Source organism: Heptranchias perlo, chromosome 24 (assembly GCF_035084215.1).
Source record: "Heptranchias perlo isolate sHepPer1 chromosome 24, sHepPer1.hap1, whole genome shotgun sequence".
Lineage (NCBI taxonomy): Eukaryota > Metazoa > Chordata > Chondrichthyes > Hexanchiformes > Hexanchidae > Heptranchias > Heptranchias perlo.
Window position 1 is genome coordinate 25,905,011 of NC_090348.1, and position 115,215 is coordinate 26,020,225.

At 41.5% G+C, this 115,215-nt stretch overlaps 2 protein-coding genes across 2 annotated transcripts; one reads left to right on the forward strand and one right to left on the reverse strand.

The window, feature by feature from the left end:
- The first annotated feature begins 958 nt into the window (after nucleotides 1-958).
- LOC137341626 (RNA helicase Mov10l1-like) lies at nucleotides 959-34,615 on the forward strand. The gene is made up of 12 exons (XM_068004921.1): nucleotides 959-1,064; nucleotides 2,373-2,557; nucleotides 3,315-3,461; nucleotides 8,216-8,337; nucleotides 10,243-10,342; nucleotides 11,311-11,472; nucleotides 14,169-14,342; nucleotides 16,131-16,280; nucleotides 16,690-16,797; nucleotides 18,052-18,192; nucleotides 18,508-18,599; nucleotides 33,316-34,615. The coding sequence occupies exons 1-12, from the start codon at nucleotides 1,025-1,027 to the stop codon at nucleotides 33,347-33,349; spliced, it is 1,455 nt and encodes a 484-aa protein (XP_067861022.1). The 5' UTR covers nucleotides 959-1,024; the 3' UTR covers nucleotides 33,350-34,615.
- Nucleotides 34,616-40,785: 6,170 nt separating this feature from the next.
- LOC137341627 (transcriptional regulator QRICH1-like) lies at nucleotides 40,786-78,521 on the reverse strand. Its single transcript, XM_068004922.1, has 9 exons — nucleotides 78,273-78,521; nucleotides 59,253-60,293; nucleotides 51,804-51,975; nucleotides 50,325-50,479; nucleotides 50,033-50,147; nucleotides 46,155-46,263; nucleotides 45,681-45,832; nucleotides 44,718-44,808; nucleotides 40,786-43,530 (listed from the first exon to the last, which is right to left on the reverse strand). The coding sequence occupies exons 2-9, from the start codon at nucleotides 60,282-60,284 to the stop codon at nucleotides 43,338-43,340; spliced, it is 2,019 nt and encodes a 672-aa protein (XP_067861023.1). The 5' UTR covers nucleotides 60,285-60,293; nucleotides 78,273-78,521; the 3' UTR covers nucleotides 40,786-43,337.
- Nucleotides 78,522-115,215: the final 36,694 nt, after the last annotated feature.

The following is a 115,215-nucleotide window of genomic DNA, read 5'->3' on the forward strand; positions in this document are numbered from 1 at the left end:
AATATTTTTTGTTTTTTATCTAAGGCAACTGTCAGTTTCCTTGACTTAGCCTTTGGAACCTGAGGTCCAGCCTATTCTTTGAAATACTGAATCTGATCATTTAGTGTGATGTGTTCACAGTTTAAGTACACACATGCACAAAATAATACAGCAGAATGGAAAGGCCATTCACTTTGTCCAGCTTGCTTTGTCATTAGTGCCCTATTGTAGCAGCTGATCTGATCATTTTTCACCTTTATTCCACCCTAACCCTGTACCTCCACCCTCCCTGCTGAGTTAGGAATCAATCCATCTCTCGTAGAAATGCTGTAGCTGAGAACAATATTCGCTAAACTTTGGTAGCTACAACACGGAAACAGGCCGCTCCGCCCAACTAGAGCCTGCCCCACTCGGGATTCTTCAGTGGCTGCTGCGGAGCTGCTTGCCCAGATTATTTAGATGATGCCCCAGGCCCAATTTCAGGCTGACCTCGGGCCTCCTGGTGCGGGTTACACCTTCGTGCCAATGAAACTGGGCGCCAATGAATTTCAACCCTAATCTGCGATGTTAGTGTTTGTCAAATATTGTACCATGATCTCTTCCTTGACTCACTAAGTACATATTTGCAAATTCATCCTGCTGGCTGCAAAATCTCAACTGGGGTGAAATCAAACTGTGATTTTAGTTAATGCTTCTTAAACTGACCCCGTTATGATAGAGTCAGGTCTTTTCCTGCTTAACTTAAACAATCAATATTTTTAATGTAATGCTTCTGTCCTTTTAAAATTGGAATAACATTAGATATTTTCCAGTCTTCTGGAACCTTGTATTAAATAGTTAGTTGAGAATTTGGTAAATACTGTGTAGTGTGTAAAACTGCCATTAAAACGCCTTTTATTCACTTTTACTGTGAAATTTTATTTCTACACCATTTCAGGAAAAGGACGTGGATGCAAAATTAAGTAGTTCCTGCACAGGTAAAACGGACTTATACCGAGATACTGGATGCACAGTTACTAAGGAGAGAACAACTGAAATAACATCCATGTCTGATGGATTATCGGTTGCTGCACAGACTGGTCATGGTGAGAGCAAATCGCACGCATTGGGCTCGATTTTAAAACCAAGCCGGGAAGAGGGCAGGGTGGGGTCAAATTGAGAATGGGAAACCCACTAGTACGGATTTCCCAGACGTCCTTACGATTTTGACAGAAGGATGTCTTTTTTGTCGGTTCCCCGTCCAACTGACCGGCCTGATTGACAGGATGGTCTCAGTCACACGGGAGACCAGCCAGGGAGAGGAAATCTTCAGGTAAGTCTGCAGGTAAGTCTTTGTTTGTATGGGCAGGCATAGGTTGGCACAGGGGTCGTGAGTCATCAGTCATGGGGAGGGGGTGTCGAGATCGGGGGTCATCGTGAGGGTCCGCAATTGTTGAGGGGGAGGATCCGGGGTCGGAGGATCGAAGTGGGGGGGAGGATCGGGGATCTGTGATCGTTGCGGGGTCGGTGCAAGTAGACTTGTTGGGCCTGGGGGAAGCACTCTTGCTCCTCCGGGCCCACAAGCTAGGCCTTTCTAGGCACCTACCTGTTAGTCTCAGGTCTTCTCGCCTCCTTTCACGAGGCATAAAACAGAAGGCTTGGGAATCCCGGCCCCTCTGGGTTGAAATTGGGAAGTCCAGAAAAATGGAAGCCCAAAGTCTCCTTGAAAGGTTTTAAGGCCCGACGCGCCTCCTGGGAGCGGGTTGGTCACCCGCCCTGATGAAAACTGGAAATGGGCGGGTTGGGGGCGGATCTGAAATGGTGGCAATTTTCAATGCCCCCTCCCCCCAACCCACCCATTTATCACTTTGAAAATTGAGCCCATTAAGTCTTTTAATTATGAAATCCACTTATTTTTAGTACAGGGAGAAAACCTTGATAATTTAACTTTTCTGAGGAAACAATCTGATGTTTGAGATTTTCTTTTAAGCTGTAACCCACATGACTCTTCCACCAGAAGTCAACATTCATTTCCCTCCTACCTTTGGAAAATCATACTGTAGTTTGCTCCATGTGTGAGAGTTGTGTTTTGGTCCTTCCTATGCTCCCAGTATTGTACTACACTAAGTTTCCAGACAACAGAAAAGCATGTGCAAAGAAGCTTTCTGGCTCCTTGGCACATGCCTGGTCCAAGTCAGGTGATTTTCTGAAATCAGCTAACTAGTTCCACACCAGGGATTGTGTTTCTAACAAACTAGCTACTTGCAGAGTTAAAATAGAATCTTTAATCATCTCCATACATTTCAGATTCTGGTGGACAGTGTTAGTGGATTACGCTAAACAATTTTAACAGTTTCTAGGTTATAAGCCATTAAAACCTTGAACTACTTCCGATTTCATCAAAAATATTGTAGGAGGAAATCGTATAGATGAGCCATTCAACAGGCAGGAATATAACTTTTTCAACTCGCTGCTGAATGACTATCAAAAGTCTGCAGTCAAGAGGATCCTCCGTGGAGAATGCAGACCAACGCCATATATTCTGTTTGGACCCCCTGGCACCGGAAAAACAGTCACTATCCTTGAAGCCATCTTGCAGGTATTTTATATGTTATATGTTAATGGACTCATTAGTGCATTTTAAGATTACACTGTAGCTGTACACAGCCTCTGGTGACTTGCGCTCTATAAGCATGGATGGATTTTCCTTCTGTATTTAAAGCAAGTCGTCACTCCATTCTAGCAGAGGACACCAAGGTACATGTATTTTTTCCCATTCCACTTTCTTTGGCTGACCTGCCATTCCCTACTTGGAGGGCATATGATTATGTTGTCTCTTGGTCTCCATCAATGTCAGTACAAGGAGGTGACTTTCCCTTACTTCTCCCTGTGGTGAAGTGCCTGACCTCAATTCAGCACCTTCCCTCATTGCTACAGCTGACATTGGTAAGTCACCTTCCCAGGAACTATGTACACAAACCCATGCACTACCATTCCAGCCCTGATTTAGCACTTATTATTTAATGCTGGTTTGTTAAGGAATCCATTAGCTGACAGACTTCTAAGAAGTACTCTTTAAACCACATTTACTTTATAAATTGAGAAAACTCATAAATATACCCAGGGTTTTAAAAAAAGTTCACTTGCAGCTAAACCATATGAAACAACATTCTCTCTATACAAGCCTTACTATTGGACATAGACAAACAAATCTAAAAATGGCCTTGCATGAAGCTTTAGGAAGAGTTGCTAACTGCAGTTTCAGCAGATTAATTTTCTTTACATTTTGTTTTTTTTTTGACGGGGTGGGGAGAGTTTAAAGCTAGTATTGTAAAAGGACTTTTGCTTCTGTTTAGATTCACTTTACTTTACCAGACAGTCGGATTTTGGCTTCTGCTCCCTCCAACAGCGCTGCTGACCTTCTGTGTTTACGTTTACATGAAAGCAATGTGCTAAAGCAGGGAGACATGGTGCGAGTTAATGCCACGTGCAGATCTGAAGAGGTAGGGTAATATTTTACTTTGGATAAAAACTTTAGGAAATATTTTGTCAGGACAGGAAGATTTGACTGTACTTAAAACCGTTCTAGACTAGAGGCAAAATCATCCTTAAATTGTAAAAAGTGATTGTCTAGACCCTTCATGATGGTTGTAGACTGAGAAGATAGAGAGAAACTGTTCTCATTGGCGGAAGGGTCAAGAACTAGAGGACGTAGAAATAGTGATTGGCAAAAGAACCAAAGGTGACGTTTTCTTTTTTACGCTGCGAGTGGATAGGATCCGGAAAGCACTGTCTGAGGGGGTGGTAGAGGCAGATTCAATCATGGTTTCAAAAGGGAACTGGATTAGTACTTGAAAGGAAAGAATTTGCGGGACCACGGGGATAGGGCAGGGGAGTGGGACTAACTGCATTGCTCTTGCATAGAGCCGGCATGGACTCAATGGGCTGAATGACCTCCTTCTGTGCTACAACCTTTATGATTCTAACTATCATTAGTACTTGTTAACAAAGGTGCTCTCCCATCTGACAGCTGTTGCAACTCTTCATTCAGATCTTCCTGTACACCACACCACCAACTCACTCTGGCTTTCCACTTGATCTTTTTAATCAGTGTGTCTACTCTGACCCTTGGTCTTCTCCCCATTTTGAGCTTTGCATTCACTTTACTTTACCAGACAGTCAGATTTTGGCTTCAGCTCCATCCAAAGGACTGAAAGGTCTTTTTCATTACTTTAGCATGGTCACTATATGCTCCCAGCATCTTCCTCTCAAAATCATCCACACTTACATGCTGAGCCTCCATTGGGGTCCAGCTCTCAATATCTCTCAGAAGTGTCACTTGGACACTAACCTTAAACACTCCCTTTCCACATTCCAAGCCAAAGCATTTGTAATTTGAGATTTACCTGCTTGCAATTTGTTCTGTAACAATAAGATTTGGCTGCTTGTTCTGCGTTACTCATTTGCCAGTGTTATGGTGAAATTAAATCCTTTATTTAAAAATGTAGTTGCAACAAGCAGTCAAGTGTGGACCCCAGTCAACACAGACCTTTGATCTTCTCACAATTCAATTGTAGGAAAAATAAAAATTGAAGATTGAAGTCTTGTGCGAAGGGAAATTTAACGTCCGAGGTGGTGTATGCAGAATAATCACTGTCATAGGGCTAACATCAACTCAAGGATACATTTTGAATACTAAATAGTTTACAGGGATTAAAACTAGCCTAGTCTTTGTGAGTCATTAATATAGCTTTTGTTGAATGTGAGATTTAAAACAAAAAGTAGGCATGTAAACAGTTTGAAGGATATTTATATAAAATATATAAGAACTCAATACCTACCAGAACTATATGTAATTTTAATTATACCTCAGTAAAATCGCTGAAGATTGTGGATAACTATAAAATAGCATCTGTGCATGTATAAGACACATTCTGACTTCGGGTAACAACTGTGCATCCATAACGCACACACTTATGTCCAAACATTATGGGGGGAAAAATTGGATAGGGCCTGATATTGAGCAGGAGTAGCGTGATCCGCTATTACCCCGCACCCAATGGCCCCTGCGCAGGCTGTATAAGACTTTCGTGAGGCCTGAGGACTTACTTGCAATCTGCGTTGGAAATCAGCGTTGAATGAGGATTCCATGCAATTTGCACTTTCTACTAGCAGGGGGAACTCCAATCTCTTAAAGGCAGGCTGTCTCTTAAAATCTCTTAGAGGTAACTGATACCTGTTGTTTGCTGAAAATAACATTCTGCTGTCTGCACGGAGTTTGAATGGAGATCAGACATCACACATGCAAAACACAGATGCGGCTCCTGTCCCTACAAACTGATGAGTTATGTTAAAACATTGAATAAAGGTTGCGCACTACTAAATCCCACATCATCCAATCTGCATGCCAGATCTCGCTGATCTGAGTTTGTACCAGGCCTGCGGGAGTGCATGCACCAAGGCTCTCTGCTGATGCACTAGAGGCCTTGGTGCAAGAGATGGACAGATGGGGGGACATCCTATATCCACAGGGCGGGGGAAGGGGGGGGCGGTGGGGGGCACAAGGCCCTCCAGACATATACCCGGGAGGCAGCGGGGGACGAAGCCAATGCCAGGCGCACAGCATCATGAACATGGATGCAGTGCAGAAAGAAGTTCAGTGCTTTGACACGAGTGGTCAAGGTGAGTGAGATCAACTGTCAAGTGGCATCTCCTACCAACTACATCACCAGCTGCATCCACTGCTCCACACACTACACCCCCCATCACCCACGTACCAACAAACTCTTTCCATCAGTACTCAACTCTTCCAATCAGATGCTTCCTCTCACCCTTACACATTACCACTGTTGCAAGCCACCCACTCATACCTCACAGGCCACACACACTGGCAGCTATTCAACCATGACAGACACATCACCTAGACATATGTCCCGCTTTCTTGCAGGAAAAGGTGGCGCATATCAGGAGGCTGCAAGTGGCAGTGGCATTTAGCCCCTTGAGCCTGTTCCGCCATTCAATAAGATCATGGTGGACCTGTGACCTAACTCCATATACCTGCCTTAGCCCCATATCCCTTAATATCCTTGGTTCACAGAATTCTATCAATCTCAGATTTAGAATTCACAATTAAGCTAACACCAACTGCCGTTTGCAGAAGAGCGTTCCAAACTTCTCTCAACCTTTACGTGTAGAAGCCTTTCCTGACTTCAATCCTGCATGTCCTGGCTCTAAATGTTAGGCTATGTCTCCTAGTATTCAAGTATAGGAGGCCTTCAAAAACAGTTACAAATGTCTTGGCAGCCAGAAGCAACAATTCAGCCACTAACCTGGAATTCATGCATGGTCCCTTTAAATAGCGCTGGTGGGGGTCCTCCAGGCATTCTTAAGACACGTTCAGATGGTCGGGGTTAAGACTGTATGTTGAGTTGAGCGTTAAGTCCCAAAATGGTGTCTATCACTTTACATCAGCGTTGCACACTGATTGTATCCATTTTCTCCTTACTTTACATGCTTCCGGCATTCGTTATCTGCGCCTGCACTAACTCCTATACTAAGATGGCGTCCGGCGCAAGTCACGCTGGAAACATGCGTGCGCAGCCAAGCCGCCATCTTGGCACTTCAGGAGGCCGCCTAGCGCCAAAACAACGGGCGCTACATGGCCCAATTTAGTAACCTATATTCCTTTTGGTACAGATAAGAGTATGTGTTGACTAAAGTGCCTTAAAGACCAGTGCTCAGAAAATTGGGAGTAAATTTTCAACTTGCTGCCTGGACGTAAAACTGGCATTGCAGATTGGTCGATCCACAACGCTACTTTTACACCTAGACTGCAAATTGAAAATCTACCCCTTGATGTCAAGACCCTGCCCGAACAAACCGTGTTAAAACATTTTATTTACTCATAGTTGCTTTCTGAACTGGGCCTTATCTTTCCTTAGTGTTGCTGTGACTGATCTTTTGGAATCGGGACCAGGTAAACCTATCAGGCATTTAGTAAACATAGATATTTTTAAAAAGCTTACAAAATGAATTCTGCTTCTGGAAATGATAAAGGCAAATATTCCAGTGAGCCCATCAGTCAAAACCTTGGGCCACATTTATGAAGTATAAATTGGAACGTAGCAACAGGAGGAGGTCATTCAGCCCCTCAAGCCTATTCCACCATTCAATTAGATCATGGCTGCTTCTACCCGCCTTGGTTCCATAACCCTTTGAAAATCAACAATGATTGACGGAGTAATAAATTGTGATTTATTCTTAACATGAATACTGATGATGAAAATCACTCTAAGAAGTGTATCTTTGTAAAAGACTAATATAAAATTTAAATGGAACTGTGTGTGTGTGAAGGGGCATATTTGATGTAACTTCCCCCAGTGGAACAGTGGGTAGATGCAGTTTGTCTGGTGGTACTGAGGGCTTACATACCAGGAAAGTTCCAGATTTGATCCCTGATTCATGCTGAGCTGGTAGTTTGCTAGTCCCCCTTGCTTTTTGCACTTGTGTAGATATCAAGTGATAATGCGATTGGGTTTAACTCTGATATCCCCATATTCAAATTATTTTCACACATGAAGAATGGCCAGTTGGGCACAGAACCGTTGCTGGCTCCTCTAGAACCATACTCCAACAGGAATCTCAGCTTTCAGAAGAGATGGAGAGAAAATTACAAGAAGAAAAATTGCAATTTGAAAACACAATTTTACTATTTTAAAATGATACAAAATCTAGTCTGTGGGCTTCATTAGTAAATAAATAGCCTTTTTGACAGTTGGTGTTTTAATAATTGTGCTCGTGTTTAATTTCTTCATTTTTCTAAAATGTTAGTTTATACTGAGCTTTAATTTTGTGCGTTTCTCCTTTTTGCAGGATTTTTATACACCAGAATGTTTAAACTATTTCTCAAACTACTCTGTTTACTCATTCTAATGTTGATCATTTTATCAATGTCTATACTTAAAAAAAAACCCACACAGATCTAGATCCACATCCATCTTCAAAATAACCAACACACACAATCTTAGCTTTGCACTGTGAAAATAAAGACCTATATAGAGAATACACAAATTTTAATACTCTTCAGTGCTTAAAGGGCACAAATATGCACGGAGCTTTGAAATCCTGGATCTCTACAGTAATTAGTTATCACTTGAGTCAGGAAGAACAATGTTTTGCCATAAATAACATCATAAAAGAGATGACAACAGAGCTGGCAATTTGTTTTCTGGTTCCACCCATTTATTTTCCCCTCCAGTACATACCTGAAATTGTACAGCTGTACAGTAAAGATGGAGAGGATCTTTGGGATGCAGCACGCTGCAGGATAATAATAAGCACATGTAGCACGGCTGGATTATTCTACCAGATTGGATTAAGGTATAATGAAGCATGCAGTATTAAATATTCTGTATTGAATTTCTATTAGATCATAATTATGCAAAGTGCTTCTATGTGATGCATCTTTTTCTCCAGGGTGAGGTATAATTAATCATCATTGTAAGAACAAACATAATTTATTTTGAATTTTCAGAAATGTGTGGTGTGAAAATGAGTTCTATCTTGTGTTTTTTTAAAACATTAAAATGTACTTATTTTCTAATATAAAATTGTAAATTTGTCACAGTATAGCTATAGTAAAGCATTTGAAAACGTGTTTATGAAACCTAGCGTTGCAATAATTTAATGTTCTGTTAGGGAATAAAGTAACTTCTTTTAGACTGGTGCTTGGCAGTTGCCTTTTGGTTATGGCAAACCCAAAAAGATCCACAGAAAAGAGGAATTGATTGTCTTCACTTCAGATACTTGGCTCCTTGTAGATACTCTTTTTATACAGAAAAGGCTGAATTCTGCTTTTTGGATGCTGGAAAAATAAGATTTTCTGGCCCTTTAAAGACTTCTTGGCCTATGCTGATGTAATAGTTTATTTGTGCAACATCCTTTCTTCTCCCTACCCAATCAACCACCAGTTTCTTCCTTTTTGACAGTCTGCATCTCTTAGTGAATGATTCTCTTACAAATAAAACTTGTTGGACTATAACCTGGTGTTGTAAGATTCCTTACATATGAGAGAAAGTGCTAGACAATTACAACATTTAAACATGATAATAACTTTGGCTTAGTTCAAAGTGCCTTTGGTTGTTGATCGTATATAAAATGCCTGTCTCTGCAGCAATTGGTACAGAACACCAAATAAATAATTGTGTCACTGGCTATCAGTTCATTTGTTCCTGATAAGCAATTAGCGTAACGTTCTTTAGCAGGCAGACGCTAGGACTTCCAAACAGTGTGCCCTGGAGCATATGCTGCCTTTTCCCTTGTTGATAGTGATCTACTACTGCTGTCCTTAGAAAAAAAACAACTGCTTATGTGACACATAGACTGAGGTCCAAATCCATTGTCCTACTGCATAAATAAACACTATGTGGAAAATTTGTTTTCATTACTTTTAGATAGAAGCGACGGCCTTGTAATCCTTCCAAGGCAACAAAAGCATAGGAGTAGTTTTGACTTTGGATGATAGTGTAAAACGGGTGATGTTGATTCAGCCGCCCATTATACATCCAGAAAATCGGGAGAGATGTATAACGGGCGGCTGAATCGATAACATCCGTTTTACACGATCACCCAAAGTCAAAATTACCCCCATTCTTTCTGTGCTTGGGAACCATGTCACCTTACAGCCAGGAAAGATTCAATCCCAGAAACCAAAAGAATATCGCCTACATCATGTTATTGAGGAACCAGCTGACTGACACCACAAGGCTTAACACTGATTGTGGAACCACGTCAAGGCAGAAGTTGTACAAAATGCTGTCTGCACCAACTAGTAACGTAGATGCATTGCTGAATCCTACAATTGATGCTGAATGTACCCAAGATCAAGTATTGGGCATGTTATAGCAGGGGGAAGATTTTAAGACTGCATGCCAATAACCCTACTGGCATTGGGTGACCAAAGAGAATCTGAGGTCAAAGGCATTTTAGCAGCATCAAACCTTTGAGAAAATTCTTTCAATGAAAGAAGTTGAAGTTGACTTAATCTCTTAAGATGTTTACTCCTGGAGGGTTATTAGAAACAGAAGTATGAGACCAAGAACTAGCAGAACTTTCCAGGGCTGCTAATGCCAGCTTTACTATGCTGGATAGCTAAAACAGTCTGACTCAGCTAAGTTCTGGTTAAGATCTCAGTTTGATTCTAAAAGGCCACTGAAAAGAAATGAGACACTTTCTTTCAAAACTAGATAGTTGTAATTGTTCACTTTTTGTTTTCTCTAATCAAAGGACGGGACACTTTACTCATGTTTTTGTTGATGAAGCTGGTCAAGCTAGTGAACCTGAATGTCTCATTCCTCTGCTGCTAGTATCGGAGGAAGATGGACAGGTACGACATGATAGCAGATAAACAAGATTTGGTTTGGATTGGATTGAACAATTGTTCACCCTTGGGCTAGTAACATGAGCATTTCCTTAACCTGGTTGTATCTCCAACATGCAAATTCCACTTGCAGGTCCTACTGAATTACATTCAGCTAGACATTGCAGACAGTGGGAAGTAAGCTAGAAACAATCTGCATTATGTAGAATGTTTGTATATAGCTCTGCCAGATGGGTCATGGTGCTTTGATTGATTGCTGTATTAAAATTACTAACAAAATGACTTTGCAGTAACATTTTCCAAGTTATTCAGAGTTGTGTTTTGGTCACTTGCCACGAATGAAAAAAAGGCAGTTGATAAAACTGCTGTCAAAAGAATAGTTCATCAATCACACATCAACTTTTTAATAATTTTTTTTCTTCCATTTCCCCCTGTCCTGGCCCCTCTTAAACAGAGTCCAGCTACAGTTCACTTCATTCACCCATAAGTGAATTAGACACCTACCCAGTCGTGATGGAGTTTGACTGAGTAGAGTCTTTTCCTGCTGATTTAATACTCATAATTAATTAGCTAAGTATTTAGAATAGTGCAATTTTTTTCCTTTGACCAACACACACTAGGATGTTTTAGTTTAGTTTTAGCACTTCACATTTCATGTTCATGAAACATTTTAGGGCTAGAGTAGTCCTTTTCTGAACTAGTAAAGGTGGATATTGTGCAATAATGTACATATTATCAGTTTGTGCATTATGGATACCTTGCATGGAATCGCATTTCTAACCTTTTAATTTGGGGCTGGGGGAATAATGTGAGTCTGCAAAAGAATGTAGCACTGTAAGAATAAGAGATGTCTGGATTCTGTGATAGTTTGAAATTTCTCTCCCAAGTGCGTAGGGGTATTGGATAAATGAAAGATGGCTTCTGTAACTTGCAACATGAACAGCCTAGTCAATTGTTTATTATCAAACCTACAGATTGTGCTTGCTGGAGATCCAAGGCAACTGGGGCCAGTAATGAAGTCTAGAATTGCCGCTGCTTATGGTCTGTCTGTTTCACTTTTGGAGAGACTAATGATGCGGCCTTTGTACTCTAGAGATGAAACTTTTAGTGCATTTGGTTCCTACAATCCCCTTTTGGTGAGTCTTGTCCTTTTCTTATTTACAGTAGCCAAATACTATGGTCATGTAGATCCCCCTCCCACATGAGGACATAAAAAACCTACAGGGGGATATAGACAGGCTGGGTGAGTGGGCGGAGATTTGGCAGATGCAATACAATATTGGAAAATGTGAGGTTATGCACTTTGGCAGGAAAAATCAGAGAGCAAGTTATTATCTTAATGGCAAGAAACTGGAAAGTACTGCAGTACAAAGGGATCTGGGGGTCCTAGTGCAAGAAAATAAAAAAGTTAGTATGCAGGTGCAGCAGGTGATCAAGAAGGCCAACGGAATGTTGACTTTTATTGCTCGGGGGATAGAATATAAAAACAGGGAGGTATTGCTGCAGTTATATAAGGTATTGGTGAGACCGCACCTGGAATACTGCATACAGTTTTGGTCTCCATACTTAAGAAAAGACATACTTGCTCTCGAGGCAGTACAAAGAAGGTTCACTCGGTTAATCCCGGGGATGAGGGGGCGGACATATGAGGAGAGGTTGAGTAGATTGGGACTCTACTCATTGGAGTTCAGAAGAACGAGAGGCGATCTTATTGAAACATACAAAATTGTGAAGGGGCTTGATCGGGTGGATGCGGTGAGGATGTTCCCAAGGATGGGTGAAACTAGAACTAGGGGGCATAATCTTAGAATAAGGGGCTGCTCTTTCAAAACTGAGATGAGGAGAAACTTCTTCACTCAGAGGGTAGTAGGTCTGTGGAATTTGCTGCCCCAGGAAGCTGTGGAAGCTACATCATTAAATAAATTTAAAACAGAAATCGACAGTTTCTTAGAAGTAAAGGGAATTAGGGGTTACGGGGAGCGGGCAGGAAATTGGACATGAATTTAGATTTGAGATTAGGATCAGATCAGCCATGATCTTATTGAATGGCGGAGCAGGCTCAAGGGGCCGATTGGCCTACTCCTGCTCCTATTTCTTATGTGTACACACAGTATAAGGCAATTTGTTTGCATTTCTGTGTTATTTTGTATAGCTGTTTCATGTTCATATCCTTGTAAAGTATAACTTTACTACTAGTTACTAAAATAAGGCTTTTGGAAGTTTTCCTGCTATTAGCTCAGCGTAGGCAGGCAACATCGCCAACAATTCATACAGCGGATCAGGGACTGCGTGTTGGAAAAATACTGCATGGGAGGGCAGATTACAAGAAGTTTTCTCTCAGAAAATCTAATACCACAAGCCAGATTAATGTTGTTAATAGGAACCCTGTTGATTCACTTCTGATAGAGGAAGTATAAATTATGTTTTCAGTTAGAGTACAGAACTGATTATTTGAAGTGTTAAGAATGCATTTATACTTCAACTTTAGTGACTCATCAAATCAGTCTCTGCTTCACTGCAGTGCTGAAGTGACAGTGTAACAATGGAGTCAGATCATCAATCTGTACTGCACTTGAGACCACAAAGCAAAAAACTGCAAAGCAGTTGGGATCTCACACCGAGTGTAAATCATTGCAATGCCGTTGTCCTGGAGGTTGGATGGCCAGTGCGATGTGCTGCAGCGCTCTGTGACTTGACATAATGACATCATTGGAGGCTCCGACCCTCTGAGAGCTACAGAAATAATCTTGCTGTTCCTGGTATAAAGGTGCCTCGAGTTGAGGCAGCTAGCTCAGGTAAATGAGGGTCATCTTCCTTTCTGTAGGAGACAGTATTTTGGGGCAGCTTTAGGCAGAGTTTCATATTGTTTATTTGAGTCTGTTTGCACAGAAGCAAATTACAGATGTACCGTGACATTAAAGTGATATCACCTAGTCACCCCAGAGGGATGAAAAGGATACAAAAAGAAAAAGTGGAGTTTCACAATATGCTTATTCAATTTTATAAACCAATATAAAATTGCAGTGTGGTATTTTAGTGTAACTGGAAGCTACTTACATGTGTAAAATTTGACTTACAAATGGATCATCTTTTGTATAGATAAGTAACTGGGGAAACACAATTTCACCGATAGATCAAAATCAGAAATGTAGCTCCCCACAGTGATGCCTGTGTAGGTCGGGTTACACTCAAAGCACATGGCATATTCAGAATATATAATACACTGGTGGATCTCCCATGGCATTGCTCATGGCAAGTCAGAACATCGCTTCTTTTATTAAAACAGGATCATTGTACCATGAAATGGACAATGGATGATATAATACAGTTGATTTGCAGTGGTGTTACTCACCGATAAATTGTACGTGTCTCTTTCTTCCTGTGAGTGTGTCTCGTTACTTGTCCCCCACGTTCTAATACTTTCTGTCTCACACTCTATCGTTCAGGAGGATAGAGCCTAGCGCCACACCCAAGAGCTAGGTAAAATGCAAGAGCTATTATAAAAATTGACCCAGTACCCATCTGGTCCCAAGAACCTGTGACTGCCAATGAAGTAATTTTCCGATCTAATTTCTTTTATTTGCATGGGAATCTGCCAAATCTTTTGCCGATCCAGTTAATTCCATAGGTCAGAGTCAAGCTATTTTGAATTCTAGTTTATCATATCTCTTTTAACAAAATAACACTAATTCGTAGGTTGGTTTTTAATTTAGTTTCGGATAATTTAGAGGTGCACTAAATTCCATGGCAAGGGAAGGCGGGTGGATTGCACAGATAACTGTAAATGCATTGTTTTGATCCAGACATACCATTGGAATTTAATCTTTTTTAGGTGACAAAACTAGTGAACAATTATCGGTCACATTCATCTTTGCTCGACCTGCCCTCTAAGCTGTTCTATCATAAAGAGCTCAAGATGTGTGCAGATCAGTCTGTGGTCAACATGTTTTGCAATTGGGAAAAATTGCCCAAGAAAGGATTTCCAATAATCTTTCATGGATTGAGGGTATGTTGTTGAGTACAATACATTTCTAAAGAAATCATTATATTACTTCATAGTTAAAGCATTTTAAATTGCATGTTTTTTTTATTTCAAAGGATGTACCTAGAATGAAAAATTTGATTTTTTTTGTGTCCAATTTCAATCTCTCTCCCTTGCTCTGTAAAGTGGTTGCATTAAAACATTTACTTTATTAAAATAATTTGTCTTTGTGCACTTATAAGGTTTTAATTAGAAACCGGAGAATATGTGGTATCTGATAATTGATGGATCATGGTTGTTCTAGGCTGAAGCTCTTGGCTAAAGATTCCCTAAAATTAGTGTCTCTCTTTATGCTGGCAACAATCAAAATGGAGCAGGAATGGATCAAGCAAGTCTAAACACTGCAACAGTTTGGAGCCTACTAAACATTTTAAATTTTACTTCTTGTTTTTCTTGTAGCAGTGGCAGAATCTATATTTAACGATCTTAAGGTAATAAGCTTGCAATTCAAGAACACTATTGCGTAAGTACTACCCTGGACTGTGCTTTTGCCTAATGTTGTCTGGTGATAAATGCACATCCCAGTGTGGCACTAAGCTGTACAAACCTAGAAGAAAAAGATAAACTTGTATTTATATAGCACTTTTCACATCCAAAAGCACTCATATCCACAGGACATCTGAAAGCACTTCATGTCCAGTGAATTACTTTCGAAGTACAGTTATTGCTATTATGTAGGAAAACACAGTAGCCAGTTTATGCATAGCAATGATATAAATGACCAGCGAATCTGTTTTTGATGGTGTTGGTTGAGGGATAAATGTTGGTCAGGACACTAGGAGAGCTCCACTACTCTTCTTGGAATAGTACCATGGGATCTTTTGCATCCAATTAAATTGTCAGCCTAGATTAGGTGGGGCTCGAATCAATGACCCTCTGAGTCAGAGGTGAGAATGTTACCATGAGCCAAGCTAACAGTTAAAGGTTCCAGATTTGATCCCTGTTTGTGCTCAGCTAGCTGTTCTCAGTCAACACAACAGCAATGTCAGTACAATTGGCATCTGGTGCTTCAGGCTGGCCTACAGGGGGGGGAAATGCTTCCTGCTGGGTGTAGCTCAATCTGTTTAATCATCTCTCCTCCCTCATGTGGATAGATTTGACCCTTAATTCACAATATATAACACACAGAAGATGAAGAGATGCTTGTAAAAGGATTAAAATACCCTCTTAGCATTTGGGCTAGAATAATCCAGGCAACAATTTTGAATAGGATGTATTACACCCTAAGCAGCCAGTCAAGTGGGAGATCAAAATTCTCATGAATTGGAAAAATCAAATTGCCATAGCAATTGAGAAGTATTTTGTCTGCAACTTTAGAGAAAATAATAGCTGCATTTGAATAAAGACAGTACGGAATATTCAATTCTTAAATCAGCCAAAAACACTTTGACTACTTGGTCTTCCTCAGGGATGGTGACATGCAAGTAACTATTGATCCCTGTGAGAAAGTTAGAAATATTGATCCTTTTACAAATTGTGTATGTATGGAAATTAGTCATCCACATACCTTGTAATTGGTCCTTATACTGTGAATTATTTCCCTCGGATGGAATGACAAAACAATGAAAAATTCCTGTAGATTTAATAATGGTACATTGCATCTCCTCACCACTTTCACTTTCATCCCTAAATAATTCTGAGAACCGTTTTCAGGAAAAGCCATATAGAAGTGTGATGTTTTATTCTTGCAAGTCGTATACAATTCTAATTTTGTAATCGTGGTTGCTTGCAATGAATTTGCTTAAATTTCAGGGTAATGAAATGAGGGAAGGTAGCAATCCATCATGGTTCAACCCGAAAGAGGCAGTACAAGTAACGCGTTATTGCTGTGTCCTGGCAAAACACTGCACTTGCCCAGTTCAGCCTTCTGATATTGGGGTCATTACGCCCTACCAAAAACAGGTAAGTACATACAGGTAACTTTATAATAATCCTTCTTTGTTGTAGGGCCTCTTCAATAATTGCTGTTCTTTTACTTCCACCCAAAGTGGAAGTAGGTGACATTTCAGTTACTTAGCACTCCCCACTTGCAATCATGTTTATTGCCTGCTTACAACCTGTTTCCCTCTTAAAATACGTCAAGACAAGAATTCAAAATGCAGAACACTGAGGGAGTAATTTGGATCTTAATATAATTATTTGTTTTTATACATTGAGAAGTCTATAGAAATAATTTGGCAAGAGAAAATACAGGGACATATCCCTGTCTGTGAGCACAAAGTGTAAAATGAAAACATGATCAATTTCCCCAGACCTGGATCATCATAAGCACAAATATACAAGTTAATGTATTTTTATTTTGTACATACAGGTACAAAAAATCAGAATTCTTCTCCGAAGTGGTTACTTGTCTAACATAAAGGTTGGATCTGTTGAAGAATTTCAAGGCCGGGAGAATCTGGTCATAATCGTGTCAACAGTAAGCTCCATTAACTCTTATATTAATTTGGCATCTTTAAGTCACTTACACAGTTCAGTAGCATTTAGGCATTAGTGTTAATATGGAAACAATACCGTTCTGTTATTACAGCATAACTTTACAGCCAGAAAACTGCAATCTACACTTCTACCCTTGTATTAAATTTATTAAATGGAAATGTTTGTTTTACCCATATAACCTGTTCTGTTGTCCTTGTTGCAAACTGTATTTAAGGGGAAGACCTGAATGATTGCTAACATTGGGCCCACAGATCAAACCGGAACCACAGTAGCTTGTGCTTCAGTTTCTTCTAAAATAAAACTTTGATCATAAAATAAACTCATAAATAGTGGATGATTCCAATGTGGTTGCTGTTTAAAAGGAAATGTTAGTAACATGGGCGAGGGGTGGGGGAGGGGATTTCTGAGAGGTTCTCCCAATCTCCTGCCGTAACTTTGGCAGAAGATCAGTGAAAAACCTGGAGAAGCAGCAGAAACTGCCATTTACACCATTTCTTTGGGGGAGTCCGTCGATCTTCCACCAAAGTTATGGCAGTAGATCAGGCGATGATGTCTAATTCTTGCACAGTAATTATTGGACAAGTTATGGCATGAATGGTTTATTGGTTGGCTCCTGATGGATATTCTGGTATGCTTTTAGAAAAATATCTCCTCCCTGAGAATAAAAATGAATTGTTCTTTGGTTTCTTTGTGGTCAATTTTCAAAAAGATTTGCCGGTCTTGTTACGCTTCATGAAGTTGCTTAAGATGGCTTGAAATTATCATAAGGTCATACAGCACAGGAGGAAGCCAATCGTCTTGAAATTAAAGTACAAAATTAAGAGACCTGCTATTTTTCCAAGCATCCACTCCTAAATGTGTTAAAATACAACACATGTTGGGAAGAGGAAGTTTACAAAATAAGTCATTCCTCCATTGACCGCGTGAGGTGTGTTTCAAAAGTTCTGCTGCTTGTTGAATTGTAAAACCACCAATATAACCCAACACCTGTGTACAAGTGCTAATTAGAGGTGTACTAAATAACCCTGCTCTAAATCACTCTTTCACACTTGTTCAGTAATATTTTAAGCTCATTTTCAGGTAGAATATTAAATGTACAGCAAATCAAAACATACGTGTTTTTAGGCTGTTGCTTTGATTTTTTTTTTGTTGGTTGCATTTTTTCTTTACCTTTTTGTTACAAACAAAATAAGAAAACATAATGTTGGAACTGCTTAACAAGCTTTTTGTTCAGGTACGGTCCAGTGAAGAAAATCTGGATGAGGATGCGCGCTATGTTTTGGGGTTCCTTTCTGACCCCAAAAGGTTTAATGTAGTCATCACAAGAGCAAAAGCACTACTGATTGTGGTTGGGAATCCACATATTCTCCTCAAGGTGGGTAAAGTCATCTGTGGAATAGTGTTTTTGTTTGAGTCTTGATTTTGTTTTAATGTCTTGGTTTACTTGTACAATGTTGATTTGTAACAGTTGTAGCAGGGTATATATGTGTGTGTGTGTACGTGTACAGCTTAACTTTAAACTACAGTGAAAATTAACATATTACAAGAAAATAGTGCATGAAAATTGATTAACATGTATAATTTCTTAATAATGAAGGAATAAGTGATTTTTAGGTTAAATGGTGCCCCCTTGAAAGCACTGTAAAATTCATTGTAATAAGACCATTTAACAATGTCTAATTCATTACAGGATCCATGTTGGGGCGCACTTCTGGAATACTGTGTCGTAAACGATGCATATGTGGGTTGCAATCTCCCACATGAACTTTTAACTCAGTGGAGGTAAGTTTGTTTTTTAAGTTACTATTAATCCACTGTCCCATTTCGTCTTTGATGAAGTGGCTTAAGCTAAGCCAATAGTTCAACTATAACCAACACTAAGGTCAGGCTGGAGACAGATGTTACTTAACCGTACTGTGAAGAGAACAAAAGTCGACGTTTCAGGTCTAGATACTTCCTGAGAACTAGTAGATACTAAAGATGAACAGCATTTAAAAAGGAACGTAACAGGGAAAAAGGGGGTATGGGGGGACAAAAACACAACGACCAAACATGCAGGAAATGAAATAAAATGACCTGTGAAGTGATAACAGATACTTAAATGGCAGAAGAGATATTCGTATGAGACAAAAGGAAGTATTATGGGGGAAATCAAAGAAGTAAGACATATAAGTCACAAAGTAAATGTGAATAGCTAAAGGGGATAACTAAGTATGGGGGTTGGTAGGTAGAAAAGGATACATGAAAAAGAGGCTCCAGTAGCTCAGCCATTCAAAACTATCAGCAGTGTTCATTTGTCACCTACAGCTCTTATGGCCAGCCTCCCATCCTTCATCCACCAAATTTCAGATCATCCAAAACTTTGCTGTCTGTATCCTATTCTGCACCAAGTCTTGCTCACCTATCACCTGTCCTGCCAGACATAAATTGGTTCCCAGTAACCCAGTGTCACAAATTTAAATTCTCATCCTCATGTTTAAATTCCTTTTTGACCTCATCCCATCCTATTTCTGTAACCTCCCCCTGCCCTAAAGCCACCCCCCCAAACTCTCCATTCCTCTGACTCTGGTGTCTTATACGTCTCCTCCTCCCTTCGCCCACCGTTGGCGACTGGGCCTTCAGCCACCTAGGTATTTTAAGATACATTTTATGTACTTTAAATTGTGCAATTAAGCTATTCTGCTTCTCTTCTTTCTCCCTCTGCTCCTAATTCCCACTATAACCAAATTCCTCGCTCTATTCCCACCTCACTATTACCAGCTCACTACGTAGTGTCTTCAAATGTGACTTAGCATTCTGACTGGAAGTGATTGTCTATTTATTTGTGGGCATGCATTGCTCAACATTATTGACTAAAATAAAAACAGAAAGCATCAGTGGAGAAAGAAACAGAGTAAGCTTTCTCCACAGATGCTGCCTGACTTGCTGAGCTCCTCCAGCATTTTCTGTTTTTATTTCAGATTTCCAGAATCTGTGGTATTTTGTTTTTGATTATTGACTAAAATTCTCCCAGAAACGATGAGGAGCTGAAATTCCGATCCAATTGCTCTGCTGGCATAACTGCAGGGAAGAGGGTCCGTTCCTGAAGCCCTAGATCCTTTCCCAAGTTGGAGGGGTGGGCGGGTTCATCTGCATAATTGGGGAAAGCTGTCTGCACCTGTAAGGGCACATCAGTGGTGCCTATCGCTACCTTGGAGAGAAGTGAGGTTGCCAAAGTCACTTCACTATGATGCACCCAAGGCTGTCCTAGAAGCTAAAGATTAAAAAGGTTCAAAGCTCTTTTTCTCTAAAGGGAGCCTTAAACTAAGAAATGTACGGTCATGGATCCTTTTCCACGAGGACAGGACTCGACTGGAGAATTCTGCTTAGGCCCTATATGGAAGTTCCAAGAGTTGGCCTGAACTCCTCAGACACGCTTGATGTAGGAGGGGTGAGCAGCAGATCCATCCACAGAAAATGTGACATTTGGGATAGAATTCCAGCCCCCTTTCTGGAGATCCACCACTTGGCCCTGATCATAATTTTGGGACTATAATATTGAAGGGTACATTGATTTGATGGGATTAACCCATCCAATTATTTTTTCCTTTCTCTTGGCACTCTGCCTCAAACTAGCACTACTGTATCTCATGCCCCCCATCAAAGGGAATTTTGCATTTGTTGTTAAGAGGTGGAACTTTCAGCTTCCGTAGAAGAAGTGAAAATTCTCTAAAACATAGACTTTGGATGGAATCTGCATTTTGGGTGCGGGATAATGAGAGGCATGGGATCAATGTGAAACTGATGGGAGGTGGGCAGGGTGATAGTAATGGCTGTCGGAGGAAGTCGGTGGGGCATCAATCTAATTTTCCAGGTTGCTCCTCATTAGCATTTATTAGCAAGCTGCCACTGCTAAATGGCAGCTTGTGGGAAATCGGGTGCTGCTGTACATTCTGAAGGGCCTGCAGCAGCTTAATTGGGAGGTGAATTTTTGCTATGAACAACAGGAAATGCACATTTTTGGAGCTGCAGGACTGGAGGCAAGAAGAATTCTAGCAGCATCCTGAAGTTTTCAGATTCAGCCTTGGAGATGCTGGTGGAACAAGTTCATGAGAGTATAGCAAGAGGTGGTACAGCATGTGAATGTGAGCAGCATTTACACCAGGATCAGACTGTGCAGAAAGAAATATAATGATCTCACCAGGAGTGCCAAGGTAAGACTCTCCTTCACCTTTCTCATACTTTCATCAGAGCCCTGCAGTATTGTACCTTCACCTTTGCACAATTGATCGTTACCTTCTCTGCTTCCCATGCTTGCTCAGCAGGGAAGACTTCACTGCAACTCCTTTCCACTTTCACTCATGCCCTCAGAAGGTTCTACTGCTCTCAGTTATTTCTCCATCACACCTGCTGCTGCTTCCTGTCATCGTGCACACCATGATAACCTGGCTCATACATGGAGGGTTGAAAGCCCTCGGCCAGGGAACGTATATACCTCCTTCCACTCTTCTTGCAGGAGAAGTTTGTACACAACAGAAGGTAGACGCTCAGCAAAGGAGGAGCTCCTGTCACACTGCAGCTATTCACCCCGATGGAAGAGGCTGCCATTGGCAATGGGAAGACCCGATAGTCAACATTGGAGATTGTTAAGCTGGAGGTTCAATGTTATCTCTTACCTCCTCTCTCACCTCCTCTCTCTCTGCTTAACTCAATCAGTTACACACTCATTTACCTCCTGAACATGACAACCTGGTGTAGCATACTGCCGCCAGTGTCCAGCAAGTGCTTGCCATCAATGCTACATACTAACCCCGTCCTTCTCCACTTTCTCTATATCCATCAGAAAACTCAGATGCTAAATCCAGATGGAGCGGTGATGAAAACCTTTATGACTATACACTATCACTTGCTTTTACCATGCCTCGTTACAGAAAGTTGCAATAAGAATAAAAGCAGACGGACCATCCGGCATCGGACCTCTAGGTACCAGACACAACAAAGGCATACCAAGTCCAGCCGACCCTGCAAAGTCCTCCTTACTAACATCTGGGGACTTGTGCCAAAATTGGGAGAGCTGTCCCACAGACTAGTCAAGCAACAGCCTGACATAGTCATACTCACAGAATCATACCTTTTCAGCCAATGTCCCAGACTTTTCCATCACCATCCCTGGATATGTCCTCTCACACCGGCAGGACAGACCCACCAGAGGTGGCGGTACAGTGATATACAGTCAGGAGGGAGTGGCCCTGGGAGTCCTCAACATTGACTCTGGACCCCATGAAATCTCATGGCATCAGGTCAAACATGGGCAAGGAAATCTCCTGCTGATTACCACTTACCGCCCTCCCTCAGCTGATGAATCAGTTCTCTTCCATGTTGAGCACCACTTGGAGGTAGCACTGATGGTAGCAAGGGCATAGAATGTACTCTGGTTGGGGGACTTCAATGTCCATCACCAAGAGTTGCTTGGTAGCATCACTACTGACCGAGCTGGCCGAATTTTGAAGGACATAGCTGCCAGACTGGGCCTGCGGCAGGTGGTGAGCGAACCAACACGAGGGAAAAACCTACTTTACCTCGTCCTCACCAATCTACTTGTCACAGATGCATCTGCCCATGACAGTATTGGTAGGAGTGACCACCGCACAGTCCTTGTGCAGACTAAGTCCCATCTTCACACTGAGGACACCATCCAACGTGTTGTGTGGCACCACCACCACTGTGCTAAATGGGATAGATTCAGAACAGATCTAGCAGCTCAAAACTGGGCATCCATGAGGCTCTGTGGCCATCAGCAGCAGAATTGTATTGCAGCACAATCTGCAACCTCATGGACCAGCATATTCCTCACTCTACCATTACCAACAAGCCAGGGGATCAACCCTGGTTCAATGAGGAGTATAGATGAGCATGTCAGGAGCAGCATCAGGCGGACCTAAAAGTGAGGTGCCAACCTAGTGAAGCTTCAACACAGGACTACCTGTATGCTAAACAGCAGAAGCAACATGCTAGACAGAGCTAAGCGATTCCACAACCAATGGATCAGATCAAAGCTCTGCAGTCCTGCCACATCCAGTTGTGAATTTTTAAAAATTTGTTCATGGGATGTGGGCGTCGCTGGCAAAGCCAGCATTTATAGCCCATCCCTTATTGCCCTCGAGAAGGTGGTGGTAAGCTGCTTTCTTGAACTGCTGCAGTCCATAACATCTGTTGTGGGGAAATTGCTGGATTCTATAATTAAGGATAGGGTGACTGAACACCTCGAGAATTTTCAGTTAATCAGGGAGAGCCAGCATGGATTTGTGAAAGATAGGTCATGCCTGACAAACCTGATTGCATTTTTTGAAGAGGTGCCTAAAGTAGTGGACAGGGGAATGTCAATGGATGTTATTTATATGGACTTCCAGAAGGCATTTGATAAGGTCCCACATAAGAGACTGTTAGCTAAGTTAGAAGCCCATGGAATCGAGGGAAAAGTGCGGACTTGGTTAGGAAATTGGCTGAGCGAAAGGCGACAGAGAGTAGGAATAATGGGTAAGTATTCACATTGGCAGAATGTGACTAGTGGAGTCCTGCAGGGATCTGTCTTGGGGCCTCAATTATTCACAATATTTATTAACGACTCAGATGAAGGCATAGAAAGTCTCATATCTAAGTTTGCCGATGACACAAAGATTGGTGGCATTGTAAGCAGTGTAGATGAAAACATAAAATTACAAAGGGATATTGATTAGGTGAATGGGCAAAATTGTGGCAAATGGAATTCAATGTAGACAAATGTGAGGTCATCCACTTTGGATCAAAAAAGGATAGAACAGGGTACTTTCTAAATGGTAAAAAGTTAAAAACAGTGGATGTCCAAAGGGACTTAGGGGTTCAGGTACATAGATCATTGAAGTGTCATGAACAAGTGCAGAAAATAATCAATAAGGCTAATGGAATGCTGGCCTTTATATCTAGAGGACTGGAGTACAAGGGGGCAGAAGTTATGCTGCAGCTATACAAAACCCTGGTTAGACCGCACCTGGAGTACTGTGAGCAGTTCTGGGCACCGCACCTTCGGAAGGACATATTGGCCTTGGAGGGAGTGCAGCGTAGGTTTACTAGAATGATACCCGGACTTCAAGGGTTAAGTTACGAGGAGAGATTACACAAATTGGGGTTGTATTCTCTAGAGTTTCGAAGGTTAAGGGGTGATCTGATCGAAGTTTATAAGATATTAAGGGGAACGGATAGGGTGGATAGAGAGAAACTATTTCCGCTGGTTGGGGATTCTAGGAGTTGGGGGCACAGTCTAAAAATTAGAGCCAGACCTTTCAGGAGTGAGATTAGAAAATACTTCTACACACAAAGGGTGGTAGAAGTTTGGAACTCTCTTCCGCAAACGGCAATTGATACTAGCTCAATTGCTAAATTTAAATCTGAGATAGATAGCTTTTTGGCAACCAAAGGTATTAAGGGATATGGGCCAAAGGCAGGTATATGGAGCTAGATCACAGATCAGCCATGATCTTATCAAATGGCAGAGCAGACACGAGGGGCTGAATGGCCTACTCGTGTTCCTATGTTCCATGCGGTGAAGGTTCTCCTACAGTGCTGTTCGGTAGGGAGTTCCAGGATTTTGACCCAGCGACGACGAAGGAATGGTGATATATTTCCAAGTGGTGGACAATTAAACAACTAATGGGAGGAGGAGGCTTTGTGATGGCAGAGTCCAGCATGTGAGTGCAAAAGACAAGGCTGAAGCGTTTGCAACCATCTTCAGCCAGAAGTGCCGAGTGGATGATCCATCTCTGCCTCCTCCCAATATCCCCACCATCACAGAAGCCAGTCTTCAGCCAATTCGATTCGCTACATGTGATATCAAGAAACAGCTGAGTGCACTGGATACAGCAAAGGCTATGAGTCCCGACAATATCCCGGCTGTAGTGCTGAAGACTTGTGCTCCAGAACTAGCCGCACCCCTAGCCAAGCTGTTCCAGTACAGCTACAACGCTGGCATCTACCCGACAATATGGAAAATTGCTCAGGTATGTCCTATCCATAAAAAGCAGGACAAATCTAATCCGGCCAATTACCGCCCCATCAGTCTACTCTCAATCATCAGCAAAGTGATGGAAGGTGTCATCGACAGTGCTATCAAGCGGCACTTACTCACCAATAACCTGCTCACCGATGCTCAGTTTGGGTTCCGCTAGGACCACTCTGCTCCAGACCTCATTACAGCCTTGGTCCAAACATGGACAAAAGAGCTGAATTCCAGAGGTGAGGTGAGTGACTGCCCTTGACATCAAGGAAGTATTCGACTGATTGTGGCATCAAGGAGCAGTAGTAAAATTGAAGTCAATGGGAATCAGGGGGGAAACTCTCCAGTGGCTGGAGTCATAGCACAAAGGAAGATGATAGTGGTTGTTGGAGGCCAATCATCTCAGCCCCAGAACATTGCTGCAGGAGTTCCTCAGGGCTGTGTCCTAGGCCCAACCATCTTCAGCTGCTTCATCAATGATCCTCCCTCCATCATAAGGTCAAAATGGGGATGTTCGCTTATGATTGCACAGTGTTCAGTTCCATTCGCAACCCCTCAGATAATGAAGCAATCCGTGCCCACATGCAGCAAGACCTGGACAACATCCAGGCTTGGGCTGATGAGTGGCAAGTAACATTAGTGCCAGGCAAATGACCATCTCCAACAAGAGAGTGTCCAACCACCTTCCCTTCATGTTAAACGGCAATACCATCACCATATCCCCCACCATCAACATCCTGGGGGTCACCATTGACCAGAAACTTAACTGGACCAGCCACATAAATACTACGAGTGGCTACAAGAGCAGGTCAGAGGCTGGGTATTCTGCGGCGAGTGACTCACCTCTTGACTCCTCAAAGCCTTTCCACCATCTACAAGGCACAAGTCAGGAGTCTGATGGAATACTCTCCACTTGCCTGGATGAGTGCAGCTCCAACAACACTCAAGAAGCTCGACACCGTCCAGGACAAAGCAGCCTGTTTGATTGGCACCCCCTTCACTACCAACGCACCGTAGCTGCAGTGTACCATCTATAGGATGCATTGCAGCAACTCGTCAAGGCTTCTTCGACAGCATCGCCCAAACCCGCGACTTCTACCACCTAGAAGGACAAGGGCAGCAAGCACATGGGAACGACACCCACCTGCACATTCCCCTCCAAGTCACACACCATCCTGACTTGGAAATATATCGCCGTTCCTTCATCGTCACTGGGTCAAAATCCTGGAACTCCCTACCTAATAGCACTGTGGAAGAGCCTTCACCACGCTGACTGCAGCGGTTCAAGAAGGTGGCTCACCACCACCTTCTCGAGGGCAGTTAGGGATGGGCAATAAATGCTGGCCTTGCCAGCGACGCCCACATCTCATGAACGAATAAAAAAAGTACCAGCACTGAAATAGGCATCCCACATGACTGAGAGTTTGAAGCAAGTGCACCAGGGGATTCACTGAGCAGGTGGAGGTGTTAAGGAATGTCAAGGGAAGAACTAACCGAGGGCCAGGTCACATCTTAGCTTTGCTGAAGAGGACAGAGATGCGGACTTGAGGGACACTACATTTAAGAAAAGGATTTCGGTGCACCAACAGTTACTGAAGGCATTGGACTTTTTACCAGGAAGCTTCCAGAATATGTCTGATAGTATGGTGGAATCCACTGCTTGCTTTTGGTAGGGTTCTCGTGCATTACATTGACATTCTGCAGTCATTACGTTACAACAGTATATATTTCCAAGTCAGGATGGTGTGTGACTTGGAGGGGAATGTGCAGGTGGGTGTCGTTCCCATGTGCTTGCTGCCCTTGTCCTTCTAGGTGGTAGAAGTCGCGGGTTTGGGCGATGCTGTTGAAGAAGCCTTGGCGAGTTGCTGCAATGCATCCTATAGATGGTACACTGCAGCTACGGTGCGTTGGTAGTGAAGGGGGTGCCAAACCACTTCTAAAGTACTTTGGGACGTCCTGAGGTCGTGAGAGGCGCTATATAAATGCAAGTCTGTCTTTCTTTCGACAATGACGTGTATTCACCTCAATGGCTATTGCAGCTGACCCCCACCCCTGCAAGAGTCTGTGACACCAGTAACTGCATCTCTCGGACACTCAACAATAACAACAACTTGCATTTATATAGCGCCTTTAACGTAGTAAAACATCCCAAGTACTCATACTGCAGCTGTGCAGGCCCTGGACTCAATCCACTCTACCTTGGACAGACTGGGAGATCAAATGGATAGGGACTTCATGCCTCAATGATCTCCTAAAATCTGCTCAACTGCAGGTTAGTAGGAGTTCTGAGCTACAATCTAGTAGGGACAGTCATGCAATGGGAATGGAAAATGTAATCTCTGATTATGCCACCACCTCTGTGCCCTTGTGAATCCATGAATCATTGCCTGCCAATGGTGGTTTTAAAAAAAAAAGCAACCTGGACCAGACTGCCCCAGCAAATGCCAAGTTATTGCAGTCTGCAGCTGAGCCCTCTCAGGCCCGAGCTCCTAGGGTCGCTGACCATGAGCATCTCATGAGTCCTTGACGAAGCTACAGCTGCCTACCTCCTCCCCAAGTTGCAGCCACTTTGGAAGCATTGGAGTAGGTCAAAGACCTTTCTGTAAGCAGTTAAAACCAGAATGCTATTTGAAGTCTGTTCCTGTAGGGGCATGTGATCTTGCAATGTCAGGTGACCTAAATAGTAATTTTGGTATTTGGGCAGATGCTATTGATTGTGGAGGGAGGACTGGGACAGATGTTGACATGACTGTTAATGCGAGGAAGCAGAGTATTCGGCTGAAGTTCTCTTCATTTAGGTGCTGCCAAACCAGCTCTGACTATGGGTAACTGCTGAACCACTTGAATTTCATTGCTATCCTCCACGTCATTGGTGCCCTCTTTCACATCTGGCTCTACTCCAATGGTGGCTCTATGTGCAATCCATGTTGTAGAACAAAGTTATGCAGGACACGCTCTAAGCTGTTTTGGAGGAAGCCACCAGACTTGTCCAGGCATCTGAATCAATCTGCTCAGTAAGAGCTTCAGTTGACCCATGGATCTGACTCCACTGCTGAGCAAGACTTCCTGAGGTGTTATAAAACAGCTATAGCCTAGCAGTCAGCCTTCAATTTAGAATGCAGGGACAGCGAGGGAATGGTTGACTGATGTAATATAGAAACATCGTGGCAGCTGCTAGGAAAGCGGGCACAGACCTCACACGATCATCTCACCATTGGAACGTTTTAGAGTGGTCTTCACACAATGCTGCTACCTTCATGAATTGTAAAGAAGCATGCTGAAGACTTGGCAGAATCCTGCAATCTGCAAACCCCAGAGCCCTATCCTACTGCTTCTCGACGCCATAGGGACAGTAATGAATCTATATTTGATGCCTTGTTCACTAGAACAGTCACCTGCTTAATGCAAACATGGGCTGCAGATTTGCCGATATTGCTGATGTCTCCTGTGGCAGCCTGGAAGGGGTGGAGACAAAGAAGTTAAGGGCTGCACTAATCGTGACTGCAACAAACTCTGCTATCCAGGTGGCTACATGCCTTGCAGGATGTGAGACAACTCTGTCACTGCCTCCCTGGAAAAATGAAGCTTCCTCATACATTGTTCCACAGAGAAGTGCAAGTTTGTTCTCCTGGGCCTATAAACTTTGCTGCAAATAAAACAACATTCTGGACAATTCAGCCAAAAGCTATTGCAAGAAAGGTGTATCCAAAAGCTTCATATGGCTTTACCTGAGAGCAGCCGACGGTCCCTTTTTAAATAACATTTGAAATGGCTACCTAATAACTTCTACTGCCTGTAGTTTGGGCAGGAGCAGGAAGTGATGTTTGGTTAGGAAATCCATTTGTGTTTTAATGTCATGCAACTCTAATTTACAATGACTCACAAGGCTTCCGCCTGCTTAAGATGGGTACGTGGGGTGGATGGATGGATACCTGGCAGCCAGAGCTCCCATCTTAAGCAGGCGGAAGCCTTGAGTCATTATAAATTAGAGTTGATGCCTTGTTTACTAGAATAGTCACCTGCCCCCTAGAAAAATTCTGCAACTGGCATAATCTGGGAAGGACAATTGACTCTCCCTTGTCTGCCTGCTACCATCCTGTTTGCGTTTGAAAATGGTGCAGTAAGGAGACCAAAATCATTCCCATGGGGCAGGAAAATAATATCAACACTAATATCAATTCATTGTGAAAACTCCTAAACATACCAGAGCTCAAATTATCATTTGTTCAGTTAAATATTGTTTACTTTTAGTGTTGCCGAGTAGTGTGGCATCTCTTACTGCGTTTGACAGGATATAGGTCAGAATAGCAAAGTGCAGCATGGACACAAGGCAGAAACTGAGTGATAGATTGAGGTTTGTAAGGACTGAGTTATTTGTGTTGCAGTTGGTTGGTGATGGCTTGTAGTATTTGGTTATGTGGCTTTTCATAATTGTTTCAGCTGTACCACGGGGATGAGGCACATTTTTTTTTCCTTTCTTTGCCCTCTCCAACTCCGTTCTAAATCCTGCAATTAACCCAATGTTCTCCCCTCCACTCAACTCTTAATATATACTGATGTCTTGAATCCTCTGGCTGAGAACTTTTTGGATCCAAATTCTTAGCACCCATGAAAATCTTTTTTAAAATCTCCAAGTCTCACATCGGCCTCCTTCTCCAAGTGTAAAGTCCCTCATAACTCAGCTCTCAAGTTCGGAAATCAACCTTGCAGCCCTTCTCTGGACTCCATCAAATAATTTACATCCTTCCTGTAATATGGACACTAAAACTGAACACACTGCTCCAGGCCAGATACAACTTCCTAATCTTTATGGTTATCAGAGGCCAATCATCACAGGCCAAACACATCATTACATGAGTTCGCCAGGGAAGTGCCGTTAACCCAAACAGCTTCAGCTGATTCATCAGTGAGCTTCCCTCCATTTCTACGGTCAGGAGTGGGGCGGTCCGCTGATACCACAGTGTTCTCTTCGATTCACAACGACTCTGATAATGAAGCGGCCCATGCCAGCCTACAATAGGACTCTAATAACATCCAGGCTTACGGTGGCAGATGTAAGTAATGGCCATCTTGAACAAGAGAAAGCCCAGCCATCACCCCTGACATCCAACAGTACCACCATGACCGTCCCCTACCATCAATATCTTGGGGGTGATGATTGACCAGAAGCTTAATTATCAACACTGTCGTCAGAAAAGCAGGGCTGAGGCTTCGGTACTTTGACAAGTATTTCCATAAGGCTCAATTCAAGAGTGTGATGGAATACACACCTTACTAAATTGGTGCAACTGCAACAACACTTCAGCAGCTCAGTATCAGCGCCAGCACAGAGCAGTTTATTTGATCGGCTGCAGTGATACTGGCTTCAATATTCACCCCTTCCGCTGCCACTGGTGCACTGTAGCTATAGTATACTATCTATAGGATGTACTGCAGCAATTCACCAATGTTATTTCAACAGCATCTATCTTCTACCGCCACAGACAAAAAAAACAGTAATGTCACCTCCAAGTTCCCCTTCAGGTCACATACCATCCTGCCTTGTCCATATATTGCCATTCCTTCATTGTCAGTACCCAGAATTCCCTGCCTGACACCATTACCACAAGGACTATAGCAGTTTAAGGAGAAGACCCACTAGCACCATCTCAGGGCAACTAGGGATGGGCATTAAACATGGCATTGCTGGTAAAGCCCATATGCTGAGAACAAATAATTCTTTAAAAATCTTGTTACCTCAAGCATGTTGTCCTTTAATATGTACTCCACATTCTTACTATTTCTATTTAATTTTATTACATTATATTTCTCTATTGATCTCCATCTGCCACCTTTTTGCCCATTGACCTAGCCTGTCCAATTCCTTTTTGATTTTTGCATATTGGTTAGCATCATTGACCACTGCAACCAACTTGATGTCATTGCAAATTTAAAAAGCTTGGACAATTATAAGTGCTTTATAAAAATTATGAACAGCAGCCGCCTCACTTCTGATCCCCCGTGGGATTCTACAGGTGGTTTTCACTGTGACAGCACCCCATGCGCCACCATCTATTAGTCTCTTACCTTTTATTCACGCAACAATCCAGATAAAATACTTTTCCATCTATCCCTTGAGAATGCATCTTGTGAATCAGTCTATTACTTGGGACAGTGTCGATGTCTTCCTGAAATCCAGGTAGGTAACATCTAGTATATGGACAAATAAAGGCAATTCAATCCATCGAAGCTCATTCCTTTAGTACCTTAAATCTCCCATTATCACATCCAGCTGAAATATGAATATCCTTCATGGATTTTATATCTCCTACCCTGTTTGGCAGATTAATCCAAACATTTATCAGAGTAAAGAAGTTCTCCCTAATATCTGTTTTAAATGTACTTTTCAACAATTACCTCTCTGGCTTAATTTTAAACATATTCTGCTTATACTTAATACTATTTAATATTCCTTGATAAAGTGTGTAACCACCACTATCTAATATTTCCTCATAGCTTATCCCTTCTCCACCCCCTCCAATACATGTATGTGCTTTTTTGGTAGCATGATCAAAATTACTTTTGAGTGTAATCTGACCAGGCTTCATCATTGTACTTATTTGGTGCCCTAATCTTTGTGTGGAGGTCTGGTTGTTTAATGCAGTTTGTCTGTAAGTTTAGCTTGTGGTCCAGGTTCTGCTTCCTGTGTAGTTTTGTATTGAAATTTCACTGAGCTAGTCTTCACTGCTTAGCGTGCTTTTGTAAAATTCTTATGTGCTTTGTTTTACACAAGCCTTTAATAAGTTTGAGTTTTTTCACTATTGAAATAGGGATGTCTGTAATATTCAATCAATACAAATACCATGTGCAAATTCAGATTGCATTTCCAATGGATTGCCTTCATTAAAATGACAGACAGTGGAATTTTACACAAGTGCATTCACCAGTGCACTGAAAGTAACTCCATGGAATATTAACTCCAGTATTACAAAAAGGAATGTGTGATGTGACTATTTTCAGTTTTTGTCTGTCTTAAGCTTTTATTTGAAAAAGCACAATTTTTAGTCAGTGACATAACACTTCTCCTGAGGCCACATCAACTGTACTAACCACAGTCCCACACAGCACATGTGACTGACTTCTGTAGTAACTGGAAAAATCCAGCATCAGCGATAATTAGATGAAAGATTTTTAAAATAATTAGAAAGTGAATTTGAACTCCGGTACAGTGGCATGAACACAACATTAGGGCATGTTGAAGACAGTGTTGTGTACATTTAAGATATTTTGTACATTCTGTATGTAATTAAAACAGTTGAACCACTTATTTCATTTGGAGTCCAGCAGCGCAGTAAGACTAGCTCAGTTGAATTTCAGTGCCAATACAAAGCTACACAGGAAGCAGAATCTGGACCACAAGAAGCTAAACTTACAGACAAATTGCATTAAACAACTGGACCTCCACACAAAGATTAGGACACCAAATGATTCCAAGCAAAACCACAGATCTTTAGGGGATCTTTACTGAAACACTGCTGGAGTGTGCTAGGAGAGAATGTAATGTTGTCAATTAAAATGAATGTGTTTGGATTGCTACTTCAAAAATAATTACCATAGTGATAAAAATTGTTTATCCTCCTGTCCACAATATTTTCCAGATAATCAATAGTAATTATCTATTAGGGTGCAGCAGAGACAAGATGATCTCTGATTTGGGCTAATTTATAAGTGGAAAACTTGTAGACACTGAGGTTACTTTATTTAGAAAAGGGAACTTCAGCCAGGTGGTGAAATTGGTCTAATGTTTTTCTGTCTGAATTATTTGTTCTCTCCTTTCCACCCAAACTTTGTGTGATCAAAAGAACTGCTTATTAGTTTAGTTAGGCTTGATTTTGTACTTTAAGTCCACAACTTCATTTTTATTACCTGGACAAAAATATTGCAAAGTATATTCAATACATAGCAGAAGTGTTTAGACATTTGCTATCACTAAAAGACAGACTGTCTAGGGTACTAACACCCTGTGAAGGAGAAATGTGTTCTTTCAGAACAAGAGAAACAAACAAAAACTAAGTTCTTCCCACAAAAATACTAACTTAAACTATCCTGTTGAATAATCTTTTGTTAACAAAAATCTAGTTTGGTTTCGAGAGAGAAAATGTCCTTGTTTTCTTTTGTCTGCTGTGACACATAATAGTGATAATTTTATGCTGTTAGATGTTACTATAGAACTTCACATGCTGGAGGGTTTTGTGTCAATTCTGGATGTTTGCTACTAGAAGCACTGGCATATGAGCCAGTTGAGCCTCTTTCAATTTCAAGCATTTATGGTTATCACTTAAAGTGGAATAACTAACCAACCTAACTCTGTAATCACAATTTCATTTCATACAACATAGAAGGTGGGCATTTGGCTCTTTGTGCCTGTGCCAGCTCTTTGAAAAAGCTAGCTAATTATAAAACAGTTGCATAAATAATTGTTTTGAGTATCTTTTTTTTTTCTTTTTGCAGATCTGATGCATCTGTTTCTGGGAAGACCTGCTAAAACATTGCGTTCACTTTTGGAACTTGTTTGTGCTTTTTTAAAAAGAAGACTACCTCTTCAGTGGAAAGTAGTGCCTTCACATTTCATTTGTGTTGCTGGTTCTAAAGTTTTTAACAGTAGGTTCAGAGGGAAATGATCCTTTTTTCCTTGATTTCTAGAAGCTTACAACATTTGAGTGTGGTTAACACTCCTAAATTAGTTTTACAGTAGAGGTGCATTGAACATATAAACACTAATCAGCTATGGGTTATTTTTTGGCATCACTGTATAACTGTTCCCACCCCAATTAATCTTTTAAAAAGAAAAATAACAATGTTGCTGTTGTTGTGGTCCTCATCATTGGTACACCAGAAGACGCAATTGGATTTGCACATTTTCTTCATGCTATTTATTCAGGGCCAGGCTGTGAGATGGAGTACTAATTCAAGAGGGTATGACCCCCTACCCATTGCTTAAAGGGTGGTGGGGTGGGGGAGAAACTGATGCTTGCATGTTGGCTACAGTTATGAGGAAACCTGCAAATTGGGCCTTGTTTTCCTCACAACTAACTGCTGGAATTTACCCACAGCAAGTAGCTTCTGTAGTAAGAGTGAAGTATTGAAGGATCTAATTGTATATTGACCGAGTTAGGTTTTCTTTCCACTATCTTTGCCCAGTGCCAGAACACATCATTTTTTTATTTCCCAGCTGAAGGACAGCTCAGTAGATTCAAAGGTAACCTTTTAATCAAGCAGATATGCTCCTTGGACATCAGATGGGAATCTTCACTGCATCTGACTCATCAATATCTGTGCAGCAGATCTTAGCTGATCTGTTGAAGCTCTGCTTCTCTCCTTTCACCAACTGAATAGTCCAAAATAATTTATCTGCAGGGATATGTTCTAAAACACCTTGAATGGTCAAAATGTTGCCAAATATGTGTACATTATTGCAAGCTAATTGACATGCAGTGTGAGGATCCCTGTACGTGTGTCAGCAGAATCCACCGTGTCTTCTGCTTAATTGCAATGTTCACTGGGGTAGTCAAGGTACCCTTCATAGCAGGATTTCTGCAGTGAAACATGTGGTGAATACATTGAAATTTCTATTCTCAAATTACGTTTTCCTTTATACAATTTCAGTATCGCACCTCTATCTCACATAGTATACCTCAAACAAAAAAATTACATCTGTTCCTTTTATGTGTAGCAGTTAAGATTTGAAAATTCAAGTAATCATTGCAGCCTTAGTTGTGTAAATAATAAAAAGCAAAAGTTTTTTGTTCAAGTTTTGTAAGTCTTTTATGAAAAAAATTCAGAATTCTAATGGTTTGTTTAAAACCTAAAGCTTATCAATGTACAATGTGTCTACCTGTAAAGCTTTATTTAAAAAGCACAATGTTAAACATACAAATTTTTTTTTAAATCCTTGCTCAAGTTATCATACATTTGAGTATGAAAGTAGTAATCAACCTTTTTTTTAAAAAAAAAAGCGATTAAAGGAAAAACTTTCTACTCATGAATCAGTAACTACAGGGCATAAATTTAAGATTACCGAAAGGGAGAGGGTAGGAGAATTTTGGTTAAATGCAGAGGCTTGTTAGGACATGGTGGAAGCCTAATCCATAATAGTTTATAAAAAGGAAGTGGATATTTGAAAAAAGTTTTAAAAATTAAAAGGGCAGGGGACCATTACAGGCATAAAAGGCCCAATGACCAGCTGTGCTGTAAAAGAGCTTGAGTTGAGAAAGATAACTCATAGGCTGGCAACTCCCTACTGAGCTCTCCTTTGCAACTCCATCCATGGCCATTCTTAGCTAAATCTACAAGTTAAAACTACCATGTACAGAACAAGTTGCCCATCCCCCAACCCTGCTTGTTCTGTGTTCTTTCCAACAGCTGGGTCTCTGCTTATATTTAATTTCCTGAACTCCTGTGCCACCAGGACTGCACTGTATGCCTCAGCTACTGTGATTCTGCTCTGCCACCTAATCCAGTGTCCGTCCCTTACCTACTAGCTGTTGAGTCTGGGCAGAAATCTGCCTTCTCCTTAGCTGAATTCCATTTCTCAGCTGGTTTCTGGGCATTACGGTGATCTCTACTTTTGTCACTGCTTCCTGCTGAGACTATGTTCCCTGCTTCTGCTCCTTTGCTGAGACTTTTCACTTCCTGCTGTGCTAGTTTTGCTTCATTCATGATGGTTCCCACCCTGCTCGTTCTTTGTGGCCATTGACTCCACTTGTCCTTCAGAACTCTTTCATGGCCTAGGTTGAAATGATTTGTCATGCTCTTTACCTCGCTATAGCTATTCCTCTGACTAACCCATCTGGTTCACTAATGTCCTTTAGGGAAGGAAACCTGCTGTCCTTACCTGGTCTGGCCTATATGTGACTCTCGACCCACAGCAATGTGGTTGATTCTTAATTGCCCTCTGAAATGGCCGAGCAAGCCACTCAGTTGTAAAATCTCGCTTAAAAAAAGTTTAAGAATAAAACCGGACGGACCACCTGGCATCGGACCACTAGGCACTGGACACGACTAAGGCAAACCAAGCCCAGTCGACCCTGCAAAGTCCTCCGCCCTAGCATCTGGGGACTTGCCAAAATTGGGAGAGCTATCCCACAGACGAGCCAAGCAACAGCCTGACATAGCCATACTCACAATCATACCTTTCAGCTAACGTCCCAGACTCTTCCATCACCATCCCTGGGTACGTCCTGTCCCACCAGCAGGACAGACCAACCACAGGTGGCGGTACAATGATATACAGTCAGGAGGGAGTGGCCCTGGGAGTCCTCAACATTGACTCCGGACCCCATGAAATCTCATGGCATCAGGTCAAACATGGGCAAGGAAACCTCCTGCTGATTACCACCTACTGCCCTCCCTCAGCTGATGAATCAGTCCTCCTCCATGTTGAACACCACTTGGAGGAAGCACTGAGGGTAGCAAGGGCACAGAATGTACTCTGGGTGGGGGACTTCAGTGTCCATCACCAAGAGTGGCTCGATAGCACCACTACTGGCCGAGTCCTGAAGGACATAGCTGCAGGTTGTGAGCGAACCAGCACGAGGGAAAAACTTACTCGACCTTGTCCTCACCAATCTGTCGCAAATGCATCTGTCCATGACAGTATTGGTAGGAGTGACCACCGCACAATCCTCGTGGAGACGAAGTCCCGTCTTCGCACTGAGGATACCTTCTAACGTGTTGTGTGGCACTACCACTGTGCCAACTGGGATAGATTCAGAACATATCTAGCAGCTCAAAACTGGGCATCCGTGAGCTGCTGTGGGCCATCAGCAGCAGCAGAATTGTATTCCAGCACAATCTGTAACCTCATGGCCCGGTATATTCCTCACTCTACCATTACCAACAAGCCAGGGGATCAACCCTGGTACAATGAGGAGTATAGAAGAGTATGCCAGGAGCAGCAGCAGGCATACCTAAAGATGAGGTGCCAACCTGGTGAAGCTACAACTCAGCACTACATGCATGCTAAACAGCAGACACAACATGCTATAGCCAGAGCTGAGCAATTCCACAACCAACGGATCAGTTCAAAGCTCTGCAGTCCTACCACATCCAGTTGTGAATGGTAGTGGACAATTAAGGGGAGGAGGAGGCTCTGTGAATATCCCCATCCTCAATGACTGCAGAGTCGAGCATGTGAGTGCAAAAGGCAAGGCTGAAGCGTTTGCAACCATCTTCAGCCAGGAGGGCCGAGTGGATGATCCATCTCGGCCTCCTCCCAATATCCCCACCATCACAGAAGCCAGTCTTCAGCCAATTCGATTCACTCCACGTGATACCAAGAAACAGCTGAGTGCACTGGATACAGCAAAGGCTATGGGCCCTGACAACATCCCGGCTGTAGTGCTGAAGACTTGTGTTCCAGAATCAGCTGCGCCTCTAGCGAAGCTGTTCCAATACAGCTACAACACTGGCATCTACCTGACAACGTGGAAAATTGCCCAGTTATGTCCGGTCCACAAAAAGCAGGACAAATCCAATCCGGCCAATTACCGCCCCATCAGTCTACTCTCAGTCATCAGCAAAGTGATGGAAGGTGTCGTCGACAGTGCTATCAAGCGGCACTTACTCACCAATAACCTGCTCACCGATGCTCAATTTAGGTTCCGCCAGGACCACTCTGCTCCAGTCCTCATTACAGCCTTGGTCCAAACATGGACAAAAGAGCTGAATTCCAGAGGTGAGGTGAGAGTGACTGCCCTTGACATCAAGGCAGCATTTGACTGAGTGTGGTACCAAGGAGCCCTAGTAAAATGGAAGTCATTGGGAATCGGGGGGAAAACTCTCCAGTGGCTGGAGTCATACCAACCACAAAGGAAGATGGTAGTGGTTGTTGGAGGCCAATCATCTGAGCCCCAGGGCATTGCTGCAGGAGTTCCTCAGGGCAGTGTCCTAGGCCCAACCATCTTCAGCTGCTTGATCAATGACCTTCCCTCCATAAGGTCAAAAATGGGGATGTTCGCTGATGATTGCAGTGTTCAGTTCCATTCGCAACCCCTCAAATAATGAAGCAGTCCGAGCCCGCATGCAGCAAGACCTGGACAACACCCAGGCTTGGACTGATAAGTGGCAAGTAACATTCGCGCCAGACAAATGCCAGGCAATGACCATCTCCAACAAGAGAGAGTCTAACCACCTCCCCTTGACATTCAACAGCATTACCATCACCGAATCCCCCACCATCAACATCCTGGGGGTCACCATTGACCAGAAACTTAACTGGACCAGCCATATAAATACTGTGGCTACAAGAGCAGGTCAGAGGCTGGGTATTCTGCGGTGAGTGACTCACCTCCTGACTCCCCAAAGCCTTTCCACCATCTACAAGGCACAAGTCAGGAGTGTGATCGAATACTCTCCACTTGCCTGGAGTGCAGTTCCAACAACACTCAAGAAGCTCGACATCATCCAGGACAAAGCAGCCCGCTTTATTGGCACCCCATCCACCACCCTAAACATTCACTCCCTTCACCAGCGCACAGTGGTTGCAGCGTGTACCATCTACTGGATGCACTGCAGCAACTCGCCAAGGCTTCTTCGACAGCACCTCCCAAACCCACGACCTCTACCACCTAGAAGGACAAGAGCAGCAGGCACATGGGAACACCACCATCTGCACATTCCCCAAGTCACACACCATCCCGACTTGGAAATATATCGCTGTTCCTTCATCGTCGCTGGGTCAAAATCCTGGAACTCCCTTCCTAATAGCACTGTGGGAGAACCTTCACCACACAGACTGCAGTGGTTCAAGAAGGCGGTTCACCACCACCTTCTCAAGGGCAATTAGGGATGGGTAATAAATGCTGGCCTTGCCAGCGACGCCCACATCCCACGAACAAATTTTTAAAAACCGTCATCTACATTGATCCCAAGGATTTACCCTTCACCATCCCCTGAATTCCACTGCTCCTCCCTCCACTGCTAGTACACCTGAGGTCACTATGCACCTCCACTTGATCTGCTGGATCATTGTCAACTCTCCTCTCCTCCTCAGCCCTCTGATTCCACTGGACTGCCTCTACCAACATGCACTCTGACCCTTGAATGGTTCCTAAATCCACTCCCTCTCCACAATTATTTTCAAGCCTGAACCCTGGTTCTTCTCCATTCAGCACTTCACCTTGTTCTGTGCTTTTCTTTACAATTCTCATTGCATACTCCCCCACCCCACCCAAATCTCTCTGCAAGATTTCCTTCCTCCCTCAACCTTTACACTGACCAACTCCTGAACCTATGCTTTCAATGTCCATCTCAGCTTCTCCTATCCCTAAATATCTCCCTCCATATAAACTCTCCTACCCCTAGTCACTGCTATCCCCTCAACCTGGTCATCTCCCATGGCCTCTCCTTGCATAGCCATCCTCGACCACTTCCTTATATCCCTCACCACTCCTTAGAGACCTTGACAGAGAATTGATTTCAAAGGAATTGTTTTCTTTCTAGGTAGAAAAATAAAATCTACATACTTTTCATACCTTGATGGCATCCCAAAGCACTTTCCAGTCACTAAATTATTTTTGAAATGTAGGCAAATGCAATAGCCGAATTGTGCACTGCAAAGTCCCTCAAAAGGCAAATGAAATATGACTACTTTTTTTATAATATAAAATAACTACTTTTTGATGTTGGACTCGGGAAGAACTCCCTACTTTTCAAACAATGCCATGGATTTTTATGCCCATGCAGGCAGACAGGGCATCCATTTAACATTTTGTTAGAAGAATCGCACCTCCGACAAAGCAACACTACCTCAACGATACACTTAAGTGTCAGCCTAGATTATGCGTTCAAGTTCTGGAATGGTGCTTGAACTGGTATAGGAAGACTAGCTTTCATTAAGCAAATTAGTATAATTTGACATACCTATTATTTGATTGAGCCCTTGGAATGTAGCCAGGTGGCTGAATTGGTCTGGTCACTAAAATAGAATTTTCCTCTCTGATAAGTACTTTAGTATAAGTCAATACTTTAACCACTCAGTCAGGATGCTTTGAGAAGTTACAGGGAGCTTTTGAAGAAATTAGTTCAGAAGACTGTGAAAAAGCTGTTGATAGTTGAAAGAGTGTTTAAGAATGTAAAGTTAGATTTCAAACAGGTTGTGTTTAAATCCAAATTTGAAGTGTATCAAAAAAGTACAGTATTACCAGAAAATATTATATGCCAGGGCAGCTGAACCCAAGAGAAGGCAATTCACTGTAGGCATCCCAAGAGGTGAAGTAGAGCATCCCCAACATTACAGCAGCCAGCCTACTACTCAAGGGAAGAGGTTATAGGATTTTATGCTCATTCATGCAATAAAGACCACCGTAACACTGGAAAACTACCAGCAATAAATTGAATACAGACTGCAAATTTAATGCAATGTAATCTTAGACATCAAATGTAACTTTGTTATACTGTTATTAAGCAAAACAGCTACAACTGAGATAGTGATACTTATGATTTAATTTTAAGAATCCATCTATTTTTGTGGTAATTAATACTTGATCTTGCAGTGGTATTAATTCTGTTAACATAGATGCTGCTAAATAGTATTATTTAATGGCACTTTGTGTCTAACTCCACTGTGTCTACAGAACTGGCTTAGTTAACAGTAACTTCTGCACCAGGTACTAGCTATTTTAGAAATTATAAAATCCTATATGTGAATGATAAATCCCAATCTAATATGATGGTGCAAGAGGAAGGGAAAAGATTTGTTTAATATCCTTTAACTAGTATAGGCTACATATTGGAATTTGATGCATTATATATTGTGTAGGATCAAGCATTCATTTTTTACTATTTGTGCATTGTGTTGAGTTCTCTTTGCTTCGGTTGAAAAAAGGAGGCACATCAGAGAAAGTGCCATTTATATACAGCACAATGGACAATTAGATGAGTAATATTCCAGAATCTACAAAAAAAAAATGGACTTTGTAATTCTCTCCTTTTTATAATCAAGTTTATTCCAGTGGCGGATACCTCCATTCAAAGAATGAAGATCATTAAAGTTAGTGCAGTACCAGTGTCATTCAATGCCATTGTTAGGTGCAATCTTAAAGCTATTATAACCATGTGCCCATATACTTTTTGCACATTGGTAGTCTTCCCAATATGAGAAGCTTCTTTAAATTAAAACAGTTACTGAAAAAGACATTCTATGTCAAACTGTAATCGAGCAAACAGAATTCAATTGATGCTCAGAACTAGTCCTCACAGTCTGCCTTACAGCCTCGAAACTTACTGTTAACTAGCTATTATGGACTGAACATAATTTCCCCTCTGAAAAACCAGCATTAAATATTAACAGGTTTAATACCCCTTTATGATCAAAAAACTCAGTTACCACAGAAAATGTGAAGCAGCAAGTCAAAAACACTTTAAAAGGAAAGCTTCCTCATGCTATAAAACAAAATAACTGTACACTTACCAGCACCTCTCATTTGCCCTGATTACTGTTCTTTATGCTTTGAACAACTGGTCAAGAGGCAGCTTGTGAACAGACATTGTGTGCAGCACTCATGACGATATGACATTATGAAATTGCATTTAAACAGACTTAATTTATGAGGATGGTAGACTAGGTGGTATTTCCATTCATTGTTACACCAAAGAGCTCTACACAAAATAACTGGTCCTAAAATGCTTCTGATCAGGGATTTTAAAGCATAAGAGACCAAGACAGATCAATAAATGTACAGATGAAACAGAAGATAGTAACCTAAACTTTCGAAGTATGGCTGCGATGGGCAAGGTTCCTCTATGCCAGTGTGTACTTTGAAAATTACTTTAAATATTTTAGGAATGATGGACCAATTTCCACTTTTTAAAAAATGTCACCATTGTTAAGGCATTAAAGTGTGCTAGATTAAAGTAAGCTACTGTTGTGAATTTGGTCTTGGTCTGATGTTTGGAAGTATATGCCCAAGAAAAATTCTACATACATCTTAAAACAGGTGGCCAGTAGAAGTAATAAACAAGATGGTACAAATCATAAGAGACTACAGCATAGAAAACAAAAATTAAACTTATTAAGTTTACAGCCATAGGAATAGAGAAAGCAAAACAATCCTTATTGGGAACATATCGCATCAAAAATACCAATGGCACCATGTGGTCCTGCCAACAAAAGGAGTGAGCACCCCTAAACCACTTTCAGGAATCAGATAGTCTTGCCCGTCCCAAGTCAAGAATGCTGTTTGGCACAAGACCAGGAGGGAAAAATACTGGGAAAAAAAACTTCATAATCTGCATGATTTTGGGAGATTAATCAAAACACATTAACTCCTTCCACTTCATGCATTCTAAATGCATATGTTTGAATGGGCTATAGCCAAACTGATTTTAGTCAGTTATCTGTCCCTTTTCAAACTGTTAATGGATGGCATATATTTACACTAATTTTGGAGGTTCTCCTTTAGAGATTTCAAAAGGAAACTTCATATTCAAAACAAACCAATAGTGCATTTTACTTTCATAGGCAAAATTTATTGTTTCTACCTAGACCAACGAAATTAGTGAATGATTTGTATAAAAAAATTACAAAGGTAACATGATATCCCTGGTATGCACTACATGAGTATAACAGTATTGATTTTATTTTAATCAGTGATTCAAAACGAATTAAAGTGAAAAAAAATATATATAATTGTCCCCCATAAAAGTAAAAACCACCAAACCTAACTATTCAAAAGCTTTCTAGTACACTAGAGTCCATATGAAATTATCCTGTGCCTGTCTGATACCAAGGCACAATATCACAGGTCTGTGAGGTAAAGTTGATCCGGTTTAAAACCTGAAGCCAACATTTTTTTTAAACCTAGTTTAATTTCTGTTCATGCAAATGCAATTTTTATATTTTATAAAGTTTCTTCTCAAAATCTGTAGTGGAATATCCACATTAGGCACAGAAGTACACCAGGTACATTACATACAAAAAAAACACTGTTAAAGAACATGTCAGTCTGCTAAATAGAAGACTGTTCATGGAAGCATCTGTAATACAGGTAGAGACAGAACTGGAGTCTAGATTCAAACAAGTAGTTAAGTTATACAATGATCACAATTATCTGTGTTGCCACAAATTGGAATGCACATAATTTATATTTAATTTCAAAGCTCCGTTAAAGAATTTATAGATGAAGTAGCAAACTTTACTACCAACTGGAAGAAATAGTTTTTAACTTTCCTCTTATTTACAGTTTGTTCAGTTAGACAGTTACATTTTTCTGTATAGTTTAAGGAAACAATAGAACTGGTCAGGCTTTGAGAACTGGAACACAAATCACCCACAAATTCACTGGGTTTACAAATTCTGACATCCATATTCATAATACACAAGTCCTCATGCACACCGTGCATGAACATCTTCTGAGAGAGCAGGAAGAGGCAAAGATGCTTCTCTTTCACAAAATAATCTTCCTATTACTTGCTATGGGTAGCCAGTTCTGTTTTGCCCCCCACCGCCTCCCCATCCCCACTTAGGGAATTTTTCACTGGAAGGGAGAGATATGCGTAGTTACATAGGCTTCTTGGACCTCCCTTATCATAAGGATTCTGGTCAACATTTGTTCCATTGCCTCATTAGTGACTGGCTGTGTTGAATACCAGATTGGGCTATTTGGCGCAACCACTGGTTCAGCATTCAAGTAGAAGGCATCATTACGCCCTTTAGCACTCTGTGGACTACAAAAGAAAATGCCATTATGACACGCCAGAGTTATTCAGATGATAAAGAAAAATGAAAGCAGGAAATTCCTATGGTTTCCAAGCAACAGCTAACAGCTAACTAAGAGACATGGAAATTCAACTTAGTACCTCATTGTAGAATGAAGTGTTAAGCTTTAATTCCATCAGAACATGTAGATAAATCATCAATTTTGCATTCTCCTGTCAGTTACTCAATTAATGTTGCACCAACATATAACAAAAAATGTGAGAAGAGGTCCAGTTTTAGACTTGTGCGTGCACCTGAATCATATATACAGGTTCAAAACCAAGTAGCTTGTCTAATTCATCTCAACCATCTATTAATTATACAGGTTACATTTTTTCTTAACACCATTCACTCCTAGAGGGGCTTAAAATTCAGGTTTTATGTAAAAAAGTTTATTAAAAAGGTAGAAAAGTATGCATGTTTACAGGTGTGCATTGGCAAAGAATTACAGTAATGAATACTGGGAGTACAACACAGGATTCCACCTGGTTTTGGAATAATCTTGCTTGATTTGCTTTTGTAGTTTTGGGGGGGGTGGGGGGGAAGCAACTTCACAGAACCTTTTCTCAGGGAATGGCAGATTGGACAAAACCATGAAAGAGTAAATTATGCAACATGATAAAAGGGATGAATGGCCATATCTCATTCTATACTTAACTGATTTTAAATGGCTAACTTCTCACTGCTAAAAACATTACCTTAAGAAAGCGGTAAAAAAACGTCAAGCTTTCAAACAAGCTGGTAGAAAAGAATTTTTTAAAATGCAAGACTGACTGAAGAGTAGCCAGCTTGTTGACAAAAGAGAGGTCTAATCAACCTAAGGGAAGCTTAAAAAATGCAACTGTTACTAATTTCATTGCATTACATTGGTGGTATACACTCTACATGGAGCAAAACAGGTAATGGAACACACCAGCTCTAAATGTACATGTGGGTATTTTGTGTCATGTGCATTCCTTGGTTTTACTCCCATGGGAAGATATTTTCATAGCATGATAGTTTCCATTGTCAGTCTAGGCTTACTCATGGATGAAAATAAATCCTTTAAGATAATGCTGTAATGAGCAAGGTAACTTCAACTGCAGTGAACAGTACAACTTAAAAGAAAATCACAATTACCAGAAACTGGACACAAAAGGAATCTGGTATGCCTCACCATTTAAAGAGGTAGAAGTCATAGAGTTTTATGGGACACCTCAAGGGATTCTCTGAATTTTCAAGTTGCTCAACATACATATCTTCTGTGACTAAAAAAAAAGAAAAATCATCACATTCATAACTTGCCTTTTAATGACCAATTCAACAAAAATTGTACTTAAGCTTTTAAAATAAAAAAGTGACGACTCTCGTGAACAAAAAAAAAATTCAAAACAGCAAGTCTTGATCGACTAATACAGTCTGTTCAATTGTGGTCCTTCCATTACTAGGGCTTGAATCCAAATCCATTCCACCAGTGATGAAAAGCTTGCTCTTGCAAGGGTGCTAGCTAAAATTAATTTAGGTAGTCACATTTCAGTTTCCAGCAGGGTAGGCATGAGTCTAAGGCATACGGTTGCCAAATGCTGCACCTAAACACGGGCAGTCACATTCACGACAGACCACAAGGATGCTTTGTGCAATGAACTCCTTCAGTTGCATGGCGAGCACTCAAAATATCTGCTACTACGTGACTGAATGTCGAAGATCAACTTAGCAACACTTATATACCTATTTCTGGCAAATTATAACAGCAGAGGACTGGGACTAGCTATGGTGATGAAAAAAGGAGAAATGAATACTTATGTATACTGCTTAAAGCCAAATACTTCAAGCTTATCTGCGAATAAAGGCAGATAATGAACAATGGCCACTGAAGGTATAAGCAGTTGCTCATTGGTAACTAGCTTGGAAACCAACTTGGACCTTTACGTGAAAATACGTCAATATTCTCTTTTTTTTAAATTCGTTCATGGGATGTGGGCATCACTGGCAAGGCCAGCATTTATTGCCCATCCCAACTTGCAAATTGGGCATCAATGCCAATGCTATTTTTTTTGCTGCTATAAATGGGCTGCCTTGCCACAATCTTTTGTTATAAATACAAAAAAATTCAAAATAAGTTCTTTAAAATGTACACTACCTTTCTGTCCAGCTTGAAGTTGTCCATATAATCGTAGATATCGTATACTAGAGCACTTATCCTTTGAATTGCCTGGATTCTTCTTCATCTGCTTTAATACTTTGGAGAAAGCTAATTTGGAGTGTTGTTCAACTGTTTTCAGCATAAAATACCTGTCAAAACATTTCACTATATGTCTCACTGAACTAAAATTCTTGTTCTTTTCAAATTTATCTACCAGTTAAATGGTCTGTACAATTATTCCATATTAAAAACTTAATATGAAATTTAGAATTGTATTGCTTATTTTCTCATCTTGTATTAAAATAAAATGCAACACACAAAAATTGTCATCCAATAATGAGTAAGCTATTTTTTGTAAAAATAGTACATCTCGTCCCTCAAATGCACACATTTAAGATAGAATTATTCCTCATTAATCCTTAAATTAAAATATTATTTTCAGATAAATAATAATGCAATTGCAAGTCATACTTGGTGTTGAAATACATCAGCGTGTACAAAAGAGTAGCTGGAGAGTGTGCTCCCAGTTGCTTACAATCCCATAGCATCTCCTCGGTAATACGACTAGGAATTACATAACCTGTCAAAAAATAATGTTTTTTAATCATTTTGCACAATTTTTAAAAATATAAAGCTTGTTTGAGTGGTTCACTGCTGAAAGAAAACAATGGAAAATGTGAATTTGCAATAATGTATTAAAAAGTTGACGTGTTGTTAACGTACAAATTCTGTATGCAGGGGAGTAAACCGTACACTGCCATTGTATTCCAATTAGCTGAAACAAATTTGAAGTAGAAACCTAAAATTTTATGTTTGCTAATAAATCCGTAAGATTTAGAGACAGAACAATGATGCATTTAAGCAATGATATACATTATTAATTAAATCACATCAAGCCATTTTTAAAGAAATCTCATGGTTAAAGGAATAAGAAACCAGATATAAAGAGACCAAATGTCATTTACGTCTTATGAATATATACTACAATTTTGACATGTTCAACACATCAAGTTATGTCAGTCTCTCTTGGAATTATGTTGGCTTCCAACAAACTTTGAAGTAGAATCCTTGGAAAACTATGACATCCACTTATTGAAAAATACAGCGGAATATGTTTTTTTAAATTGCAAGTGGCTCAATACCTTTCTATGCGGAAGAAGAAAGATAGAGCCCACCACAAATTAAGTGTTCCTCCATGGAGCCATCTTAATCCATTTGCTCAGTGAAGCTGCAAATCAGAGTGCTCAAATTGTATCAACTAAGGAAGTCCCCACTGTTTACATCCGCTTACCACTGATGGGTTGTTTTCACGCTTTTTTGCCAGCAAAAAAAACCAAATTGCCACCAATCTGAATACAGCCCAAAAACACATCAATGCTAGGAAGCAGGTGAGTCCCATCAGATTCCCTTGGCTTGTCAGCAGAGTGCAGCCACTTCACTAATGAGGCTCATAAGAGAAGTCCTTAATATTGTGGCAAAACTTCAAATCTGTACAGCAGCTCGATATCTCTTAAAACTGGGTCAGTACATTAACAAAGCATGGAATAAGAAAAGGCCATTCAGCCCATCAAATACCCCCCATTTAACCATTGCCCCATCAATATGCATTATCCACAATCTCAGAAAAAGCACTTTCTAATACATCAGTGTGATTTTTCTATTTGATGGACAAGCAGAGAGATAGCCAATTTGTGGCAAATTATAAACAGCTTCTGCCAAAGACCTGTACCCATCAGGAACTCAATTGGAACTGCCCAAATTCATTTGAGTTTTAGCTTACAGCCAGTAAAATACTTTCATCCTATTCATTTGGAATAAATCAGAACCTAGATTGCAAGAGGAGAAAAGGCAGTATTGCAATCCACTAAACCATCCAGTACATAATGAAAATGTGAATTGTCTCTTCCAGTTTTGTCCCCATAGTCTGCCTCTCCCAAAGGCAGCAACTCAACAACTTGCATTTATATAGCACCTTTAATGTAGGCACTTAACAAGTGTAATCAGACAAGAACTGACACCAAAGAGAAGATATCAGGAGGGGAACCCAAAAGCTTATCCAAAGAGGTAGGTTTTAAGGGAATACCAAAGCTTAGGGCCTAGATGGCTGAAGGCATGGCCGCCAATGGTGGGGCAAAGGGAGTGGGGAACGTTTAAGAGGCCAGAGTTGAGAATGCATAATTGTTGGGAAGTTGTAGGAGGTTACAGAGATAGGGAGCGGCAAGGCCGCAGAGGAATTTAAACACGAGGATGACAATTTTAAATTTGAGGCGTTGGCGAATCAGGAACACAGTAGTAGGTCATCGAGCACAGGAGTAATGGTGAGCAGGACTTGGTGCCCAATGTTTAATTGGAAGAAAATGCAGCTCATCCAGGACTGGATGTTGGACAAACAGGCTGACAACACAGAGGCAGTGGAGGGGGTTGAGCAAGGTGGTGGTGAGGTAGAGCTGGGTGTCATCAGTATTAATGTGGAACCTGATGTCATGGCTTTGGGTAATGTTGCCGAGGGGCAGAGGTAGATGAGAAATAGGAAGGGACCAAGGATAGATGCTTGGAACTTGAGATAACAGTGCAAGGGCAGGAAGAGAAGCAATTGCGAGAGATTCTCTGGCCAAGACTGGATAGTTAAGAGTGGAACCAGGCAAAGGTAGTTCAACTCAGCTGCATAATGAAGGAGAGGCATTGGAGGAGGATGATGTGGTCGATCGTATCAAAGGCTGAAGAGAAGTTGAGAGGATGAGGAGGAATAGTGCACCATGGTCACAGAGGATGTCATTTGTGACTTTGATAAGGGCTGTTTCAGTGTTGTGGCAGAGGTGGAAACCTGATTGGAGAGATTCAAACATGCAGTTGTCAGAAAGATGGGCACGGATTTGGGAGGCAACAACACGTTCAAGGATTTTGGAGATGAAAGGGAGGTTGGAGGTGGGGCAGTAGTTTAGCAAGGACAGAGGGGTCAACGATAGTTTTTCTGAGGAGGGGCATGATGTCACAGAATTGAAAGGGACGGGGACAGTACTTGGAGAGAACTGTTTACAATGTCTGCTAGCATGAGGGCCAGGAAGGGATGTTGGGTGTACAACATTTAGTGGGAATAGGGTTGAGAGAGCAGGTGTTGGGTCTCATGGACAAGATGAACTCAGAAGGCTAGGGCAGGGGGGAAACTTGGGGGATGCTTGCCTTGGTGGGCAAGGAGAAGAGAGGGATACAGCAGAGACAGCTGAATGGATTGTCTCAAACTAAGTGATGATTAAATACATGAGCTCCTGCACTTGTTGGAATTAAGAGTGAAGCGGGTCGGGGACATGGTTGGTGATGGAGAAAAAAGCCGGGGGTTATCTTTGCCTTCCAGGATGACCCTAGAGTAGAGTAGTGAGCAGTTTTGGCAGATGAAAGCAGGGCCTGATAGTGCTTGCTATGGTCTAGCGAAATCTGACAATGAATGGCTAAATCCTTGTACCAATGTATCATGTACATTTCAAGTTGGTGCCTCTTGGACTTAAGGGAGTGAAAGTGGGAGCCTTACCAGGGGGAACGACCAGGGTGGGAGAGGGTACGATTCTACTGGGGACAAGGGCATCAAAGGTGACGGTGAGGGAGTGATTGAGCAGATTGACAACTACACAAGTATCGTGGTAAATGGGCCAAAGGCTAGACAGTTGGGAGTTTCAAAGTGCCGTTGCAAGTGACTTCGGGGGGGGGGGGGGGGGAGGAGGAAGAGATTTTTCCAGGGTTGTAAACAGAAGGAAGTGGGGTTGGAAGGGGGAAGGGGGATTTGAGAGGAAATGAACAGAGATTACCTTGTCTGTGATTGAGACGATGGGAATAGAGAGGCCACTTCAGGTGACAAGATCGAGGTGGTGGCTGTGAATATGGGTAGGAGAATTTATATGGAGGGAGAGGTTAAGGGAGGACAGGAAGGCAACGAGCGCAGAGGAGAGAAAGGTGAGTTCAGACAGAGGCCGAATTCACCGAGGAAGAGGAGTTGCTCAGTGCAGTGGCTGGGGGAGAATATCTTGATGGAATTTGGGTGGGCAGTAAAGAACGAGGATTTTAAAGGAGCTGCGAGAGGGGTGGAACAAGGTGAGATGCTCAAAGGAGGAGAAGATGCCAGAGGAGCAGGAGGAGAGACCAAAGTTGTGATGGACCGATTTCTCATTCTAGAATATCACAGATGCCAAACCCAATATTGTGCATCAAGGCATCCATATTAGACCCCAAGTTTAAAGCTGACAACCTTGAAATTATAAAAGATTTACATTATTACTTAATAGTTACAAACTCTGATGATCTGTTTACAACCCCATAAACCGCAACATAATTATGGAGAAAAATAAGTTACAACTCACCAAGCGGGCTTATTTTAGGATGCCATTCTTTTAGCACTTCATGTAATCTTTCAGTAAATTTAGAATAGTAGAGATCTGCAAAAATATTGTCTATTCTTCCATTTTCAAACATATGCTGTAAAATAAATGAATGTTGGTCAGACATTGCAGAAAAGTGACCAATTCTTGCTCATACAGCAACAAAATTCCATTCACTCAATTACAGAAAACATTTTAAAAGAAACATGAAGTATGAGCGTAAGTAAAGTATGTTCCTCCAGCCCCCCAAAAAAGGAAAGAATGCAAAGACTACCTTCTGAATACAAAGAAAGAAATAATACAGCAAGTCTGCTTCATAGGGGGAACCATCTGAATCTCTTGCTTCTTTGGTCATCAAACAAAGCCCATAATTGAGTTCTACTAATGTTGCACAAAGGGCATCTTCTCTAAATTTCATTGGCTGCCGTCCTAACATTTAAAAAGAAAAGAAGGCCTATTAAAGTAACCAAAAAATATCAGCATTTCATTCATTCATCCACACTTGCTCATAGAGGCAATATATACTTTTTTAAGTAAATCTACGTTTTGAGCCAATAATATGATTAAAATTACATTTTAAGGACAGATCAAGTGAGAAAAGGGAATAAAGAAACATTGCAAAAAACTAGACAAGGTGAATATTCAAAGTACAAGTTGTCACGAATCTCAAGATTCAAGAGATTCTCTAGTTTTTATAAATATGACCATTTTAAACGAATTACGTTGAACATTTTTCTTTAATTCTGTTTTTTTAAAAATATATATTGAACATACTGATGACACCAAGGATACTGGCTTGGAGAAGTCACAGAGCCTGTTGGTGCAAAGGAATTGAACAGTATCCATTAAGCAAAAGGATGACTCAGAAACTCAGTTACTCCTTTCCCCTTGTGCCAAAAATGCCTCAGTTGTCAGCTTTAGAACAAAAATATTCACAAGATACACTACTTTAACACATTTTGATTTCAAATTAATCAAGCAAATTCATAAATTGACAAAAAAGGCAATTATTCAGAACCCCAAAATGGCTATGCTACAACTGGCCAATCTGCTAAACTACTGTTATACAATTACAGTGTCAAAAAATGCAGTTATAGCAAAACAAATTTGAATTAGAGTTTGTCTTGTAGAAATTGCTATATATTTAACACAAACACAAAGGAATCTTGAGATGACATATTCCCAAACTTGACACCAGCCCTGTTACATGTTCAAGTCTAGTGTTGCTCAGCCAGCTTTCACAGATTTGTCCAGTTACACTGGCTGAATCCTAAACCACAGCAGCTGCAGTTGGGCAGGATCACTGATCAATGAATTCTAGACCTTATTAGGCTGACAGGTTATAAAAGGTTCTATTAAGCATTTTTATTACTGTAAAACTAAAATCCACTTAGCAGAGGATTAGGTATTTGCGAGTAGTTGCTAGGCTTGACATTTTTTTTTAAAAGGTAAGCGTTCCACTAATATTCTTACAAGATAAATCTCTGCCTCCAATATCAAATTATTTCATTTAATATTTAAATCCTCCTCTTCCCAGTTGGATTTTAGTACTAGTGAAACTGCTCTAACAGTTTAATTTATGCTAAAGCACAGGTAAACTCTGCCTCCATATTGTGAATCCCAGCCTCCCTCAATTGAAGAACAAAAGCAGGGAGCAATTCTTGAAAGTTATAAAAAGCAATATGCAAAATAGGCACATTAAGCCATTACCCTCATTTTAAAAAATGTTTTAAGATACAAAGCAAATCATTACTTCCTGGCAAAGGTGGTTTACTTTCAGCTTCCTTCGTTATTTCTGCATTCTTAACTTGAGCCCAGTTCTGCCAGACGCTGGCTCCTTCTTCTGGTTTTAGGGACTCAGCAAGCATTAAATCAGCCTGCACCTCAATTTGGTGTTCTGTCGAATGAGTCTGCATCGCTTGGGTCTACACAAAAAAAAACAATATTTGTGCAGGTACATAGTATACAATTCCACAAATGTATTTTCTAGGGCTCTTGATAGATACAACTTTGATTGTTTCAGAATAGTAACTCCTTTCCTTTATTTCGAAAGGCTTCCTTTCACATTTAAAATACAATAGGTAACATTTTTATACAATCTGAAGACACTAAATTTTAAGTCAAAGTACAGACAATGCATAAAAACCTCAACTTTTGAATAGCTGATGCTTGCATATTGTCTTCAGTAGCATCATTAGATAACGAGTGAACAGCTTATCCTCTCCAAATATTCTAAGATCTCACTAATTTATCTATGTACACTGATAAACTCAGCCATCCATACTATGGTTCTGTATCATACATAGAACATAAGAACATAAGAAATAGGAGCAGGAGTAGGCCAATCGGCCCCTCGAGCCTGCTCCGCCATTCAATAAGATCATGGCTGATCTGATCCTAACCTCAAATCTAAATTCATGTCCAATTTCCTGCCCGCTCCCCGTAACCCCTAATTCCCTTTACTTCTAGGAAACTGTCTATTTCTATTTTAAATTTATTTAATGATGTAGCTTCCACAGCTTCCTGGGGCAGCAAATTCCACAGACCTACAACCCTCTGAGAGTGAAGAAGTTTCTCCTCATCTCAGTTTTGGAAGAGCAGCCCCTTATTCTAAGATTATGCCCCCTAGTTCTAGTTTCACCCACCTTGGGAACATCCTTACCGCATCCACCCAATCAAGCCCCTTCACAATCTTATATGTTTCAATAAGATCGCCTCTATATGCATATTTTATCCTTATGCATATTTTCCAAGTTGATGTGCTACTTTACACAACATAAGGATAACTGTAGAAGTGAATAAGCCCTGCCTAAAATCCTGCCAACACATTTTCCCCACCCATGTCAGTTTTCTTCTGTCCTCAAGATGTTGACTGCTTGCTCAGATATCAGTTGCCCTCGGTACCTTGTTTAAGTGGCCATTCTTCACATGCGCCTCAACACTGGATGTCAGCAGGTGAGGGGTATCACAGACTAGCTCAATTTTATCCTCACTTAACATTGACATGTGCACTGACAGGAGCTGCTGGATAGTGATTACAATTAGAAACCTCAGCCAATTTCCCCCCTCCTTCAACTAAAATCAGTTGTAGTGCCCGTGACAAAAGTGAAGCAGTTTTTTTTTAAATCTATGTGCATCATGTTATTGGCTTTTTCTGTCAGTACATATGGAGATGAAAAAAAAAGGTTCACTCAAGAGAAAATGGTCCAGCTTGTTTTGATACACAATACCCCTGAACAGATGTTGGCCCTGAAAATCCACAGGCCTTTGATTCTGGCGCCATGGTCCACTGCCGCGGATCCTGCTAAATTATCTAGGGTCGGGGAGAGGTTCCCTCATTTTAATAAAACTGTTGGGCACCCGCACCACTATGCGTGCTTCTCAGGAGCCCAACAGAGGTGGGGGGGGGGGGGAAGAAGAGGCGGTGGTGAGCTACTTAGTGGGTCAACAGCAAAGGCAACCTGAAGTGTGATTTTGAAAGGCACTATCAGCCCTAATGTCTGATTCTCAGCCTTCCACTGCAATTCCTGAGGACTTGCATCAGGAAGGTCTACATATAGATAGCCGCAGACTACGTGGAAGATCAGTAGCAAGCTGCCACAAAAGATTAAGCCAGGGACCTTGGGCTGAGTCCAGTTCACATTATACAGTAATTATAATTTAAGCGCTTAAATATTGAGGGATGGAGATTCCACTAGGGATACAATCAGGGAAAATGCGCCCACAATGCGCTAAACGGTGCGCCTGTTTTACCGAGGCAAAGTTACACACAAGTTTCTGCACAAACTTATTAGCATCAGCCTGAATGTAAAACTGACTGCTGGTCACTGCAAGTCAGTGATTAACACTGGATTCATGTGACCACAGGTGCCTGTGAGCCTGAGAATCTGGGCGCAATGTGATGAACACCCCTAATCGGCGGAAACTTGCCATTCCGACCTGGCAGCGCAGCTAGTTTTGTGGGCGAGGACTGCTTCAGGTGAATGAACGTTTGAACCAGCATAAAAGATTGCGGATACTCTAGAGCAAAGTGGTTATGGGCGCAACTCATGCTTAAAATTCTGCTTTCTTTAATGCTATTTCATTTGATTAAGTTGATATCTGGGCAGAAATCATGTGGAAACCCCAGGACTGAGTTTGTTGTTGCTGTTCCTCAGAGTCAATCGTGACCATTATTTTCTATCTTCCAAAGAGTGATATTTAAGCCTGTAACTATTGTAAGATGTCCCAAAATGCTTTGGAACTGATAGGTTGTTTCTGAAGTGCAGTTATGTGTTATGTAGGCCAGTTCAGCAGCCAATATAGTATGTAGCATGGTCCCACAAACAGCAAATGAATGAACTTGTTGGTTGAGGGAGGAATATTGGCCAAGATACCAGTACTGTCTGCTCTTTGAATAGCATCATGGGATCTTTTACATCCACCTGTGCAGGCAGACAAGGGCCTCAGTTTAACATCACATTCAAAAAATGGCATCTCGAACAATCCTTAGTAATGCACCGAAGTATTACTCTAGACTATACGCTCATGTGGTGGGTGCTGACACTCCATGCCATCAAGAGGGAGCTGAACCAGTTCCTGACTTGGGCAGAGATCCTATCATATAGGTCAGTGTTTTTATAGATAACACTTCGTCCATGTGATGATCTGGACTGGCATCGATCACCTGATGGAGTCAGAGAGAAATTTTAAGGGTTTTTTTCCCTTATAGACCCTGTTTTTTCTCCCCAGTTTTTTGCCTCTCCCATGAAATTACATGGCTGTGGGGGTGGGTGTGAGGGTAGGTGGTCGGGGGAGGGAAGAAGTGTTTAGCCATATTGGTCTGGCCATCACGGTGTGGGGCAGGCTTGATGGACCAGCTGGTCTTTTCCTGCCTGTCAATTTCATATGTTCGTAAATAGAGGGGCTTGAACCCACAACCTTCTGACTCAGAGACAAAAACATTACCAATTGAATCAAACTGATACAAAATTTTGTATGTGGCCCCCAAGACTCCATGGTGTGCAGCTAAACAGCCCATGATGCCATTTCTGCTTTAAACTTTTGTCTGAAAACCCAAATTTTACTTGATGCGCTGAAGCAGAAAACAATATTCAAACTTTTGTAAAACATGAAATTCTCATGACAGTGAAATAAAATGTGGACAAAATTTCATGATTGTTCTTAAAACCCAGTCTCTGTTACCATAAATATTATAGTTTTGTAATGTTTCCTACAATGCAGTAACTATTTCAAGTTTAGAAAAAAAAATCATCTCTTCCATTTTAAACTCTTTTCAGTGTTCGCCAGCTAACCCTTAAATGGCAGAAATGGAATTTTAAAAATTGCCAACTATAAGATCCTTCACCTACTTAGAAATGCATATTGATAGAGGATTGATTCTGAGGAACAACAACAGCAAACTCAAAATATTTAAGCTCTTAAATTATAATTCATGCAAAGAAAAAAATTCCTGAAGACTGGGAAACAGTATTCAGGTTCCAAACCAATTTGAAGTCCACCCCAGCAACCCTGGCTATCTAATTCTCAACAGCATCAAGGCTCTTCATTTTACAGACTTATTAATCATTTGGTTATAATATAATTTATTTAATTTGTCCACAATATTATTCATGAATTTCCTAGTAAACATATGATGAAATATTTGCTTAAACAAAGCTTAACAAGATAGATTAACGATTTTCAAGGAAAAATTAACAGAATCATTGAATTTGATTCCTCTGCAATAAAAACTTAATTTGACTTATTCAATCATTATAAAATTGTGGCCCTAATTTTTTTTTAAAATAGCATTATAGTAGTCTACTTTAAGTGGATATTAATGAAAAAGAAATTTACAGACCCATTTTCTTCAAGGTTACGGACACAGCCATTTTGGAATAATTTTAAGATATGCAATCATATATTTATTATTCATACAAGTTTTTTTTATTTGATCTACTTTAAAAAATTAGCGAAATGTTCTCTGCTGCTGGACCATTTTAATTAAAGAAAAGGTTGGAAAGCTTAAACAGCCTGTATCAGTCACATAGCTCTGTCAGAAAAGTCATAACTTAGTAGTGTGGTGTTATATGATGAAGAAACATGGACGCTGAGGAAAGGAGGAGGTCAGGCTTCTAGAGAGGTTTATGAGGTTTGAAGACACATGGAGAAAATAAAGTAGATAGGCAAGAAAAGTAATTAAGTGTCGGCAATGATACAAGTAGTTTGATTGATATTAGTGAAAGGCAAATGAATTGGATTGGTCATCTGCTGTGGGGATGGGATGTTGAAAGAGGTGTTAGAAGGGTAGATGGAAGAAAAAGGATGAAGAGGGAGGAAAGAAGGATGCTTTTGAACCACCTGAAGAATGGGAGACCGTATAGAGAATTGAACAAAAAAGCACAAGACAAAGTGGTTTGGTGAAGGGAGAATTGAGCCAGAACTTACATTAGGCAAATGACGACAACTACTCAGAGGGAGCAAAATGAAACTTTCCTAATTTCAATATTGTTTTTTATATATACTCATGTCCTTCACTTTGTACTCAGTGAAAGATAAATAGCCTGCCTGCATCTACATTATCCACTCTCAGAATTTTGAAAACACTTTGCTCTAAAAAAAAAATTCAATTTTGTAAGACTCCTTTCATAACTTAAAGCACCATGTCCTGGAATTATCTCTGCAAGCTTTCTCCAATGCATCAGTGCCTAAAATTGTATGTTTTTAGCTTCACCTCTGCCTGACATATTTCAGTAGTGAAAGAAGTGAGAAACAGTATCACATACACATTTATTCTTTGTAACATAGCTGTGTAACTTTCAGGCGCATTTGGAAAAGATCCTTGGTAAAAACACAAGTCAGAAATGCTATATCACGTATTAGCAACATTTGCTAGCCAAACACTTAAAAACAGATTTTCTATGGCAATCACTGAGCTGATTTATGCCATATAGTTTACTTTGCAAGAAAACACTGATCATTTGATAGAGGGTCCTCTTCACCCTAGCCTCCAACCTTTTATCTCTGCTGCAATGTTCCTGATCTATTTAAATTAATACCACAATGGGCATTGCTCCTATGACCTTTCCGCACACACTTCAAATACACAGGCCCAACACACTTCCTCCTCAAGCCTTGTTACGTTCCTTCTCACTCCAATTCATTCTTTTCTAAGACCTCAAACTATGGAAATCCCAATCCTACAATCTACGCGCTTTCAAAACATAAGCTGAGAATCACTTAGATCATTACTTCTCAATTTACCTCCTCTTCTCTGCTACTCTGCAACTACAGGCTTTGACCCAGCACCTTGGTTTCGCAATAAAATAATAAAAGTGGGGTATAGGGGAAAAAGAAAAAAGGGTGCACATTAGAACTGAGAGAAATCTGTGGCTTGTCCGACATCCCACTACAAACCTTCCCCTCTCCCAGTTTTGAGATTCAATTATTAGGGTCAAATTTGACAGAGATTCTGCTCTTGTTACGTTTATCTGCGAGCATACGAAAAAGTGCCTCAGAAAATGATTCGGTTCATTATGTTCCAATAGCTGATGTTGGAGCTATTATGGCAGATGGAGTTCAATATGGTGTTAGGTAATCCACTTTGGATCTGAGAAAGACAGATCGGAATATGTTCTGAATGGTAAGAAATTAGGAGCTGTGGAGAAGCAGAGGCATTTAGGCGTCCATCATATCAATAAAAGTTGGCGCACAGGTACAAAAAGTAATTAAAAAGGCTAATGGAATGTCGGCCTTTATTTCAAGGGGCTGGAATTCAAGAGTGAGGAAGTAGTGAGTCAGTTGTGGAGAGCCTTGGTCAGGCTCCATCTGTGTTCAGTTTTGGGCACTGAATCTCAGGAAAGATATATTGGCCATGGAGGGGGTACAGCGCAGATTCACCAGAATTATATCAGAGCTCAAAGGGTTAATTTGAGGACAGGTTACATAAACTCAGCTTTTATTCCCGAGTTTAGACGGTTGAGGGTTGATCTAACTGAGGTGTTTAAAATGAGAAAGGGATTCGATAGGGTAGATACAGAGAAACTATTTCCTCTAGTGGGGGAATCCAGAACAAGAGGGCATAATCTTGAAATGAGAGCTAGGCCATTTAGGAGTGAATCCAGGAAGTACTTTTGCACACAAAGGATAGTGGAAATCTGGAACTTGGTCCCCAAAAGGCAATGGATGCTGGGTCAACAAATTTTCAAGACTGAGATTGATACATTTTTGTTGGGGTGAGGGTATCAAGGGATAAAAGTTGAAGTGCAGACGCTATGATCTAATAAAATGGTGGAACAGGCTTGAGGGGCTGAATAACTGCTCCTGTTCCTATTAAGTTTGCCATCACTGGTTTCCCTGAGTGGCTTGGCACCAAAGGCCAAACCAATTCACAGACAGGAACTATATTCCTTGACCCAAGTAACATCTGACTGTCACCACAAAAGAATGGTCTGATCTATAACCCCGGTTTTGTGGTTCAAACATTGTTGTGTTTTCCTCTTTTTATATTTAGAAAGATTGCTTTCCTCCAATGTGAAAAGCTTCTTGACATCAAAATGCAAGCTGGTGAGAACGTTTTGAGAACAAAGTTTTTAATCCAATGTTTTTACCCAATTGTTTCTTGTGGTTGTACCAAAGAATCTGGAGAGAGAGAGAGAGTCTAAACCACTCCTTGTGCCTACAATTCTTGCAGTGCTCCAGAGCTGTTCTCATACTTAGCAACCAAGACAAATTTGGTCCAGTGCACCAGATAAATGACAATTAGGGCTTGCAGTGTGCTCTGAAATTCTTTGTAATATTGCATCTTACAAGACATTTACTCAGGGTGCTTGATTGCATCCCTGGAGGCTTTTAAGTCCCTTGCCAATTTGAAACTAAAGATTCAGCTGAAGGTTTTTCACAGATGAGGTAGAGAGTTACTTAGTGCTCTATACAGATCTAGTTTGGTAAATTGAAGTCTTTCCCAGCCTGCATGAGTGTACATTAGGTTCTAAATTTCAGATTGTCATCCTATTGTTCATTACCAATGACTTCATCATCTATCTAACCGAATTGTCCCAATGCAGCATTTTCTTTTCAAATGAAAAATATCAAAGATAACAGAGAATGAAGACTTCTGTGATATCCCCTCATTGGTTTGGTTTACAACCAACTCAGCAACACTTAAATTTGTAATTATTTCCCAGATCATCCATGTACATAAAAGATTACTATAGAATACCTGTATTTGCTGTGGATCCCAGTATTTCAGAGATTGATAGGCTCTCCCACCAGCTTGTATTGTAACAGGAATATGAAGATTTCCATTCACATTCACAAACTGTGTTGAGTATGCAGCTGTAACAGATGGATGTATTATTTTGTCCTGTAGGTTTTTCCCACCATCTGATGGGACATGAGTCTTGTCCTTGTCCTCTTCTATTTTGATCCCAGTCATACTCATTGGGATTTCATCAATTTGGACTAGGTTACAGCCATCATGAGGAATTGCAGTATGGAGTACAGTTTGACCTTCTGAGCAAGGTGCAGGAGTCGTATATATAGTCCAAGATTCAGTGTTGGATAATGGGCCAGTAGCTGAGGTGGTAGCTGGAACCACACCATACAACTGACTGCTGTCCACTGTAAGCAGTTCCTGACGAACAGGTATGTAGCCTTGCTGTTGGACCTGAGAAGGCAGTGTAAGCACAGTGGTCACTGTATTTTGCACTGAAGGTTGACTCATGGTATAGCTTTCTTCAGTTGGTAAATCAACTTTCCTTTTCTTCACAGGCTGTGGGACACCTGAAGAGCTTGGCCTTCTTTCTTGCGCTATAGAGTTGACTGCTTGACTGCCAGATTGTGGTTCCTCAGAAGAATTCTGCGACTGCAATTGGGCTTGCATCTGCTTTGCCTGCAAGGACTGGTGATCAGTTTGAATTTCCAACTGGTGAGCTTGTTGTGCCTGTACATGGTGAGACTGCATCTGTTGCTGTCCTATTGGTGACCCCTGGGAAGTGTGTTGTTGAACTGGAGAACTAATGGGTCTGGCTAACTCCAGCAATGATCCAGCAACATCAGCACTATCCATGTATATGTAGTGTCCTCTTTGTTGGTACATTGTAACTGGAGTTTGAACAAACTGCTGGACTTCTTCAGACCCTTTGCCATTCATGGAATCTAAAAATTCCTTCATGCGATGCTGTGGTATTATCCGTGCTTTCATTCGTAAATATTCCTCATATGGAATTGAATTCTCCAATGAATGATTCATTATGGGCAACTGAAAAAGAAAAATACATTAAAGAAATATGAATAAGCAAGGACAACGTTTTCCATTAATTCTTAGTTAGTAGGTAATTTAAAGACCCAAATTAAATAAAATATTTTAATAAGACATATCCGATTTAAGGATGCCTTTATTGTTCTACAATAATAAGCTTTACTACTAATAAACAAGCACAAACAAAAATAAAGCACCAGTAATTATCAGGACAAAAGCAAATTACTTTACAAATGAAAACTTATTAAAAGGAAATGAAGAATGAACTAAAATAAATTAACTGGAAAGTTTATCTCAGTGGAGAAAAAAAGCAATGAGTATGGACCCAAGAAAAATAAATGGGAACAAAATAAGCAGTCACCAAAATGGATAAATGGGGCAACTAAACTGGGAATGAAGAAACCCAAATATACAAAGACTACAGTAAAGAAGGGGAGGATTGAAGGAGCAGAGGAATTTGCTAAAATAGCTTTTTTTTAAAAAAATGCCCTAGAGGAGCACAGACAAAAATAAGCATAATACAAAAATACTGTTCAAGTATAACAGCAAGGGCAGGCAGAGAGGAATTCGGAATTCTAGAAGATAAAAGTGTCAGTGAAACTCAAACTAAAGTTATTAAAACTGTTAAATGTACAATTTTCTATTCACTAAAGAGGTTAACACTAGCTTGCTAATTCTTGTAGTATACCCAATATCCTATAGGATTTTGAAGTCAGTGTGGCAAGGGTACTAGTTTAATAGACAGTCTTAACAAATCTTCTGAACCAAGTGCCATATATCCTAGGATGTTGAAGCAGACAAGGGAAGAAATTTGCATGGCTTTGGCTGTCGTCAAGAGGGAATCTTTGAGCACAGGTAACGTTCCACAGAATTATAAGTAAGCAAAAATAGTACTTTTTCCCCTTTTCCTTAAAAATAGTGATACTTCTGACCTAGGTAATACAGGCCTATCAGCCTATAACTAACAGGTAAAATAATGGAAACCACTCAGGCGTAGGTTGAAGGAGTAGCTGTATAGCTGAAGGAAGTAAACTCAATGTAAATGAGTCAAATTTGAAGATGATACCAAACTAAGGGCCACAGCAGAATCAGAGGAGGCATCTCCTAAATTACAAAATAAGTTGGGCTGAGCAATGGCAGATGCAATTTAATGCAGAAGTATAAAGTGTACGTGAAAGGAAAGACAGGCAACATGCACTGCACAAATGGCAGTAAACTAAGGGTGAAGTTGAATGAGATCTAGGAGTCTTAGAAGACTCAACTCTCAATATGTCCAACCAATGCAGAGCAATAAGCAGCAAAGCCAATAGAGTGTTGAACTACATAGCCAAAACATAAGTCAGAAGACATCATGATCAAACTTAAAAGTGCTCTGATCAGACTGTATCCAGTTCTGATCACAGAGGCACAAGGAAAACATTCAATGTTGGATGCAGTGCAGGGAATAGCCACAAAACTGATCTGGGAGGGATCAAGGGTGCAAAGTTTTGGAGGAGAGTGCAAAGACATGATTAAAAGATCTGACTGCAATGGAGAAGTGGAAGGAGTGGAGTTAATAATAATCCAGAGTCAAAGAAATGAGGATGCAGACTGGAGATTTCCAAAATAAGGTGGGGCAAGGCCATGAGGGGTTTGAAAATGAAGATTCTGAAGTTAATTCACAGGAGGACAAAGAGACACTGAAGCTGGCAAGGACAGAGGTACTGGATGTACAAGAATTTATATGGGAGGGGACTAGCTAAATTTGTAAACACTGGAGGCAGGAAGGCTGACCAGCATTAGAGAAATAGATCCATGATGTAAGGTAGGCATGGATGGGGTTTTCTAGAGTAGAGGGTATAAACAGGTAATGCTCTGGAGTTGGAAGAAAGCAGTCTTTGTGACAGACTGGACAAAAGACAGAGTTCAGTTCAGGGTTAAAGGGAATACTAAGACTGTGCACCACCAGTCTTAGCCTAAGTTTGTAACTATGGAGTTTCATTGGAATCAGCACCAAAGGCATCTAGGTCCCAGTGAACGCCATAAAGGCTTTGTTTTGCCAACATAACAGCCCTGGAGTAAATATCAACTAAATTAACTTAGTACAATAGTAAGTGGTGTGCCATGTCAAGCCCTCAGTGTCCCACTCATCAATTAGAGCATTTACACCTGAGCTGCTATTCTGAGACCAGTAGCTGCAGTTCAGGTTCCAGCCAGGCAAAACTTTATATACATTGCTTAGCTCTTGCCTGCTGGAACTCTGACTGACCTCCCTAAGGGAGAGTTGTGTGTATACCTAGGTACACTCATGTGCAGAGCTATCTCCCAATAATTAGAAGTTTAAATGTCTAGAGAACAGGAGGGGAGGATTCCTGATTTTTAAATATTTCAAGATTCAAGAAGTACATTTAAAAAATATCCAACTTTTTACAAAAAGTAACCAATAGCCCAACAGAGCACTTTGTAAACCAGGTTTTAGACCACATTGGATTTGCACTCCATTTGATGTCAAACTGAAATAGTGCAAAACGATCACTTCCAGCTTGGACCCTGACTCCGGTTTTACATTGCAAGTCCAGCATCTGTCCAAAGTGGAACTTACTTTGTACTGATGCTAAGCTTAGCAGTACCATGTTGCATATTAATGGCTGACTGATACATCGTCCACGTACTTTTAATGCCACGACAACTTCCAGCCAAGGATTCTGTCATAAAATCATTAACTTTAGACACAAAACCCAAATCAATCTTTTTCAAATTTAATAATGGAGTTTTGTTTGTGAAAGGCACAAAACTTAATGTTTCATTAAACTAGTTTCCTTGTTGTTCAGCCAAAGCAGTCAAATTACATTTTTCTTCTATGATACTGCATGTTAAAGACAGTAAGGAATCTGGAGACAAGTTCGACATAGGGTTAAAGCATTTTTTCCCCAGTAATTTTGCTGAACTGAAGTTTAAATAGCTGGTACTATAGCAGTAAAATAACTACTCACCCTTGGACACTGATTTTAATTAGTGGAATTGAAGCAGGCAGGAAATCAGTACCTTCTCTTACAAAGTTTAGAGACATTGCACTCTTGGTTACTTACACTTGAAGTCATAAGACAATTCGCAAACAATACCCAAAAATGACAACTGTTTGATTGGACTGCCATGATGAGACAGCTTTTAAAAATTGCACACAAATGCTACAGACACAGAAGCACAAAAAATACAGGCATTTATTATAGTGCCTTTAACTTGGAAAACCGTCCCAAGGCGTTTCTCAGAGGCATCATCAAGCAAAAATATATGCGAAGACAAAGAAGGAAATATTAGGAGGGGTGACCAAGTGTTTTTTAAGGAGGGCCTTAAAGTAGAAGAGGGATGTGAAGAGACAGATGAGTTTAGGGACGGAATTCCAGAGTGTGGGGCCTAGACTGCTGAAGGTGCGGTCGCCAATGGTGAGGTGAAGGCGGTGGGGGTTGGGGAAAAGCACAAAAGGCCACAAAGGAACGGAGGATTTGTTGTGGGGCGGGGGGCTGGGTTCTAGAGCTCGAGAAGGTTATAGAGATAGAGAGGGTCAATGTCATGAAGGAATTTAAACATTAGGATGAGAATTTTAAATTGGAGATATTGGGGGACCGGGATCCAATGTAGGCCAGCAAGAACAGAGCTGATGCGTGAGCAGGACTTGGTGCAGGATAGGTTACAGGCAGCAGAGTTTCTGATGAGCTGAAGCTCATGGAGGATGGAGAATGTGATGCCAGCCAACACAGCATTGGTATAGTCAAGTATGAGGGTGACAAAGGCATGGATGGATGAGGGTTTCAGCGGCAGATGGGCTGAGGCTGGACAGAGGCGGACAATGTTATGGAGGTGGAAGCAGATGGTCTTTATGCTGCAGAATATATGGGTTCAGAAGCTCAGCTTGGGGTCAAATAAGTCTCTGAGATTGTGAGCAGTCTGGTTCAGCCTGAGACAAAGTTCGGGAAAGGGAATGGAATCAGGGGGTTGAGAAGCTGTGGAATCCATTGCCAGAGTTAATGATTGAAGCAGAGATCATATTAACATTTGAGAATAGGTTAGCTAGGTGGTTGAACGAAAGAGGGATAAAGGCATATGGGAACATCGTGAGCACATGGGTTTAGGACTACTACTCGTGTAGACAATAAACACCAACACAGATTCATTAGGCCAAACGGCCTATTTCCATGTTGTAGTTTCTATGTAATTCATAGAAGTAATTAATTGAGTCAGGAATTTTGTTGAGAGATGCCCATATACTGGGTTTCACAAGAAATAGAAGATTAAGTTAAATATTAAAAAGGAAGTTTCCACAGAAGTTAGGTCAATACAAAGTTGAGTGGCTTATATCTAAAGAAATAGCCTCCATCTTAGACAGCAAGAAAACAGAAACCATGTTTTGTTGAATTTGCCTTATATTGAACCAAATATCAGTTTGTCAAGTGAAAATTTTTTAACACTGGTATCTGGTACACTGATACCTATAAAAGAAATGGAACAACGCAAGAATAGTTGCTTGCCAAGATAAATTTAGAGGGCTATGTCCTAGGAAGCCAATCTGAAAGCACATTTCAGAAATATGGTTCACAATTACCATGGGCACAGCTATTGAGTTAGGACAAAAAATGAAAAGTTTGGTCATAACCAAAAATCATTATAGTCATAGCACAATGGCTACTTAATACTCAATCACCAAGACCACCTCTGACCACTTCCTTGTATCCCTTAATACCCACATACCCCTACGCCTTCCAACCCCACTACCTTCTTTGCCAACCCTGGAAAGAACTCTGCCCCAAGTCACTTACAACTGCACTTTGAAACTCCCAACTTTGGCCCTCCATTGGCCACGATACTTCTGCAGCCTGCTGATTTTCTCAAACACTCTTATCTGCCCAATTGAAGCCAGGTCATCTACCAAAAAGGCTTCCCACCCCTGCAACATTACCTCTGGAATCACCCAATGCTCTACCCTTGGCCCCTTCCTCCTCTTCATCTACATGCTTCCCCTTAGCGACATCATCTGCAGAATCAGGGTCAGGTCCAGCATGTATTCAAACTCCATATCCTTGCCACCAATTCCATCCGCCTCCCTGGCCATCATCTCAGGCTGAGCTTGACTGTTCGTAAACGCTTTCATGTTCAATCTCAAACTCAGCTTCCGACCCGATGTTGTCTATATTACAAAGAACGTCTATTGCCACCTCCGTAACATCACCCAGTGCCATCACTACATTACCCCACCGGCTGCTGAAACACTCATCCATGCCTTTTCCACCTCCAGACTCGACTATTCCAATGCTCTGTTGACCAGCTTCCCAGTCTCTACGCTTTGTAAACTACAGCTTATCCAAAACGATGCTGCCCATATCCTATTCCACACCAAGTCCCAAGTCACGCTCACCCACATTGGCTCCTGATCTCACAATGCCTCAAATTTAAAATTCTCTTAATTTATATCTCTTCATGACCTCGCTCCTCCCTATCTCTAACCTCCTCCAACCGCCGCCCCAAATTCTTCTGCATTCCCCTCCCTCCATCCCACTAATAGCTGCAGTGCCTTCAGCCACCAAAGCCCCACGCTTCTGAATTCTCCTCCTTTAAACCCACTTCTTTGACCAAGCTTTTGGTCACCGCTCCTAATACCTCCTTATTTGGTTCCACATCTATTTTCTGATTCTGTTAAGCACTTTGCTTTTTCTATGTTAAAAGCACTATATAAATGAAAGTTGCTATTGAATCAGTGGTGAAAGTTGGATCTGACAGTGGGGAGCAGAGGCACTGCTAAAGTTAGTCCCTGGCTCCAGAGCCTTCAGATTAGATCTCTGAGATCCTGCAATAAAAAGGATACTGGATGAGCATCACACTCAAATAGAGGCACTGAGGACCACCTCAGAGGACTTCAGACAGATGGTAGGAATCATGGAGGAGTCCAATGCCATCCTCAGTGCCAATGACTGAGAAGGGATTGACACATTGCAGCGCTACGGAGCAAGTGACGTCAATCAAGAAAAACTTCCCTCCTGACGAGAGGCCTCCAGACCATAAGAAACAGGAGCAGGAGTAGGCCATAGGGCCCCCTCAAGCCTGCTCTGTCATACAATAAGATCATGGCTGATCTTCTACCTCAACTCCACTTTCCCACCCTATCCCCATATCCCTTGATTCCCTTAGTATCCAAAAATCTATCGATCACAGTCTTGAATATACTCAACGACTGAGCATCCACAGCCCTCTGGGGTAGAGAATTCCAAAGATTCACAACCCTCTGAGTGAAGAAATTTCTCCTCATCTCAGCCTTAAATGGCCGATCCTTTATCCTGACATCATGACCCCTAGTTCTAGACTCTCCAGCCAGGGTAAACAGCCCCTCAGCATCTACTCTGTCATGCCTTCTAAGAATTTTATACGATTCAATGAAATTGCCTCTTATTCTTCTAAACTCCAGTGAATGTAGGCACAATCTACACAATATCTCCTCACAGGACAACCTTCTCGTCCCAGGAATCAATCTAGTGAACCTTCGTTGCACCCCCTCCAAGGCAGTATATCCTTGCTTAGGTAAGGAGACCAAAACTGTACACAGTACTCCAGGTGTGGTCTCACCACAGCCAGATATAATTGCAGCAAGAATTCCTTATTCTTACACTTCAACCCCCTTGCAATAAAGGCTAACATACAATTTCACTCCCTAACTGCTTGCTGTACCTGCATGTTAACTTTCTGTGATTCGTGTACAACGACACCTAAATCCCTGACTACCAACCTTTTAAAAAATATTCTGCTTTTCTATTCTTCCCACCAAAGTGGATAATTTCACATTTCCCCACATTATACTCCATCTGCCACCTTCTCACCTACTCACTTAATCTGCCTATATCCCTTTGCAGCCTCTTTGCATCCTCCTCACAGCTTACTTTCCCTCTTAGCTTTGTATCGTCAGCAAACTTGGATACATCACACTCAGTCCCCTCATCTAAGTCATCGATGTATCGAATCTTATTGAATCCTTATGAAAATCCAAATATACTACATCCACTGGCTCCCCCTTATCTACCCTGCTAGTTACATCCTCAAAAAACTCTAATAGATTGGTCGGACACGGTTTCCCTTTCATGAAACCATGTTGACTCTGCCTAATCATATTTTCTAAGTACTACGTCCTTAATAGATTCTAGCATTTTCCCTACTTCTGATGTCAGGCTAACTGGCCTGTAGTTCCCTGTTTTCTCTATCCCTCCTTTCTTGAATAGCGGGGTTACATTTGCTACCTTCCAATCCATGGGGGCCGTTCTAGAATCTAGGGAATTTTGGAAGATCAATACCAATGCATCCACTACCTCGGCAGCCACCTCTTTTAAAACTCTAGGATATAGGCCATCAGGTCCAGGGGATTTGTCAGCTTTTAGTCCCATTAATTTCTCCAGTACTTTTTCTTTTCTAATCTTAATTACTTTAAGTTCCTCACTCTCATTAGACCCATGGTTCCCCACTATGTTTTTTGTGTCTTCTACTGTGAAGACAGATACAAAATATTTGTTTAATATCTCTGCCATTTCCTTATTCCCCATTATCATTTCTCCTGTCTTTACCTCTAAGGGACCCACGTTTACTTTCACTAATCTCTTCCTTTTTACATACTTGTAGAAGCTCTTACAATCTGTTTTTATATTTCTTCCTATTTACTCTCATATTCAATTTTCTCCCTTATCATCAATTTCTTGGTCATCCTTTGCAGATTTCTAAAACCCTCCCAATCCCTAGGCTTACTACTCTTTTTAAGCCTATTGTAAGCCTCTTCTTTTAATCTAATACCATCTTTAACTTTTCTAGTTAGCCACGGTTAGATCACTTTTCCCGTGGAGTTTTTATTCCTCAAGGGAATGTATATTCATTGAGAATTATGAATTATTTCTTTGAAAGTTCACCATTGCTTATCTACCATCATATCTTTTAATATAATTTCCCAAACTACCTTAGCCAACTCACCCTCATACCTATGGCTTTGTCTAAATTTAAGACACTATTTTTGGACTTAACTACAACACTCTCAAACTCAATATGAAATTCTATCACATTATGATCACTCTTCCCCAGAGGATCCTTCACTATAAGATTACTAATTAATAACAGCAACTTGCATTTATATAGCGCCTTTAACATAGTAAAATGTCCCAAGGCGCTTCACAGGTGCATTATCAAATAAAATTTGACACCGAGCCACATAAAGAGGTATTAGGATAGGTGACCAAAAGCTTGGTCATAGAGGTAGGTTATAAGGACTGTCTTGAAGGAGAGAGAGGTAGAGAGGCAGGGGGGGTTTTAGGGAGGGAATGCCAGAGCTTAGGGCCTAGGCAGCTGAAGGCACAGCCACCAATGGTGGAGCAATTAAAATCAGGGATGCGCAAGAGGCAAGAATTGGAGGAGCGCATAGATCTTAGAGGGTTGTAGGGCTGGAGAAGGTTACAGAGATAAGGAGGGGTGAGGCAATGGTGGGATTTGAAAACAAGGATAAGAATTTTAAAATCGAGGCATTCCCAGCCAACGTAGGTCAGCGAGCACAGGGGTAATGGGAGAACGGGACTTGGTGCAAGTTAGGATACAGGCAGCAGAGTTTTGGATAAGCTCAAGTTTATGGGTGAAAGATGGGAGGCCAGCCAGGAGAGCATTGGAATAGTCCAATCTGGAGATAGCAACGGCATGGATGAGGGTTTCAGCACCAGATGAGCTGAAGCAGGGGCAGAGACAGGTGACGTTATGGAGGCGGAAGTAGGCAGTCTTGGTGATGGAGCAGATATGTGGTCGGATGCTCATCTCTGGGTCAAATAGGACGCCAAGGTTGCGAACGGTCTGGTTCAGCCTCGGACCATGGCTAGGGAGAGGGATGGAGTTGGTCGCTAGGGAACGGAGTTTGCGGTGGGGACCAAAGACAATGGCTTTGGTCTGCTCAATATTTAGTTGGGGGAAATTTTTGCTCATCCAGTACTGGATGTCGGACAAGCAATGAGAGACAGTGGAGGGGTCGAGTGAGGTGGTTGTGAGGTAAAGCTGGGTGTCGTCAGCGTACAACCCAGTCTCATTACACAATATTAGATCTAAAATAGCCTGTTCCCTAGTTGGTTCCTCAACATATTGTTCTAGAAAACTGTCTCGTATGCATTCCCTGAACTCGTCCTCCAAACTACTTTTGCCAATTTGGTTTACCCAGTCTATATGAAGATTAAAGTCCCCTACAATTATTGCATTACATTTGTTACATGCTCCTCTAATTTCCTGATTTATACTCTGTCCAACACTATAACTACTGTTAGGGGGTCTATAAACTACTCCCACTGGTGTTTTCTGCCCCTTATTATTTCTTAGCTCCACCCATACTGATTCTACATCCTGATTTTGAGCTAAGATCCTTTCTCACTACTGCCTTTATCTCATCCTTTATTATCAGGGCAACCCCTCCCCCCCCACCTCCTTTTCCATTTTGCCTATTTTTCTAAGTCACATACCCTGGAATATTTAGTTCCCAACCTTGGTCAACCTGCAACCACGTCTCAGTAATGGCTACTAGGTCAAACCCATTTATCTCTATTTGTGCCATTAATTCATCTATCTTGTTATGAATACTTCATGCATTCAGATATAGCGCCTCTAATTTTAACTTTTTACCATTTTTCCCTGGTGTGACCTAAGTCACTATTGCCCTATTACCTTTGTTAAACTCTCTGTCCCTTCCTGACAGACTCTACTTCTTTTTACCCAAATCACTACCCTGCTCAATCATAACATCCTACATGAATGGACCACTGGCCTTCAGGTATTGGGGGAAATTTTGGCGAGAACAATAGCAACTGGCTTCTGAGAGATTCGGGATGCCAACTCTCAGGGTCTGCAGGACCTAACTGATACCATCAGGACTGCACTCTCGCTGATCATTGGGCACTCAAATCCAGGACCCAGCAGAAGTGGCACAGCTGTAGTCTACCATCATTATGTCATCCTCTCTCCCGGTGACACCGTGTGATCTTTCTAGCCAGCCCCATCAGATGCCTGCTTGTGTAAGCCTCAGATACAGGATCTGGCTGCCCACGCAAGTACAGTGGTGATGCAGTCTGCTGAAGAATCCTCCCAGAAGTCAGAAGCTCTGAGATAAGGAATACCTTGGTTCCAAGAAGCTCATGATAACAAAGCACAGCCAAACACTAGCATCACACCATCAGAATGGGTTTAAGGACAGCACAGAGGGGCACCAGGACCAATAATAGTGGTAAAAAGCATCACTGGCTGTAAATATATATGTGCATTGTAAAATCACTGTGATATGTAGTCCAGTGTTCTGAAGTATGTCTGCTCTTTGATTATTGTGTTTGAGAAGAAGTTTAGAGATCAGTTTGGAGCAGGGTATGCAGTTCCTTGCAGAACTGTTGCATTCCTAAGCAGATCTCTTCTGAGACATCACTGAAGGAGCAGCATGGTCTATAGACACTGGTGATTTCCTTTGGTGTAGCCTTATCCCGTGCCTCTCACTTCCTCTTCCCCCGATCCTATTCTGCCTCCATTATAAGGACACATACAAGAATGCCGTATGTGAAATCAATGAAAAGGGCTCCATGACAGAAGGATGGAAGCAAAATATTTCCCTACCTGAAAGGCAGTTTGCAGAATCCTTTCTTAGATGCACAGCTAACAAAAGAATTTTCAAATAACTTCAGTCAAGGCAGCTGTTTTAGATGAAGTTTGTGAACATTCAAAACCTGTGAGCTCAATCACTTTTTTGTTTGACAAGTCATGCTGGTAACTTACCCCTTTTTCAAAAGGTTTAACTGAAATCTGATACAATTCTTGTCTAAATGCAAAATTTCTGGGGTAGCAACTTTGGCCCTCATTATCCTGTTATTCGCATATATACATCACATTGTGGGCAGATACATCTTCTGTCAGCAGCCAACTCTACCGGAATTTAGCATGAATTTTAGAACAGATGAAACGCTGGAATATCTGACTTATGCTCTAAATTTCAATCCCCCCTACACGAACCACTTTTGCACCAATGATCACACACAAATGAAGCCCCAACTGCCCCCTCAGGTGTACATAAATGATCCCATGGCACTATTTCGATGAGGAGCAGGGGAGTTTTCCCTGGCGTCCTGGCCAATATTTATCCCTCAACCAACATCACAGAAACAGATTATCTGGTCATAGTCTCATTTCTGTTTCTGAGATCTTGGTGTGCGCAAATTGGCTGCCCCGTTTCCTACATTACAATAGTGACTACACTTCAAAAGGTACTCCATTGGCTGTAATGCGCTTTGGAATGTCCTGAAGTCATGAAAGGCGCTATATGAATGTACGTTCTTTCCTTTAGTCCACATTGCATCCTGGATTAATAACTGCTGGATCTCATCTTCCCTTTGATAATTGTTTATAAATGGGCAACTCTTAATCCCAAAAAAACTCTACATTTAAAACATTCTAAATTTCTTTCCTGCTCCCACAGGTGAAAAACTAAAACAAGATATATAGGTGACTGTAGCTTTAAATAAACAAATATCCAAGAATGATTACAAGAATATTGGAGGGGGTCAGCATGCACAAAACCTCGACAGCAAGTGGTTTCTAACTATTTGAGCCCCTTATAGATCACTTTCACTAAACACCATTAGGAATCCTTGCAGTAAGCAATTAAGTTTTATGTGACAGACTTGATAAACCAGTTGGTCTTTTTCATATGTTCATATGATTTTAATAGATTTTAACTACAGATGAAAACTTACATAATGGCTGAACTAATTACTGGATAGTGACAAATGAGTCGAGGTGCACAGCCCAAATGGCATAACCTGTCTTTTCTCATTACAGGTGCTGACTGACCAGCATTTTTTGTTTTTATTTCCGATTTCCAGCATTTGCAGTTTTTTCTTTTTATTTTAAATGCACAGTAATGCCACCTTGAAATCGCATTTTCACAATCGCCCTTCTTTTTCTTTAAAGTCACCTGATGAAAGATAATTTCTGTGGAGTAACTGTGAACAAAGTGTAACCGATGTTGAGCTGAATCCATTCAATCCAAGAAACATTACATACATATATACTCACATATCAGTACATCTTATAAATTGCTTAAGCACTCTAGACCCCAGTATCCTCAACTCTGCTAGAGTCAGTGTAAAATAAATGTAAAAATCTGTCAAAATTGTAAAACTAAAGATCTAGTCATATAATGCTGGATATCTTCAGGGCTGAAATCACAATAAGCTTACACAAGAGTATTTTGAAAATGAAATATCAAGTTAAAAACAGTACCAAATACATTCAAAAGTAAATTCAATGGCAGGATCCCAGCATTCTTATTTTTCTCTTGTAACTTAAGAGATCTGAACCCTTCCAATGAATTACAACCTTATAACTCTCACTCCAAGGCACAAGCTTCAAATATATTCTGATTTGAATCTACCTCGGTTCTGTTATCCTTATACTTTGCACACGAGACATAATCAAAACTAATATACACATATGAAATTATGCTAGACAATATGCTTTAATGTTTGCCAATTCATTTCTCATGTGATGCTTTTAAATCAACTCAAATTGTTCCCAACCACTGTCACCATTAACGATAGACATGCACTGCACCCCAGTTTTACACAAATCAAAAAGCTTATTAGAAACCTTTTGTAAACCCTCATCTGTCATACCCTACTCCAACAAATGATGACAAGAGTCAAGACAAATATGAATGAAAGAGGTTTTATGGGAAAGGATACACTTCCTTGTCATTGGTGTGACCAACTTCATAACTTAATTCGTTAAGTATCACCTATGTGGAACACAGACCACAGACATACAACCAGCCTGTTGAACACTGCTGGCTAAATCCTGTTACTCTAGCATCATCCTGGAGGATAAGAGCAACCCAAACTTCTATTCACCACCATGAATCTCCCTGTCCAACCTCATTTTCTCAACTCCCTTCATCCTCATCTCAAATTCCACATGAAGAATTCATGGGCTTCTTCGAGTCCAAAATTAAGGTATCTACTCATCTGTTTCTACCTTCTCTTCTATCCCTTCTCTCTGCCCATGCACCACACACTGAAGATTTTTTTGCTCCACCCTGTAGCCAGCCTTCATACTTGTTTCCTCAACCCCATTCCAACCCAGCTCCTGACCAACCAACTTCTCTTCCTTGGCCCCATGTTTGGTAAAATTGTCAACCTCTCACCACCTTCTTTCCCAAAACAGCCCACTCTCAACTTCCGAATCCTTGCAAATTACTCCCTTCCCCCCCCCCCCCCGAGGTCTTTGAACACATCATTGCCAGCCAACTATGCACTCAGAGTCCCTCCAATCCAATTTCTAATCAGTACCAAGACCGTCCCAGTTAAAGTCAAAGACCAGAGCTTGCTGTCGTTGCTCAACCTCTCTACTGCTTTCAGTGCAGTTAACCACTATTTCCCTCTGCAGTCCACATCCATGGAACTGCTCATTCATAGTGCTACCCTTACCCATCACAAAGTAATCACTACATCTCCTCAAACAGCAGCTTCTCGCATGTTCAGTCACATCCAGTATGTCCCAGAGCTCTCTCTTTAGACTTCTCCATCAACTATCTACATGCTACCCCTCAATGATATTTGCAAACATAGGGACAGCTTCTACATGTATATCAAAGGCAGCTGCATTTTAAATCCCTCAACAGCCATTCGGGAGACCTTTCAACCAAAGATTTTGAGCCTGTTCTAAATAGGCTTGGCTTTTAACCCAAAGATTTGAAAGTTGAATGTACATTTTACAATTAATTTGGTAAATAAGAAATGCTTAAATTGTAAATTTTATACATTTTCTTTAGGTTATATATGTTTCTCTTAAATTGGAATGTTCTTATTTAGTCAGTTTTAATTTTGTTTTGGGTGAGGGGCGGTTTTATGAATTTCTCCATCTTCTCCCAATCCCCTTAACCTTGAACCAACTCTAGGGAAAGGGGTATTGCTCCCAGTCTCTGCCAATATTGCTCTGTAGCAGATACAAGTAAATCTTGACAGTTGACCTACACGGTGAGGGAAACAGAACCTGCAACCACAATACTCATGGATTTTAGTTTAGATGTGAAAAAGGTCTTAAATCAATTATAATGCGTTGGACTTATTTCCATACTTGGAGATAGGACTTTGTTTCTATCTAATGTTAGTGGAAACTGTTTGGGAGACAGCTGTTGCAAGAGTCCAGAAAGCTGAAGTGTCAGCAAAATGCCTTTCTTTCAAAAGAAAACGCAAGGATTTAAACTCATTCTGCAGTTGAAAAAACAAAACCCAAGAATCCTTTCAAATTTTTGGATCTTACAAAACTAGCATCCAAAAGATCCTCTTAAGCACAGTAAAACCCCCAATATAAACAACAACTTGAGACAGAATTCATCTTCAAGTCAGTCATCAGCAAGGATGAAACACTTCTATTGGTTAACTTTACAACAGGTCTCTTAAACTGGCTCTACTGTATTGAAGTTTAGTCATCAAATTAGTGCAGTTCATAAAAAGCACACATTAGTTCCAAATAAGTGCTCACACCCATAAGAAATACAACCAAGACATCCAAAGCAGACATAATTCAAAAATAGCAATTCCTCACACAGAAAAAAAATCATCTGTACGGATTTTAAAAAATCTCAGACATCAGCAAAGATATCATACCTCACAAGTCCCCCCTTCAAGTAAAGGCCTTCATGAATATACCAAGCCAGTAGCGAATCAACAGGGGCCTGTGGGGGTGTATAAAACCATTGGCTAAATACACCTTGCAGCAAAGAACCACACCAGCTAAGTGGCTCACCTCTGGACAGTAGAGCAGTCCTTTCATCTCTGAAACTTTCCAGTACACCTATAATTGTATGGATCCTGAATAACATATTTAGGAACTTTGGGCAGCCTGGGTCCAATTTTTATGTGAGCAGAAAGACACAGCACTAAACTTCAAATTAGTCACAAATCTGGCAAACTCACTCAGAGGAGCCATGACAAATAGCAAAACGTCGTACTGCTGTTAGCGGTCTTTTTAATTTGAATGTTAAGGCACAGTAGTGGGGCCAAGTAAAGGGTCTTTAACTATGCTCAGATAGTATGTCACCTGGGAGTGCTCAAGCTCAACACTAGGTACCTAAAGGGGAAGTATTCTATCTCCATCACTGGAATGCCTCATTTTGAGGGGAAAAACCACTACTATTGGTATCAACAACAACTTATATTTATATAGCACCTTTAACGTAGTAAAACGTCCCAAGGTGCTTCACAGGAGCGTTATCAAACAAAATTTGACATTGACCACATAAGGAGATATTTAGACAGGTTGTAGGTTTTAAGGAAGGTCTTAAAGGAGAAGAGAGAGGTAAAGAGGCAGAGGTTTATGGAGGGAATTTCAGAGCTTAGGGCCTAGGCAGTTGAAGGCATAGCCGCCAATGGTGGAGCAATAAAAATCGAGAATTGCAAGAGGCCAGAACTGAAGGAGCGCAGAGATCGCAGAGGGTTGTAGGGCTGGAGGAGGTTACAAAGATAGGGAGGGGCAAAGCCATGGAGGGATTTGAAATCAATGATGAGAATTTTAAAATCAAGGCGTTGCCGGACAGGTAGCCAATGTAGCTCAGCGAGCACAGGAAGTGGTGGATGAACGGGACTTGGTGCAAGTTAGGTTACAGACAACAGAGTTTTGGATGAGCTCAAGATTATGGAGGGTGAAAGATGGGAGGCCAGGAAAGCACTGGAATAATAGATTCTAGAGGTAACAATCGCACGGATGAGGGTTTCAGCAGCAGATGACCTGAGACGGGGTGGAGACAGGCGATGTTATGGAGATGTAAGTAGGTGGTCTTGATGATGGAAAAGATATGGGATCAGAAAGTCAGCTGAGTCAAATAGCATGCCAAGGTTGCGATCAGTCTGGTTCAGCCTCAGAAGAAAATACATTTGCACGGCTTTTATTTTGCCAACAATCTTAACTATGTTTTCAGATCATATTCTTAGTGATATGTGGATTTTAAATTGGTATTCAAGTTGGAAAAACAGTACTAAATTAGCTTAGTTGCCTACACAACAACAGTGACCACACTTCAAAAAAAATTCATTGACAGTGATGGACTTTGGGATGTTCTGAGGATGTGAAAGATGCAATATAAATACAAGTTCTTTCCTTAATAAATCATGTCCTTGTACAATCCACAAGACTATCCCAAACAAAAAAGGTACAACTTGTGTGACCACACTTATTTTACATACCTACAAATTTCTATTTAAACATTATACACTATTCATTAAATGCGTGATAATTTGCACAACATGCCTAACACGATGGTGTACACAATGTATACTCCAATTGTTATTGTGTTTTATTAAATTTCACAGATTCCAAATTCAACAACTGTTATAGGTAAATTCACAAAGAATGACAATTATAAATGCTTCATTTTTGATGATTGCTGACTTGAAGATTAACTGTCAAAGTTGTATTGGCAACTTCACAGTAATTAAGATTTGGTGCATGCTTTGTTATGATCCAAATCTGTCTTCGAGACTTGGGCTCAAATTCAGCATGGATCAATAGGATGAAAATCTCTTCTATCAGCTGTAAAGGTCCTACATAAAACAAGCTTTGCAGACTCAACACAGCAAGACTATAGGTAAAGATCCACAGCACAAATTAGCACTTCTTCAGAGAGCACACAAGGATAGCAGATGCAGAAAGTGAAAATAATATATACCGGTGCAGTAAGGGAAAGTCGATGTTGGAGCAAAGGTTACTCTGCATCTGGGTTGTGTTATACCAAAAAAAAAGTTTTCAATTAACAAAACCTTGCACAGAAATGAGATACCTCACTTTAGTAATAACAGATAAAAACCATTTGTACAATAAAGAACACTATACCCCTTTTGCCATAATTTTACAGAAGAGCTCAGTTTGGGATTAAATAATACCATTTGGCTGACTATTAATTTGTCATCCACTAAGGAGGCCTGCCTTGCCCACATCTACTATACAGGAGTACTGTGTACTGCAGAATAAGCAAATAGTTTTACAACCTTAACAGGAATTCTATTGTAAAACCAGACACTTCTTATAGCAGTTGTGTTTCATGAGATCAGCAATATCAGTGTCCATACAAACTGTAAGAAACTAAATATTCTGTTGTCAAGCAGATGATTACATTAATATTGTTGAAAACTTGCAAGCAGACAAACATGATCAATTAACCCTGCCTGACAGTGACATTTAGTGACACAAAATCAAGATTATAAATTGTATTGGTTGAAGGAACATTTATATCATGATTATAAAGATCCAATTTATTGTTCTAATTACACTTTTCAGGAGGTATGTAAAAACGTTGTGCTAAACTTCTGTACATCCCCTCTCGAATTAAACTGTAAATCAGTACATCTGCACCCAAGAATACATCATACAATGACAGGTCTCACGTACCAATAATGTTTGGTTTATAAAGCCAAACTGACAGATCTATTCATTAGTTTTTTTTTTAACAACCGTAATTTTTACAAGAAAAAAAGTTTGCCCAGCTGCAATGCTCTCTAGAAAATCATTAATTTGCAGACTTTTCATTTAAAGATAATGACGCACATTTTTTTTAAAAAAAACTTACCAGATAAAACAGGACGTATAAAAAAAGTGAAAACAAAGGAATTCATGCAATGGAGGAATGAGTTATGGATCTGTCATCGACGATCAACAACTCTAGGCCCCGATCCTATCCCATACCGTATCTCCAGGAAAGACGTGAACAAAAAATTAAAATCTTTCACAAAGAAGAGTACAAGAACCATCCGTCCTCCTGCCTTTCATTTCGGTTCAAATTGCACTTTCAGTGACGTTCCGAGAACCCCTAGAAACATGCGGCTCCTGAGCAGCGGGGCCCAGCCGGAGGAGTTCTCCTGACTTTATTGAAATATGAATTACTGCTTTCCTTCTGTATGTGCGTGTGTGTGTGTGTTTTTTTACCTCTTTTGTTTCCTCGGTTTCCTGCTACGGCCGGAGGGCGACGACCAACATCTAAGGGGGACGGACACGGAAAAGCCGCCACCGACGGAAAGTGTTAACCGTCCGCGCGCACGCGCGCACCCGGGCTCCTCTTTTTATTTTAAGAGCCCGTTTCCACACAAAAAAAAAGGACGAACCGACAAAAGTGCGCACGGAGCAACAGTTCCTTCCTTCCTTCCTTCCTTCCTCACTCTCTCTCTCTCTCTTCCCCCCTCCCTAACCCCTTAACAACAACCACCCACCACCAGCACTCCTCCTCCTCCCCGCCACCGCGCGCACGCGCGGCTCCCAACAGTCCCAATCCGAAAAAAAAACCCCGAGTCTGCGCCGTCTGTCCCCGACCCCTGACACCGCTCAGTGCGCAGCCAATGAGGAGGGAGGGAGAGAGCGCGCGCGCGCGCGCGATCCCGCGAGACCCGGCGGCGCGTGCGGTTGCTGTCACCTTTGGGTACAAGTCTTTTACCGCCCGCCCGCCCGCCCTCGCTGCACCGCAGGCCCGTGGCAGGTCATTATGTGGACTTACGTGAGGCCTCGGCATCGGGTACAAACTGAAACGCGAAAGGCGGTGGGTGCAGCGCTTGTAGTTGCGCTATGTCCCTTTAAATATCACCGGGGAGTTTCCATTAAGGTGTTTTTTTCCCCCTCTGGAGATTTTCAGTGCCATTTCAGCATCCAGATCACAAGATAACTTCGGATGAGGAAGGCCATTTGACCGATCATCCATCTGGAGAGATCCCAACGTATTGTCGCATCCAGTAGTTTCAGGGTTTTTTTGCCTCCACTATTCTGTCTGGAAGTTTATTTCACACGTTGATCACACTTTGTGTGAAGTTCCCTTCTTCCCCATGCTAGCTGACACTGTAAATGCCTCAAATATTTTATTTCAGATTTTCAGCATCTGCAGTATTTTGCTTTTGATTGTAAATGCTTCCCTCTCCTCAGGTACTGTCCCCGTCCCTTTCAAAACCATCATGGTGAGGTACATTTAAAAAAAATCTCGACCCTTTAGTCTAAGCTGGTTGTTCACCACTTAACTGGTGGGAGTGTTGGTTAGGAAATTAGGACTCTGACGTTGCACTCTACAATCACCGGCTGCCTCATTTTCCAATGGGAAATTTTGCTGTCCAAATGTAGCCCTGGCTGTAGGTGTGTGAAACCAAATCATTCAAATCTCATAACAGATTTCTTGAGGTTGGGTGAGGCTCCACCCACAGTGCTCTCCTCACCTATTTAAAATTGGTGCTTTTCTGGGAAATGGGCATCTCCTGTTTTGAACTTTTTCTTAAAGCTAGGTTGTTGGATTTGCAATGATGATTGGAAACCTTTTGTGCCCTGTCTGAGGAGGAGGAAGGAAAAGGTAGCACCACAGCAAATAGTGGAAAGACAGATTCTAAATTAATTGTTAAGAGCAGAAAAAACAAAAGATCAGTGGAGAAATAAAGATTCTGAACAGCTTTTAAATATCTGTAATAAAAACAGAAAATGCTGAAGAAGTTCAGCAAGTCAGGCAGCATCTGGAGAAAGAAACAGTTAACGTTTCAGGTCGAAGACCCTTCGTCGGAACCGGAAGATGTTAAAGAGTTAACAATTTTTAAGCAAATACAGGCAGGGAAAGGGAGGGAGGGGAGGAGAGGAAAGAACAAAAGGGAAGGTCTGTGATAGGGTCAAGGGCAAGAACGATTAAATGACAAAAGGGATAATGCTGCAAGGCAAGGAGGGTGGTAATGGGACAAGTTAAGAAACAAAAGATCGGTCTAGAGCAGCTGTAAATGACAACAGCAGAACCATTGTCAGCAGCTGCAGTGCCACAGAAAAAATAATGGGAGCAGTGGTTATGGTCTGAAGTCATTGAAGGTTGTAAAGTGCCTAAACGAAAGATGAGGTGCTGTTCCTCAAGCTTACGTTGAGCTTCATTGGAACAGTATAAGAGGCCGAGGTCAGAGTGGGAGTGGGATGGGGAATAAAAATGGCAAGCGACCGACAGGTCAGGGTCACACTTGCGGACTGAGCGTAGGTGTTCAGCAAAGTGATCACCCGATCTGCGACGGTCTCCCCAATGTAGAGGTGACCGCATTGTGAGCAGCGAATAAAATATACTAAATTGAAAGAAGTACAAGTAAACTGCTATTTCACCTTGAAGGAGTGTTTGGGGCCCTGGACGGTGGGAAGGGAGGAGATGAAAGGGCAGGTGTTGCATCTCCTGCGCTTGCACGGGAAGGCACTTTGTTCAGGCACTTTACAACCTTCCGGACTCAACATTTCAATAACTTCAGACTATAACCACTGCTCCCATTATTTTTTTGTGGCACTGCAGCTGCTGACACTGGTTCTGCTGTTGCCATTTACAGCTGCTCTAGACCCATCTTTTGTTTCTTAACTTGTTCCACTACCACCCTCCTTGCCTTGCACCATCATCCCTTTTGTCATTTAATCACTCTTGCCCCCTATCCTATCACAGACCTTCCCTTTTGTTCTTTCCTCACCACGCCCCCACCCCACCCCCCGACTTTCCCTGGCTCTGTACTTGCTTAAAAACTGTTAACTCTTTAACACCTTCCGGTTCTGACGAAAGGTCTTCGACCTGAAACTTTAACCCTGTTTCTTTCTTCACAGATGCTGCCTGACGTGCTGAGCTTCTCCAGCATTTTCTGTTTTTATTTCAGATTTCCAGCATCCACAGTATTTTGCTTTTAAATATCTGTGCTTAGCTCTTTAAATTAACTTCCACTTTTTCCCCAGTGCCTGAGCAAACCTTGGTATGATTATTTATGAGTGCAAATGAGATGGAAATGACTGAAAATGGAAGACAGCCATCACCGCATCATTGCCTTCTAATTTGAATGTGCCTGCCTATTTTTGGTGGGCACTTCCTGCGTCCACTAGAAACAATGGTGTAAAGGTAAGGATCTGGTGTAACAGACCCCCACCCTATTTCCCACCCCACCTGCCTCAATGAGGCCCGAAAATCAGAGAAAAAGGAAAATCCAAGCTTAATTCTCTAATAGAGAATTCCTAAATTATTTACCATTATTTTCTATCAATATAATTGATTACTTAGTTTTGAAATGACATTCCTGGTGCTAAGTTACTAAAGAGCCATTTTTATTTTATTTTTTACTTCTTCCCTCATATTTTAGGTCACTCTGCACCACACACTATCCCTGGCTGAGACGGTGGGCAGACAAAATACTCTCAAACCAATGACACACTAACCATTAAGAGGTTTACCGGTGTAAGATGGGGTGAAATACACTTTGATTTTTCTCCTCCTTATAGAAAAGTGTTTCATTGCAAGTTAAACCAACCTTTGCCCATTAATTAGCCTGACCAAGATTGTGAACACAGTGGTGATATTTGTGTACAAACCTGAATCCTCCCACATGGTGGCGCAGTGCATCAGTACACCAACAAATGTCGTCACCAAGTAATCCCTGTCAAAAATTTGTAGGTCAGCATTACTGTAAGTATGTTATTACCATGCAATCTGTAATTTGATTCACTAGTACTTACGAATTATTTCATCAAAACAAACCTCAAACAATGGTATGAGACTCAAGATGAGGCTATGCAGTAAACTGAGAATAATACATTGAAAATGTATTTGTGTTTTGTTACTAGAGATTTTACAACGGATGGCAAAGATAAAATTAATAGTTTCAAGAGGTTGAATGAAAGTACTAAAACAAATGGTATAAAACATTCATATTTCTGCATGAATGCAAGTTTATTTAATTTATTTGAATTCTTTAAGCATGAGCCCTTAATGTACCCGAGACCATCTATGAGTTGAAGTTATGTTATGAAGCAAACACATTAATCCCCTCGTATGAAATGTCTTTGCTATTTTACAAAAGACATTAACCTATTTAATCTTCATTAAACTAGAAGATGGAGAGATTTCATATGAATGCATTAATAACTAATATCACACAGCGCAATTTCACTATTTTGGAATGAGGGTTTCTTGCCAAATATTGTAAACAGAATAAAACATAGCTCAGTTACAATTATATGTTATAAACTTAGTAAGAATTGAGAATAAGTAATCAAAATTAATAAGTATTATGAAAATTGCAAAATTACACAAGATTTAAACCTGGATTTTGCTATGATTTTCAAGCAGGTGGGTTGGAAAACAGGCCAAAGTCCCATACTCCAGAAAAAAGTTCCACATTTCTCCCACGCATCATAAGATCATAAGAAATAGGAGCAGGAGTAGGCCAATCGGCCCCTCGAGCCTGCTCCGCCATTCAATAAGATCATGGCTGATCTGATCCTAACCTCAAATCTAAAGAACACAAGAAGTAGGAGCAGGACCCGGCCACTCAGCCCCTGGGCCCGCTCCGCCACCCACAGGGCCTTGACCTATCCGAACTCAGCTTCATGTCCAAATAACCCTCCTCTCAAATTCCAGCTCACCATGGAGGAGAAATTTGTTTAGACCGTTTACGGGGGGGGAGGGTGGGGGAGAGGTGGTGAGTGAGTATGGGCCAACAGCACTATTAAGGTAAGTTAAAAAGTAAAAACTTACCTTTCTATTGGTCTCCCAAGAATTAGAGCACCTGAGTAACACTCAAGGTGTTCCATACAGAGGCTGAAGGGGAGGCCGATATATATTTTTCCCCCTGGCTCATGCAGCTTACTTGTCCCTTTTGTGGATTTTGGTCTCAAAAGGTTGAAAGCTGTTGGCGCCAGAAGTTCTGCCCCCACACACTCCCTGCTCTGCCAACATGTCTTTAGCAACCCACTGGGAGAAAAATTGAAATATTAGAATGAGCTGAGTTCACATTACAGAGCAAGGTCAGTTCATTCTGGTGAGAACACATTGCACAATGCATAAGAATAGTTCCTTCTTGGGATAAACAGCAAATTGAATTAAAAATCTAAATTAATCAGATATCAGACTGTAATAAATTTAATAATAAATCAGACATACAATAAATTTGGGAAAGTGCAAATGTGTTCAATTCTGGTTAAGATTTGGATCTTCAAAATGGCAAGTTATGTTGATTGAAACCAGTGCCATTTTAGAATAGGAAAATAATGAAAATTACATGAGTTGGCTCTTTGTCTTGTACTTTCAATTTCTGGAGTGTTCAGTAACATAATCTTTTAACCTTTGGGCCCCAATTTCATTAATACATGGGTACAGAAGCTGGACAGGCTTGTGTCAACTTTTTTTCAATAAGTAGGGAACAATTTTGATCTCTAGCATAAATCAGGTGGGCGGAGGTTGGGGTGTATGCTGTGCCCATCAGAAGGAGTCGGCATGGGGCTTATGCCATTTTTGTGGTGGGATAGAAATAAAAATCGAGAGAGATGTAAAACGGGCTGCCAATTCGCTTTCACCCATTTTAAACTATCGCACAAAGTCAAAACCTACCCCGTTGGCTCTTTGCTCTGTATGCTAACTCCCTGTGGGTGCTGTAGCTCATAAATTTGGTTATGACCAAGCGAACTGTGCTCCAGTAGTAAAATAAAATGTGCAAAGATTGGTACACTTTGCCAGTCCTCCTGATACCATTAAACCTTTTCCTCGTTCACTTTCTTGGCTACCTTCATCCAAGTAGCCTGGGCATCTGCTTTGACACCTTCTATTGTTGCATCTCCTGCAGCAGCACATCGAAAACGTCTTCAATAAAAAGGGGGAGATTTTCCCATATTTCTGCTTCCAGACATTTTCCCTGCATGCTCCTCCGTCCATTTGCCTGTAGTTAGTCACAAATACAGCACACAATACAAATACATAGGCCTGACTTTTGGGCACAAAATGTGTGGCTAGGGGGCTAATATGGTGTGCGGTACACGTGCAATCGATCTGCAGCGGAAGTGCGCCACATGCCATATTGGATCAGGCGCCCTGTAGTTATCCAGGGCCCCCGCCAACATGTGCAAAGGTCATTGTAATATGTAAATAAGGATCACCAGTGCACAGTGGACTACTGCAGAATAAAAGGGTCATAGTTCCTCCCTGGGAAACAGGTTTTGATGTGAAGGATTATATTTTTTGTGATCATCAATCACCTGCACGTTTTAAGTGTTGAATAAAATGTTGGGGTTCTCATGTGGCGCTCTGAAGGCCACATGGGTTCCATCCACAATGCCGTGAGCTCATGGAAACCCTCCAGTCTGAAAAGTTCGCAGCCCTCTTGAGATGCTGTGTCCTTTCCCCTTGGAAAATGATGATGGTGCCGTTCCTGGCAAACATCGCACCTGTGATTTTGTTGGTGTATCCTTACACAGCTGTCTGGCTGATATTCCTCACTGTGGCCTGAAAGAATCCTTTGGCATTAAAAGTTAAGCCTATTGTCACTTTCACAGCTAGCGCTGTTGCATCACTGGAGGTGATGTGCAGATAAGGCTGCAGCATGTGGCCCAACTCAGTCACCGACTCTCTGGTGAAGCGGACTCACCAAAAACAGGTTTCCTCAGATATCCCCACAAAAACTGCTGTGGTCTGTATATTTGGATTCCGGGATAGTAGCAAGAATAAACATAGCTCCTGAGAGCCTTTACAGCATAAATTTGCCCTTTTCATCCATGCTGTAAAGCTCAATTGGAATCCCCAAAGTGTTTCCATTCTCCCATTTGCTTGTTTGCAGCAGTAACAAGGACTGTGACTTGCAGCATTTCCCCCTTCTGCCAAAAACAACAACAAAATGCAGGTGGGCAGAAAATCACCATGACAATGTTACCAAACAAACTGCAGCAAGCTAGCTTTGAGGCAAGCTTCAAAGGTGGCCAGGCCCCTTTTAAAAATATGCACCCATTTTACACAGGCAAGCAGCTCACAGGTGCAAAGCTTTGCTACAGTTGAAAGATCTGGTTTGTAATTTCCCAATGCAAATAAGGCCCACAGTAAGGCGCACTTTTTGCCTGTAAAAATGCCCATCAGGAAATCGAGGGCAGCATGGCAACAACGAACGAGGTTATGGGTCCAATTTTTTTAACCTGAGTGAGGCTCCGTGCCCTGTGCAGAGCTCTAGAAAATCAAGGCCAGTGTGTTAAATACTGACATAACAGCTATTTTCTATTTAAACATTTAACATATTCTAAATCTATAGTCTATTGGGTAAACAGTCCCATGGAAATTGTATAGGGTGGTCATTATGTCATGGACTGAACAATCCAGCTAATTGTACAATAAACAGTAAACATTTTCTTGACAGTTTGAAGTTCTACACGTGGGAGTACTGTTTTGAAGCAATGTTAATTGGTTAGCCTTCAGGCTTGCGCACCTAACTGGGGATTATTGGGAAGTGTAAATTGATCTCAGGAGCTTGCCTTTATTCTCAGTCACTCAAGCAACCTGTTTCTCTGGATGTCCTTACTGCTAAACTGCATGATGAAAATCAGTAACTCTGTACACCAGCAGAAATCAGGTTTCCTACAGAGACAGATGTTTCAGCAAAACACTACAGCCTAGAAATTACTTTTGTTAATACTAGTGGACCAACACTTAATCTGCACATTTATAGCTTATGTATCAATTGCATGTTTTTATAATATGATTATTCCAGATGACAGGGAATTAATAATTTATTTACACCAAACACCGCAAGGATTTATGGCCATGGGACATTTATACATTAAGTCATACAAAATTTCCATAACGCTGAGCAGATGCACAACAGCATGACAGTACTGCATTACAATATGCAGTTTGGTTGGGTACGTAGGCAGAGAAGGTTATTCTGTTCATCACAATCTATCCACTATTTTAGTGGAAGAGTTTAAAATAAACAGATTACGGCGGGAGTTAAAATAGCAAAGAGAGGAATGTCATATGAATCTGTTGAGATTTGTTCACTACTATCGGCAACAGTCATTTTCAGCCTTACATTATGGAAACTACTCGAAGGATCCTTCACAGGTCATGCTCTGATTGCTTGTGCATTAGCTACAAAAAAACTGGAGTTAGCTTCATAATCCCCGCAGACTTTCCTGTCAAGGACTCGAGGGAACTTTTGCTACATCCTGGCGCTGCAAGGAGAACTGTTATTTCTCAGGAGTGTGATGAACAGAATAATCTTCGCTACCCACTGTACCCAACCAAACTGCATACTGAAATGCAATACTGTCATGATGTTTTGCTTCTACTCAGTATTATGGAAATTTTATATGGCTTAATGTACCTGAGAGGGCCCAGCTGCAGACTCTAACAACTTGACAGCTGCTGGGGCAGTCTGGCTCAGGTGGCTTTGACACTAGGGTGAAAATTGGTTGAGAGGGTTGTGAGGATCCAGAGCGCATGGTGAGCGCATTTTGGGCACAATTTCCCAGTTGCACCCAAACGGAAACTCTTATCCCCAAGGTAGGGTGGGTGAGACCATGAAGGGATTTGAAGCTGAGGATGCAGATATTGAAGTCAGTTTGCTGGGGCATGGTGAGACATGGAACACGGTGAGACAGGGTTGATGGATATGCGGGACCTTCTGCGAGAGATATTACACCAGACAGAGGAGTCTGCTATTTGAGCATGACAAAGGCAGTGCATACGATGACTCAGGATCAGCAGGGAAGCTGTGACTCTGCAGCGAAAGTCAACTGCACATACTGCCTCAACTTTTATGCCACAGGGATTTTCCAGACACCCATAGGGAACGTCTCAGGAGTCAAATCCTTTGCCTTTTGAACTTCTGACTTTGATATGAGTTGTGCAATACTAGTGATGCATGAGCTTTGCTCATATGTTTGCCTTTGTGTTTAGATTTTTTTGTGTTGGGTGTGTTCAATTTCAATTAAAAGTGGGAATTTTTCTCCTTTTTTTTGAAGAGCCAAATATATCCCTAAAACTTCAAGTTAGCTGATAGAATGATACTAGGAGATTTTATGAACCCTAGAAGATTCTTCGGAATCCCACGCTCAGACTATAGCATTTTGGGAATTGCAAGCACAGGTGTAACTGATACCTCTTTTCAGCTGATAGAGTGGCAGTTCTGGGAAGAATATCAACTCAAACCCGAGGCTTTTCAGAGAGGCTGACACCTCTGGGTAAAAACGTTAATAAAAGTACTCAAAAATACAAAAGACAATTTTATAGTAAGTTTAATCATAGTATTATAATAGTTTAATTTTTAATGTATTTTTATGTAATAAACCTCAATTTCAATTCTTTTGCTGTGTTTAATGCCTGGCTAAAGAAAAAATAGGTGAGAATGGATTTTTTGACCATTCAATTGGTTCATTTCCTCTTTATCGCTGGTAGATTTTCCTTTGTGTTTGTTTACTAAATTCTGATTTTTGGGGGGCTGAAAACCTGTGGGAGTTCCGCTGGTCTCCCACTGTAACTCAGGCCGGAGACTGGAGGAACTCCCCTGGGAACTTGCAGTTCGTCTTGTAAGGGACAGAACCTATGCCTATCCCTTATAAGGCAAGTTACACCAAGGGGGAGGAAACAGGGATGGAGACTCCTTACACTGGGAGTTCCCACTCCAGTGGCTCAATGGAGGATGGTACGCCAATTGACGTGAGGCATAGCGGTTTCCACGTGGGTGGATATAAGGGCCCCACTTGTGGGGTTCAGACCGGTGAAGCGGCTTGATCCCCTGAAAAAAGTGAGTATTTTTGTAAATTTTTTAAGATTGGTCCCCTTGCTCAGAGAGCTGAGGGGAACATGGCTGGGGTTGGGCGAAAGCTTTGTAGCCCCTCCTCATGGCAGGTGAGCGTATAAGGTTCCAACCACATGAGGTAGGTGGGTGCTGGATACCCATCCATGGTGGTACTTGCACCTGTGGGCCCCATGCTAAAAAGATGCCATTACACTGAATCTACAAACTCTGGCACTGTCAGTGCTGGAAGTGGGCGTGATCCCAATGTAATTTCAACCCTGTTGTCTTTTACGAATACAACATTGGAGCCAATCAGGTGTAAGTCTGACATGGTTTTTGCATAACTAAAGTGAGACGCCTGAGATGTGCCCTTTAAAATTATATCATGTTGTTAGTCATTTAAAAAGAAAGTTCACTCTGAGCAGTTTGGAATTGATCCTGAACATGATTACTTAAAAACAGATTTCTAGGAAGCATCTGAATTTGATACCAGCCAACCAACAAATGCCAGTGGATAGATATTCTTCTTCCATTTCACTATTAGTATTCAAGCTACCAGCAAAATTTTCTAGATTTTCCTGCTAGTTGCAATCAGGAATTTTGCTTTAATTAATGGTATGCATGATTTATCACTTTCTCACCCTAATCAGTCCCACTTTCATTTCTTTGGTTTTTCTGACGGCAAAGAAAAACTTATTACCTTTGAAAAAATGTACATGTTTTAAAATATTCAGAAATATAAAGTAATAAGTAAATTCAATGGTTATACCTAATATCAAAAGAGGCATCATCAGAAGAGACTTCTGAAATAATATGGGTAGCTGATAACTAGATTGAATATGTATTAATTGTTTCATTACTAAATTATTTAAAATTGGATTTTCAGTTAACAGGAAAACACAAAATCTGAGGACAGATATGGAGAACATCTGTTGCCTTATTGATTGCCTTCCGTGCTGAGGTAGCTGAATTAACTTGGATTTATTTCTCTAGAGACAGCAATTATGGTTGTTAAGAGTTCTCAGGAAATTATGGCTTTCATTTCAATTTTCTGAGTAAAACTTAAATCTAAGTTATAACTGTATCCTATCAAGTACAGTGCACTATCTGATCCATTTGATTTATTATATTAATATACCTATCTGAATCCCATCTTATTTGAAGAAACAATTACTTTCCCTCCATTTTTTCTTCTGTTTTTTTCCGCTTACCTCCTCTCGTAAAGGTGGTCATTTATGCAGGATGCAGTTCCACTGGCACCAGAAGCCGTCCCCTCACGTAGTCATTATGCCTGAGCCCAGAAAGTGAGTGTCAGTGTGCTATTCAATTGAGAGGGGCATCACAGCAAAGCCTGATTGCATCCTAATCCAATATCAGCACAAATAAATTATCAGATAAAATATCATGGCCCCAAAATTTCTCTGGGGTTCTGCCAGTCTCTTGTTGCAACCCTGGCGGAACCGCAATCTGTACGACTTCTCAGCGTTTCATATTTATTTTGTACGGAGTTGAACTTCTGTCCTCCTCATACAAGGCAAATGACAGCAAGGAGGTGGAGCCATGGACTGGGGCTCCCTGCGTTGGGAGTTCCTGCTACTTAGGCTCAGTCGGGACTGGGGCTGAGGGGACCATGGCTAGGGTTGGGAGGATCCTGGGCAATGCCCACTCCCACCCACTGGCAACTGGGTGCCGGAGTTTCCAGCTACCATGGTATCCGGGCATTCACAATGCACCGGAAGTGGTCCTCACGCTTGCCTATCCGATGATAGTGAGGTGCCATCCCACTGACTCTGCAAACAATCCAGGATCCACACCGGTGACTGTACTGTCAAATGGCCGATGATTCTCACATTTATGGCAGGATTCTCCATAGACCAACCTCTGGATTATGCTGTACATTTATGAGGGTCTACCATAGAATATAAGGGGCACATCAACTATAATTGGACACACACCATCCCGACTTGGAAATATATCGCTGTTCCTTCATTGTCGCTGGGTCAAAATCCTGGAACTCCCTACCTAACAGCACTGTGGGAGAACCTTCACCACACAGACTGCAGCATTTCAAGAAGACGGCTCACCACCACCTTCTCAAGGGCAATTAGAGATGGGCAATAAATGCTGGCCTTGCCAGCAATGCCCACATCCCATGAATGAATAAAATAAATAAATAAATACATGACTAATGCTAGCTCCACCACACGCTCAAAGTATGTTTGAGAAAGACATTGAGCCAGTTCCTTAAGCCATTCAAAATATCTGTCAGAGTCCGGTCTGGAAACACTCATATGCACAGTGCTACTACAATACTATAGGAATGATTTTCATCAGCATAATCAGGCAGAAGGTGGGCAGGGAATGTGCTGCGCCCGCCTGAAGGAGCCCATGCTATTTTTGTGGTCGTGGTTCATTTAGATGGAATCAGTGAGCTGCCCGCACTCCCTATAGGCTGATCTGGGGGTGGGAAATCCGGGGGACAACCTTATCTTAAAGGGGAGGTTTGGAAGCATCATTAGTGAAAGGATGCACCAATCTTGAGGAGGATGCAAAGTTTTAGCAACGCCTACTGCAACAAGGACATTAATTGTGGAAGCTTTTATGTCTGATAATCCACACAAAGCTGTAAAGCACTTTGGAGCACCCTGAGGTCATGAAAGGCGCTACGTAAATGCAGGTTCTTTCTTTATGACTGAACACACTTGGGTTTAATTTGCTGTGTAAGTTAGAGCTAGCACGCATGCTGTTTTTAAGTAGTGATTTTATCAGGTACTGCTAACTGAGTCAGCATTAACTTTTGCCAATCTCCTAAACTATTGCTAATGCATGAAAGTACACAGATCTACTGTCAATGTTTTCTTTTGCTCATTAACTGCTTAGTAAGCAGCAATTACAATGGAACATGCATTGTTGTCATCACCTCAAACTTCAGTCTATCCCATTACCTATATAGCATCCCAGCCTATGACATCCATAATGATCTGCTCAAAATGGGTAAGGGGTTTTATTTGTTACATTCCATCAAAAGTATCAGCAGCCTGTTGGAGGCCATTTTTATCTGCAAAGGACAGTATGCTTTACTTGAAATGTAATTTTGCAGAGGGAAGCAAAGGCTGCACAACAATGGGCCAGAAATTGCTCGGAGTGGCGAGGCAATGGTCACCCCTTCTCCTGCAAATTAAATTAACAAAATTATTTACTGTGGGCTCTGTGGCGTGCAATTGCTTGAATTTGAACTTTAAAAAAATTGTGCGCTATCAACCCAGCCTCTGAACAGCGTGAGTTGCCGGTGCTGTAAACGTCTGTGAGAGGAGAAGTCACTTCCACAAAATCTGTCAGGAAGAGAAGTCATGCCCACAGATTAAGGCTGCATTGCTCAAACAGGCAAGCAGACGTCATTCATTGAAAGTTAGTATTCTGTATGTAATTGTAAATAAAAAAAAATTATAAAAAGCCAAAGAAATAATTAAATTAAATAAAAGAGATCCAAGGGAAAAAAATTTTAAAATTTAATGACCAAAAACTATTAAAATAAGGAGTAATGTGAGACTCCACCTTTTTAAAAGTCAATTTTAGTTATAAAAGTTAATAAAGGTTAAAACTCAGTTTAGACCTGTATTTTTAAGCGTACCTGTTTGGTGGTGTAATTTCCAGCTGGGCAGATAAGCAAGTTTGCGCTTTTTCATTGATTTCCCTGATTGCAGCGTGCGACGTCCCTTTAATTCAAAGCTGTCATATCGCCGGCAAACCACTCGGAGCGAGTTCCAGATTTCTGCGTTTCACTGAGCATGTGCGAACGCCTGCACTTGCACCTCCATTTCGCCACTAACAACGGAAAGCGCTGTTGAGCTCCTCTGTTATTTCGGGAGTGATTTTTAGTACTTTAGAATGTAAATGTGAAAACCCTTCTAAATGAAAATCCAAAAGCAATCCAATCTTACATGTGCATCAATAAAATTGCCACCAATCATTTGTAGTCAGGCAGTTTTTTTTTTAATAGGCTCCTTGCGTATCGTGTAAAATTCTGACCAGGCAGCAAAAGTCATGTTTTTGAGCATTTGACCCAATTTTCATTTTGTCTTCCAAGCCACACACAATCTCACAGGTGACGACTGTTTGCAGTGTATCTATTCCTGTCTAATCTTTAGGGTCCAGAACACAAAGCCAATGCTAATGCAATATAATGGCCTAGAAATTGGTTTGCCTGAACCAATAGAAGGTTACAGCACGCGCAGGCTCTATGCATGAGCAATCCAGCTAGTCCCACTGCCCTGCCCTATCCCCGTAGCCTTGCACATTTTTTCGTTTCAAGTACTTATCCAGTTCCCTTTTGAAGGCCATGATTGAATCTGCCTCCACCACACCCTCGGGCAGGACATTCCGGATCCTAACCACTCGCTGTGTAAAAAGGTTTTTCCTCATCTCACCTTTGGTTCTTTTGCCAATCACCTTAAATCTATGCCCTCTGGTTCTTGACACTTCCGCCAATGGGAACAGTTTCTCTCTATCCACTCCGTCTAGACCCTTCATGATTTTGAATACCTCTATCAAATCTCCTCTCAACCATCTCTGTTCCAAGGAGAACAATCCCAGCTTCTCCAGTCTATCCACATAATTTAAGTCCCTCATCCTTGGAATCATTCTAGTAAATCTCTTCTGCAGCCTCTCTAAGGCCTTCACATCCTTCCTAAAGTGTGGTGCCCAGAACTGAACACAGTACTCCAATTGTGATTGAACCAATGTTTTATAAAGGTTCATCATAACTTCCTGGCTTTTGTACTCTATGCCTCTATTTATAAAGCCGAGTATGCCGTATGCTATTTAACCACTTTCTCAGCCTGCCCTGCCACCTTCAACGATTTATGCACATACATCCCCAGATCCCTCTGTTCCTCCACCCCTTTTAGAATTGTGCCCTCTAGTTTATATTGCCTCTCCTCATTTTTCCACGTTAAACTTCATCTGCCACGTGATTGCCCATGCCACCAGAGTGTCTATATCCTCTTAAAGTCTATCGCTATCCTCCTCTCTGTTCACTACCCTTCCAAGTTTTGTGTCATCCGCAAATTTTGAAATTGTGCCCTGTACTCCCAAGTCCAAGTCATTAATATATATATATCAAGAAAAGCAGTGGTCCCCGCACCGACCCCTAGGGGACACCACTGCACACCTCCCTCCAGTCCGAAAAACAACCGAAAAATGATGGCCCTTTTGTGTCAACAGGACATGACCGGTGAGCTGGAAGCACTAGTCGCCCCAAGAGGAAGTGCGCCGGTCACGAAGAGGAGCAAAGTCAGCCAGTGGGGACACTGGCACTGAGCCTACCTTAAGACCGGGTGGGAGGGAGGAGGTCGAGAGGGTGGGGGCAAACTGTGTCTACCTCCACATTCAGTTAAGTAAAAAAAAGTTACCTTTTTGGTGGCAACCTCCAGCAGTCCCTTTAAGTACCACTGGTTTGATTGCTTTAGGCCAAATTGGGATAGCCAGCACTAAGGAGAGGGCATCAGATGTATGCCAATACAGTTTTCCAAAGAGCCTGAAACAAGCATTATGCCCTCCATTTGCATAGGCAATGTGCCTGACGCTAGTTTCAGGTGGGCACCCGGAATGACTCCGGGGTACCCTTACTAATTGGTCATGCGGCAGTTTCCTGGTGCCTACTGAGCATCTGCACATTGCACGCCATATTAGACCTTCCAGCACCCATTTTTCACCCAAAAGATGTGCGCTGCACATTCCAATTCCTAGGCCAACATTTTCAGCAGGACCTAAGTGACATCCTGAATTGTATAGGAATTAACCACCTCTCATGTTTTGATGCTGTAGGGATACAGTGACAATGTCAGTGAGTATGGGAGCTTTGGAGGCAAGCAATGGACTCTGCAACTGCAATTTATGTTGATTTGCCATTTTCACCAGCTCTGGGCATTCTCAGAGAGTTGTCCTCAGTGTGTGCTCCACAAAAATAGATTAGTTGGTTCAATTAAGTTTCCTGTTTGTAAAATACTCAGCCTTGGCAAGGTACACTGTCAACAAGATTCTCAAAACACATGCGCACCAAAATGGTGTGAAGAGGAGATTATGAATAATTAATATTTATATGGGCACATAGAAAAGGAGATATCACTAAGAGTTGGAGCCATTTTATCAGAGGCTCTTTGAAGCATCTTGGGACAATTTGCTACCTTTATCACACTATATAAATCTAAATTGTTGCTTTGGGTTCTTGAAACCTCAGAGACTGCTTCGCCCTCTCATTTCTCTTTTCTTGTTTTCCTTTCTTCCTGGGATTAGCTCAACTTGGGTTACAGTGGATTACCATGGGATTATTATACCCATCGAGCTAGCTATCACTCAGGAGAGGGCATCAGCTGGCATCCCCTATAAAAGAAGATAGAAAATTATCACACAAGAGATCAGCTTGTTGCATGGATTAAAGATGTGGGTTTATATACTGACATTTAAGCATGCGTTACTGTGGTGTAACCAATCTAAGTGTAGGATGAAATATTATGACATTTATATATGTGTACATTCTATTAATAAAATACTCTAAAATGGAACATGTGTAAAAATGGCTGCAAAAAAATTCCAGACTTTATTTCATAGCAATATATGCATTGAATTCATATCCAGTTAAAACTATCACACAGGGCAGTTAAAAAGATCCAGCATAATACTAAATTGTTGCAGCATTTAATCTGCTAAAATAGATCATTCAAATTATAACACATGCTAATACATAAATTATATCTGGTTATATCTATTCTTGCATAAATGGGTTTTTTGAGGGACACTATGCTCAAAAACTCCAAACTGCTGTTATATTTTGGATTGTATAACAATTGAGCAATAGTTGTTATGGTCTTCCGTAGGCTGTATGGTAGCTGAATGCATTAGATATTTCAGTACAAAAGCCACATTGATATAATGGAAGCAGCTCAGATATAAATCCAAAGGCTGTTGAATAGTGCCAATAGTTTAATTAATTTGTGTGTTTCTGATTAAAGGATGAACAATTAAGCTTATCAAGATCAAAGAAAAAAAACAAATAGAAAACAGAGAGCACAGAAAATAGGATGACAGTTATGGAGCACAGTACATTTGAAATATGGTGAAAAATGCAACTTTGACCCATATTTAACACTGGAGCAATGCCATGTAACAGTGGGAATGAATGGCACTCACCATTTAATTACATACTGGAGCAAAATCTCATCTCATTTTGAAGGATCACAGCTAAATTTTCTTTTCATCTTCTGCAAAGGGTAAACCAGAAATTATGCATATGAAAAACCCAAGCTATGCCAGAAAATTGTATGTGAAACAAATTTTACACGTCAATCAAGTAAGATGCATAATAAGAATTAGACAAAGAGTAACTCAGCAAATTCAGCAAATGTTTTAGAATACAAACCGAAAAATGAAATGGGTCAATGCCTCCATTAAAATAACAAAGAGAGAGATTTGGTACAAACACACTGAGAATCACAGTAATTTCCAAGCTTATATTTGCTTTCCATTTTAAAAAATCCATCTTCTTAACTAATAATCATATAGGTTTTATATTTCAAGCCATTATTGAATTAACTTGAACATATATAAAAAGAAAAGAAACATTTGTATATCTGTGTATAAAGAAAAAAAACTACAGGGCTCCAACAACACAATGGTCACAAATCACACACAAGCTCCACAAGATGTAATTATACACTGTCAAATCACTAATACATAGAATTCCATAAAGTAAGACTTAGCCTGCATAAGGCAAGGAGATTTAATGCTGCAGCACATTAGTGCTATGCTGAATTTTTTTATTGTCCTGTGTGAGTTTTAAATGAATATGTTTGAATCCTTACAATGCTTTACATTACAGTCTATGTTTTTTTTACCAATTTCTTTTATGCATGATCCATTTAAAATACTTATTTACATATATATACTGTGTGCACTTTTGGAAAGAATACTGGAGCCATGGAAAAGGCGCACCGTAGATTTACTTAGATGATATGAGGGATGAAAAGATATTGTTATGATGGAAGACTTGAAAAGCTAGAACTGTGTTCATTGGAGCAGGGAAAGTTAAAGGGGGGTCTAGTGGAAGTGTGCAATGTTTTGAAAGGATTTGAGAGGATAAGTAGGAAGATTTTTTCCACTAGTCGGTGTACAAGGAGGCATAAATCTAGTTTTAGTAAAGGGGAGGTTAGACTAAATGTATTCATGCAAATGCTTATTGGAATATGTAATGTATTATTGCAAATAACTATTGAAACTGAGTCAATCTGCTCACTTGGCATTTGAAAAGGAATTAGATAAATGCATGAAAAGGAAGAATATTAAAAGGTATAGGGAAAGAACAGGCAAATGAGAATAGAGTAGATAACAACAGCTTGTATTTAATATGGGATAGAGTCAGTAGCAGGGGAGTAGAATTTGTGGCAGGGCCTGATGACAATGTTCGGTCTTCTTGATATTGAGATGAAGAAAGTTATGATTCATCCAGCACTTTATGTAGGGCAAGTAGTCTTACAACACAGAGTCAGTCGAGAAGGAAAGTAGTGGTGGAAAAGTAGAACTGGGTATTACCAACGTACATGTGAAAGCTGACTACCGTACCTGGGATTGTGTTGCCAAGAAGCAGCATGTAAGAAGTGGGTCACACAGATATCCTGAAGGAATCCTGGAGATGATAGTGTTGGGGAGGGAAAGAATCCATTGCTGGAGATGAACAGGCTAGATTTGGAAAGATAGGAATAGAACCACGGAAGGGCATGGTCCCATTCTTGCATTTAACTCTGAGATGTAGATTTACCTACATTGTGTGATGAATGATTGCCTTCTGTGAATCTATAATACACTGCACTCATATTGGTTACATCATAATTCTAACAATGGTATATCAGTTTGTCTACCTCACTGAAAAAGTCACATTCCATGTGTTAATTTGATGTTTTGTTTCAAAGGATTGTTTCAAAGGATAATGGGGTGAATCTTGGCTAGTAGGCAAATCAAGTTTTATTGGATATAAAGTCAGTAGGAGGGAAATGGGAGGATCATAGGTAAGTTACCCATATATTTCATTTGGTTTGTTATTGCCAGAAGTTTACTACAGCTTATTACAGTCATCCAATTTGGTAACCTCGGGGTAGAAACCTCCGCTCAGCAGAAATAGTTCTGCTGGTAGTAGCATAAGAGTGGGGCCTGGGAAATGATGACTTACTGAAGTCAGCAGATCTCCACTTATAAAGTGCACATTTCCCACTCTGTATTTCCTGAAGGTGTTAATAGCTCTTGCAAAGAATGTGTGAAAGCTTCATAATGGATGCATAATGCATGTCATTAAGGGCATTGCTATGTAGGTCTCTATATTCCAAGTTTCAAGTGGAAGATCCAACCACCAGTAAGAAAGTGGAACTGCAGGTATCCCAGTTAGTGCTATATTAATGTCTTCCCACCCTGATTATCAGCATCCTTCAGCACTTGAAGATGGTACAAGATGATACAGCAGTGTTTAACATGATCCAGCTATTCTGAGTATTGCACTTTGTGCTTTCGCCATGGCGTATACTGATTGAAAAGGTTAGAGATATATTAATGTCAAAATTGTAAAGTAATATAAAAGATTGCAAGAGATAAGGGCATTTCAAAATACCTGAGAGATATTTCAAGTGTAATCTCTGAAATAAAGTGCTGATCAGTCCTCTTATAAAGACTCAGTCAGATACCTTCCTGATTTATAATGCCTCTCAGGAATTTAATTTGAGTTTTCAGGAATTCACATTTGTCATTTAAAGTAACTCTGACTTCTCTGGGTTGTCAGTGTTGCTTCTAGGCTTTTATTGTGTTCAACCTGATTCTTGTCAGAATATCATCCATGTGGCAGAGAACATGATTGAGACTTTTGAAAATCCCACTTCCCACTTCCTTGCTCTTTCCCCATGGCCCTGCAAATTTTTCCCCTTCAAGTATTTATCCAATTCCATTTTGAAAGTTACTAATGAATCTGCGTCCACCAATCTTTCAGGCAGTGCATTCCAGATCATTAGAACTCGCTGCGTAAAAATTTCTTTCCCTCATGTCGCCTCTGGTTCTTTTGCCAATTACCTTAAATCTGAGTCCTCTGTTTACTGACCCTTCTGCATCTGGAAATAGTTCCTCCTTATTTACTCTATCAAAACCCTTCATGATTTTGAAGACAAAATGCACTATAGAAATGGCTGGATCTTTTACTAGCAACATTTGCAGAAAAGGAGTTGACATGTGGTTTTCAGAAATGTTTACAGTAACACTTTATCAACTGTAGGTAATGGGTAAATTTCTCAACAGATATTCTTATTCAGTTTGGTGAGGTTAACACAAACACCACCACCATGGACCTTTCTTGAAGCACCCATTCCAGATGGGTGCTTAGTGTCTGGCAAACTGTTGAAGATAGGGAAGCCTTTAATTTTAAGATATTCTGGGAACTTGTTGAGCCCTGTGTACATTTTATGTGCAAGCTACCAATGCACTAGGCATTAGCCAGCCAGAATGGGGTGTGCTAATCATATCAGCTGCATAATAGGCCTCCATGTTCCATAATACCAGACTTGAATCTTAAAGCACTATAGCACTGTTGGCCCCCATAAGTAATAGTGTGTATTGTGCAGTCTTGCAGGTATTGGACTTAACCTTTAAAGTGCACTTACTATCTATTTTCCCAGATTCCAAAAGAACTTTCGAAATTTATGTTTTGTTTCCTTTTTTCAACTATTGTGATTAAAAGATAAATTTTGCAGAGTCTCCTGGGTTGGGAACATGCAGTGTAAAATCAGGCATAGAAGCTCATATACCCTGTTTGCAGTGATCTGCATTTTGCCACAGAGAAATTTGTCCATTTGTTGACAGCGCAAGTCTCATTTTATGGTTTTCTCGCCAGCTCCTCCCTCTAGCATAGCTCATCCATGTAAAATGGATACATGAATGTTTGTCTGGCCTGGCCTGTAGAAGTCGACTTCTTAAAGCTGTGTTGCAATTTTCAGTGGTGTTTGTAAAGTTTCATTTTTAATTAACTTACTAAATAGTTTAATCCGCATTTCCTTTGTGCATTCATTTTTATAGCTTTATACACCACATTCTGTGCATTATAAGACTTTCAGTTGCTATTCCTTTTCCTACAATAGTCTTGTTTGCAGCTTCAATTTCATATACAGCAAAGAAACTTCTCAGGATAAGAATTTCTTTGGGGGTTTTAATAGAATTCCATGGTTTGCATAAGGAAGATGAATTCATAATGGGACCAAGGTATTATGCATTCACCCATTCTTATCAAAGAACAGACCTTCACAGGCCTACCTAGACATCTCAGAACAGATCTCTTCCCAGACCCTCTGCTTCATAAGGGAGGCTGTCACTGAGCTATGCTATCTGTTCCAAGCCACCTTGCAGACAGGGTCGGCTCTTCCTGTAGCTGTAAAAGTCACCATTGCATTAAACTTTAATGCAACCAGATAGTTCTGAGCCACTGCAGGGAACATATGTCAGATCTACCAGGCTGCTGTTCACAGATACATCAAGCAAGTGGCAGATGCCGTGTTTGCAAGGGCAATACCTTTGTCACTTTCCTTGTGGAAACAAGCCATCAGCTGGATAGGGCACAAAACTTTTATCAGGTGGTAGGGTTCTCAGGAATTCATAGCATCATAGATGGCACCCATCTGGCTTGCTTTGCCTCTGACAACACCACTTGCTCCTTCTCAGTTGTGCATATCAAAGCACGGAGAGAGAAATAAAAAATCAAAGCAGCAGCCTTCATCCAAGCTGAGGTCTAGTATCACCTTGCTCGTATGTCTTGTCCCCCTTCTCACTTATACCCATACATATATTCACACAAATATCACACATTATAGCCCCGATATAAACCCGTGTCCGATGAGAAGGGCCAGATGGGGGCGGGGTAAAATCAGGACAATTTCCTTACCTCCACGTTCGCGCCACGTTCCGATCCCCCTTCATTTTAACTCCCAAGTTTTAGCAACAGCTGCCTTCGGTTCCTAAATTTCATGAACTAAAAAACAATCTGAACCCTGGTCAGGAGGCTGTCTTTTTCATATATTTATAAAAGTGTCGTGTTCCATAGTTAGAACTACACATTTCCCTGCATGTAATTCGGTGATAAATTTTGTTTAAATAATGTCTAAGCTGTCACTTCAGAGCTTTGCTAACCATTCAAATCCTTAAATTTCATTGGTTAAAGAGATAGACTATTGGTCCCATCATTCACCAAGTTCCTAGATGCCCAGTTGACCTCACTGCGTCGTTGTCAGCTCGCACTTCCAGCAATTTGCGGCGCAAAAATGATTGGAGATGAAGGGTGAGGAAGAAAATCCAACTCACTCCAGTTAAACCCGGCAGCAAATAGGAGCTGGGCCATTTTAGTTTATTGAGTAAGAATGCTGTATATTTGCTTTAAATAAAACAATCCCTCTGAAGCAACTTTGCTGTTTCTTGTGTTTTCACTCTACAGAATGCCTGCAATCACCTAAACTCAGCATTGGCACAATATGACTCTTAAAAAAAATGGGGCTTTGATGTCAAGACAAGTGTAGTCCTTTAGAAAAGGATCTTATTAATTTTAGTTGCAGTTTTTGGATACACTGAACACAATGTTGTGGAATGTGATAGTTGGGGCAGGGAATTCAAGTTGCAAAGTCATGGGTTTGGAAGTTACCAGAATAAGAAAATCTGCATGATGACCATGAAGGTCACATTGATTAACATTAAGTAACCGCGCGCACTGTCATACTGGTTTAAACTTAAAAGGGTTTGTTTTGATAATTTAACGGTAATAGAAATCTTGTTGCTGTCTAAGGGATACATTAACATTTCATAGGAAGAGAGAAATCTTAAAAGTGAATGAACAATACCTTCTCTCCCATAAAACTTTTTGAAACCGACAGGTCTGAGAGCTCCCTACACTATGCCCCGGAAAGAGTCTCCCGCAGCATAGTGGTGCGCTGCACAACCGTGCATTACAGAGAAGGCTGCATTTGGAGAATGCACAGCAGCAGCAGCACTTAAGGAAGACCAGGGGGAAGTGAGGAAGCAGCAGAAGAAGGATGGCTGCCTCAACGCCTTGCAGCAAGAAATGTGAGGGATGAGCTAATCGCTCAGTGATTCCGTTGATCTGCTCATTACCATACACAAATCCCATCTGCATTAACAGTGCTTGTAACATCCTTCACCACTCCCTTCATCCTGCATTAAAGAACATTTAAACAATTCAGACAACTTCTATATCACTGACATACTGACAATGCAGAGTCAGAAACTGCTATTAAACTGCAGTGCAGACCAAAGTACCAAATGTGATTAGGGCGATTCATTTAATGGCCTACATAATAATTGGCTTCCATTCATTTCACACCCAAGTGATCAACCCGTAGTGCTTTTCTTAAAAGAAGCTTTACTAACTCTTCTAGTCCTACAAGGTGCTCCTCTAATGGCCTCAACAGAGCTAGTGACAGGTTGCTGTTCCTCATGCTGGGGCCCCAGAGATGCTCGTGGCCAGTAACTTCTGGGTGCTCGAGCCTGCGGGGGCCCGGCTGAAGACTGTTGCATCTCGGTTACTGCCGAAGTAGTCTGGCCCAGCTACCTTGCTGGCACTATAGGATGTATTGATTGAGGAGAAGACGTGCTGACATCCTAAGAGAGGGCAACACATACTGCTGCCATCGTGCCACTAGCACTCTAGTGAGGCTGGGGCTCAGCACTTGAAGTTTGCTACATATTTGCTGAGGTGAATGAAGGGTTACAAGTAATATGCTTTAATATACTTAAACAAGTAACCCTGCCTGGCAGCTTACCTCAGCAGGGTTACTTGTTTAAGTATATTAAAGCATATTACTTGTAACCCTTCATTCACCTCAGCAAATATGTAGCAAACTTCACAACTTCAATACTTCACAACTTCCCCAATACTTGTGGCTCTGCCTGTCCCACTGATCCCCAGGGCATCCTGCTCAGTTTGGGTGAGGACAATGATGTTGGTAACTCCTCCCCGCCCCCCCCCACCATTCTGTTCCTCTCCGTCACATTATGCGCTGTCTTGTCCTGCAGAAAGAGAGCATGGGAGTTAGTGGGTGGTTGTTAAGAAGTAAGTGGAGATGTGTGGGGCATGTGATATAATGCACGTGTTGAGAAATGGAGAGAAGCAAAATGGAATGAACATAGGGAAGTAATGAATGTGAAGGCAAGTGTGTATAACGTGAAGTATGGAAGGAGTTGGTGGTTGTGCAAGTGGTAGCATTTGAGAAGAGAATGGTGTTAGTATGTGGTGTGAAGAGAGGAATGGAAAAGGTGAGTGTATGTTTGGAATGAGAAAGAAAGGTGTTGCAGTGTGACCTTGTGATTATATGTTGAAGGATGTGATGGAGGGGAGAGAATTATGGAGAGTGGTGGGGAACGGGGGTGAAAGAAGTGTTGTCAGGTGCTTCTGAGAGAGCTGGAGAGATGATGAGGTGTGCTTACCTTGCTGCTCTTGTGAGGTCATTGAACTTCTTTCTACTTTGAAGCCATGTCCTGGGAGTGATGCTGGTGGCACTGACCCTGCCAGCCACTTCTATACATGCCTGCACAACTATAGCCCTGGGAATGCTTTTGCATGGGAAGAGGACCTCCCCCCTTGCCCTCACTTCCTCTATTAAGGCCTCCAGGGAGGCTTGTCAAAAGTGGGGGGGCAGACTGACTACTCATCTCAGTGGCAAATAAATCCTCCAGAGATGGCCAAACAGGGGATGCAACCTTGCTTTAAGAGGTGCATTCTGCTTTGAATAGGCCTAGGTAGTCATTTCGGAAATTGCATGCGACAGATGGGCGGACTGCACGATTTCTGACACGATCAAGAGGGCAGCCCATCAGTCAAATGGAAATGAGGCCCGAGAGTTAAAATGGCCCAGGCCTTACGCTGGTGTGGAGTTTGACACATCCCGAGTTAAAATCCCGGGCTAATATCTTGTAATACAAGCTTTGTTCGAAGGTGTGTCAGGGAACCAGCATTCTGATATTTAATACTTTTCTGGCATTATAGGCCTGCAAGTGCAGCCTTAACCTTTATGCTCACTAACTGTGGTTGTGTTGGTTCTTGTAAACTTTGGAGAGAGACGCAGATGTTCTGTGCTTGCAGATATCTTGCTCTGAACCACAGGCAGCCCTGGCAGGCTTTCTCCCATTCTCTCTCATTGCCCTCTTTCCACTCCTCCCTCACCCCTCTTTAGAATTCCCCTTAGGTAGTTATGTCCAAGAGGAGATTAAATCATTTGGCTAGCGGTCGTGACAATACAAATTGTATTTGGTCTACACAGGCTTGATGGGTTGAATGGCTTTTTTCTCATTATATACTTTGTCAAGTTTTTCTGTAAATAATATATATTAAACAGTGAATGACAATGCAACAGCATGGGTGTGCCATCTCTAAGCATCAGCAGTGCAGTGCAGTGCGAAAACTGATCCAATACTGAAAAATCTTTAATGCATTGTTGCCACGATAAAATGTTATGGATTTCTTTGTCCCTGCCCCTGCTGCGTCTGTACTTGAGAGAATGGATGTTTTATGCCAAAACACAGTTTGATCATTTCCCTAAGCTGCAGCCATGCTGGATAAAAGTCTGAGAGTTTCTCAGAGAATCAAAGGAGTGGGATTAAGATTCCTGTAGATCCAGCAACTTACCAACAATGACTCCTGAACAATTTTCCAGTATTGTCCTCATAAGAAATAAATTCAGTTCCTGCTTTCTACAAAAATGCATGGCCCCTTTATTCAGGTCCGTCAATGTAATGAAAGAGAAATCAACTGTACTGTTTCCAGTAATTCAGTCACAAAGTAGATGTAATTACTGATAAGGTCACATTAAAGATCAACCAAATTAAAATCATATGAAATTCCATGGGGGTTGAATAGAAATAAAAATTATTTCCTGGATAGTTCACATAATAGTCGGTTTAATTAATGGGGAGAATTCTAAGTATCACTATATTTTAAGACAATCTTACGGCATCAGATCCACGACATAATTTATAATCTAGGCTGGCATTCCAGTTCAGCACTGAGGGATTGCTACACTGTCAGAGGTGCTGTGTTTTAGATGAGACATTAAACAGAGGCTCTACCTGCTTTCTCAGGTGGACAGGTAAAAGATCCCATGGCACTTCTTGAAGAAGAGCAGAGGAGTTCTCCCAGTGTCCTGGTCAATATTTATCCCTCAACCAACATTTTTTTTATTCGTTCATGAGATGTGGGCGTTGCTGGCAAGGCCGGCATTTATTGCCCATCCCTAATTGCCCTTGAGAAGGTGGTGGTGAGTCATCATTAAACAGATTATCTGGTCATTTATCTCATTGCTGTTTGTAAGATGTAGCTGTGTGCAACTTGACTGCTGCATTTCCCTACATCACAACAGTGACTGCACTTCAAAATTACTTCATTGGCTGTGAAGCGCTTTGGGACGTCCTGAGGTTGTGAACGGCGCTATATAAATGCGAGTTCTTTCTTTTCTTTTTATTTATGATTGTAAGAATACACCTGTCTTTAACCCAATGAGCCATCAGTACCATCAGCGCACAAAAATGTTTCAGACTATTCAGATGTATTTGTAGATCAAGTGGATCAGAAGAAGAAAATTGGGATTTGTTCTGATGGAATTGGGGTGGAGGAAATGGTCTCCGCAATTTATCAAAGTAACCCGTATCAACAAGACTTGAAAGTGGAGATTGGGTTTTCTTCCCCTTACCACATGATTTTTGGGCAATATTCAGGGGAAGGGACAAAGAATAGGGTTAAGATCTGCTATGCTGGATCATAAGAACCTAGAACATAGGAACAGAAGTAGGCCATTCATCCCCTTGAGCCTGTTCCACCATTATTCAGAAGCCTTTGGTACATATTTATTCCCTTACCTAGGTAAAATCTATCGATCTCAACCTTGAAAATTTCAATTGACCAACATCCACAGCCTTTTGGTGGAGAGAGTTCCAGATTTCCACTACGCTTTGTGTGAAAAGGTGCTTCCTGATTTCACCCTGAATTGGCCTAGCTCTAAGGTTAAGATTGTGCCCCCTTGTTCTGCATTCCCCCACCAGAGGAAATAGTTTCTCTGGGCTAGAAATCCGGCCATATAGCGCCCGTTGTTTTGGTGCTAGGCGGCCTCCCCAAGTTCCAAAATGGCGTCCAGGATGTGCATGCATGCTTCTAGCATGACATGCGCCAGACGCCATCTTGGTAAAGAAGTTCGCGCAGGTAACAAACGCCGGCAGCATGTAAAGGAAGGAGAATATGCATTAGATCAGTGTGCAACGCTGATTTAAAGGCATAGACACCATTATGGCACTTAACGCTGCAGCCAATGCACTGTCTTAACCATGATCAGCTAAACATGTCCTAGATGGCCTGGAGGACCCTCCACCAGCGCTATTTAAAGGGACCATGCTGGATTTACAGGTTCGCTGCTAGATTATTTCTTCTGGCTGCTGATGTATTTGTACCTGTTTTTGGAGGTGTCCTATACTGGAATACTAAGACTAGGGGAAATAGCCCAACATTTAGAGCCAGGACTAGCAGGAGTGAAGTTAGGAAACACTTCTACATGCAAAGGATGGGAGAAGTTTGAAATGCTCTTCTGCAAACGGTAGGTGATACTAGCTCAATTGTTAATTTTAAGTCTGAGATTGATAGATGTTTGTTAACCAAGAGTATCAAGGGATATGGGGCTAAGGCGGTATATAGGGTTAGGTCACAGATTAGCCATGATCTTATTGAATGTTGCAACAGGCTCGAGGGGCTAAATGTCACTGCCACTCGTTGCCTCCTGTTATGCGCCACCTTCTCCTGCAAGAAAGCAGGACGTATGTCGGTGAGTATCCTGCAGGATGTTTAGGTGATGTGCTTGTCTTGGTTGAATAGTTGCCAGTGTGTGTGACCTGTGACTTGTGGGTGTGCGGCTTGTAATGTGTGATGGTGAGTGGAAGCATCTGATTGGAAGAGTTGAGTACTGATTGAAAGAGTTTGTTGGTCTGTGGGTGATGGGGATGTAGTGCATGGAGCAGTGGATGCGACTAGTGGTGCAATTGGTAGGAGATGCCAATGGACAGTTGATCTCACTCACCTTGACTACTCGTGTCAAAGCATTGAACTTTTTCCAGCACTGCATCCATGTTTGTGGAGCTATGCGCCTAGCATTGACTTTGTTCCCTACTGCCTCCCACTGTCTCCGGAACATATGTCTGGAGGGCTTGTTGCCCTCCTGCGGATATAGGGTGCCCCTCCTGCTGTCCACCTCTTGCACCAAGATCTCTAGTGCATCATCAGAGAACCTTGGTGCACGCACTCTCACAGGCCTGGTACAAACTCAGATTGGCAGATTGGTGAGGTCTGGCGTGCAAATTGGAGGATGTGGGATTTAGTAACGTGCAACCTTTATTCAATGTTTTAACATAACTCAACAGTTTGTAAACATAGGGAGGGAACCTGCATCTGTGTTTTATGTGTGCGATGTCTGATCTCTGTTCAGACTCCGCGCGAACCCGTATCTTATTTTTTGCAAATAAGAGGTGCAGGCTGCCTTTAAGAGGTGCGAACAACTCACCCAAGATTTAGGCCCCCCCTGCTGGTGAGAAGTGGAGAGAATGGAGAAAATGGATAGACAAACGCAGTTCGGGCTCCTCGTTGCGCATCAATCAGGTAACAGCACCAATCTAACGTGCTGGCTGCATAGGAACCACCGGGCATGGGCTAATCGCACACCGCGATGCACGTGCCAGGATTCAGGGGTTCACCAATTTAACCCCCAAAGTATCTACCATATCAAAACCTTTTATCATTTTAAAGAACTCAATTAGATCACCCCTCAATCTTCTAAACTCAAGGAATACAAACCAAGTTTATGCAACCTTTTAAGCCCTGGTATAATTCTGGTGAATCTGCACTGATCCCCCTCCAAGGCCAATATATCTTTCCTGAGGTTCGGTGCCAAAACTGAACGCAGTACTCCAGATGGGGTCTGACCAAGGCTCTGTACAACTTAAGCATTACATCCTCACTTTTATAGTCCAACCCCCTTGAGATAAAGGCAAACATTCCATTAACTTGTTGGTTATTTTTTGTACCTGTGCACCATCCATTTTACACCCACACAATTTTCTGCCATCATTTCCAATAGATGGTAACATTCTATTTAAATGAGACAGTAATGTAATTCTTCCTATTTTCCATCATTTACACCCAATGGCAATCATGCCCAGATAAAATGGACATCCAACATTGCTGGATGCTAGGGAATCTGTGGAAGTAAATTTAAAGAGTCAAGCACAGATATCTGAAGTCTTTGTAGAATCCTACTCCTAATTGATTGTGGATTTCTTTTTAATTTTTGCTTCTACCTTAACATCGGCCTTTCTGTCATTTGCTGTGGGACTGCCGAAAAGAACAATCTTTGTACATACAACAAATCTAATGCAGCCAAAATGTTGGCATAACCCCATTTATGTGAAAGCTTTTCATCATACTTCACCCTGGAGCGAGTGTGTGATATGTGGCGTTTTACACCAAACCTCCTGTTTCTCTTAAATTCTATCTGAATGGCAGGAATGCATGATGTGGGTGGCTGCTACAGTAATAGAGGAGCCTCTTGGGACTGAGGTGGCCCTCATGTCATGGTAGCTAAGTCCTGATTTGGACCTCTTGCAGACTACATCTCTTATGCAGGTGCATAGACAGCCAGTCTCTGCATCTTTTGAGCCACAAATGTAAATATTGGAATGGGCAGACAGGAGGGCATGCATGTGCTGCTATCCTGAGAGACAGCACTATCCTCTGAGTGCATTCCTGCCCAGCCATTAGCACTATGCATTGGTTCTGCGTGACCACTGATTTGTTGGCTGGAAGAGGTTACAGAGATAGGGAGGAGTGAGGAAATGGAAGAATTTAAGGGATGTGAGCTTGTCCATGGAGGCAGCTTTAGTGCAGCACAGGGCCAGTATTGCAACAGTTTGAACATTCATGGGAGAATCTAAGACTGACAGCGAGGCCTCAACTGTGAGAGGCTGCACAGCAGATGGCCCTGGATCTGCCATCTGCTCCAAGGATGTCTGCATGCTTTCAATTCCATGCATTAGCACATCACACATGCAGGATGTGGACTCCGCCCAAAATTGTCACCATGTGCAGAAGCTGCTAGGTAATCCAAGTATGTAATGCGTGAAAGAGCAGCAACTTAAGACGGCACTCACAATGTCACTGCTATTCATTCTTAATGCAAATGGAAAAGGATGTGCAAATCTTGTGGGGTGTCCTGGTGCTGCATATATACATGACAGTGTTATATTTCTTTGTGGGAGAAGAAGGCATTTAACAGAAGGCAAGTCACAGCTATTAGAGGATGACCTACTGCAGTTCAGGAAGTCACGCTATTTGAAAATCAGACAAAGGTGCTCCAGCAAGGCAACTTGATAAAGGTGGCAGGTGATGGTGAAACAGGAGGGCAAATCCCCACTGAGGATTTGTTGTTCTCTTTCCTTCCTTCCTCTCAGTGCTGTGGAGGAGCTGGCTTTGCCATTCTTGCACAGGCATAAAGATGGACAAACATAGTCAGGTTCATGTACATTCATGGCTTGCATCATAACTGTTATATCATGACTGCCATCTGCACAAGAAGGTCCTGAATGTTGACATTTTCAGATACTTTGACTAGGAATGGAAGGAAGGAAGGAAAGGGAACAACAAATCATCTAGCCATATCTGTGCAGTCGTGCAAGCAGGCTTATCAGTACGGCAGTCCACTATGGATGGCACCGGCATCCCATTGCCAAAAGTCCAAAACACAGTGAGAATATTTCTCCTGAATGCGTGGATTGTTGCTTTGGGGAATTTGGCACAAGCCTTTCTTTTCCAGCTTGAAGATGCTAGTGAATCAGATGGTGGCAGCCATTACACTGAGCTTCATTGCCCTCATTGGTGCCCAGAGGTCTGCTCCCCTGATTGGTATGCTGAAGGAGTGCATAGCAGCAGCAGTGTGGCAGCAAAAGACACAGATGAGGCTGCTCTTTTTCTGGGCATTGGAGCATATAGAAAATCTCGGCTCTGGTTTGAATGACAGCAGAGCACCAGGCAGCCCCTATAGTATTAGACCTGAGAGAACCAGTAGCAGGACTGTCTCAACTTGGCATAAGGAGTTAGAAAACCACCCCAATCCCCAGAGACTCCCACAAACAGTCATTCACCTCATTCTGCCTCCAATAGGGACCAGACATGGATACCCCATATCCTGCCTCCTCTTTGTCCTGGCCATTGAGCCCTTAGCAGCAAGCATCAAAGTGAGCTCAGGCATTCAGTGAAGACTGGTGGGGTGAACTCAAAATATCACTGTATGCTAATTACATCCACATTTAAATAGAATGAAATTCAGGCAGGTTCCAATATGGGCATGCAATCCTCCCAACCTGATTTTCATTCCTGCACTTCACCCAAACGATGCTTAGGGCCAAGGTGGTAAAGGATTTTTCTTAACTCCAGTGACTGTTGCTGGGGAATGGTGCTGCTTGTCCTCTAATACCTCACCCAAGTAGCCACTATTCATGTGTAAGGCCTGACAGTGAGTTTGGGGAGACTACTTGACCAAGGTTTGATCCTATCCTCACCTCATGTTCACACACATGCACTTTTGGTAGTGGCCAATGGGCAGTGATAAGAAGCAGGAGTATAGACTAGTTTTTCCCTCTCTAACCCAGGGATGCTGAGCCACTTGCTCCCTCATAATTACCCTTATGTGTAAAGTAAGGATATCAACATATTATTCTTCTTTGCACCAATTAATGCAATAGCCGATGCATTTGTCTGTGCTTTATTTTCCTGATTACAAGTGCTTCTATTTAACTATCTTTTAATTCTAAAACAAAGCCAAGTACAGTAGTACTGATTTCATAACTTCACCCACCAAATAAATGCAAATTTTAATTCTACACCAATTAAAATCTCATTGTTATGATAAAGCGACTTTTATTACACATTGTAGTAAGGAGTAACGTAACCAATGCAGCTGCATCTATCAGGTGTTTATTGCACTGAAGTGGTGATAGTCATTCAGTGTAGATTGATTTTTATTATGTTATACTTTTTTACAAAATTAAAATTAAAATGGAACTTCATGAAAGTATTCATCCTGGCTCTATCTTTTATAAAAATATTGAAATGTATACACTGAAAATCAACTTCAGAAACATGGGAGGTGATTTTAAAGTAATGCCTAAAATGGGCACAAGGTGGGCGGGGCATCAGCCCCAACCAGCTGACATGAGGCATGTGCCAAATTGAGGTGCCTACCTCATTTCCATAATGAGGACGAGCTGTCAGCGCTATTCGTGCTGATAATTGGTAGTTTAACCATGAGGGGGGGGGCAGGAAATCCAGTAGGGCTTCTGCAATTTAAAAATAGCCTTTCACATCTTAAAGGGGACGTGCCTTTCGCCAACGTTGGATGTCAGAATTGCTGTTGCAAGGAAAATGGGTGCTGCCACAGCACCCCCTCCCCCCCCACCCCGTTTCTTGGGCAGTGCCATGAAGGTCTTGGTGGAGGAGGTGATCAGGAGGAGAGTGGTGTTGTTTCTCGCAGATGGTATAGAGTGCCCTGCCTGACAGCCCAGCAACAGTCCGCAGAGATTGCAGAGCATACGAATGCCAGGGTCAAAATCCTGGAACTCCCTTCCTAACAGCACTGTGGGAGAACCATCACCACACGGACTGCAGCAGTTCAAGAAAGCGGCTCACCACCACCTTCTCAAGGGCAATTAGGGATGGGCAATAAATGCCAGCCTCGCCAGTGACGCCCACATCCCATGAACGAATTTTTTTAAAAGTCTGACACCGTGGATCTGGCAACAATGTAGGAAGAATTCAATGAACTGACCAGAACTGCTCAGGTAAGACTCCTATTCACAATTTTCTGACAATCTGCACAGCTCTGCACCACTCTACTATAGCCCCAGCACTAACAAGCCTTGCCACCACCCCCCACCACTTTCCATCACTGTCCTCCAATCACAACAACACATGTCAATGTACCTCCTTCTGCTTCCACTGACACACTTTGCACTTGCTAATGCCCTCACAATTACTGGGCCCTCCTCCCCACACCTAGAACTATCTACAGCTGAAGAAGTGAAGGGCAGTTCTCCTGAAGAAGCACTGTCATTCACTTCGACACTTGTAAGTACCCGCACAGAAATTGTCATTCCATGTACTTTAGGCTGTGAGTTTTAGGGGTCTGCACTGGGTGATTCACCATGCACAGGTGAGCAGAAATGAGGTGCTAGAAAGCAAGCTGGACCAGACACACCCAGCAGTAGCCAGAAATGCTGCCTTCTGTAGCTGGGCCCTCTCAGGTCTGAGTTTCTCAAGGTCGCCAACCACAGCAACCTCAAGTGCTCTCATCAGAGGCTCAGCTGCTCTTTACCTCCCATGCTGAAACCACCAGGGTAGCACCTCATTGGAGCACCAGAATAGGTAGGAGAGCACTAAAGTCAGGCACTAGGGGCTTGCACCAGGGTGATCATTAATTGATGGATGTGTTTATGCTCATTATCAATTACAATCCTTTACAGAATGGTTGGTTTGCAGAGTTTGCTGGTGAGTATTTGTTGACCAGACAATGTGATTTGATTGAAAGACCTATGCTCATGTTTGGGTTGAGTACATTCTTAAGGATGATGGAAGGACTGGGACCAATGTTGGGAGGGATTGTTGCTGCAGGGGAATAGGAAATAGTTAGCCAAAGCACTGCTCAATGAACTGCTATCAGGATAGGTGATCCTTCACCTCCATGTCTTCCTCTGCAGGTGGCTCGATGGGTTGGCCCCTCTGCATGTCACAGTTGTGGAGCATGCAGTAGACGAAGGCAATCCTGGAGGCTCTCTAGGGGCTATATACTGCAGGACGCCCCAAGATCTATCCAGGCAGCAGAAGTGTTGCTTGGGGTTACTGATGGTTTGCTGTATCAGGGCTCTGGTGAAGGCATGGTCCTGATTATATCTTATGTCTGCGTCTGCGTGAGGGTTCATGTCATGAACCATGTCTGCAGGGGATAGCCCTAGTTTCTAAATAGCCAGCTTCTTACTTGATGGTCTGGGTGAAAAAGAGGGGAAATTGAGGATTGGCGCAAGATGATGGCATCATGACAGCTTTCAGGATACCTGACACAGACCTGCATGATGTATTGCATGTCACTACACACCAGCTGCATGTTCAGCAAGTGGAAGCCCTTCCAGTTGACATATACTCCAGAGTCTTGTGTTGGAGCACACAAGGCTATGTGTGTGCAATCAATGATGCCCTGCACCTGGGAGATACCTGCAATTCTGGAGAAACCCAGAGCTCTGTCTTCCTGCTCCATGGCCTCCACAGGGAAGGAGATGACTTTGGCTCTGGTGAAGAGTGCATTCCTCACCTGCTTGATGGAGGCATGCAAAGCTGATTGACTACTGCTGTTCATGTCACCTGCTGCAGACTGGAATGACCCCAAGAGATAAAAATTCAGGGCCACAGTTACTTTCAGAGCCACAGGCAAGGATGAGCATGACTTGGTGCTGGGCTACAGTTGATGCTGCAACTGGTGACATAGCTCTGTGATGGCCTCCCTAGTAAAGCAGAGCCTTGTCACACACTGCCCCTCGCTGAACTGCAGGTTCGAAGTATTTGGCCTTTACACTCTAGTGGGGTGAGGGATCCTGCAAGCTTCCCTCCTTCTGCCTCTTCTCTCTGCAACTGCAGGTCTCTGCACTCTTGAATGATGCTCCTTCTTCTCCTGCTCTTCCAGCTACAATGGCATCCCAATCACCAAGCCCATAATGCCATAAAGTATAGAAGATTAAGGGGTGATCTAATTGAGGTGTTTAAGATGATTAAAGGATAGAGAGAAATTATTTCCTCTGGTGGGGGAGTCCAAAACAACGGGGCATAACCTTAACATTAGAGCTAGACAGTACCAGGGGTGATGTCAGGAAGCACTTCTTCACACAAAGGATACTGGAAATCTGGAACTCTCTCCCCCAAAAAGCTGTTGAAGCTAGGTCAATTGAAAATTTCAAAACTGAGATTGATAGGTTTTTGTTAGGCAAGGGTATTAAGGGATAAGGAGAAAAGGCGGGTAAATGGAGTTAAGATACATGGAGATAAGCCGTGATCTAATTGAATGGTGGAATAGGCTTGAGGGGCTGAATGTCTTACTCCTGTTCCTATGTTCCTATGTCCTATGTTCCTATGTAAGAAGGAAGGGTCTAGTCATGATGTTCCAGGTATCATAAGTGTGGGCCAGGCTTGATGAACCAGCTGGTCTGTACCTGCCCGTCATTTTCATATGTTCGTATGTTATTTGCGGGGAATACTTAAAAGGCACACAACAAAAAGTGTCATCACATAAATCAAAACATGATATTAAAAGCAAATGCGTCAATTCTTGAATTGCTCCCATGTGTATGGTTGACTTGATGGAGAAATAGTGTGTCACTACAATAGGCTAGAGAACAAATAGAAAGAGAACTAAGAAATTTCTGTGCAAAAAAGAGTGGAACATTCTGAGTTGAACTTCAGTGCCATGTTTAACATAAATGGTTAGTCAAATGTCCCTCAGAATAAGTAAAGCTACATTCAGTGCTACTTTTAATAGAGACACTGGAATTATACAGAAGCGAAGATTAGTTGACATAGGTTGGTAAGAGCATTTTTTGCTGGGTAGGGGTCCCTCAACTTGGTAATGGCAGAAAACGAAGTGCACCCACAATGGTGCTTTCCCTGCATTGAGTTTATGGAATGCCTCCCAGTGAGGTGCTGACCCTATCCCAGTGTTGGCAGGATGTACTAATAGATAGCGACTATGGTCAGAGGCGCACTCAAAGAATCAAGACCCGAGGTTTGTCCTTATCAAGCCAGCAGGAGTGAACAAATCCAAAGCTTACTTGCACCCACTCTGGCACCTGATTCAGCAGTTTTGTGAAAGAAGTTGTATACAAAACCATTAATTTATCGATTCTAAGAAAGTGTGGATAGAAGAAACGCCACGTAGCACAATTTTTTGGATAATTCGGTGCCATGAATAGTCGGCGTAGTAAGCTGTGTGATGGGAATCGTAAAATATATATATACTATAAATAAAAATATATAAAATAAAATGGCATTCGTGTTCATGAATCTTTGGAATCAAAAACTTTAAAGGATTTTTTAAACTAACGTGGCAACAATGACGTGTATGACTTTAAGACCAGTGTCTCACAGCACTGTGAACTGCTGATATAAAGGTGTGAACTGCTGATGCCGAGGAACACAATTTTTCAAACTGCAAGTTTGATGTGAATATCACACATTTTACATCAAAAATTCAAATGAGCATGTTTGCACAATAAAATACTGTTCTAATATCAGCAATGTATTTCTCAACAAAATAACATGAAGGAAAAAAGACACGTCATGAGTAGGGCATGTTGTTTCCTGGAGACCAACCTGATACTTTCCAGGTGTCTGGTGGATTGCGTTTTCGACAAATTTGCTGCAGGCTAAGATGAAGACTCCGGCAGCCCTATAGATTGCAGTCTAAGTCTCGGCGAGCATTTAATGGGTGCGGATCCAAACGATTTGTTTTGAGGGTGTGCCGCACATGGTGAGCTTTATGCCGCAGCTGATTTACTATCTGGTGTGAAAATTGAGTTGGACGTAGCCTGGTCGCCAGCTGATGTGCTCTCTTCAGCTGCCCGTCCAGCTATGGCATGGCAGTTTCGCTGCAGTTTCACGTGTTTACCTCGCGAACCACAATGAATGGACAGCACCCCTCCTGATAGAGCTGGCTATGGTGCTGAACCCAGTTGTATTCTGCGGCAGGCTTGCCTTTTCTGTTGGATTTGTTACTGTTGTTCCTGCACAACCGTCGACGTTTGTAAATATTCTCCCCACTAATTCTGATCGGTTTGCCGAAAGTTGTCAAATAAACGGAGGTGATTACACCGCAGAAGGAAAAATAAATCGAGCATTTATGAATGATGAGGGCAAATGGTAAACTCCAACCATCGTTTTCTAATTGTAAAATAGAGCCACAACGGTGAAGACCTGTTTATTCCAATTCATCGAAGAATGTCATCGAAGATTTGAAACAGCTGATTTCAACGCATTTGATCTTACCTTCTAGGTGAGTGAAGGATACTTTGAATTAGCTCATTTTTTAAAGTTGAATTTTTAACACGTAGCCCAGTTTCGGGTAATACGTTGCCATAAGGAGCAGGGGGTAGCTGGATTTTCTTCTTTCCACACTTTTGTATGTTCTTATAATCAATAAACTAATACTACA

Excerpts from the sequence above, each read along its gene's own strand:
- LOC137341627 (XM_068004922.1), bottom strand. The coding sequence starts at position 60,284 with ATGAATCATTCATTGGAGAATTCAATTCCATATGAGGAATATTTACGA. Across the intron at positions 46,264-50,032 it reads TCCTAAAATAAGCCCGCTTG|GTTATGTAATTCCTAGTCGT; the intron begins GTGAGTTGTAAC and ends ATTTTTTGACAG. Across the intron at positions 43,531-44,717 it reads GACTTCTACCTCTTTAAATG|TCCACAGAGTGCTAAAGGGC; the intron begins GTGAGGCATACC and ends TTTCTTTTGTAG.
- LOC137341626 (XM_068004921.1), top strand. The coding sequence starts at position 1,025 with ATGTCTGATGGATTATCGGTTGCTGCACAGACTGGTCATG. Across the intron at positions 10,343-11,310 it reads TATCGGAGGAAGATGGACAG|ATTGTGCTTGCTGGAGATCC; the intron begins GTACGACATGAT and ends TCAAACCTACAG. Across the intron at positions 18,600-33,315 it reads GAACTTTTAACTCAGTGGAG|ATCTGATGCATCTGTTTCTG; the intron begins GTAAGTTTGTTT and ends TTCTTTTTGCAG.